Below are 121,896 nucleotides of genomic sequence, written 5' to 3'. Positions count from 1 at the left end.
TTACACCCTTTGGCTTGCCCCTTCTGCCACACAACGATAATCGTTATCTGCCTTGATGCGTTTCCTTTCTTTAACCCTGCGAGCCCGGTACCTTCCAGTAACGAACGGCACGCGCGTTATCAGAAGGGGCACTCCAAAGGGTGTAAACTGTTCTATGCTGGCACACTCTTAGAAAAATTTACACCCTTTGGGGCGTATCTTGTGCCACAACGATAATCGTCATCCGTGCTGCCCGCGTTTCCTTTCTTTAACGCTGCGAGCCCGGTACTTTCCAGTCACGAACGGCATGCGCCTTATCAGTGTGACGCAGCGTTCTCGACAGGAAAGTAGCGAGCGCCGAGTTTTCAGAAAAGGAAACGCAAGCAAGGCAGATGACGATTATCGTTGTGGGACAAATATACACCCCAAAGGGTGCAACCATTTTAAGAGTGCAAGCCAAAGGGTGTAACTTTGCCTAAGAGTGTGTTAATATATGGTTATTCACGAATGCACACAACAATATTGTTCTACACATTGCCTCAGAGATTACCAACTGTTTTCGTAATTTTAAAGGTTGTGTAATTGTCAACCCATAATTATTCTAAAACGTTTCTTTAAAAAATTGGCTTACTTTTATTTTATTTTTATTTTCAGGAAATATACATTACCAATTTTACGCACGAAAAGTTCACGCTTGCTGTTACCCTAACTCAATGCAGTAGGGCTATTTCTCCAGTATTTCTCTACTGACGTAATGCTTGAGGACAACATTCGTCCATTACATACAACTATTTCAGTGTTGTGCAGTTCTCTAATTAACGTCGCTGCCTAATTCGTGTATTTTATACGCGATAAAGTTTCTTTGTAAGCCGGTAGACACCAAACTGTAGCCACGGTGAGATTTGACGTTACTTGGCGGTCATAGCCGTGCCACAGTTTATGTAGTTAGCGAAGTTGCGCCGCCAACTTGCCTGCCCTAGATAAGGCTTAGCTCGCATGTTTCGTGTTCATTGGCCATCACCTTATTTTGCGGAGTAACCGTCTTCACGTTTTGGGCCGGTAGGATAGGTTTTACGCACGTTTCTCGATTCGCCGAGTGTCTTGTTCGACGCGCAGGACGCGTTCTCGTTTTTAGAGGAAAGCATCGCAAGTGATTACGTTGCGTTGCGGGCGAGCCTTGGAATTGTGGTGTGACATCTGCCGTTCTTGTTTTTCTTTGCCTGCCTCGCGTACCCGAATCGATGTTGGCTGGCGTTTTCAGCGGCACCGAGATTTCTATTTTGTCTCTTTCACTTCGCGGCAGTGCTGTAGTCTGCGAAAGGTTGAACCTACCGTAAGCGTCTGTTCCAGCAGTTTGGTTTACCTGCTATCTAGCGTCTCGGCTGGAATCGCGTATCGCCTCGATTGACCCTGCTAGGCGCGTTTATAAGCACTCTCATTTGCGATGTTTTGTGCGCAGGCTTCGCGTAACAGATCTTGAACGTTCATTTTATTTTATTTTTACGTGGCGTAGCGGCTTTCCATATCAACTTCTGTGGTCTGTTTTTATTTTTCAGGAGTACCGACTAGTACTTCGGGAAGACATGGCTTTCCCACCCCACAGACCGCCTCTAGGCATGCCCGGAATGCCGGGCATGCCGCCCATGTTAGCACCGCCGTACACCATGCCACACATGGGTAAGAACCGTGACGTTGCATGTTGACCGTATTTAACTCGTTTTGCGACGCCATTCCGCTCTGTGTTCCCCGTTCTGTCGAGCTCCTCCGGGCAGATAGCTCCCAAGATTAACAAGCCGCACCTTGGACTAGGAAAATGATTTTTGCCCAGCTGGTTGTCGCTATTTCTCATCTGTGCCGTAGAAATGGCATGTTTGATGCATGTAGCAATGTGATGTAGGTTGCTACGAGGAGTAGAATTTTCTATGCATTGCTCAGAGCATTTACAAGTTGTGGCTTTGGCAAGCTTCAGGAGCATTATTGCGAGCTGCCCGATCGTAGAAAGTTGTATCCTGAAGCGGCAAAACAAGTGCAAGATATTACAGGAAGTTGCTTGTGAGGATGTTTATTTTAACGAGCTCTGGGGCTCTGAAGTAAACGCTGTGTACTTGATTGCGTCGCATTGTGCGGTTGTTTAGTTGTGAATATGCCTCCCGAAAAGTAAGAAAAATTCAGGTCACCAACCACGTCAAGAATTGATAGATGTTATAGAACCCCTTGGGTGTTCCTTGTTTACAGCACACTGTAACGAAGGAACCTATATGGATTCCGAAGTGGTATTTGCTCACAATGAATTGTAGACGAGGAATGGTCACTGGTGTAACATGCTGACCAGTTGTAACATGCTACCTGACCACACATACTGGCGTCAAACTCTTGACTATGCTTCCCGAAGTTGCACTTGTTGGCACGTCATGGCTTGCTTGAGTTGCTGTCTGCCTTCTTTGCGAGCTTAACTTCTTGGTGAAACTCAAATAGTTGATTTCTGCCCAATTAATTAATTGAGCAGGGATGAAACTTCTGAATTATAGTTTCTTGCAATAAGCTCTATAAAAAACTACTTAGATGCTTTCGTGTCACATTGTGGCATAGCCAGTTGATTGTTAGACCTTTGCCAGTATTATTAACTGTGCTGGGTGCATTCCAGGCATTCAAGTTAACGATACTTAAGTGGTTCATCATCTTACTCTTGTTCAATCAAAGTTTGGTGTGCTTGTTCCCAGTTTTGATTGCTTTGCTGGTAAGATAAAAATCTGTGTGCAGATAATTTTGTTCTTGATTCATTTCAAATAAAGATAAGTGCGGTAAAGCATTTTACAGCTAAATAAAGGAGGTACAGAGCGTAAACAACAAAAAAGCTATAACATTTTGACCTTTCAGTTTTAAAAACGATGTCGAAACTTTGCATGTTCAGTATGTTTGGTATGGGCAGGAGTGTGTTCTAGTTTGAATGCAATAAACACGTGTGCCATAAGGTAAAAATTTCTGACCAAGAAATTTGCATTACCTTCTTTCTTTAGTGATCACCTTTCGCATTTAATAGTGTTCAGCTTGTAGTTGAAGGATAAGTCAAAAATTGTCATTTTAATTATACGACGAAAGATGAATCAAGCAAAAGGCAGCATGGTGTGACGCTACTCACTGCACGACCGAGAACCGCTGTAACGCTCCGTGGTTAGTAGACTCATCACGCTTTGTGTGTTACCCATATTGCAAGTTCTTTTTATCACCAGGGTTTTCCAGTTGCAAACTTGTAAGAAGCCTACTTAAGTTGCAGGTGAGAAAAGCTAAAGCTAAAAAAAAAGAAAAGGTAATCGAGGCGTGACTTAACGATGGCTGGTGCAGCCATGTATCATGCCTGTCAGTCAGTAGATTGGACAAACATTGAGTGACATCTTGCTGACTCGGAATGGGAGATACATTTTACTGCTGCATTGAATACCGAGTTGCATAATTTCCCTAGGGCATTCTCTCCTATAGTGAAACATGACTTCTTGAATGCCGTATTTGCAAGTAATCTTCTCACTGACATTTGCTACCTGTTAATCTGGCTCCTTCATATTTTCTTTTCTTTTTTTTCTGTTTTACATGTTCGTGCACAATATATACTACTCATGCAATTTTGTATTGCTATTACTATGCCTGATACTAATTCAGAGCCAGCCTTTTACTGCCATTAACTTTTGCACTCGAGGTTTAGAACATTTCTTGTGAGTCAAGTGTTACCGATTAACCGGTATTTACACACATGCCAAACATGAGGGCAATTGGTGTTTGAGGTGAAAGCAGCTGCAATAACCAATCGCAAACACCGCTTGCCCAAGACTAGTTGCATTATTAGTGTTCCCAATTCTTGAATAGCAGTGAGGTTTTGTTACCAACATGGGTTGTTTAGTGGACAAGCAGGTTGCAAATGAAGCCTCATTTTCATGTTAAAGCTTTTTTGAAGTGCAACTACGAAGACTGGAGAGTTAGAAAATTAAAGTAAGACAGGACAAAACCCTCACGTTTTGGTGACACTTAAAAATAACTTTGCCATGAATGTTAACCAATTAGCCTTAGACACTATATTGTTGAAACCCGGTCTTTCAAGATAGTGACATTGCATTTAGGGTAGCGCGAAAAAAAAAAAAAAATGCTTGTTTGTTGTTACAGAGGATCTTGAGGTCTTATCTTTCATTTTTTGGAGTGATTACTTTTGGCGGTGTCGTCACTTTCGCTGGCGATGGCTAGCTCAGTACATCTTAGTAGTTTAGGGCATTCACTGGTACTGACACATCTTATTGCCACATCTTCCAAAACTTGCTTACTGTGCCTGAGCTGTCTAAATTGTGTAGGGTAGCACACCTGTTCAGATTTCAACCTGCACAGCTGTTTTTTGTGAATGTAGCCCGTCACCGGATCAACGTTTTCACCGGCTTGAAGTTGTACTCCGATTTCCGTGGCTTCCAAAGGGGGAAAATTTTTTTTCTTTTAAATTGAATGACTGTTGCAGTAACGAATGAGCAAGTGTGACCCTGGTTACACAGAAATGCCAACCAAAGTCACTGTTTCATCGTCAGTCGTGCGCTAAAAGACAGCACCCCCAGAAGTGGTCATTCCATAGTGCCTCCCGCCTGGCACTGTGCACCATTTCATACGTAGCAGGCACTGCGGCATATGCTAGAGCGACTTCTCCCTCGGCCCGAGTTTCCGACCAAAGAACAGATCATCAATTACGAAACCGAGAAATGAGAATGCCTTACGTAATTCAGTGTAACGGTAAGCTTACACATTGTCATCTAAACGTATGGAAAAATCGTTGCACAGAAGGCAGTGCCAATCTTGGTCTGGTCTAATCAACCGAGTATTGAGAAGAATGCACTGTCTGCAGCAAGCGCCATCTTCATTTATGTCACAGTTAGAGCATCACATGCGCGGAGAAAAAAAGGTGTACAGTGAGGCCCACTGTTTAAGGGAATGGCCCTGTGTGTTGCTCTCGCTTTTCCAGCAATGTAGCTGCAAGGGTTTGATGGAGTTAATGTCAGTGCCCTGTAGAGGTGTGTAGAAAGGTGTCACTGCTACCAACCGCAAGGCGTCTACTGCAGAGCTTGGTGACAGTTGCCAGAGGGAATAGTTTGTGCCTTCTCTAAACTGCCATGTTCCCTCTACCAGTGCGCTACACTCTACAAATAGTACGCAGTTTCACAACATGTTAACTACATGCATTTTAGTAAAATATGGACAACATGCATTCCAGTAGCATGCAAAAACACTTATGCTGTAGGTGATGTGGATCAAAATGTAGGGCCTGCATAATATAACGTTTCCGGTTCTTTTTCCTTTCCGTGATACATCAGCGGTCCAAGCGCAGCTGCACCCACGTTATCAGCAGGATTGGCCATTCGTGAGTGGCGGACGATAACCGAATAGAACCGAACGAAAGGAATCCTTACATTACACCCGCCCAATGCACGGCAAATTGCGCAGAGTGACAAAGCTTCCAAGACTGGCGCACTGCTTGCATAGCTTCCACCGTGCTGCCTGCTAACTATGAAGTGAAGCCTAGCGCTGTTGCAAAACAGAGCTGCGTGTTGTTTTGCTGTCCCTGATGCCATTGTGTGCACCTTTGCACTGCTGCTAAGGCAGACGACGTTATGAATAATAAATTAGGTTAGTAGCCACCAGTAACATATGCATGCTGTTTCTTCTCGTATCACTTTGCTGTATCTTGCAGTTTGCGGAGTCTGCTTTCGTTTTTGGCGGTGTTGCCCTTTTGTGTGGAATCCTTCAGTTTGTATTTAATCTTCGTAGCATGTTCACCTGAGAGCTGCATTTTATTTAAGTTTATGTATGAAGACTTGTTTGTCAGTTGATTATGTATGTTTGGTTTGAGTGCCATGTTGTCATTGCAATTGTTACTTGCTTGGTCATTAGATTAGTATTGTTGTTTTGAGTTCATGAGTTGTTCCTCTTGTCAGACTTCTGCCTTCGGCCTAGGTATATATATTCAGTTAATTGTAATGCCAAGTGTGAATTCTTTTTTAAAATGAGATAAATGTTTGGTTAAGGCTATCGCCAAGATGAACCAGTTGCTGTTGTGGTCTGCTGCCGCGCAGGGTTTCATATCCAGCTTTTTTGCCCTTGTTCTGATGGGATCAGCTGCAAGAGTGATAATGTAGTACTTACATTTAGGTGCGTGTAGAGCTTCCCAGGTGTGAAATGATTCCAGAACTATCCACTACAGTATTATGTAACCTGTGTTGTGCTTCGACATGTTAAATGCCATAACTTATGTTGAAATATTTAGAATGAAGCGGTACTGAAGTCTGTTAGTCATTTTAAAGGAAGCTTGAGTGAAAGCTGGTGTGGTTGTGTTTAAAACCACATGTTATGGCATTTTGCCAGAAAGAATCTTTTTTGTATTACTCTTGTTGGTGTGAGATTCGGAACAATGTGCAGGACATACTTACTGGTCTAAAAGATGATTTTCTTTTTCTAGTACTTTTACACTAATGTGTCAACGCTCTCCTTTACAGTAGTTAGCTTACACTAACCAAGCACTTACAGCTACCAGCATAGAGGAACACATCCTGAGACCTTCTAGAATCATCGTCCTGAACTTCACACTTTTATTGGATTTATTTCTTTAAGATCTCTGTCTCAGTACTTGGCACAGGTTATGATGGATTCACTATTGCCCGACTTGGCTTATGCCGAGCCTATAAGGTTACTCTGCTCTTGACTGCCTGCGTTGTGGCTTTATTTTGATAGTTTTCTGTGCATGTTTTGTTCTGTTAAAGGCATGGCTCTTATTTATGAAAATTTAGTTAGTGAAACATTGCTGCCCATTATTGCATGCAATTTCTTTTTGAACTGTATAGATTTGCTCCACGCTTCCAACATACTTTGACTCTCCAGGCTGGTGTGAACGGTGCTTAAGTCATGCACTTGCCATTTCTAGATAAAGGAATCTGAGTCTCTTTCGATGTGATGGGGAGACGTAAGTGGAAAGCAGTCCGTTTTGTTACGTCTGTTTGCCTTACATGGTTACCCTGTCCCCATAAAGCTCGATGACACCTTGCTTGCGAAGCTTCACATTTTTGTTCTTTTCGTACTAAGTGGCACATTGAGCATCAATTGTGTTTGCAATAACGTTGAGGTTTGCAATTTGTTGTGGAATGTACTTGTGTAGCTTCGGATAAGTTTGTTTCTTGTAGCAGAAGTAAGCTATGTACCAGAAGTTACTTTGTAGCAGAAGTGATTGGAAACACATGACTGCCTAAGCTAGTGAAACTAAATGAGACGAGCATGTTAGATTACATGCACTTTGGCCATGGCAAGTCTCTGCTTAGCAGAAGATTTCGTAACTTAATGGTTCAAAGTGTTAAGTATAACTGTCCTTTTCAAGCTTGCTTCTTTTTTTTTTGATCACCCTCATCTGTAAAACAGTTTGCCACACACTTGTTCTGCATGCCCTCTGCTCTGGCTCTTGTAGCTGCAGTCACTTTGTGCAGCTTTTTCACTGTTCATTGCTCTTTTAATTACAATTTTCTTTTTTTTTTCTTCCAGTCCCTGGAGGCATGATACCAATGGCCATGATGCCACCAGTGAGTGCTTGCATCTTCCTCGCAACTTTGTTTTTAAAACTTATTTCTAATGAAAAAAATTTGTGGCACAATCTTAGTACTTTAGGCAGATTTGGTCTTTTCATAGATCGACTAGTACAGTAGTGTGTTTTGTAAGGTTAACCACTTTTTGAATCTCAGACTTTTCACTCTTTGCCCGCATCAACTTCGCTTAGGTTGATTTCCTGGGCAAATACAATGAACTGTGCATGCACGAAACAGTTCTTTGCAGTTAAGGTGAACGCATTGCTGGGTAAATTGAACACCTTAAGCGACAACGCTTGAGGTTGGACAGTACACCATTCTACACCTGTTCTCAGTGTACAAATTGTGCAAACAGTACCAGCGGGGACTTGTTTTATCCACGTTACATGACATTGGTAATCTCGTGTTTTTTGTATGCTTAGCATGTGATGCTTGACTTGCCTACTCGACATTGTGTGGTTCTGTCACGATCACGCTGCGGCGGCAGATGGCTGTTGCGAAGTTCATCATGCTAGCAATGCGGCCGGTGAACAAAATAACCTCACACATGGGCGCACTTCCGCGTTCCTCATCGATGCTCTCGCCAGCAACGGCATCATGCAGGATCTCATGAGAGCAATCTCAACGGCAACAAGCCTCCAAAATTACTTTTCCGAGACACATGCTACGCGTAGCTTGTACTTGGCACATGATGTGCAGAATCTGTTGGCTGTAGGAGCGCGAGACGCGACTTAGGAGTATGGTCGCATGCGACAAGAAGTGAACAGTATGGATCAGCTGACAGGTAAACAATGTACCGTTATGGCTTAAGTGGGTAATAAATGCATTAAAGGGCAGTCGAGTCGAGAGTTTGTGTCGACTACGTGTCATACGAAACTACGGCTTAGGTGGGTATGGTGTAACGAGACTTCACTGTATGTATATTGAACTATTTTTTAGCCAAACCAGTTTTCTATTAACTGTATTTGACTGTACTAAGAATCAAGCCCCTGCAATTCTCTTGATCCTGCTCACCATTTCCCTAACGCTTGGCAAGTTCTTATACAGATGTTGATGACCACCTGCAGATGCATTCGACGCAGGCAGTGGGCTCACCGATGTTGTGTTGGGTGTCATCTTTCAGATGATGGCTCATGTGGCCGTGACAGTGCCTCCGTCGATTCCAATCCTGGCGCAGCCGCCGCAGCAGCCTTCGCCGCAACCGCGCTCGCAAGGCAAGCGTGGCCACGGTTCAGGCTCTGGCTCGGCAGTTATCGAGAAGAAGCCGCTCGTGCGCCGGAACCAACAGTCGGTGCGTACCCATTGTCCGGCTTTGTGTTATACTAAACGCTCCAGTTACAAATTGTGATGGGACTGTTGACATTGACACACCACTGTTGGCGAGGGCATTACAGTGACGCATTGACAAGTTGTGTCGTCGTGCATTCCCGTACCTCATCGGCAATACAATCAAACCCACTTATAACGATACCAGTTTTAACAATACATCGGTTGTAACAATGAGAAGCTGCTGCATCGTTAACTTTTGTATGTTTTTCATGGTGAGATAACCCGCTTACTACGATGCCCCGATGCTGCATTATCGGTTATAACAAAGTCTGGCTGCTGGGTGTCCGAGCCAAAAGGTAGTGAAATGCGAAGTCCTTGAAAAGAAAAAAATAAAATGAGAAATTCAAGCTGCTGCACGATGGCACGCTGCTGCAACAGCCGCCGCGCGCTCCTTTTCCCAGCATTCTCCGCGTGCCTCACTCCCGTCGCCTTTCCACCCCTCCGAACATGAATGGGCTGCGCCCATAGCTCTGCGCCGCGCCACCCTCTGAAACACGAATGGACCGCACCAACTGTGCTGTTCCCAGACTGCTCGCATGTTGCTCGCTGGCTCCTCATTCAGCGCAGTTCTGCAAACAGCTTATTCGCTTGCAGTCGTCTTTGTTGGTTGCGTCGAAATCGTTCCTGGCCACATGGTTTCTCAGCCTCGTTGGACTCGTTGCCGAAACAGAAGATGACTGATCCACCCGCTGATCATTGGCAATGCATGACGTTCCGGGTGAGAAAGTGCATGGCTACAGATTTAGAAGCAAGCAGCAAGCACATTGAATGTGCTTGCAGTGGATAGCAATGACACGGTAGGGTAGGCTGCCTCAACATTATCTTCACAGGAGGCCTGGCAGATGATTGTCCCTCTAGGGCTTTATTTTCGCGAGGAATCTTCCGCTGCACTACATTGATCACCTGTATGCCTTGGAGAAGGATGTAGGCAATCTTTGCATAGAGCATGCAAGGCTGACGGACATAGGGTTTTCTCGTGGAAGCCAGTGAGAAGTATGTGGCGAGATGCTTGTGGCGATCGCGCCTCAGCGTTTCTTCTAGATTTCTCAAGCTGACAGGCTGCCGTGGCAGCCTTCTCGCATATTTAAAAGGCCCCTTTTGGGCCAGCAAAGCAATGCCTCGCCGGTGCTCGCGTATCGCTTGCCACCCGTGACCCCTCTTTGCAGTTGTTGTAGCAGTGCCATTCTTGTAACGCAGACAGCCGCGGCTTGTTACGCATGATAGGAGCGCCCAGGAAGCAGTCAAAGGAGTAACGACAATCAGCAGCTGGATGGAGGAAAGTGATGGGGAGAGGCACTGGCCTCCCTGCAATTATGGTTTTCTCACATCAGCTCTGTCATCCCCCTATTTTGATTTTTCATGCAACCCGATTATAACAATTGTCGGCTATAACAATGGAATTTTCTGTGGCACCCGAATACTGTTATAAGTGGGTTCGACTGTAAAAGCAACAGCGAAGCAAAGCATTTCTCTGTGTCGTTGCACCACCGACCGACCTACTAGATGATTCTGACATCGCGTGGGTGTCATTTTACTCCGGAGACCATAGACAATGCCCTGGTGCTCGTTTCCACATCTCCACACAGCAGCAAGTTCGTGTAGCCTCGGCTCTGTTCCAAGACTAGGAGCGCCTGATTTCACCATTATTGAGGACAGCGCATTCACAATAGAAATGCAAATTGTGCAATATAGTTTCATGTGCTGTAGTTTTTTTTTTCTTTGCTATGAAAAATGTCCACTTTTGATAGCTTTTCGAGATGCATGCACTCGTACTTCAATTGCAAAATTTCCCACGAAGGTGCTATATGTGTGCACAATCTCGAAACTAGGCCTTCTTGCATGGTCCAAAATATTGTTGCAGTAAGTGTTAAAAAAGCCAGTCATTCAATTAGTCTGTCGTTGGTTCTTGCTTTGTGAACAAACGTGTGGAAAAGCTTATCTCATGTGTTCCTATACAGCACGAAAACGCATCCAAGGGGCCCCCTGTCACCGTCTTTGTGGGCAACATCACGGAAAGAGCATCTGACAACCTCATCAGGCTCATTCTTCAGGTTGGTGGACTTGGTTCACTGAAGCCTTACGAATTTCTTTTCCCGTCGTGGGCATTTTCTGAATTTTTGTCGCAACTTTGTTGTCTCGCATTTGCACAGCGGTGTGGCACCGTGGTCAGCTGGAAGAGAGTCCAAGGTGCAAATGGCTGGCTCCAAGGTACGTACAGGACTGCCGACACTAGTCGCCCACTGGCAATTGGGCAGCGTGCAAGACTGTGTGGTGTGGCTTGACTCTCCGTGTTGGACTCTCGCAGGCTTCGGCTTCTGCGAGTACGGAGATCCAGAGTCTGCCATGAGGGCCATACGCATCCTACACGACTGGGAGATTGGAGATAAAAAGCTTGTGGTAAGCCCCTGGACCCTGTGCGTTTTTCTTGGTTGCTTCTTTTTGCATGTGTGGGTGTTGTGCCGTAAAAGGCCACACCGTGCATGTGCTTTTTGATGCTGAGAACCTCGTTGTTCTCGCTTCTGCCAGGTGAAAGTGGACGCCAAGACCAAGGAGAAGCTAGACGAATACAAGGCGAGCAAGCGGACCACCACTGGGCAGCAACAACAGTCTCAGCAGCAGCAGCAGCCTGGCAGCACAACAGAGGGCGCTCCAGCTACCGACGGCGCCAATTCCGAAGCCAAGCCGCAGCCGACGGATGATATAGACGAGGCCACCTGGCGCCAGGACAGGGACACGCGGGAGTCCATCCTGCACCTGCTACGCTCGCATGCCAGCGAGCTCACTCGGGGCACCGACCGCGAGCGAGAACGAGAGAGAGAAAGAGACGGCGACAGGGGTGGTGGCGGCAACAACGGTGAGTGGCATTCTTTTGTTTCAGTAGTGCAGGGAGAGTTGTGTGCACCGTCTCTGCATTAGCTGTAGCTCCTGCATACTTGTGTTTTCCACTGGATGATCTGTAGCAGGGTTTTTTTTTTTTGCTCTGCGGTGACGAATCCGTTCTCTGTTGGTCGATCTGGAGCGGGTTACCACTTCCCATTGGTTGTTTCGGATCAACTCATTCTGGGCCGAATGGTTCTCGCTTGCTCCACCGTTGAAGCGCCGATTCGAGCGGAAGCAGAACGAGAAGCGTGCCTCACTTCCATCTTCATGTAGAATGGTACACAACATTGTGCCTGCTGTAGGTCAACGACTGGCCGTCATGAAAAGCGTACAGAGCGGAACGGAAGTCCAGCATAATTTTCGTAAATGGCATGTGGGACGTGTGCTCAACTTGTATGACCTCTCATGGGGCATTTTTTCCCCTTCGCTGGCAGATTCAGATTGATTAAATTAGAATGCTTGCTCCAGGATTTCGGTAGCCATTCCAGGTCAACCAGTGGAAAGCACCATTACTGTTCGATGTTAAAACTAATTGCAAACATGCAAACAGCGGCTCCGTGGCTCCACTGTAGTAGCTTTGGTCATGCTTATCAAAGCTGATGTGCAGTCTTTGTCAAAAGTATACGGGCCATATTGCCTGCAAGTGCCAGCTTGACTGCAGGCAATTTTAACGTAGCCCAAGGGCTCGTGGCCGACGCCTAGGCGGGGATATTCACGCTATCCCTGAATAACTCACCGGACCTTCCAATAAAGTCATTCTTCTTCCTTTGTTGTGCCACGAGTTCCAATGCCCTGAGTAGTGAAAAGTACTCTCTCACCATTTGGAGGCCTGTAGTGCCATGAGTGCCATTGTAACTGCAACACACAGCTGAACAGCAATGAATGTGTGGAGTAGCCTGTATTCTTTCAACAAAGCCTGTACGTGGTGCACCGATATAAAAGGGAATGCCGGATTTGCGTTCTGCCATTCTTATTTTTTTGTCACTTGTGCGTTGATGGAAGTAGATTCGGCAGGAGAACAAAGTTATGAGCCTAGAAGTTCAGTCACGGGAGCAGTTGTTTATTCTTTGGCGACGTTTCTTCCAGCAGCCACAAGATCTCCACGTAACACTCGACGAACCAGCCCCGAGCCCGAGAGGGAGTACAGGTCCAGCAAAAACGTGAGTGTCTTCTGTCTTCCTCTGTTGTTTTGGTGTCGGGGGAGCAAGAAGTGCCGCATGAATTGGAACATAGGTCAGCCCCTTTATTTGCGACAGATAAAATTTTAATGAAAAACTCTGCAGTGCAGTTATGAGCGAAATCAGCCACTTTTGCAATGAATCTAATGTGCTGTTGCCAAGAGAACTTGCATGCGATGTATGAAACATAGTTATAAAGACCACTGCTACAGTGCAGCTCACTTATAATGATATATCAGTTATAACAATGAGTTGACTTCAGAGTATCAACTTATGCGTTAGGGCCATGAGAAAAAAGAAAACATATAACGATATGTTATTCATCGCACATTGGGTATAAGATAGAAATTCTGCCTTTTGGGCGGCATTTTTCATGCAGAATAATAGAGAAATTTGCTTTGCTAAGTTCCCCTTAACAGAGACGGGGCAAAAAGTTTGCCTACGCGAGTTCGTATTTGCCGCCAATTACCATGCAGCGCGTCCTGCCAGCGTGCCAATTGCGAAAGCCGCGGGGAGCAGGGCAAGTTGGCGCAGTGTGCCGCAAAATGGCACCAGCATCTTCGCATCCGCGTCGCCGGCGAGTGTCCATAGAAAGAAAGAAGAAAAGGAGAGAAGTGAATCGCGCCTGCGCTCCCTTTCTACAATCTTCTTCTCTCCCTCAGCGAGCATGAAAATCCGCCGCAGAAGCAGTGGTAGGTGCCCCGACAAAGCGCAAAGCTGTGTCGCGTAAGATGAAGCTGAAAATTTTGTAAGGCACAAAGTAGCAGCTCACGCAGTCGATGACATCTAATTCTGAAAACCGTGAGCGCTGCGTTCATGAACGCTAGAACCCGTGACCGTGCCGATGAATGGAGACAGCGGGATTTGTGCACCCTGCCGAAACCTCCATATGTGAAACCAAACACGGTGGCAGCCGCTTCATTCTGCATCGTAAGTAGGCTTGTGATGACGATGATGGTTTTAGTGTTGCTGTTCCTAAGTGTTTCCCCCTACCCAAGATGCAATGCCATTTCAGCCAGAAAAGCTTATTGTAATGTCACTTTTCTGCATTGACGCAAATCGTGGCACATTTGGTGGCAGCAAAAATGGGGCCTGTTGTGTGCCCGCCACTCAAGTTCTCCACTTTGTTTGCTTCTTCAGCACCGTCTGATGCAAGAACTGGATGAGATGGACATTGAAGAAGACAAGCGGAACTTAATCACGAGGGAAATCGACAAATTCCGGGACACGTATAAGGTAAGGGACAATATGCACATCTGCTTTACTCGGTGTACCTTCCGTCTCATGATGTAGTCATCCTCCTTCCTTAGGTATAACCTTGTGTACATCAGGCCTCCCTCATCCTTTTTTTTTTTCCCTCCACTGTGTATTTTTCTACTTTCACACTTTTCTCACTGAAATCATCTCCCGGTCTCTCTAACTTGGATATGTGCCCTTTACGAACTTGTATCAGAAGCCTGTGATCTCTCTTTAATCCTCATCTCTTTGCCGTCCAGATAGCTGACACTCCCATCGTGTGTCACGTTGGTAGACATCACAGTGCGTAATGTGTAGTGCATTTGCTTCGAAAGTGGGAATATCAGTTTACTCTCTCGCCTCGAAACACTTCAACTTCTCGAAAGTTTCCCACTTTGTTTTTTGTTTTTTGATCAGAGTTGAATGCAGTTACCAAACACACTAGCAGCTCTTTTTCTCTCGCAGAAGCTTGATGCAGGGCAAAAGTAGAAAAGGCATTTGTTTGTGCGTGGCAGTCTTCTTCCTCTTTATTCATTTTATTTATTCATTTTTTTTATCATCGTGTGCATGTAGGTGAAGTATATTTCATCGCTGACACAAGCGTACCCAATCTGAAGAAAGCGAACATGCTCTAGCTTGTTTTTCTTCCGAGCACGACGTAAAATTTACTGTTCTGTAGATAAAAGCTTTTATGTGCGGGGTCTGCCATTTATATGTAGGGTCTAACCGGGGCATAGCTAGATTAGTGGTCTTGGAAGAGGGGGTATTGAGCAAGAGGGGTGTTTGAGAGGGGTTGGTGAAGGGCAGGGTTATCATTTGAAGTGGTGTAGCGAGGCATGGGGGGAGAGAGAGAGAGAATGTGTGTTCGTTCGCGTCTTGGCCTAAGTGGCGCCTTGTTGCGATTCCCCCAATCACCAGGCCAACTGCCACAACAGCGTGCTACTTCTCGTTTGACTGTGTCAGGCCTAGAATTGTAGCTAGGATGATGACCCCTGGTGAGTATTGCTACCCCGTCTTTGCATATACTATATATACGTACACCGCCGCGCCCCCGCGGGCGTGCGGCGCTGTCTTCCTATTTCTCTCTGTCTGTCTGTCTTGTCTCTCGCACACCCGTTGTGGGTGTGGTGGTCTGTCCGCTCTCGTGTCGAGAGTGAGACCGTGCAACTTCGCGCTGGTCGTCATCGTCGGGCAGCAGCAATCATTCCTCCTTCTTCGACGGCCGGATTGTGAGTGCTGCCTGTTTCTCCTCCCCATGGCGACACTGTTGTCGTTTCTTGCGCTGTGAGAAGCGAGCTCTGCCCTCCCCGACTCCATTTTAGGCTGCCGGCGACGACAAGAAGCAACGAAAAGGCGAGCGACCTTTTCCCTCCCCCTTCTGTCCCTTGACACACGTCACCTTGCCTTCTACATTTTGTTGTTGCAAAACTGAGTGGCATGAACGGCTTTATTTTCTATATTTATTATTTTTTTATGCCACCTTTGGGTTTTAGGAGGGAGGGGGAAGGGGGGAGGGTTAAGAAGCGCTGGTTTTAGTTCTTTAGACATGCGTTTCTCTTTTCCGTGCACCCTTTTCCAAACTGTAACGATGCCCGCATGTCGGAACATCTGCAGCCCTCGGACCTCGGTCTGACCGTGAACTCATGGGGTAAGTTCGTACACCTGCTGTGTGTGTGTGCGTGTGCTTGTGCTGTGCGGGTGGGAGCCGTGTGGTCATTGTGTGTCTTGCTGTGACTGTTATCGCGGAGTGGGTTTTACGCTTGCTGTGTTGTCCTTCCTGTGTCACTAATGCTTGCTGCTTCTGAGGGGGTGCGAGCGGGTTCGTATCGGGCTGTTACTGTTGCCTGCTGGCAAGCATCTTACTGAAATAGAGATTGCGTAGTGTGTGCATTATGTATACAGGGCCTCGTACGCAGCCATCGGTCCCGTATGCTCTAATGAGGTTTCGGGTGGGAGTGCTTGGAACTGCTTTAGGAAGATTCCGTGTGGTCGTATGCTGGCCTTGGCAGTGCTGCTAGAAGCTGCATGAGCCATTGTGCGAGTACTTCTAGAGCAGTTCCTTGTGATCCCATTCAATCAGTGGAAGTTTTCAACTAATGTGTGCCACGCTAGCTTTATCTATTCCTACTGTGTGGAGGCATTTGCAAACATATTCAGTAAGAGAGCTTGACAGCCAGCTGTATTTGCACTGGATGATGGACTGGCATCTTGCATTAATTCACCCGCACTTCACAAGCTCTAGTATTCTGCAATCGCAGCAAAAATCAATGACAAGCGACATGCTAGGCTTAGGAGGTAGCTTGTGGGAAGTGAAAGGCCGTTTTTACACTCGAGTGACCTCTGCAGCGAGAGAATTGTGCATTACACTTGGCGGGAGCACGAAATGACTTGCAGGCGTTTTATTCCATTTCCTCACACCTTGGATAGCAAATTTAATGGCGAAGTGATGCTATTACTTACCCGGCCTTGCCTCTTACATGTGGCGCCCCTCCTCGACAGGGAGCTTTGTTCAGCGCCTGCGGCGTAAGGTGGCAGCCAGGCAGGCTGGCTCAGCAGCCCCCATCGAAGGGTTGAGCGTGAAAATAGCGTCGTACCAGAGTGCCTCGGGCTCGCACGTGACCCACTTTCCAGTCATTTCTTCGCTTGCCCTTGGTGACTACTCGGACAGCTCACACAACTCACACTCTCTGGCATCATCTGACATGGAGGTGAAAGTTTTGTTGTTGTCGGTGGGACTTCCCTCGATTGGTGGGATCATTCCCTGCAATGGGGCGTCTTGGTCTGTGCACCTTTCCGTCTATCCTTGGCTACCTTTCTGTGGTGAAGGCTGTGTGCGTGGGATTGAAAAACCTCAGGGCAGAATGCTCAGATTGCTTTTTTAGCCACTTCTGTCGTCTTCTCAGGTGGAGGCTGTTCACGGGTTTCTCGGCTTTCCAAGGACAGCTTGCTCTGCTTCTGGTAGAGCACGATTTTACATGGTGGTTTTGGTCTGCAACTGTTGCTTTGACACGGCACTCATGCACTTTGCACCGAGGAAGTCCACTCAGAAATGCAATATGAACAAGGGGTTTTCACTAGCAAGTTCTACAACTGTAAAATTCTTGGTGGTTTTTTTGGTGTTACCCTGTTGTCCTGAGCAATGCGTGTAGCATCATATCATGGTTTTTGTGCAAGACGATTTCCTCAGAACAAGCTTAGTTTTCCCATTTAATAGCATTCTCTCTTTAGGTCTTTAATATACAGTCATAGGCTTAGACTAGCTTCGCTGTAATAGCATCATGTCTGGTGGCATACCACTTCAGTATTTTATGTGTGGCCCTTGCTGTTATGAAGCATCAGGATAGGACGTTTATCTCAAAGAAAGATTATCTCGCTTTTTATTCTGTAGCAGGCATAGCTATTGTGTTGGAGTCTGTTGCAAATGCGGGAGATAGTCGCAACATGCCGCTGCCAATTTAATGCAACAACTAAATGGAGAGCAATGCACACGTGGGAAAAAAGCTGCACCTGAATGGATGTTCTTGTTGCACCTGTACGGCTGGCACTGCAATGTGGACGCAAGACATAATTTTAATCACTCATTATTCTATCGTTTTAAGCACTCAGTATTCCACCGTACATATAGTTCAGGTCCAGAATTACTTCTGACATCTCCTGCTTTTGTTAGCTAGAGCACACCTGGTCATCTGTGTGCATTGCACGCACCTTTGCACTTGGTATTTTCGTTGATGTACTTGGCACAGGGGTGATCTGATTTGTGCAACTGGTTCAAATTCCTACTGAATGGCTGCACGTGCATGCAAAAACTACCATTGCATTTTATTATTCAGAAAATGTTCATGCTTCTAGGGGAGCTGGAAGGATGAACAGGGCAGCATCATTTGTATTGTGCCTTGTTAAAGAAGTGAAACATCTCACGTGGATTCCAGCATTCATGAATGGCACTGGCTGTACATTCAAGTGTTAGTTAGGGTGCCATCACAGGGGCTCGAAACAAGCTTAGGCTGGTGCCAGCCTTTGCTGGCATTGCAGTGTAAATTCCTGTATCAGTCTGACTGGTGCCAGCATATGCTGGTACTGCTATGGGCGATCATGCAACAGTCAGTGTTTTTGGCCCATGCTGGTGCTGGTAGGCAGGGACCAGCACATATTCAAGTGGTTGGAAGTGCTGTCGCAGCGACTCGTATCAGCTTAGACCGTAGCGTCAGCCCTAGCTGGTGCTGCTATTTAGGATCTTGTATCATTCACCCACTGATACCAGCCAATGCTAGTACCACTATAGAGGGTCTTGTACGTATCTGGCTAGTACTGGCCCATGCTGGTACCGCATATATTGAAGTGGTCCCAAGTGCAATCACAGGGGCTCCTATCAGTCTCAACTGGTGCCAGTATGTGCTGGTACTACGTAGCACACATGGGCTTGTACCAGACCCAGACTTGCCAGGCCTACGAAAAAGCAGTTTTTTGAGCATCTATTAATGGTGGTCTTGTTTTGCCAGTGGATTTCACTGTTAGTATGCTAGAAATCTTGGTGCTGCTCTGGCTATGCTTCGACACTTCCTTAATATGTCTGAAAAGCAGGTCCAGATCCTTGTGTTTTTGATGTGATCAGCTGATTATTAACACTGGTACTAACAATGAGGACATTTCTTCATGAGGATTTGGCTAAAGCAAAGTTTCTCGTGCTGCATTAGCAGAATTTTCGGTGAATTGAACAGGGTACATATGTTTTAACACGTGACTGCTGCCAAAGCAGGCAGTGTTAGCCAAATTTCATGTCCTCTTATGAGCAGCAGGTTGGGAATTTGTAAAGATTCTCGGCACACAGTGAAGGTAGGGCATGTTGTTGTTGTGTAGTCATCAGTGGGAGTGGGGCCATGAGTAATAAATTCTACATTGTCGGAGCTGGCTAAACACATACATCATTAACAGCTTTGCTGCGCAGCTCATCATTTTCGACCTGTGAAGTTTGACTGGGAAACTAAATTTACCGTTGCATTGAAGCACTTAAACAGGAGTGTAAAGGTGCATACTTCAACTTTGCTGATTTAGGCTACAAAAAAATAGTCTTTGCATGTAGCCACATTTCGGTAACTTTTGTGGCCTGTAGTACTATGGCATTAGTTGATGTGCAAGGAGTAGGCAGATTTTCATTTCTTAAATATTTTCCCCCCCTGCTAGCATAAGCCATCAGTGATTAATGTTAACCAACCTGGGTTTAATTCAAGTTTGTTCCTTTCTTTTTCTTTCCCTTACTTTTAGTGGAAAATCTCTCCGATACTGTAGTGAGTGCCTTTCGTTTTTCATTTTAAAAGAGACTTATTTAATACTGCACCAAGCCAAGGGTCATTGCACGACAATTCTTTTTAACTTCCTGTTCCTTGGGCCTAGCATTCAGCAGATTGCCTTCTATTGCTAAGCACATATTGGGATAGATGCATCTATGTGTGCAGACGGACACATCGTGAACATTAATGAAAATTCACATAATTGAACTGCATTTGCATGCCCTGCACCTACGTTTTACGAGGGAAAGATGTCACCTAAACATGGTCTTTTGGGACTGCTTGTAGCCCTGCTTGTTCCCAGTAGTAGTTCTGAATTAAATGCAAAAAATAGAAAATTAAGGGGAAAATGAGGCATCCACCCATTCGTAGCAATTGCTACAAGGGAAACCCATACGGGTTGCTCGAAAGAAAAGCCTTGCAGTTGAAGAAAAATTCGTCCTGGTCCGGGACTCGAACCCGGTACCACCGCCTTTCCGGGGCAGCCGCTCTACCATCCGAGCTAACCAGGCAGCTAGCAGATGCCAGGGCAAATTCGAATTTCTCAACTCGAACTAAAAGCCAGAGTTTGATGTAATGAGGCTGCAGCAACTGCGAGGCTTTTCTTTCGAGGAACCCGTGTGGGTTTCCTTTGTAGCAATTGCTACGAATGGGTGGATGTCTTATTTTCCCTTAATAACTTCTGTCCATCTTGCGGGTTTCTGCAGAACCATTACGGCATAAGATAGATTTTGATTTTGTATTAACTAGCAGCATTATTTTATGTGGTATTGAATTTAAAACAGCCGTTACGTTTTGCTGACACAATGTTTTAGAAGTTTAGGGTGGTTTTCCAGAGTCCACCGTATCAAGCAATATTGATACATCATGTAACATGGAAAAAGCTTCCCATGGCAGCAATTAGTACACGGCTTGCCCTCCCCCCCCCCCCTCCTCTTTTTTTTTTTTTTTTTTTTTTTTTTTTTTTTTTGTCAGCCATTCTTAAAAAAAAAAAGTTAAGGAAATGTCTTGTTTGTGCCTGTAAATGTGTGGCTCTTAGAAGTGGTATCTACTACATAAAAACAAATCATTTAGAATAACAAAAAGAACTTCAAAGCATCTCCTAATGGTGTAGTAAGCCGTGGCACTGTGTGCTTGCTCGCACATTAATTTCAATATATTATTTTGGCCTACTGCATAACTACTCGCTTAATAGCTTTGACCGATCACATGCGTGTCCCTGAAGAGGATCTAAACAAAGCACTAATATGCATGGTGCAGCCTGGCATATGCAGTGATTGTTTGTTAGGCCAAATGGTGTCGAAATGATCACGGTAAAAATGAACTGCAAGGTATCTCTGCCGAAACTTGTCGTTTTGTCGGGTCATACATCCGAGCAGTACAAAGCCTGTAGGGCTTAGTAGGAAATGCAGCATCTCCATACGCAGAATCGTTATGTTTTTGCTGCGGCAGTGATTTGTTAGACCTAATGGCGTCGAAATCGATATGATCAAAACTGGTAGAAGTCACTTCCAGTACTGTCCTTTTGTTGGATCATTTACACAAGTTGCATGAAGGACTTAGCACCAAGTCCAAAGGATGGCATGTGTACGCAGAATTAAAGCATTCTTGTGGAATTATTTAATTTGTTAGGCCTAATGGTGTTGGTACGGTCAAATAGACCGTTAAATCATTGTGAATACTATCCTTTTCTTGAGCCATCTGCACAATCTGCACAAATTCTGCAGGATCAACTCCGAAATGCAGCATGTTAGCGCTAATAGTGACAGAACATATTTGGTAAGAAACTGCAAGAAACCATTGCCAATACAGTCATTTTGTTGCATTTATCTACGTATGTGACCCACAGACAGTAGTGCGAAGTCCAGATAATTGCATGCGTACACGAGTCTTGACGGCTGCCTGCTGCATCTTGTGGATGCGATTTTTCTTTTACACCCACTATTTTATAACGCATGCAGTCTTGCATTTCCTGTGCACATGTGGCATACTTGTGCTTTTTTTGTTTAATTTAGCGTTGTAAGCTTGCGAGAGCTTACGCACTACTACAGCAGTCCACCACTCGGTCGTGATTGTAATCGCCATTCACATGGCTCTGTGCCGGAAAGGGTGTCACCTGTAGATACCAATGCAGCCAGTACTAATCGCACAAAATCTCACAAAAGTGATTGAGTGAGGGTACTGCCCACAGTTTCTCATCAACCTTAACAAGATGATTTGTCTTTACCATTTGTGTGCTAGTCTTTAAATGTTGTGGTGAAGATTGTTTTGTAGCCAACACTATAAAATGGAGCAGCGGGCATAAGTACTTGCCCACTCTGCCGAAAATGGGAAGAACCGCTGTCACCTACGTGTTCTTTCGTCGGCAGAAAGATTTCCACGAGATGAGCATGCAGCTATCTGGCATCGGTTGAGCGCGCACAGTTGTAGCATTGATGCGAGAACTGTCTACTTGTCTAATGAGGATGCTTTCACTGGCCACTGTGGGGGACGTGGAGATGTCAGAATATATTGCGATGTTGATGATGGTTTCTGCATTTGGCAGATGAGCCAGGCTGGCATGTATGCTGTATGTTTTTGTTTGAAGCTTAGATCATCGTATGCCGTCTAATTCAAGACGAGTAAGCTGGCAGAAAAGTGCAGATTCTTTAATTGGGGCTCGAGAGGTATTGTACAAGGTAATGCAGGCGTAGTTCTGCCAGGCATGAGCTGGAGACCCGTGCTTTAGCAAGCAGCAGAAGTGCTTGCGCCATTTGTCTTTCTTTTTTTTCTCTCTCTCTCTCTCATCTGCATGACATTTGCTCTGTAGAAAAGGTTGTGTTCCACTCTAGAGCTTGCAAGAACCTCGGGTGTGGGGCTGCTATAGCAGTTTCAGAAGACCGTAGTGCAAACAGAGCTACATGAAAAGTGCACACGGATGCACGGACACGTGTTTATGTACCCTTTTCATGTCCTCCATCTTGTTTCGGCTACACTTGGAATTCCAAGAGGGCACACCAACAAGACCGCACCACAACCCTAGCAGCTACAGTAGCCTTGTTTCGTCGCCTATGGGGTAGCTTTGACCACAGCTGGCCTGTATGGTCTTGAGGGCGCGGTGATCTCCGCGCTTTATTGTGCGTCTGCGTGTGTGCCTGTCTGCGTGCATGAAGCCAACTTCCCTCCCGGACGGTGCTACCAGCAATGGCAGGTCGGTGCCCGTTTCCATTCTTGCATGCCCCTCGTCTACCCCCCCCCCCCCCCTTTTTTTTTTTTTCTGTCCTCCTCGGACCGCGTGGAGGCATGCCCTTTGGTTGTCCTCAAACGTTGCTCCTAGCCCCTGGCGACGACTCGGAGCAGGTGAGCCGTCTCGTTTTCTTCCTTGTTCGCTCTCTCTGCTCGGCCACGCGGCGTGCGTCAAATCCAGTGCAGACATGTAGGGGCCGCGTCGGTTGCTGCAATGGGTAAGTCACTCACTCCCCACGTAAGAGGAAGATGCAAGCAACTCTCGCAAAACGTTGTGCGGCAACACAGAACCAAGTGGCCACAGTTCTTCCTCCTTCCGTGTTTTTGTTCATTGGTGAGTGAGAAGAACGCTTGTTTGCCTCGCTGCTCCTACCACCGCTGCCAGCGCCTCCGTCTGTGGTTTTCGGAACATCTGCGCCAAGTTTAAAAAAAAAGGGAATTTGTGTGTGCACAGTCGGGCCTACTTATATCGAACTTGGGGTAGTTCTGATTATCTCCTGTAGATCAAACAATGGGCGTACGCTCCTAAACATTGCGGTCGAGCGCCTTTAAAGGAGTACTGAAGCACTTTTTAAGGTAGAAACTTGGCCACACATTTCTGACGCATAAGACAACCACACTTGCTTAGTATCAAGGATGGGAAACACTTGGAGTGCATTTTAAGCTGAAACTAAACTCTGCCAAGCCTCGTGTCAATGACACGACGTTGTGACAGAGCAAAATTGACTGACGCTTAGCAATAAAGCGTAGTATAGCGCTGTTTCTCGTTAAAAAAAAAAATTTTCCGCTACTTTCACATGTGGCTGCCATAGCGATTGCAGGAACTAAGCGAGCCAGCATGTGGTGATACCACAAATGTATCTTACGAGTACTGAAACAAGAACTGGTTCCTAGAAGTATTATAGTGAGTTAAGTACCTTTTTCTGATGTTTAGGGGTTTTAGACTTTAATGAGAAAAACAAGTAAAAACATATCAGTACTCCTCTAATGCCCTTGTGCCTTATTTGTTAAGTAGTGGTCACTGGTGATCACCGGTTGTTTTTTCAGGCGGGTCCAATATATGTGTACGTAGCTGGTTAGTATTCAAACAATGATTAGCTTTGGCACCTTGTTACTGACACTTACTGTAGTTTTCGTTTAAAGACTCTTGTCCTGTGGTGCTTCTTTTTTTCAGCCCATAAGCATTGGAAAGAGCACTGGTGCGTACATGTGGTTTGCTTAATGTGTTATAGATTCATGCACTTAGCACTTCACAAATTCAGAGTTCTTGATTCAGCAAGGTTATCGGAGGAAATTTATCTGAAATATGAGTCTTTATTAGATCTTACATAACATAGCTGTTGTGTATTCTGTCGGGAATTTATTGGGAGGTTCTGCAATCCCTTCCAAGTTCGATATATCTAGGCTCAGCTGTATTCTATGCACTGAGGGAGATGGGCCTTGTGGAGGGCTTCCAAGATACAAAATCATGATATCAAGATAGATATATCAAAATCAAGATATACATGTTTCACATGCTCATTGGGGCTTCGTGGCTCTGTTTGTATTTTAATTGGGTAATTAGCCCAGGGAATTACCAACACTTTTCTGAATCGTTTGTGAAGCCAGACAAGTTTTTATCATTTTGAGTGACGTCGGCTGGTTTACTGGCTGTATCTATAGGCTGTGTCAAGAGCCTTTTCTGTAGCATCTGTCGAGGCACCATCGTGGCAATACTAGACAGTGCTGGTCACGCAAGCACTGTTTCGTGCGCCGTTGCGAGCTTATGAAAAGTGCGAAGTACCTCTTGTAAGTAATGAGCAGAAAGTGCAAATTTGCACCACTAACATATCCAACCGTCAGATATGGTTGGTGTAGGCCCCGTGCTAGGTGTGCACGATGGAATGCCAGCATCGTGTGAAGCTGGAAAAAAAAGAAAATGTGGAAGAATGCTTTCCAGCTTCCCCCAACTGGGTCCCATTTAATTTGTGCACAGTACAGTCTGCCAAAAGTTTTTGAAGCCAGTCTGCAAAAGATAGGGTCTGACAACTTGTTATGGAGATTCCTCTAACATTCCTGGCACTCCAAAGCTTGGCACAGTGAGGAATGGGACTAAAAAGCATGGTTGCTGTGTACCTTTCTGAGGCTGTGGAACAGCAGGAGTTCTGGGGGGAAGGGGGGGTCACCAGGTCACTGTCACCAGGTCACCCAGGTCACCCTATGACCTGGGGACAGGTTTGGTCTTACGTGCACTGGATTTAAAACTTTGGCCAGATTGTGTGTGGTTTAGTCAATTGCTCCTCCTCATGTTTGCAGCAGCAGCTGAATCAATATTGTAGGGCTGCGCTTGGTGGTTCGGGGAAAGATAACGCCTAGCATGCGAGATTCCTGCTTCTAGTGTCACTTGTTGATTTGCAAAAAACAGCTTGGTCTGCTGCGAACATTGCCTTGAAGACTACTTTTGGGGCCACGTTTGTTTTTAGGCCAGACATGCTTTAGCGTTTGATGTAAGCTGGCTTTTGTGCTTTGCAGCACACTGGACCGTTAAACTCCTTATTATTTACAAGACAGGCACATATATGTGGGCAAGTTATATTGCAATATGTTTTTCTTGTTTCTTTGTAATGACTTTGATTTGTTTTTCAACTTAGAAGTTGAGTATTCAACGTAGCTGTAGTGCTGTTTCACTGTGCACAGTGTCTTTTTTTTTTTTTTTTTCTTAGCTGCATATACATCGCTCATAATTAGGTCCTTGCTTTGTGATTGTCTTGTCAACGTGCGCAAAATGTATCTCATCACATTATGACCAGCTTTTTTTTATAGTGGCTCTCATGTCGGATTTAGAACTTCTCTTTTTTCTCGAACTCTTGAACAGTGACCAGGGAGCATGTTTAATTTTACTGTACGCTTTTTCAATTTGAGTAAGTGACTTTTTATAGTACGTTTGTTTGTGGCTTTTCTATGGATGAGAAAACATTCAACACTGGCATTAAATATGCGATCCTCTATTGTCAAAACTGTGTACTTTGAGGGCACAGAGTCTTTATAAAGATGTTAAAGGGTGACTTCGAGGGATTTTAGAGCTTCAGATGTGTCAGAAAAAAACAGCATTCTGCCGCTTGAACAATTTTGTGAAATCACTGAGCGCCATAGTGTCTTGATTCTGCAGGAATTAATTCTTTATAACAATGCAACAGTACCTGCGCCTACTGCATTCTGGACGTTCATTCGTTTCAACTCATTACATTCATGCTGCCCCATTCTGAGAATTCAGAAATTCACACTGCAAAAAAAAAGGAAGACGGAAGAAATATGTGAAAGCAGATGCTATTTGCACAAATAAAGGCTTTCCACGGCATTGTCGATTAATGACAGAATTGAACCATGCTGCTAGGGTTGACAACTCTCGAGTGGACGAAGACAGGATGGGGTAGTGAGTGCAGGAGCAGCCTGGCTGTTCCTGCAGTGAAAATCCCAGAAATGTTTTTAGTCCTACCATGTCACATCTTACAAGAAAAGTGGAGCAGTTGCCTGGCTACCAATACAGATGAAGGTACTCTACAAACTGTGTTAGGGCCTACAAGCATAATTAGAAGCACTACGAAGACAAAATAATGTGCAACCGAGCTGTCGGGGATGTTATAAGAAGAAAATCTGATTTACTATTATTATTCAAAATTTTAAAAAGTCTGGAGACTTGGCCCGCCCAACCCAAATTGTGAATCGGGACTTCTGCTCAAATGACGGGGCTGCTCCACTAAATTTGGGACGGTTGGCAACCCTACGGGCAGCACAGTTCCTCTTCAGCTTGCCATTGGCTTGTTGCATTTAAATTTTTGTTATATTATAAGGAACAAACATAACGATAGAGCAACAATACAGCAAGCACAGTAGTCTTCTCAGAGTGCTAAAACCCTGGAGTTGCCCTTTAACGCCAAGCTTAAGGTATGGATATAGTCTGGCGTACTCAGTGCGTCGGGCAGCAGGCGGCGAAGTTCGATACGCCGCTCCAGCGATGCCGGAGTTTCATTTCATTTGCACTTCACCTACATCGCCACAAGGCATTGCGTAGGGGGGACACGGTTCACAACATAACACAAATAACAATAGATTGTTGTACAAGATGCATAGAAGAAAAAAACACGTGCAAAGTGTGTAAAAATTTGCCGAAAGTCTGCCCCCTGTAAAGTTTGGCGGGTTGAATGCGGCCCGCAGCAGCGCAGCAGTCAGCTATTGCCAAGACACATGCACGCAAGTACGTGGCCAGCAAGCACTTTTGTGTTTGGGGAACGTGCAACTCGGCACGCTCAATTCGGTGCACCTGAACCGTAAAGCAGCATGTTGCGAGCCGGCCAAGCTAGCACGCAATGCACCCTGGTCTAGCGGCTCCGGTGTGAAATAAGACACGTCGCATTCACGTCCCCGGAAGGGCCGCCGGTAGCATTGACTGCACCAGATACTAGGCTGTAGAGTGGCCGGTTTTAGCCGGCATAACGAAACTGCGCTGCTCGTGGTCCGCATTAGGCCAGGCTATATCCACACATTTAGTTACGTTTGTTTAATGTGGTTTTATACCTGTCAGCAATGTTTTACATTATTAATGTGCTGTAACTGTCCTAAATAAGAAATACAACTTGCGATGACCCTTCTTTTTTAACTTGATGCGAACACAGGTCGAAAGCTTGTTGAGTAGATGCAAACTTGCCTGTTGCTTTGGGTCGGTCTTGCAGCATCCCGAAGCGATTTTCTTTTTCTTTTCGAAACAATCGAGTCAGTACAAACTGTACTACCTCATGTGCCTTGCTGTTGCATGTTTGATCTTTTTTTTTACGTCTTTGATAAGTTTGTGAATTGTCGTGTGAGAGTCTTTGTTCCCAGCAGGAGAAGGGATACACTTTTGTGGCCTCTGCCATCAGTCATGTAAGATTTCCTTCATTCACACAGTATTTGCTTACATTAAAAATAGGGAACAGCAACTTTGATATGTAGATGTGTGTGTACTTGTTCATTTATTTATTTTTTTCAATTGTTCGCGAGTTTGAGTCTTGTTTGTGGAACGCATGTTTTTAGGCGGGACAGAGAGCCACGGGTCCGGTATCTTTTCTGCTAAGTGAGTGTTCAATGCTGTGCCTCTTGGCGTCATGTGAAAAAAAAAAAGGTAACGAGAAAAAAAAATGAAACCAGCCACCTTCTTTCCTGCTTGTGGTGTCTTCACGTGTGCCTTGGGGGGGTCACTCAGGCGAGTTCGTTTAAATCTGTTGTTATTGCTGCTACAGCCTGCCTGCAGCTGTAGTTGTGTGGCTAGCCTCGCCATAGTTTTCATTGAGTGTAAGCTTAGCTCGTGTGCCGCATTTTGTAGTAGCCAACATGTGTGTCGCCAAGGTCGTTATTTACCCATTTAGTTCCACGGGCACACTAACTGTGGTCAAGCTGAACCTTTTGTTACAGGTACCACAGTAGCGCGAAACCTTTAACTGCATTGTTATTATTAATTGTGTTAACTTATGGGGACTGAAAGGGTCTGAAGAATGCGCTTGATAAGAGGAATCAACTCACTCTCGCACCCTTAATAACCTTATCAGGTGGCACTAACATGGCAACGCTCGCGTCATCTCTCTCTGCATACCTGTGCGACCATGACACTGCCTCCCCACGCAGCCACACTTGTCGGGTGGGGTAGCCGAATGGCCTGAGGCACGATGTTTTGTGCAGCGGGGAAGCCTAACATCGGGAGAAGCGAGAGCAGTGCGGAAAAAACAGTCAAGTGTCCCCACGCGCTGTATGCGTAACTAAGGCTTGGTCCTTCTTGTAACGAATCATGACCCCACTAAGCTGTAACAGGTTCAGCCTAACTGCAGTTAATGTGTCTTTGTATGTAGGTTATGTCTTAGCCCTAGCTTGGTTTTGGTGCATGCATGCTTAAAAACACGACCAGGGAATTTCGCGCTTAGTTTTTTGCCTTGGCTCCATTTATAAAGCTGCTCAGATGCACAGTGCGGTCAAAAATAGTGGTAATCACGTAACTGTTTAGTTTAATTTGTCGAGGCCCACTGGAGTTATTTAAAATGGCACTGTTATATATGCTCGAGTTGCATGCATACCTACAAAGAATGTGTTCTGTGCAGGGACACTACTTTGCATTGCAATGAGTTGAGGGCCAACGCAGCACAACTTTCCAATTTTAACACCGTTTCGTCTAGCGATATATTGCAAAAATAATCTTCGCTAGACTAGTTCGAATCGAATAGAATCGCCATTGCTTTCCACAGCATTTGTCAATATCTCCAGCAATAGAAGTGGTTTACCATACTGTGACATTGTAGTGTAGCAATTGATAAGCAATGTTAATTAAATATGCACATTTGACGGACTGCTGCTGCCACTGTGCTTTTTCTAGATGGGACAGGTTTCACTCGGTTTCAGTCAAATGTCATGACAGTTTAACTTGAAAAATGCGACTTCACTTCCAAGTTTATGTATGTTATTGCTGCTAAAGTACAGCTAGGAATTGAATATATATTTAAGCACACCAGCTCTGAGTTGATTGTGAACTGCAGTTGATAGTGAACTGAACTTGGAAACTAGTGATTACCTTTCTAGGCAAAAAAAAAAAAAGTAATACACTACAAAAAGTCCTAACATGACCTCCAATAATCGATTAAGGTGGAGCACTACCTGCTGTCCTAATTTTCGTTATAAGGAAGCCATAGTTTATAAGGTAGACTTTGCTGCTGAAGAAAGAATTAGCAGTTCTATTCTCTCAAGGTATGCCAAAGACAAACCTTGCCAGTTAATGTAATGTTCCACTTTCATAACAGGAGGCGATACATATGAAAAAGAAAATTTAGGATGCTTTGAAATTTTTTATGGAGAAAGTTAGTGTTTCGACTACACAGTTTGAGGGCAGGTGAGGAAGTTATAGCACTGGTGCGCTTAACTACATGTTTGGTGCTGCTATGTGGGGCGAACTAATTGCAACAGATGAGCTCGAGTACTTGGCCACGGGGTTATGAGCCGCTTTGTGGCATAGTTTTGTTCTCGGCAGTAACAGCTGTGCTTCACAGTAGTTTGCATGCACTGTCGGTTAGGAAACACGCGCAGTTACAACAGTTGATTGCGTGAATGTAATGTTCGTAGCATCAGCGCATCTGTCAAAATGCTAGCAGCTAGATCGAAAAGCCGTTCGTCGGTTATCAGTTCGTTCAGTTGTGTTTGGGTGGGCTGCTTTGGTTGGTTGGTTGGAATGTAGCCCAAGGTCTTAAAAGGCAGCATAGTGACAGGGCGTGGCAAATCAAGTGCACACCACTTGGCGACTAGCAACAACTCCTCAGCAAATGGGTTATGCAAGTGTCCACATTGCGAAACTTTTTTTTTTTTTTTTTTTTTGCAGCAGGCACCTGTTTTCTTTGAGTTTTGTCTTGGTTAAAAGTGCATTTATGTAACTTGCAAAGGCAAACCAACTGTCCGAGTGCCATGTTCTAAAGTGGAGTAACCTTTGTAAAAGGTGAACTGCCACCAGTTGGTTTTTATTGTGATTTTGAGCTCGCTACTGTGCAAGAAAGGAACAAGAAATGAATTGGAAAGTTGCTAGTCGTCACTAAGTGCGCACCTTGTTTCCTGTATCCTGCTACAGCGCTGTTTTGGCCGAAATACTCCCGCTTTAGAGTGAAAGAAGAAAACGAAAGTATGCACGTAGCTTGAAGTTCGTTGCGGCCGTCTTGTTTTTTGTTGTTTCCAGAAACAGCAGGAGGAAGACCGCGATCGGGAGCGGGAGCGGCGCCGAGAGCGCAAGGAACGGCGAGATCGAGAGCGCAGCCCAGATCGGTCGTTGCGCAACCGCGACAAGGACCGCTCGCGAGACTTGGCCAAAGATGACCGGGCCGAGGAGAAGTCAAGCCGGGACCGAGATCGGGACAGGGACCGCGAGGCGTCTCGCGAGCCCAAGCCGTCGTCCGACTCGGCGCAGCCGGCTTCTTCGTCGACGTCGCAGCCGCCACCCTCGCGGTCGGACAGGCCGCCTTCCAAGTCCCGCTCCGAGTCTCCCGAGCGCGACTGGGTGCGAGAGCGAGAACGGGAGAGAGAGCGGGAGCTTCGGGAGGTGATGAGGTGTGTCAGCATTTTTTTGTGCTCCTCTCTGTGGTGTCTTGGGTGTGTGGTGCTTGTCTCTGGCCTTAAGCCCTGAAGGAGTTCCTAAATTATTGTTTAATTTAAATTTTCCTTTAATGAAAACGTATTAACAGAGCTAATTTTTTTTTTTTTTTTTTTTCGCATGATATGCTTCAACAACATGGTTAAATTGCAGAAATATGACTGGAGATTTTGTTGGAAATGTAATTTAATAATAAAAATAAATGGTAATGTGTGTACCGCCGCGCCAGCTCTGTCATGACAGAACAAGCTGACATTCTCTGTTCAAGAGAAAGTTTTTGGAAAGTTGCAGGAGATTCATGACGAGGTGGGCTCATCATTAGCCAAGAAGTGACGACTGTTCATGATGAGCTAAAATCCCATCAGTGGTTAAAGAACATCAAAGAGAAAAATAAGTTCTGGTGTATTAGTAAATCACACTGCTGCAATACAAGAAAAGGGTACTACCGTATCTACTCGCCTAATGATCGCACTCGCGTAATGATCGTACCCCTGAATTTTGTCGTCAAAATTTGATATCTTTAATTTCCCGTGTAATGATCGCACCCCGAACTTGCCGCAGCGATATCTCGTGTGCCAAGTCTAGCTAATAATGATCGCGCTTACCATCTGTCGAATGCTACGCAAACGACACTTCAAGACAAGCCAAGCGGCCTGCACGCACCAAACATTCTTAAGTAGATGCCTCATTTCATTCATTTCATCACTTTCCGCACTTCCGTGACAAAAAGAGGTACAACCAAACTTGCCTTTATTATGGGTAGGCTTTATAATGGTTGTGGTCAACAAAAACAAAAAGGCGCCTTTAGATTCTTTTCATCTGCACTCGTGAGCATGCAACAAATCGCGCGCGGCAATGATAGTAGCCACGTTTACACTGATACGTTAAAAGTGTACCCTATTCATACGCTGACGCTTGTAACACAGCTAAGATATTCGCCCACCCTTAGCGGAAACGTGCCGTATTAGGATAGTAAAGACATATGCCGCAGTTTTCGCAGCACACCGGCCATGTGTTTCTATGTCACTGGCGGCTAAGCACGCCCATCTGTTTCTGTCCCCTCAAAGTGGACATGGCTTCGTTATTGCCGCAAACTTGCCGATATTAACGATATTATTCATCACTAATACGGAAGAAACTGTTTCGTTGCACGTAATGTACTCGCGAGAAGAAAAAAAAATGCGTTCGGCGCGTTCGGCTTGCTCTGCCGGCCGGCATTTTTGTTTTGGTGTCCCGCACCCGCATCCCGCAGCAAATGTGAGACGAAAAAAACTTTTTTTTTTTGTGGGAAATTTAACCCGCGTAATGATCGCACCCCTGCATTTGCATGAATATTTCTGACAAGAAAGTGCGATCATTATGTGAGTAAATACGGTATTCCTACCACGAGAGTATGCTTGATGGGGCCTAGTTAAAAATTTTTTTTTTTTTTTCAATTGGTAAAGATTGATTACATTGCATTCTGAAGGAACCAGAGGCTGAGCTTGGGTAGTTTAGAGAACTTATACTGTGCCACAGCAACTAAGTACAATCACAAACTTCGAAAACCGGGACTTCACGTTGATGTGCCAGCATTGGGATCGTGTGCCCTTCATGTTTTTTTTTTTTTTTTTTTTTCTTTCTAGTATAATGAGCATCTTCCTGTCAAAGTGTTGAAGATGGAGTTCTCAAAGTACTATGTTTATCAGTCTGATGTACTGTTTTCCTTTAGTGTCCCTTTGGCACTAAAGCCTAATTTCTTGAAAAAAGACGCATCTGGTCTTATCACAAGGGTCTTGTGTCTCTGGCGCAGGCCTCGAGATTCAGAACGTGACTGGGAGCGTGAGAGGGAAGAGGAAGAGGAGGCATACGAGCGCAAGAAGCTGGAGAGGAAGCTGCGCGAGAAAGAAGCTGCCTACCAGGAGGTGAGCTCGAACACTACAGCAGTTCTTTCCCCTCCCCCATCCGTAATTGTGTCATTACGGATAAGTTCAAGCTTTGCTTCTTGGAGCATCGGGTGGGCCATATGCTTGGACGATAACTTTCGAGGGTACCTTTCGCTTCTTGCGAGACCTCTCGCATGACTAGCACTGAACAAATCGGTGTGTTCCAGTAGTGGAACTCCTGGCACGTTGCTAGGCAACGCGGTGGGTCCGGTGCATCCGGGCTAGTCTTGCAAAATTTCGGGGATCCCTCGGTAACTGTCGCCAAAGATTTCCACCCCTGTATTGATCGGCCTGTTCAAAGCAGAGCACGCAAAAAGACAGCACTGCTGGTTTAAAGCTGGTATTTGCAGCGTGGGTGTCTAAAGTTTTCATAAGAACTGAGGGTGACAAGGTATCTAAACGTGGTGAAACCCAGAGAGTTAAATGTTTCCTTTTTCCTCCCACCCTTTTCACTTTGCAGAGATTGCGCAATTGGGAAGCCAGGGAGCGACGAAAGGCCAAAGAGTATGAAAAGGAGCGGTTAAAGGAGGAAGAGAGGCAGGCAGAAGAGGTGAGTAAGAACTCTGCATCACACATACCAAGCGGTGCTGTGGAGACCTCCCTCTCTCTCTCTCTCTCTCTCTCTCTCTCTCTCTCTCTCTGCTTGCGTTCACGACCAAAGAATGCAGTGCATCATTTCTCAAACAGATACGTATGCATGATAACTTCTTAAGCCTTGCATTCATGTGCAAAATAAATGGTGTAATTAATACAGGGAAGGCACCCTACTGAAACATTACATATGCCGCACTAATAATTCAGTATGCTTTCCTTATAAACATGCAGAATATATATGGATTCCATACAAATTCTGTGTTGTTTCCATCACAATAGTAAAGAAAACTTAGAATTATTGGAGTGCATATGGAACGTCTTAATTGAGCATACATGGCAGATCATTCATGCTTCTACAGCCAGCAGCCATGCTGCACCACTTGTACTTGCAACCAAAGCCTAGTGCATTGTAAATGGACATTATTATTATTATTTGTTTTGAACACATATACATATATACACAATTAACAGTAATGGACAGCACAAACATGCACAAATGAACGCATGTAAATCGGGGACATATAGTGATCTCAAATGTAAATCGGGCATTCTGTTTCACATTCATGGCCCGTTTACTATTCGAGGTACTGAAAACTGGCGTGCGTTCTCTGCAGGCAAAGGAAGCACGCAGGCTGAAAGAGTTCCTGGAGGACTACGAAGACGAGAGGGACGATGTCAAGTATTACAAGTGAGTCGGTGTATTTTTTTGCTGGGAGATCACTTAAAGGGACACAAGAAAGGAATTTGCAGTAGGGGTGCGCAAATACCAAAGGATAGACTTCGAATCGAATGCCACAAAATTTAGCGTGAAGTTTTATGCTTGCAAATTCTGTGGTAGAGAGCATGGTGCAGCACTTGTTGAGTCTACTTGCATCATGTAGTGAAAATGTTGCTAGGTATCGTTAACATGGGTACCTAGGAATCTAGATGTATAGCATGGTCTACTCGGGCAACACCAAATTAGTATGTCAGCGCTGACAACTCGGCTTGTATGCGAAGGTCTAGAAAATATTTTTCATTGATAGAATGTCTGCCGAATAGGATCAAGTGCCTTTTTCCCTATCAAGCTGAAGAAATACAGAGGTAACATCCTGGATACCAACGAGGTTTTCTTTCTAATAGTGGGTCATACTATGTTTAAGGGGCTAAACCTGAAAGATTACCATAGAAGACTTCCTGCCAGCTTGTGTTGTCGGTGTGCCAATGATACGCTTGTTTGTGTGTAAAGTTGTTGTAAATGGCAGTTGTCTTCGGTGACTGTGACTCGCAGGGGAGCTGCCCTGCAGCGCCGCATGAAGGACCGCGAGAAGGAGATCGAGCTGGACAACCGCGACAGACAGCGAGAACGTGAGGAGCTCGAGGATCTCCGGCGGAAGCTGACGGAGGAGGGCCACCCCGATCCGGAGGCCGAAGCCAAGCGCATCCACCACGAGGAAGAGGCCCGCCTGCTGAAGCCACAACCACACCTGCTGACTGTAGTGCGGCCAGAACCCGAGCCTGAGCCCGAGCCGAGGGGACGGGACGTGTCCTCACCCCCTGCGCGGCGGTCTTCGCAGCACAGCCGGGCGCCCGTGTCGCCCAAGGCCGAGCCGCGATCGCCGCCTCCGCGCCGGGAGAACTCATCCGCGCGTCGCACGCGGTCGCCTTCACCGCAGTCTGCACCCTCCACGGGGCCAGCAGTGACCGCGGAAGAAGACGGGAGTGGCCAGAACAGTCTGTCGGGTTTTTCGGACGTGGCAACACCACAGGAGGAGGGACGGAGCATGGGATTTGGTGTTCTCAAGTTGGGTGAGCATCCATCTACAGCAAAACCTCATTGCTACGAAAACCACATTAATGAACTCGTCAAAAGTCACCTGCTGACTGCTTATAGCTTCAGTGTAAAATATTTCACTGCTACGAACTTCAGAATACTGAACTTTTCAGAATAACGATCGTTATTCAGTTTCTGTATCATGCTTACAATGCCTCAGTACTAAAAATTACTATTCCGAAACCAGGGGATTCTTAAGTTTCTTTGTACCTTTCGCGGCAGCTGGAGCAGTAGACTAAGGTGTTAAGGCATAGCGAATGGGTTCCAATAAACTGATAAGGTGCCGGAGGAGAAAATACGGGAAGTGGCTTTCTCTTGCTGTATATTTATGTATTGTGGAGACAACAACGTATCGGGTTTTGTGAGTGCGTGCTCCGTCCAGACAAGTGTCGCCCGAGGCGCATCTCTTCCTTCTTTCAGTGGTACAGTAATACACTCTAACCTCGATATATCGAACAGAGCGGTGATCGCGAAATAGTTCGATACAGCCAGAATTCAATATGTAAAATCACTTTAAAAATGTAGCAAAAGCTTCTGTAAATGAATGAACGAACCAAGGGCGCGATCGTGGTTCATTGTTCGGCGCACGTGTTCGGTTACGCCACGCGTAATTTGCCTAGGCTCCGCTGAGCTCGTCCGCCAGGAGCGCACGGTCTATTGCACCGCACGCGATTAGCGTGGGCCGAGCCAACTTCATCCACCGTGCGAAGTCGGCAAGGTCTAGGCCCATTGTGCTCAGTGCAACCGAATGCGCGCTCTGAACAATGATCCCCGATTGCGCCCCAATCGTGGCGCAGTAAATACTCGCTTGAAGCTTCACACAAGGTATTTATTTATGGCTGAAAGTACTGCAGCAGTGTAGCCCGCTTCTTATGGCAGCCACATGCTTAAACACAAGAGTCCTCAACATAGTCTAAACAATCCACAAGCGATAGGCTGGTGCCCTCTATTGCACCGCAGTGGTGGTGTAGGAGCACCAAAGCAGCTGCAGCTTCAGTTGAAGTCGGGAGCGGGGCAGCAGCAGCGCTTGTGGGATCAGCCTCGGCGGCGTCTTCGCTTGGCCGCCACTTCTGCTGAGATCTCCACGTCCGGCAGTCGAAGCGTTTTGAAACACTGTGACGAAGTATTGAGTGGCGTCTGCCAAGCCGTTTATCAGTGAGCCTAGTGAGCATGCGCTGTCGCGCATCTTTGCGGATGCAAAACGCCAGTTCTCACGAGGCGCAGTGCGGCAAATGCAATGCGTCGTTGACGTTGTCGAACTAGCCAAGCCACCATGTGTGTTTGCCGCTACGTTCAAATGGCGCCCTCGGTGCGATGGATGTGCGCAGCAGGCGGGAACGCCCATCGCGCCACCGCTATCTTCGAGGGCGTTGCGGGAAAGCTCACCGCCTGTCAACAGCGCGTGGGGTCTCGGGTGACGGAGTTCAATAAATCCGTTTTATGCCCAACCCTGTTCGAAACAAAAACATGTAAATGCATCCAATTGTCCACGTGATATCGAAAGGGTTCGATACATGCAATAATGCAATATATCCATGTTCGGTATATAGAGATTTGAGTGTACTTCGTTAACTTGTAAAAACGGGAACAAATTTCAGGATTAGCAAAGTTGCAGAAATTGCAGCATGTTTCTTTAAAAAAAATTAACTCCTGACCAGCTTTCCAACTAGGTCTTCTAAACTGGCTCTTGGTTAAGGTTTTCAATAAAAAAATAAAAAGATACCAGAGATTATCAGCCGGATATTGCCCACATGAGTGAGCACTTTGTCCACATTGCAGATCGCTTTCAAAATACGGTGGCCACGCAGCAGCGCCATAAGCAGCAGCCACCGGAGTAAAATCCCCCCTTTCCCTTGTTTCCCCCCAGTGCCTCGTGTGCGAAAGAAGACAGCGCATTTCCGCCCCGTCTTCTCTCTCTCGTGCAGTATTAAGCCATGATCTTTGGCTGACCTTCGCAAGGCAGTTGTCAGCCTGTGTCGACACTGGAAAAGTATGTTTTATAAGCCTGATATTGAAAAAAATTGCTGCTGGTTTTGTCCTCTGTAGCCGATAGTCCGTTGTAGTGCGGTTTGTTAAAAGCGAACTTCGTTGCATTAATAAAATAGGTAGAACAAACTAAGGTTGAAATATGGTCCATTATATCCAAAAGTCTGTTGTACGCGGGTCCGTTGGCAAATTTGGTTTGGGAAAACTTGAGTAAAACTTGGAAGTTGCGCGAAGAGCTGCGCTGCTTCAAGTTTTACTCAAGATGAACCAACTTGCCGAACTCAAGTTGTTGCTACCACAGATTGGGTTGGGAGCTACGAAGGCACGTTTGGCACCTTTTTTTTTTTTTTTTTACAGCAGTCCAGATATAGCGATGATCAGCTATAACGATCGGATTTTTCTCTCCTTTTTGATATCGTTGTAAGTGGACTGCACTACAGTGGCCAGCTGATTGTGCGCGAACCTGCCATCATGCACGCGCGCTGCCGTCAGTTCAGCCTGTGTGCATGGTCTCACGCCGGATCTCCCTGTATTCGTCTACGGGTATGAACATGTATATATCTAGAGCGAGCTTCCCTGCGAGCCCACCTCGACCGGCTAGGCATAAGCAGCCCTATGTCGGCAGAAGTCCGCGGCTGAAGTTGGAGTTTGGTGCAGAGTCAATTAAATGCTTTGTGGTGACTGTACCGCACTTGGAAATGGGAGGAACTACCTTGCAGGCAAAAGTGAGGGCACGTCGTGATCGTATGCTTCAATTCTCAGACATGCGCACGCGTGCTTGGTCATAGTGTGGAAATTCGAGGCTCGGGCAAGTCGCATTGGAAGCAGTCTATGCTGTGTTGGCCATTTTAAAGTGAAGCATTCTTACTGATTGGCTGGAAATTCTTGAGCAGAAGTTGTCTGCCCCATCGGTTTCACTCTGTAACTGGTGTCTGCGCAGTGTTACAGTAAGACCCCATTCATACGTCTTAAAGGGACCATGGATTAAAAGAATAAAGTACCGGCTGGGAAAATGTAACCGTGAGGAAAGCGCGCAAACCACCTCAGCACGTCGGAAACAGTCTGAGTGGCTGTGAGCGCAGGCGTTAGATGTCTCGGTGCTTGTACTGCGATGAGTGACGATACGTGCGTGCATGTGTAATTAAGGAACATGTACGGTGTTCCGTGTTTGTGGCCTCTACCGCAGTACTTTGTTTACACTTCAATGCATAACACTGTTCTACTGCGCCAAAGCTCACAAAGGAGAACTGGCAATTCTGAAATGCAAGTAAAACTCTCGCAGGCCCCAAAGTAAACGCAGCCCTGTGCTTGTTCCTGGTAGGTTTTAGTTAGGGGTATGCAAATATTCGAAAATTTTGAATATTATCGAATATTGTATATATGTAATATTCATATTCGATTAGAAAACTAGGTAGTCTAAAATTTTCGAACGTTTGGTTGGATACAAATATTCGAAACTAATTGAATATATTGCTGGCTGTGCGGGAACAAACATGGTTTTTAGCTTTTATCTCTATCTAATGTAAGAAAGTGTCTTGATTTCGTGCTGAATTTGGCAATAATTTCATGCTGCTGGCGAAATTTCGCCTTAAAACACTCTTAGCCACTGGACCCCTAAGCTTTGCAGGAAAGCAAGCATCTCAGTAGCAAGGGGCGAGGGTTTTGAACAGCGAGGGCGCACTCTTTTGCAGATTCCACCCCCAGTCCTCAGCTCATTGCTTGACAGCAAATGCAATTATCGACGACTGGTACAGGGTCAAGTGCGTCTGAGTTTACGGAAAATTGGCAAGGCATAATAAGGCTCAGGCTGTGGAGAACGGACAAATAGCAGAAATTGTTCAATTTTCCAAAGCTAACATGAGCTAAATACACTATCCTGTAGTAGAACGGCTTACTAGTTAATTTTTTTTACCAATGACAATGTAATTGCAGTGTTTGCATGTTAAACTAACTCGCTAATAAATGCATGTGCATATCATTATTCGATATTCCGTGGTAACTATTCTATTCATATTCAAAAATTTTGATATTCGCACGACCATAGTTTTAATTGATGCGCACTTTTTTCACATGCTTTGCCAACTGCTCCGTGCATGCTTTCTCCCAATGTTTGTGCAGTGCCTGGCTTGTGCAGCTTTTGTCGTTCATTGCAAACTTCGGTCGCTTGTTGCAATATACAAGGCCCAATTCCTCCCCGAACAGTTATATTTACGGGGCGGCCACTTTCAAGTGCAATTAAATATGTGGGAACATTACAGCATGGTGCTGTATCAAATGGGAACTTAATACACAGGAATCAATGGAATCTAGGTCAGGACCACAAAAACACGACTTAGCAGCCGGGAAAACGCAACAGCAAGGAACGTATCAACGGGGTTCCACCGTATTTGGAACAGTCGTCATTTTCATCGGCTTGCCTCTTTCAAGACTCACCTCTGAACAGAAACGGATGTTCGACAATTGTAAATAGAAATTCTCAAATCAAACGTGAGTCTTACAGCAAGGGCTCTGTTTCGCATTCGAAATTTAGAACATTCACAGACCTCTGTAATCTGTCTACTCAAAGAAATTCGCTTACTTAGGCTAATTTGTTCATAGCTTAGAAAACAGCAAACTCCCTGATAGTCATTGAGCGAACCCCACAGTTTAGACCCCTCCATGCTAGCTGCACACGGCTGGAATTAAAAACGCAGCTGCGGCAGTCACGTGACAGCATGAAAGTCTCGCCTCCACTATTTTACTCCGTGTGCAGGTGCGAGATGTGACGTGCTCTTTTTCTTCGTCTGCTGACAGATTGGCGCTAAGTTCACATTCTTTCTCCTTCGTTCTTAACGCGAGTCGTGTCTTATGAAGATGACATTGCCACTGATCATAATCATCTTGGTGTGCACCCTTCTGTTCCGGTGTCGCCGTGTTCAAAACACAAGGAGATAGAGGTGCTGGGTGTCGCCTCAGCGTCATTGTATTCAGGGTCCGTCTTGTACAGAATCAGATATGGCGCGCTGTCTCCAAAAACCTTTCCGTATTGACGTTTTGGTTTCGACTCATTATTGTAAAAAGAAAAAGTGCTAACCATGGGACTCAAAACAAGTGCAAATAAGACCAAACCAAGCCAACCAAAACAAGCGCTAGCAAGCGCTGATGCGAGCAGATGGTAGTGCGAAGTGAGCGGTCGGGCAAGTCCACATGACACCGAGGGGGTGAGGGGGTTCTGTAAGGGTCCACCTAGTGGACATGTCCATTTCATCTCCTGCTGAAGGGTTGAACGGCTGTGGTGCCTGCCTCCCCGTGATGTGTATCCCAGCTCGGCCAAACTTCAGCAGCAGACGAAATGGACATGTCGACTAAGTGCACTCTTACAGAATACTTCCCCCAGTTTCTTGCGCAAACATCACTGAAAGGGCTACTTTCATGGGTCTTCTCTGTTCACTGCTCGTTTGCCGCGAGCGGAAGTATTAGTCCAGGACGAATCCCTCTCGTGGAACGAAAAAGCTGCCGCGAGGCAAATTCCGAGGCACCCCATGCACTTTTTTCCACTGGTGTGACTGGGGCTTTATAGAACATTTTGTTTGCTCTCTTTAATAGAAAGCGTGTTGTGCTGTTGCTTTGTTGTGCTAATAATCTTCCGTAGCTAATGGAATGGGAGGTGCAGTGACTAGTGTGCCCTCATGTGGTGTAAAACTGATGTCGGGCAATGCCTTGCCAAAAGTGTATTGGAAATAGTATGTTTTGCATGGTCACTGCCTTAGGCACACACACATATGCACCCCCTCCTTTTCATAATGACAAACTGCGGGTGTTAAAGTAGGCTCAGTATGTTGCCATGTGTTGATTTTCATGCCATGTGTTTCATTTCACTTCTTTAGAAATCGAGGATATTCGATGCAATGAAAAACGTTTCCCTATTCGTACACCCTTGCCAATAATTACTTTATCTGCATTCATAGCACTGATCTTCAATTGCGGTAGTGGACGCACACCTCGTGATTGTTGTACCTGAAATGTGTGACACTTCCTTCTTGACAGGCGGGAGCCCGGGCCAGCAAAGTGGCCGCAAAAGCCCCCCGTCGAGCAGCAAGCGCAAGAAGCTGTCGGCGGCCGCATCCCAAGTGTTTGGCAATGCGGAGGAAGAGGAGTCCGCGGAGAGCCGCAAGAAGCGCAAGCTGGTGCCCCTGGAGGACGAAGAGGCCCGGCAACAGCAGCAGCAGCAGCAACAGCAACAGGTTCAACACATGAACACCGAGGAGAAGCGCAAGCACATCAAGAGCCTGATCGACCGCATACCCACGTCGAAGGAAGAGCTCTTCAACTTCAACTTCGACCGAAGCCTCGTGGACAATGTGAGTTGCGCATGTTGCGAGCTGCTCGCGTCGCTTGTTTCGACAGTGATTCATTGACGCTTGCACTAAAGCCCTCAAAGTGAAGCTTGACCTGAAGTCGAGGACGCTACTGCTTTCTTTAAGGCTGTGCAAGCAAAAGCTGTCGACAGACAACTGTTCATGCGAACCAAGGAGTGCAAAATGTTGAATCCAACTTGTAAATAATGGGTTTCTTTCGACGTTGCCGAATTGACTCAAATCTAACAGGTACTTTCTTTTTTCTGATAAAATGGATCCAAAAATCTGCGTTACCATATTGCCATTGGCATTTCAAAATGGCTGCCTTGCATGCGCTTTGAGCCAAGCTGTCGTAGCTTCCTCCGTGTGCTGTAGTACGTGTGGTTAGGTCAGGCTACCTCCTGCCTTCCCATTTTCTACATATACTCTATCAGCATGGAAGTGCCGACTGCGAAGACATGCAAAGCTGATTGGGATGCCGGATTTAAAAAGAAAGGGGTCGTGTGCAGAGACAAATGGAAATTGGGCCGCATCACAGGTGGTCGGAGTTCCCGAAACTTGTGGTCGGGACTGGCGCAAAGCAGGAGGAGAGGCGTTCTACTCCGCCAGCGGCTGCGTGTGACGCAGCCGCGCAGGCTTCATCTTGAAAGCGTTCTGCGATAAGGACAGAGTCTATGCCTTTAGGTGCGCCGAGGGCTGATAGTTTCGCGTTCAAGCCAGAGACAGGACGAAGGTCAATTTGCTTGCTCCTGTTACCACACTTCTTCACTCCAGCGTTCTGCTAGCGAGTTTCTGCGGTCATAGAGTGAGGCGTGTTCATGTTTGCTAGTGCTCGCATAACACCATGCTTCTTAATTTAGTTAGTAAGCGCATGTTTACTAGTTTATGTGACCATTAAAACTAGTATTGTTACTTCGTATAGCTGTCTACTAATTCACTATCGCAGTCAATGCTTTGCCTTTCGGGTGAAAGTGGAACTTTCTTTTATTCATCGCACCTTTAGTACAGTGGGAGTAAATGAAAGGAAGTTGTATTTCTGTATGAAAGCATGAGGTGCGTAGTAGTGTAAAGGACATTTTTTTTGGTGTGCGTATCAATCGAGGGCACGTTACAATCAAGTAAATATGGTGTATTCCATAGTAAACAGAATGCTTTAAATTTTTATTTTATCGCATAGGGAAATGAAAACGAAACCATGAGGATGTTTCCCTATGCGATAGGGATGAGGATGAGGCATTGTATTCATACATAGCCAGGAAAAGTTGCCTATATAAGTACAACGCCTGACTGTATTCGCAAAAGTGGTTAATACCGGTGTCACACGGCCACTTTCAATCGTGATCGAACCCAATCTGGATTGAAATTTCTGACCGCGATTGGCTCCATTCTGCAGATTTAGGAAAGAAGACAATCGCGACCAAGACAGTCGATCCGGATTGGGCTTGATCGGCCCGCCATGGCTGCTTAGTGGCTATGGTGTTGGGTTTTAACCACGAGGCCGCGGGATTGAATCCCGGCCACGGCAGCCGCATTTCAATGGGGCGAAATGCAAAAACACCCGTGGTACTTAGATTTAGGTGCACATTAAAGAACCCCAGGTGGTCTAAATTTCCGGAGTCCCCCACCACTACGGCGTGCCTCATAATCAGATTGTGGTTTCGGCATGTACAACCCCATAATTTAATTTTTTTCAGGCTAGATCGCAATCAAAAGTGCACTGTGAGACCCCTGTGTAGGAGTAACAATCCCAGAGTCAGAGTTTAGGATGGATTCACTCTAAAGATTCACCCTGGGCACTGCCATGATGCAGTCATGCAAACCTGTGGTAGGCACCGCTTTTGCCACAATGCGGTGTAGTGTTCTTTTAGACCATACAGAATTTTAAAGATTGCCTGGGCCAGATAGCGTAATTGTAGGCCTTGAGCTGTAAAACTCAAAGTGGCAGACATTACTCACGTGCGAAATCTAACTGCATGTTAGGTTAATTAACAAGAATCACCAATTAGCTGTTGTGTTTGCAAGGCATATCCACTTGGAACGACTTCTAAGAATCGCAGGGGTATCGTGATGTGTGCCGCGAAACTTGCGGTAAAAGTTCACTGTTAAGTTCACTGTTGTTGCACTTGCCTTTTCAACAAACTGCCGTTTTATTGATTGAAGAACAAAAGCAACAGGAACGTCCCTGTATTTCATTGCACAGTTTGAAAATAATTAGCTCGAAACTGATGTCATCCTGAAAATTTGTTCCAAGTATGTACGTCTTGTTAACTTACTGGCTGCAATTAGTCAAATTCAATACCTCCCGTAAAGTAATTAAAAAGTTAATTAGCATTGCACATTTTGTAATTAGTCAAGTGTGCATTTCGTTTGCTCGTGCAGTTAATGTCCGCCTCTTTCAGTGATCCAGCTCAACGACTAGAGTAATGCTGTCGGCCATATGCAATCCGTGAAAATTATGTGTGTTCTAAAGAAGAAGAAAAGTACCCAGTTTATGGCACACGTGCATGGAAGTCTCGTTACACCATATTACGATAGCCTACTACACATCGCACTATATCAAAAACAGACTTGTGTTGTGGTGGGCATGGAAAAGTGAAGTAACCGGGTATGCGTATGTGCCCTTTGTCATTCAGGCGCTGATGGACAAGCGCATCCGGCCCTGGATCAACAAGAAGATTGTAGAGTACATTGGTGAGGAGGAACCCACTCTGGTGGACTTCATCTGTTCCAAGGTTCTGGCCGGCAGCGCGGCACAGAGCATACTCAACGACGTGTCTATGGTGAGTCCGCTTTGGAGACTCTTCGGCAGTGTCACTTTAGCGCTTGTCGTTGCAGTGTCTTCTCCGTCTGTACCGTTGCATTTCTGTGCCGGTAACGTGTCTTGCAAATCTGTCAGCCAACTTGCCCATCCAGCAGCGTTATTGTATTTACTCGTGTAAAACCAGCACTTCTTTTTTTGTTGGGCAGGATGCGGCTCTTAGAGTATGGTCGTTAGACTTTTATAGTACATTGGACACCGTTTTTCATTCCTTTGTGCCAGTCCTTCCATCAGTCTTAGTTAATACGTGTTGTTTATGTTGTGTTGACATTGGACCGTTGTGTAGTATACCACAAAGCGTGTCTGTGGATTCATTTTCGTTTTCGCTTTTCAGGTGCTGGACGAAGAAGCCGAAGTGTTTGTTGTCAAAATGTGGCGACTTCTCATCTACGAAATCGAAGCCAAGAAAGTGGGATTAGTGAAGTGATGAGACTCGTACGCTTTTCAACATCTAGGGACCTTTTTTTTTTTTCCTCTTTATACACATGAGCGGCCGTTCAGTGGACATTCTTTCGTGACGATCTTCTCAGTAGGTTTGTTACAAAACTTGTCACCAACCACTGCCGCCACCATCTTACCTGTAAATATTGTCAATTCTTCTTCCACCGCATTTTTTATGTAGAGTATTCTTCTCTCTTTCACACACATCTCTTCATTGTACAATGCACCGCTGCAATTAAGGTATCGGACAGGACGATGCCGGCGCGACTCGAGGAGTTTCAAGAGAAGCGTGCCCGCTGGACAGCAAGTTTACCTACGCTTTTCCATTGACAGAGTTCAGGCCGAGTTGCCGAGAACAGAGTTCTGCAAATTTTGGAAGCAGGATGCTTCCATTGTACCTATACGCTTTTTGTAAATGGCCTGCATTCTGATAGCACGAGTGCCATCTGGTTTCCTTTTTTTTGTTCTGCTTTGTTTTTTTTCGATGTCTCAAAGTGAAAGGCTTTTTTGTCTATACTATTTTTTTAAGTGCCCAGGCTAAGTCAGTGTGTATTGTGTGTCATTAAAAAAACGAGGGACAGTTCCGTTTCCTCGAACAATGCAAGCTGTCTCATTGCCTGTGCAATCGTATCTTTGTTTTGATTGGGAAAGTTGGGCTGGTTCATGCGTTTGCAAGGGCCGAGACTTAGCTAGGACACGACCACGGGGAAACACACAGGAAGCATGCCCTGCATGTTGTGCCGTAACATGTAAACATGCAAAAGACTGTGCACGTGTTTGTTGCATTACAATCGGTGTTCATAAACTTAGCAAGAAAGCCATTCTTTTAACAAGTATTTGCTAAAAATACACATTTCCTCTTTTTTGAAAGGTTTCTAAGCAAATAAGGAGCCTCCTCGCCAATTTTGGTTATGTGCGCAATAGAAAAGAACAGCTTTTTGTACCCAGAAATCGCGTGTGTTTGTGCCTGTTATATGATTTTTGAATCGATTTTTCTCAGTTTGCACTTTATGGTCAATTAGCACTTGGGAAAACTTTTTTGAAACTGCAAAGGCAGAAACTTTTTGGAAGATTGTTTCCAGGCTGAAATTATATGAGGAACAAGACTACGGACATCTTAAATTTGTAAATTGGTTCTGTCGCGAGAAAAATGTACATTTCTGGATCCTGGAATAAAAAAAACAAATTTAATTTTAAAGTGATGAGATATCTACAGAAGGAGGCCTAAAATTGCAAGCAGCTGCCTCTACCCTGTAATATGAAGTGTTCAGAAGATATTTATTCAGAAAAAGTTCTTGTAACATTATAATTTAAAAAGATAGTTTTCCTAGGGAGACACTGATTTTCTCAATGGGACATGCAAAACTTCTATTTGTGCTAGGGTAATCAAATTTACTACGTTTGTTAAAAGTGGCATGTCGGTTCAAAAGTTCCTTTCAGCCCTGCATCCCCCCTTAACGACAGATTAGCCTTTTTAAAGTCACGGTGACTTTTTTTTAGTGTCTTTTTAGTGATGTGATCACCCAGTAAATTTCCTGGTAAAATTCCTAAATCGACTTGAGGGGTTTTTAAAGGATTTCAATGCCTCGCACCCATTTTGTCCCAAGGTGGGACAAGATAGGAGCTGAATGGGGATATATGCACCTCCATTCAATAGACCCTTTTCATGATTGTAAAGCTAGCTTTCCTGTGTGGCAGCTTGCTCAACTAATGGTAGCACAGTCATTTTTGCAGACAGCAAGAGCATTTGGCTTGTATTAGGACGTGGAAAATGTAGATGTGGCTCTCGTGTGGCCCTGGCACGTTCATCTAGCACTTCGTCTTCGTATGAACAATGACTGATGCTGCTGTTAGTTGGGCAAATGTGCAATACAGAGAAAAGAGCATGCCACCTGACTGCATCAAAGCTGCTGCTTTAGGCATAGCACATTCTCAAGATCCGATACTGTTTAGAAAATCGAGGATTGTCTTCCTTTTCACGTTCGGGCTACTGACTCGCTGCCACAGGAGAACTGAAAGGTAGCTTTAGAAATTGCAAAACAAAATTTCAAGGAACTTGTCGCCATCACTTGGCGACTCTCTTGCAAAACCTTTATTTGGCGCTGACCTAGCAACATTCCTCGAAAAAGAAGTTACCTACATGGCTGCGATTCAACACAAAGGACACACATCCTGTTTTTTTCTGGTGCTTTGACCAAACACATGGTATCTGTGGCCTCTGTGTTTCTTGTGTGTTTATTGTGATGCGATCCAATATGCAAGACACGTGTCCTGTACTTTCATTGCAGTGTGACCCAATACGCAGGATCCCTTTGTCCTGCATATCTCACATGCTACAGCTGAATGTGTTCTTTGTGCTTGTTTGATAACCGGACATCTAGGATTATGTGTCCTGTGTGCCTAATTGAGGAGAAACCTAACCTCCGGGAGACGTGTGTGCTGTGACCGAACACAGAGGACCTAAGTCTTCTGCATTTCGTACAAGAGTTTAAGATGATTTTTTGCTCAGCCCACCATCGGTCATGTGTTTCCCCATGTTAGCATGCAGACATGCTGGACACGTGCTGTGTGTGTGTAATCGTGTCTTTAATTTTGCTAGTTAAATGTCAGCCCTCGCAATTGCCCTTGCGGCTAAGATAGCAGAGTTTCCTATTGGATGTGTCAAGTGATGGACTAAAAAAAAATGCCTTTGACTGCGCAGAATGTGAAGTCATTAGCAAGACAGATGGCAGTTCACTATGATCACCACGCGAGGCGGTATCCAACTTCTCACCTTACACTAACGCACAATTTTAAAGCAGCTTGCTCATAGGCATGTTCAACGCACAGCTGCTAATGGGACAGCTAAAGCAAAATGCGTGATCTTTAATCATGTAACACTCATTGGCATCTGTCAAGTACTACTGTACGCATTTTCCTACAGTTTCAAGGTGTATTTATAGCAGCTTTAAGAATCTGCGTGCGCAGCTGAGCTGCGATAAGAAATACTAATGCCACACGTCTAACTACAGAGGTAGCCTGCCTCTGCTCCGATTCAAAACAAGACTTAATTGCAGAGGAAAGCACATTCGAAGGCTGTACTTGCAAGGGCAGATACAGAAAAATGATCATTATACGTGGCCTCGAAGACTGTTGGCGCAGCAAGGGAGCCCTGCTCCGTCTGCACTGACAATCTCGGAGGCTGTACATATTCTACCACTTTTGCGATTCAGAAAGGGGCATTGGGTGTGCCCCCTATCGTTCCAGCATATTGGTGCGAGCGGTTGGAATCGGCGAGATTGTGTACGAAGATTGAATAAAAGCGGCAAAGCCGCATTTTTTGTTCGTTGTATGCATTGTAATTTGCTTTGTCACTTGCCAACTGCAAGTTCTCTGAACGACATACACTCTGTGCCAATACAAAAGGGAACACCTAAATCTCTGTTCAAGTGGCAATTCTTGCAGAAGTGCAAGCTGGAACCTTGCTTACTGATAAATCTTGCCATGTTGGATAGAGTATGAAATGTCTGTTATATCCAATATTTGTTGTAAGCTTACATTCGTTGCAGACCGATGTGCGCGAGAAAAGATTTTCTTTTTGCTATATCCAGTAGTTCTTTGTGTTCATATTTATTATGTCAAGGTTTGAGAGCATTTGCAATAGTTTCCGTGCTGAAGAGTTCTCCCCATGGAACTTTCTGTATTTCGACACTGTAACAATGAATATTGCCGACTTCACAGAAATCCAGTGTTCATTTTCACATTGTCGCACCATCTAAAGGGCCATTTGCGCTTAAAGGGCGCCTCACCAGGCCACATAGCAAATTTTGGTTATACGCTGGAAGTTAGGAGCACTCTAAGGAGTGTTCTACTGCAAGAATTTTTCAAATTAATAGCGGAGGAGTGCCGCGAACCCATGATTTCGGGAGGCGAGCGTTCTCGCCAACACTCTCTCTCTCCACTTGCACCATGTGTCCTCCGCAATCGAAATTCCTTCCCTGCATTCTCCCATGCCGAAGGAGCCTTCTTTCTTTTTCTCACAGGCGTTCTTGCAGAGTGGCACACTTCCATTGACCGTCTCGCGCCTGAGCTGTTGAATTTGTCTTGTTTCGCACAGCGGGCGATTTTGCACACTCTGAATGAGAACACCTGATCAGTGCAACGATCACAAGCAGTGAAGAAGGCGTGAGGATGAAAGAGCATGACTATGACGATGGAACGCGGGAGAAAATCAGATTTCTGTTCTCTGCATGACTGCTCGATGTGAGAACAAGCAGACGAAGCGGAAGTAAATCTCTTGCTGCGGTGCAAAGTAAAACAAAAACACGGACATTCAGTTTGGTGTAGTAGTTCTGCAAAAACCCTCCAGGTGGAGAGAAGTAATTAATAAAGGGAAAATGAGACATCCACCCGTTCGTAGCAATTGCTACAAAGGTAAATTTTCCCTTTATTTAGGCATTCAGTTCGTACATTTTATTTCCCTAAACTTCAATTCGGCTACTGAAGCAATAGATTGTAACTGATGTTGCCTTGAACACGTCTCAAAGTCACATGTCGCTATGAGGCGATGTCATAGCACTGTCACGTGCGTAAGTGCACTCGCGCGATACACCTCTGCTCTCCGGTGGGTGCCCTCAAGGAGACGGGCAAACGGCGTCTGGTTTTAAATTTAAGTTCTTTCCGCAGTGCATAGGGATGCAATACTTAGCAGACGCAATCGTCGGTGCGCATTGTATTTACTGCGCCTGTCTGCTCAGTGTGGCCAGACCTTGTGAACATAGTTTGCTGCACTATTACTAGAGGGAACTCTGGTACTGCAGTCGTCGAGCTACTGTAGGAATGATGGGAAGTACATGGATTTGTCTGATCTTCATGCTTGTGTGGATTCAGACGTTCTCGTGGATTCATCTATTACGCTTTGTATGCCTTCATTGTAAATTTCGGAGCAATCTATGCTTTTTGAAGTGCAGAAGACTCTGCGTACATGCACAATTGCTTCTAATTGCAATCGGTTTGTCGAGGTGGCCAAATCAAAATGCGCCAAGCAACTCAAGGCACTGGCTTGCGCACAATGAATTCATAAGAGCGTTGTATGTTGCTTGTCGACGCATGCGTCTGTGGTGTGAGGGTCTCAATATTGGGCATCTGTGCCAGAGGTCCAGTGTTTGTATCCCGCCGTCGAACAATTTTAATAATGTTTATGTAATTATTTGTTATGCAGTACATCGTTGAAAATGAGTTTACAAAGTTACGAAGCTGTGTGAAGCCAGAAGGACGAAGTTTAGGCAAATTTGTGCACTACCCATAATTCCCATGCTGGTTCAAGCACTCCCATTGCAGCTCACATAGATACTAGCGCCAGATTTCCCTCTAGTGATTACTGCGTGAAACTCCATGCTGGTGAAGGGTCCTTTAAATAAAACACCTCGTTAGTAGAGAGTCTGGTATAAGGTCACATATTATCAGGCAATTCAAAAATAAGTAAAATATCTAGCAATTCAAAAATATGCAGATCCAACACGCATGTTGGAACCGATGTGAAGCAGTTGAATGCTAGACAACTGCAATGAAATGCATGCAGTTGTATTTATTTTCATTGCACTCGACATGAAATCTTGTTCAGCGTTTGTTTATGCACTACACCACTCAAACTAAGCTGAAATGAGAACCGCACTTCATGCAAATGCACGATCTGCAACGTCGATGCAGAAATGTAGCTAGGGCAAAAGCAACATTTGACGTCTGTCGAGAGAAGAATGGCAAGGAGTGGTGTATGGCACAGAGCAAATGCGACATTGTAAATGCGATTAGAGATCCCATACCTCTTGTGTGAGATGCCTAGCAAGCCAAGAGTAAGGTAGCCCAAATATAAAATCAAAATCCATTCAGTGAAACTTCTCTATTCCATTAAGGGGTCTGTGTGCTTTAGGCAGCCCATAAGCTGACATGTACTTGTTTTATATGGTGATTTGTTGTTTGATTACTCAAAACGTGCACTCACAGGCACTACTTTGTCGGTGAAAATTGTGTGCTGTGTAAGCTGGAGCAGCCGGTGAGCAACTGACTGACCTAGAAGCCACAGAAGGTCAAGGAATTAGGCGAAGAAGTTGCACTAACAAATCTGATACCTCAAAATCCTGATGCAAGTGCTATAAATATGTAAAGCCTGTAGTAGTGTTTTTGATATGCTGGATGGACTCTCCAGTCGTGGATAGGGCCCTTATTTTGTTTTCAAGTGCAAGGGTACGTCGCTGTGCTTGAAATGGGCAGTTTCAACCAGGAATTAATGGGGTGCTGCAATACTTGTTTCAACTTGGGCGAATAAGCTTTAGTCAACAGTGTCGTGAACATGTACGGTTGCGCTCAAAAGTGTAGGGGACAAGCGTTCCACGACAAATTAATTTCTCCACATTCGAGGCATGTTGTAACATAGTGGACCACTGTGTAGGTCACAAGAACAGATTGAAACTGACTTCAAGGCTATGTGGCCAGGCCAGGCAACTCTGTTTTATTGCAAATCCCCGTGTCTTATAAAAATTTGTGGACTACACATGTGGCCGGGGACCCACCATTTACTTCCAACTTTTCAGAGCAGTCGTTAAGTATACGGTGTCAACATAAATGGCGCATCACTGCACACATTAGGTTGATGAAGATGTCTTTTTTTAATTCTATTGTACAATGTTCTTGGCAATTGCTCAACGTCCATACTTGACTCTCCTGTCCCTCAGTTCTTGAATGAACTCTTCCAACTTCTGTGATGGCGTCAACGGTGGATCATAGTAATGCTCCGGGGGCGGACCTTCGACGAGTCGAACAAAATAGTGACAGTATCTGCAGTGAAGATACAGCATCACAGCAAGTTAACACTGAGGCAACCTTAAGCAAGAAGTGCACATAACCTTGCTGTAATTAGAAAAAGTGCAACATGTAATGTAGTTCAGCACGTGACCACCAGGTGGCACTCTTTAAAATGTTAAGGTAATATTTAACGCAAGGTAATGTTTAACATCAACTCATCACTCTCGTGTTAGCCTAAACATTGAAGAAATTAAGCTTTAGCCGTCAACATCACCACTAATTATCATCAATCAAAGCATCCAGCACGGAAAGCTTTGCTTACATGGATTCCCACAGTGCGTGGGATCTGCATAATCTTTTTTTTTTTTTTAATATTGTAGTAGGAGCTGGATTACTGACATAGGAAGGGAAGGCCAAACTTGTACTGCATAAATTTCGTGCTAAGATAACAGTGCCAATACGTCACTGTGATGTCGTGGACCTGTACTTTAGTTCTGCCTGTAGCACTAAAAAAGTCTCAAAACTTGCAAAGTTCAGCCTAGCTCCTTTGCAATACAATGCAGTCCAGAAGCAAGTTGGTGCGGAGCTTCAAAATGGCCTTGACTCGCCTTACTCTTCTTCTTCGGTGTCCCTTTAAGATCACTAGGTAGTTCAGTACCTTCACTTTTCATTCCGTATTGCCATGTTATCTTGTGGCACTTGAAGTGTATTACAGATTCAAACCTCATTGTCGATGATGATGCAGCAGCACGTCTCACCTTACTATACATTTTCTCGAAAAGCACTGTCAATGTGAGCAAATGTTTGATACAGACGTTTCCAGTGAGAGCTTACTGTGCTTAACCGTGATGCCCTCTGAGCTATTGTGAACACGCATGAGCCTCGCTGAAACGTATTGCAGAAGCTGCCGCTTGTGCCCTTCATACTCAAGCGCAACAGTTCAGAGAAGAGGTACTCTCTTCTCCCAAAGGAAAGGTCTACAGTCAAACTCATTTATAATGAACAGACATGTGCAAAATATGTTTTGATACATCAGGTAGTTAAACATATTTAGACTTGCCTATTACAAAAAATATCTTGTGATGTTCATTTTCATCATTATCAGCCTATCATAGTGCAGGATGAAGGCCTCTCTCGGGAATCTTCAATGAATCACTTTAGAAGTAGTGTACACCCTCAAAAAGCTGACGGTAAGGCATTACAGGAATCTTGAGGGAAGGCGCTCCATCATCTGCTCCACTTGAAGCCACCCATATGGGACGTGCCTCGTCTAATTGAAGTCAACCCTTTCTTCTACCGTCACAGTTATCGATAGCACACCAAAGATAAGCAGACCTCAAGTGGCTACTACAAAATGCCGTGCCATTACCACAGCCATAGCGTCGCAGCGCAGTCGGTGCATCGATAATGCATTTTTGCCTGCCAGGTATACGCAGCGAAGCTCGTGAGTGATGACCTGCTTTTGTCGAACGCACAGCTGCGACACATTGCTGGGAAGACAGCAGAGTGCCATCAGAAAATGAAGCTTTACCTACATGTTACTCAGCTGCATTTCGGACGTCCGTAATTTGCAGAGACATTCCGGCTGGAATCATGTTAAGTCTGTTTGACGCGTAAACAGTTTCTCCTTGAGCTCATCGCTGTGCGTGTGTGTTATGCGCCAGAATATGCCTCGAGCCTATTAGAGAACCGAAAATGTTATTTTGAGTGGGTATCTGTGAACGCTTATTCCAACGCATTTCGGCAGGTTGCCGGGACTACTGATGGCTACGATATGGCGATATGTCTGTATGGAAACAAAGCGCTGCATGAGTGGCAGTCTGTCTGCAGCAGCTGCTGTCAATCGCACCCACACATCACCCCTGGTTTGCCTCTCATGACCTGATAAGTAAAGCAGGTGCGCCACATTTTGTGCATTTTGAATGTGCCGCATGAGAAAGAGTGTCCACCCCAGCCAACACATTGCAAAATGAAAACACGTATAGAGCAGCGCTCAAATTTCACATTAGGGAGTACCGTAATCGTCAGTGAATTTTTTTATCGCACTCCTGCCAATCTGTGCAAATTGATACAAAATCGCATAGACACGACACCAGAGAGTGGAGATTAGCATGCATCTTTTTTTTTTTTCCTAGCGCACACATTTTGGTGAGCACATATGCACTTGATAAATGATGGTTTACTTTGACACGACGCACAAGCAGCGACAGTAAGCCTGGAACAGCAGAAATTGATGAGCAACATATTGTTTTTAGACCACGGCAAGTTTCTCGGCAAGTATGGCTTTGCTGATTTTGCCTCCTACAGGGTCTTGTCTAAATAAACTTGCTCGAAAGCAAGTTCCCCTCTGGTGTTTTTTTATCATTAGAAAGCTGCGAAGTCACAGACCAACAAGTGAAACTTTTTTTGCAAACAGATCTTGTTGCAAAACTGGATGCAACATTTATAGAGGAAGCACCAATTCGTAAACTTTATGGAAAATTCAGGAGAACTTGCAGTTATCGGCACTGATTTAACATTGGCAAAAACAAAAAAAAGATAGCTGATGTCCACAAAGGTGAAAGCGAGTCTTAGGAAAATGCGAAATCTGAAAATGCGAACCTGTAATGAATGATGCCAAGCTTGCCCCGGGCATGCCTACGAATGCCCTTGATGGTTACTGCCTTATTGCAGAAGGACTCGGCAACCCACAGGTTGGACTTGTACTCGACGTTGTGATCCCGGACGGCCATATCCTGTGCCTCTTTAAGCACCTCGATGACAATCTTGGCGCCCTTCTTGTGGACAAAGGTAAGTTGCTTGATTGCCTCGTCGACGCTCATGCCACGAATCATCTGTGCGATGGGCAGCATCTTCTTGGGCGAGTAACGGATCTGGTTGCGATAATGAACCACCCAGGCCTCGTTGCGTGGCTGGCCGGGCTCCTGGGGTGGCTCGATTTCGTCATTCTTTTTGGGCCACCTTCGTGGTGCCGGCATGAACCAGTCGTCGCGAAGCTTGCACAGGGACGCCGCAACGCTGAAGTTGTTCTGGAGAAGCGCCTGTCCCACAGGCGGCAATCCACTCGTCGGCCCCAAAACTGGAGCGGCAAGCACTCTGTGCAACGCCCGTCGACACAGCACGAACATTGTCACCTTTAAAGTGCTGGGGAGAAAACGGCTGGCCCGAGTCGAACCTGCATTGAAATGACGGCATTCAAGGGATACCGAAGGGGAAAATTGTAACGCCCACATTGTTTTGCTTTCTTCTTTTCAGTGACCGTCTTGCACTGGGTTATCACTGTTCAGCACCATTAAAATGTGGCACTATGAAGTTAAGCTATTTTAGTAAATTGCTCTTTGGCGATAGCAAGACAGCAAGGGCAGGCTTGTTAAGTCACAAAAGACTCAAAAACACCACGGCATCAAAAACTTTAGACAACGTCTAGCCGCATCTGGTTAATTGTTTATCAATAAAGGAGGACTGCATCACATTATAAACAAGAAACCTCAACCTAGAAAGTTTCGAATGCCTTTTCTTCGCCAAAGCGGCCACAAGCATTCAAAAATACTTCAAATTTGTGACGTCACTGTGAAGCATGGGTGCCTAGGTTCCGGCGCGATATTCAAGCAAGAGAGGCCGGCCCTTCGATTTCTACAGTAATGACGAACACCCCCCCCCCCCCCTTTTTTTTTCTGTTTTTAATGCAAAACATTCTTTCGCCCATCCCAGGCAGTTTGCAGTTGGTAGGTTCCTGTCTCATCTCGTTTCGGGCCTCTTCAATAAAAAAATTCAACCCTCTGATTGGCGGGACCGAACCTCCGACTACCAGCACAGCGACACAATGCTTTAACCGTTTGGTCACGATTACACGCGATTTGTGCCAACGGTCAGCCAGCTCTTAGACATGACTGCTGCATGCGTCACGTGACGTAGCACGAGTGAGGCAACATGCTCTAGTTTCCATCTTTCCCATACGTCACGAGCACGCAGCCCGTACCTGCCACCTCTGACATCTACCAACATTCCCCGGTCCGTTACATACGAATCCGTTACACCCGAAGACAAGACGCTATGCGACATTGTAGCGCCTTCGGGATCGGCCCAGGTTTGCAAACGAGACAGTTCGCAAAGCCTCTTTGCCAGGGTAACAACGAAACTGCCGCAATGCCGTGGGCCTGCCTCTGCCACCACACGCAATTACGTGCTTTACACAAACACGCTGATTCATCTGGTAACTATTTGAAAACCCCAAATGGTGCCGGATAGCCAGGTGCCAACAAAATCCGTCGCATAACATCATTCCGACAGTGCGTGGGATCTGCACGTTTTTTTTTTTCTCTGAATATGGATCACAGTACTGTTTTTAATGCATGCTTCAGTAGTATACGCTGATTTAACGCTGCTATAATTAGTGTTCCCCTAAAGGTGCATACATATTTGGGTTGGTAACGACGACTTTCCAAGTCGATCCAATTTGTACAAACAACGAAGTTCAGGGGCCGGATTCGCAAATATTTTCGCGCGTAAGTGCGCTCTGCCATTGGCCAGACGCCTTTACTAATATGTCCGAATTTACTAATGGCTGGCATCTTCACTTGAGCGCAAGAACCTTTTTTTGGCGAATACGGGCCCAGGTACATAGTACTTTCCGGCGTGCTAAGCCTGTCGTTGTCGACATCACCGTTGCGTGCCCAAATCACGCAGGCTTATCAGTGCCGTGTTGCAGCCATACACGCTAAAGTGTAACAGATCACGCAAAAGACCGAAACAACGCTCCTTTGATCAATGTGACCGACTGCGTGCTTCGGTTCAAGTTTGTGCAATCAAGCCTGGGCAGTGGCCCGACAGACCCACAGGCTTGACAGAAATCATGGTTTACTCACTTTTTACGCCTTCTACTACCTCCTCGCTCTTGCAAACGTGAAAATCTATCCCAATGAGCGCTTCGTCGCTCACGACTTCGTCCTCATGATCGCGCTCACGATTCTGTAACTGTGGGCAGCCATATTTGCTCAGCCAATGGCTCGGCTTGGCTTGGTTTCATGCTATCCTTACCGCCGACCCTTAGAAGTTCGAAAAAAAAAAATCTGGTCCAATCTTTGTAAAGGCTGTGGCGTTTAATGTATTTAGATTGCTTTATTATTAATTGTAGAATGTAGCGAAAGGTGTCACGCAAACCTAACTGTGTCCTCGACCTTACGACTTGAGCGCTCCAAACGGAGTAGGCGGCTCAGTGCTACGTTTCCGGTTGGACCTTATTTTCGCGTTCATTACGGCGTCTCGCCTCGCGGTCTTGCGTTGGTTGTGTGCGTGCATGTGTATGTTTTCTTCTTCCTCATCGGCCAACGTGCACCGCGTGAACCTGCTCTCCGCGTTTGTTCTGTTCGGTTCGTCGTCGCATCCAAGCAGCCCGACCAACACGAACGAATTCTGGCTGTTTCGTTACGAGATCGGCGATAGCCCCGGCGTCCGCGTCGGTGGCGTTGCCTGTGGCTGGCGTGGTTGTTGTGCTTCGGACCCTGACGCGCTAACGGTGGTGCCTCGTCGAGGCCCAAGTTTATCGACATGCCGAGCGTCAAAGAGTGCAACAATGACAGCGAGGGCGAAGAGATGGACCAGGAGACGCCGGAAAGCGACAAGACGAGCAACGATGACTCGGACTCGTCGTCGGGATCCGAAGAGGATGACAGCTCCGGTGAGTTCCCGCGCGCCACCGTCAGCTGGCCGTTTTGAAAAGGGCGGCAATGTCGTGGAGAACCAACGAACACAAAGCGCCTTTTATTGCGGCGAGATCATGCCCTCTGCTTGGCATTTAGTTCAGCGGAGAGCTCGTCCTTCATCCTGAAGTAGCGAGATTTATTCCGTGTGGTTGAGCGATGAAAGCGTCTGTGATTAGTTCACGAGAAGCAGCGGTGGCTTTAGCGTTTGGCTGCTCGTTGCAGGTGTAAGAGAGCTGATTTCTTACAAGATCACGGCGACAGGCGAATTCTGATTGCACGCATACGAAGAACTTTCATAAAGCTTGCTGCACCCCTCCGCGATCCGTCGTTTCATTCCCGTGGAAGGAGCCGAGTTGGCCCCGACGTCGGGCGTAATAAATAGCACATTTTGGCTGAAGACGTTATTAACTTCTTGATTAGCCAGCGTAAGCATCTTACATCACGGGACACTTTCGAGCGCGATCGGGATTGAATTTCTCGATCGGCATTGGCTCCGTTCCGCAGCTTGCACAAAGGAGCCAACCGCCATCGAGAAATTCGATCACGATCGGGCTCGATCACGTGCGAAACCGGATATTTTACCTTGCTTAAGACGTACTGGAGGGGCTGGTTGTTTAGTCGTAATGGAATAAGGCAACGCACTTCGAAACGACGACGAAACACTGTGTGAACGAACACGAGCGTTGTAATGTAATTCCATTACAACCTTGTTACACGGGAATATTCGAACGTGCTCGAGTCGATCCAGGTCGATAGGTGCTGCTGTACACGGCCACGCTGGGCGCCTTCATTAAGCATGGAGAATTCAATGCAGGTCGAATCCGAACTAATATGGACACTGCCCGCACAACAGGGGTGCATCACACCTCGGTGCATAACGCTGTTCGAATCGTCAGAAGTAGCACAAAGAGTTCATATGAAGCAAGGTGCGTCATGACTCTACTTGTCCAGTGAATAAACACGTGTGATTTCTTCTTTAAGGTCAGATTTACTGGGATTAGTGTAAAGCGGTGCTGCATTGTTACTTGGAAGAGAACAAGAAGCAAACCGAACCTGCACGAGTAAGCGCTTACTGGTAAAGCTGCAATTGGGAGTTGGTTATATCTTGTTTCGGACAAACGTGCTGTTTTGTACAAAAGCAATACAGGAACGAATTCATTTGGGGACAGGCACCACATGGAGCACTCTGACACGCAGTGCGTTTCCCATCCTGAATATTGTTCCTGCAATGGTCAGTGCAAAACAGCCCGTTTACCTGACACTTTCTGGTATAAGTTGTATCGAGCCATGACGCAGACCTTAATCATAAAGCAATAACCATGCTGTCAAGACAGACACAAGAAAGGTGACAAGATGAACGCTGCAAGAGCATTGTTCATCTTGTCACCTCTCTCGTGCTCTTTTTAACACTGTGCTCATTGCTCTAACTATGAATGAATTAGACCAAGGGCAAGTTCTGCTAAACCTTCATCGATCACCAGGATGTCATGTGTAGTGCTGTCAGTACCAAGTGTGGGAGATAAGTTCACTTTTACATAGCTGTGCAGTGCTACGTCACATAAACCTAATTCCGACTCGCCACAATGCAAGCCTTAATCGATTACCAGGACATCATATGCAGTGCTCTCCCTACCGAATCAGGAGTGCTTGCAGTGTAGTCGCAATGCCTCGGTGTAATCGTACACTCACAACATGTTGAAAAATGACACGCAGAAATGGACGAAGAAGATTGCGAGAGGAGGCGATCGGAGTGCATCGACGACATGGCTGACCTCGAGCGACAGTTCATGCACCTCAAGGAACAGTAAGTGAACTTGCAGTGTTCCCAGTTTGTTTTGAGTTGGTTTTCATTGGAAGGAAGTTGGGCCCGAAAAACATCAACAGCTCGTGACACATGAGGCTATGAATGAGCAGCAGTGGTTGAGTCAAGGAACTTGTCTTAACGAGCTCCAACTGTGTGGAGTAGGTAGCTGAATTTAAAACAACTGCTAATGAAAACATATTATGTTGTGTTAAAACAACTGCTAATGAAAACATATTATTTTGTGTTGAAACGGCTCCTGCCAGAGCACTCCTTGTTTGACCACTGTTGATTGCTTCATGTTGCCATCTTCCTCTGAATCTCTGTCGTTTGGATGTGGCTACAGAAGAGAGCTTCACTGTGAACAAGGCATTTACAGGGGAAGTTCTCTATGCTTGCATATAAGGCCATCTGATCTATTTGTGAGCTAAAAAGTATTATAGTTACTAACAACATAAACATAAACGCCTTCTTTCCACGTGCTTGTTCGGTAGGTGATCCCCTGTAACCATACCTATGGCCTGCCATGACGTTAACACATCCCTCAATTCAAACATTTATTGTGAAGCAGTATCAGCTGGAAATTATTGGTGAAATGTGGGACTCTTTACCACTAGAAGTAAAATTCTTATTCGTGTTTTTGTCCTGTGACTGTGGTAGATTGTAGGATACTGCTCTACACCTTTTTCACAATTTTTTTCCTTCTTGATTAAGAAGCACCAAGTGAACTCGGAAGAAAAATACACTCCCGCATAATAATTTCCAACGAATGTGTGCCAACCAATACTCCTGCTCACAATTGCACTTCCCTTTGGCTTCAGGTCAAAGCAGTTGTTGTTAAATTGTAGGCTGTACGTTTAATAAAATTGAATACAGCCTTCATGATGTGAAGCTTGGACAGAGCACCTGCAAAAACAGGAAACTGGTAACATGGTTAGCCTTTCTCCAAACACCTTGCTGCCTGCAGCCAGCAATGACGTCAGTGCTGGATCAGTTCACTCTCCAAAGTCATTAGCTCCTTGCCATCACCCGAAAGTGTCACGTAGGGCTGACAGCCTGTCGCTTCCGATATGAAGTCGTTTGCTCTGTACTCGTGATGTTTTGACGTGCTATTTGTATGTCTGGTATGTCAAGAAATAAGTTCTTCTTTGCGCTTTCATTTATGAACTACTGTTCTTATTTGGGCAGTGGGCGGTACCTAGCTTACTTGGTTTGTTGAATATGAAATCTCAGGCTTTTATGCTGAGGAAAACAAGTAAGATTACTAGCTTACTTGTTTTGTTTACTAGTTTTGTTTGAGAGGGCTGCCTGCATAAATATACAAAAAGAAAACAAAAATGTAAAGGTAAACAAGCTGCACCAAAACTAGGCAGTTTGGATCATGAGTCCTTATTTGTGCTGAAAACTTATATTCGTGTTTATGTATATCCATCACAGCGTGCTTGTTTACAAGACAAGGCAAATCATATTTTTTTCCCCTCTGATGTGGAAATGCTTGAGCCTTTATAGCGAAACTGTTCAGGGGAGTTTCAGAAGGGTTACATTGGTTTTATAGACAGTGCACGCATCTATGAATGCAACGAAAAGGCTGTGTGTTACTCAGTTGGTGGTGTAAATCCAGAAAAAAGAGTGCAAGCATGAATGTATATTGCCTTTATTTTGTTTTGTTTTTTATACCATATTTTAGATAGAATGGGACAAAAAAATGTTTTTTTTACACCTAGTTGAAGAAACAGGAACAAGACATTGTGCGCAGTTCTGCCACCCACACCTGTGTACACCTCGTGGCATTTCATAAACTGCAATATGTACTGTCTAGTTTGTTGGTTATTGCATCATGTGTTGTCGTACGGTGCAGGCAGTTAACAAGAAGTTTTCTAGGATGGTTACAAGTAACGTCTGTACTTCTCCGCATTCACAAGTGAGTGTAATCAATTTCCACGCAGGCTTTACCTCGAGCGAGCGAACCAAATCGAAGCAAAACTTGAAGAGGTAAAACTGGGCCGCGCGCCTGAATACCTGCAGCCGCTTGAAGACCTCCAGGACAACATGAGGATACGGATAGAGGTCGCAGGTGTGTCCTTTGTGCCTTGTTTCTCTGATGATTATGCTTGCTTTTCGGTTACAGCAGAAACCTCACTGTAGCACCACTTGGAAGTCAGTCTTTTGCCAATCTTTTGCATGCTGCCTTCATTACTTCAGGTGTTGTGTTAAATCTGGTTATGAGATAGTGTAGTACTAGTATTTGGTTGGTGTGGTGATGACAGACAGACAAACTAGCATGGACTACTGCTACTATACACATGCTAGTTGGTTTGTCATGGTCATATGGTAACAGCTTTTTACACGTGGATGTCCGCCTAATGCATAGTGCCAGTCACTTTGTCACGACATACGCAAAAAGGTGTTGTAGTTATGATGCCTTTATTACCAGTTATGTGTACCTTCAGAGCATTGTCGTACTATACAAAGACAACCGGCTGGTTGTCCATGTTTCTAATTTTAAAGAAATCAGCAGGTTTCAGTTATTTCTCTTGCCCTGTGTACATTTACTACTACAGCAGCTTTGGCAAAACATAGCACTAGCAGCGGCAAAATATGTTCCAAAGTATGTAATGTTATTTCTTTTTTCTCCCATGTTCTCGCTTGCTGTTTCATAAACATTCACTAATATTGTTTGTTGTTGTGGCTATGACTTTTACTTATTCGCTTTGAAATGCATTTTGGTGTGTGTTCACCCAAGCACAGGCTAAGGGAGGTCCCGACTATTTTTAGTGTTTAGCAAAATTTTTATATGAGGTCGGAAAACGTCTCTGTAGCAAGGAATCAACCTTCGTTTTGCGAAAGTTAGCACGGATTTCTTGAAAAATATTCTTATTTCGCTAAAGGTAGAAAAGAGTGTTTTAATGACTGGCAGATTTTACAAATTCGGAAACCTGTCACTCTAAAATTAATGAAATTTACCCTGCCTATATTTTTTTTTTTTTCTGCACCATTAGTGCTATTGGCCTACGGGAAGCTAAATTTATGTCACCCAGAGTAGGTCTTTGAAAAATTGCCATATTTTGGTATTTTGAGCAACTGCCTCTGATTGGCGCCGAAATCAGGGGTTTTATTGGGCCATTTTAGCTAAGGTGATGAAGCTGAAAAATATTTTTGAGGAATCTTCACAAGGTTTCTTGCAAACTAAAAAAATAAGTGCAACTACACCACGTATCTAATTCCTTATAAAATCCCAAGAATGCCAACATTGCAGCAATGGTGAAAATTTGGACATTTTGGAGACGTTTAAAGAAACGTTCGTCGCCGATATTTAGGAAAATTTCATAGAATACCCACCCAGGACTGGTAAATCTAGTATTGCAAAAGTATATTGCATTATTTTATTTTAAGTGAAAAATTAAATTATGGGGTTTTACATGCCAAAACCACTTTCTGATTATGAGGCACGCCGTAGTGGAGGACTCTGGAAATTTCGGCCACATGGGGTTCTTTAAAGTGCACCTAAATCTAGTACACGGGTGTTTTCGCATTTGGCCCCCATCGAAATGCAGCCGCTGTGGCCGGGATTCGATCCCGCGACCTTGTGCTCAGCAGCCTAACATCATAGCCACTGAGCAACCACGGCGGGTGAAGTGAGAAAATTGAGCCTATTTTAGAACCATGTATGGTCATCTCAAGGGTATGTCTCATTTTTTTGTTGTAGTTAACAAGGGGGACTCAGATTGACTTTTTTTTTTCCCTACTTCTTAGCCATGAACTGAGTTGTGCTTTAGTTTTCGGGGCTCCTGCATCCGTATTCCTACTACGGTACATTGAGGTAGCAAGCACACGAGAGCGTGTATGGCAAATTCGTTAAGACTTGTCAGCAGAATCTATTTCTGGCATTGATCTATAATTGCATCTGCTGTCTGAAATACTCCCGTGTACGTGAATGATACACAAGCCTGGGGAAGCATGGTAACGCCAGTGCAGCCGACGAGCCAGCTGGGTATGTTCAGGTGAGGACAGTCTCAAAACGGGTCCCAAATATTTTTTTCATTTTCACTTAAATTTTTATATTAGGTTTTCATAAAAATCGACGATGATTACTTTTTTTGAACAGCTCAAAGATGTTCCAATCTTCGGCATTTTTGCAATTTTGTCATTTTTGGGATTTTATAACAAAACGAATATGTGGTTTAGTTGCAAACTTCTTTTCTTAATTTGCAAGAAAGCTTCTGGAGATTTGTCGTAAATATTTTTCAAGTTCATCGCCTTAGCTAAAATAGCCCAAAAGAAACCCTGATCTTGGGGCCAGTCAGAGGCAGTTGCACAAAAAAAACAAAGTTTGATAATTTGTCGAAGACCTACTATGGGTGACATAAACTGAACTTCCCTTAGGCCAATAGTATAGTGGTGTATATTTACAGGGAAAATTTAGGCAAGGTAAATTGGGTTAATTTTAGAGTGATATGCCTTCACATTTGTAAAATGTGCATGTCATTAAAACGCTCGTTTTCATCTTTTTATGAAATAAGACTATTTTGCAAGAAATTCGTGCTGTTTTGCAAAACAATAGTTTATTCCTTTCCACGGTAACATTTTAGCACCTCGTACAAAAATTTATCTGAAAACTAAAGACAGTCAGGACCCCCCTAGTCTGTCCTTATCTGAACACAGCCTTTGTCACTTTTGTTCACAAAATTATAACAATGTATCCTCCTTTGAGTAACGCCTTTCTGCCACTGCAGGTACTTCAAATAAATAAATGATACATGCTAGTATGTTTTGGATTTGTATTTGCGTAAGTGAATTTTTTCTCTTTAATCCCTCATCATATGTTACAGCTGGGGTAGCGTACCAAGCCTGTCACGAAGCTAACCTCTCCAGTTATGATTGAACTCTTTTGCACGTGTGCATTTCGCAAAGCACTCCTTTATGTCTATGCACTTTCCATCCAATAATTCTTGGAATGTGCAAATTTTGTTACTGTGGATAGGTTACATGGTGCGAATAACATGACAGTGAGTGTCCAAAAGGCGCTACTGGTCCAAGATGACGCACCATCACTCTTTTTGAGTAGCTCGTCTCATAGGAGCAAAAATTCAAAATATTATTTGTTTATTCATTCATTTATTTATTTTTGTTCACCACTGTGTGCGGAAAACTGCTTCTTGCAAGGCTGTCTTTCCTCATACCATGGGAACCTACAGCATTGAATGTATTACTCCGGCAGGTATTCTGCGAGACATGAGGTTAAAAAACATCAAACGGAAGTACGATGCTGAAGAAATTGCTGCATTCCAAAACTTTGAGGTGAGGCTTCATTTCCTTGTTTTTTTCTTTCTCCTTTCATTGTGGGTGCCATCGCTTCTTACACAAAATATGCCTGCCGATTTAATGACGAGCAGCTGCTCACTGTCACGCGCATTGACTTGTTTTTGGAGAAAAAAAAATAGGTACGAGTAGCCTTGTCGATGTCAAGGCAGTTGGTGGACATGATTTCTTCATCAAGGTGTCACTAAGCGCATTAGTTTCCAAAGAGCTCCTCACGAGGCCCTTTGCAAATTTTGTTTGTGCACTGGAGGTTGTTACTTGTGCAGAACGTTGATTTGAGCTAGACGGTTGGTTGTAGTCATGCTACAACATGACTTTCTTCAATAATGGGTTCAGGAGCACCCAAGATAAAAAAAAAAATTAAATGCTTTAGAGCTATCTTCAACACATGGAAACACAGAAATCACTTTGCTTGGCCTACAGGGCAACGAATTTGATGAGATTTCATTGCATTTAAATGGAAAATGGAAAAATCCACCGACTGTAGGAAAGCTGATGGTCAGCTTAGGCCACCGATTTGTTTGCAAAAATTGTTATATGCTGCAAAATTTAGAAAAGATGTGGCACCAAGTTTACAACTTTGTAATTTAACAGTAAAAAAAACAATGTCACAATTCTGTAAGTTACACCTATCAAGGCGTCTAAAGCTAGCAAAGCCGATGCGTTATACAGCATTCTGCAATATGCCACTGATTTGTGACAAGCCTTTTGCAAAACACCTATGACAACTGCAACAATCTCGTGTCACCTGCAAATTCTTATACAAAGCTTGTCCACTTCATGTGCCCCAACAGATTATGTTTACAAAACTGGGATATCCATTGACAGTACGAGAGCTCATGCTGCTTGTTCGTCTTTCTATGTGTTGTGTAGTTCATGTTATTCTTGCAATATGTACAACATAAACCAACTAGACAGTTTTACCTTCTGCCGAACATAGTATTTTGTTAACTTTGTGCATCAAACTTTTTGAAGTTGCTTATCTTCAGCTATTTTCATAAAAGCACTTCAAGGCCCTAAATGAAAATTCTGCTTCCTGCAGGCAGTGGAATTTGGCTTTTCTCTCAAATGTCAATTGAATCAGACCAACGATTGCCTAAATACAGGGGTGGGACTACTGTGCTAATTGCACCATTTGACCCCCCTCCCCCCCCCCCCCCCCCCCCGTATCTCCTGGGTGCCTTGCACACTTCCTCCCAGCTTTCCTCCCTTGCATACGCGAGATTCAGCCACCATCGTCAGTTCAGCCTCGCACGCTTTCAATCGCACATACAGCATATGGTGTGCCGCGATGATGTTATCGCCCTTGGACTTTATACGGGACATCACGGCGACGGTGGTGCCGCCGGCATAAATGTGCCTGGAGTGTCATATAATTGCTATCTCAGTAATAAACCAGCGTAGTTCATAACTCTCGCTTCTCAGTACAGCCTGTTGGTGAAGCGCATTTCCAGGCACTTCACCTACTTTGTCAAGACATTTAAGAAAGATCTATTTATAAAAAAATGTATTGGGCTACATTTCAAAATTCTTGACTCTCTATGGCAGAATGCATGTTCTTGTGATTGCTATCACTATTTAAAAATCTAGAAGCTCTATTACAAAAATTTCCATGCACTAGACTGTTTAATATCGGAATAATCTGCTTCAAAATTGAGCTTAAGACGTTACTTAAGACAGTTGCAGTAATGCACTCATGTTGGTTCATCGTGCTGTCGAAGTGCGCTGCCATATGCCATTATTCCATGAAAATTGAATTCATGAAAATTATTCCATGAGTGATTGGGCTGCTCCATACTTCTTCAAAATAAAACTTTATCTGCTCGAAATTGCTCCAAAATGAAATTTAGTCTGCTCCAAAAATTGCCCCAAAATATTTTTGGCCAGTCCTGCCCCTGTAAATGGAAGCATGTTTGTTAGTACCCACATCTGCATTATTTTTGGATTGTTCTTACAGGATGTGTGCAATATGGATCTTTTGTCATAATACTTTCTTTGTGTGTCAGTACGTTGGTGTACGTGCCAACTCTGTGGAATTTTTAGTAAAGATTACGCATTCGGGCACGTTCCACAATATAATAAATTTTGCATCAGGTATTAAAAAAAAGATGTGCTCGTGAAAAGTTTTAAAAGTGTGGTAAGATGGCACAGGATTGCAATATGCTTGAATCTCTTTATAACGAGATAGGATATACCGAAATAATCTATATATAGCAAAGTGAATGGTGATTCTTCTTGTAATACCATAGAGATCCGTGCATTTAAAAACCTTGTTTAAAGTAAAATTCTTCTGCCAATGGGCATAATGAACTAAATTTGTCTCTGAAGCCAAAAAAAAAAAAAGATAATGACGTTTGCTTGTCGAGCATGTCACTTTCTGCCCAGTTTGGCGTGACAGTTTAAATTTCCTTTCAAAAAATGAAGCGCCAATGGTAACTGCACACAGAGAAGGAACAAAAGACAGGACAAGGCGCACCCCCGACGGTTTAAAATTTCCTTGTCGTATGCACCATCTGGTCACACTGGTATTTCTCACCGCTGTGCGTACGGCGGCTGTGCACGAACAGCCGTTAGCCATCGCAAACAGGCAAGCCGCACCAAACCTCGCACCACACCACAGTCGGGGAGAGAGGTGCGACGGTGCTGCTTGCGCACGGCTGCACGCGGTGGTGTGAAAGACCAGTGCCTCCACTTCCACTGCAGCATGCTGCTGCGCGGGCTGGTGAAGCTAGGCATGGCCTCAAAGATTGCACTGGTGTAAGCTTGAGGGAAACAAGGCGGCCAAGCCTAGCTGGCGCGCTCACACAGTGGGGCAGCGTGCAATCAGTGGATCAGCTGCTCAGTTAGCACGCCGTGTTGTGTGCCACACGCTGCTCAGAAAGGCAACGAATTTCGTTCACGTCGGAGCATGCTACCTGTTCTCTACAACCACAGCGCCGCTTCGCCACTTTTGCGACAATACGAACAAACCAAGCAGAAGCAAAAGACCATTACATTGGAAGAAGAGCAAGCTATCTTAATAAAGGTTGTCACATCAGGTGCCAGAAAGTAACGGGCTGCACATACTGGAGATTCTTTCGCTGTTTGAGTGAAGTTTCATCGCATGCGTGGCCGTGTATTGGTTCGGTGGCCAGTGGAACTGTCTTCTTCTTTGCACATTAAGGTGGTGCACACCATTGGGCATATGCTGTAGTAAAGGACAATAACAAATGTAATGAGGTGATTTAGGCTCTTCCTTCACCTTCGTTATATTAAGGTTCAAGTGTGTAATGCTTACAGTTGTGATGGTATTTGCACTGCCTTCTTGTGGCAGCAGAAGACTCCATATGTCAGACAGGTACTTGCTTCGAGCACGTTTATTCAGGCACATTCCTGAAGCATACCAAATCGGCAACAGCAGTTGCTGAAAAAATCATTGTTATCGAAAAAATGTGTGCTACTTCTAGAGGTAGATCATCATTAATAAAGTGCCTACTATATATCCTAGGAAAAGTGCGCTCAAGGCAAACTAGAAAAGGACGCACTCTTGCCTGCCCCTTGTCTTGTCTACAGGATTTTTAAAGAATTTTGATAAAGTTCACAGGCTGGGCAGGTGTGCGTTGGTTTATGTGTTGCAAAAGCCTTTCGTACATTTCTCTTGGCTTTCACTTAATTTGCCATGTCAGAGTTGCCATGTCATATTCTAGACCTTTGTCGCTTTCATTTATTTCATTAAACAATCCATTAAACTTTCAAATACCGTCGAATGTTATTTTTTAATACGTATTTGTATATCTGATTGATAACTAGGTATTCGGAAATTTTCGAATATTCGGTTTGATTTGAATATTCATAACAAATTGAATACATTGGTGACTGTGCGGGAGCGAGCACTGTTCTCAGAATTAATTTGTACTTAAATCGGAGGATACATGTCCGATTTTGTGCCGATTGCGTGCTGCTGGTCAAATTTCGCCTGTATAGCACGCTGAGCCACTGGACATGAAGTCGTGCGGAAAAGCCAGTCTATCAGTTGCAAGGGGCATGGGCTTGCAAACAGCGAGGGTGCACTTAGAGCACAGCGATAGTGGATTGGGGTTGGCTGCACAAAAGAATCCAACTGCAGTTAAGAATGTTCTTTTTGGAACTACAGGTCGAAAGGACTAAACCTCAGCAGCAATGCCTGTCCAAGCGACTTCACTATGCAAATATGCCAGGTCCCCTCCGCAAGCCCCATGTCACGCCTCCGTGCAGCATATCTCATGCCTGTTACATTTCAGTATAGAGCGACGGCCGACCCGCTGCCGCAATACACGTCCTTGTGATATCTGGGACGCGTTGCGCAGATCCTGCAGGCGGCGAGTGTTACCACGATTTATAATTATAAAATTTAATCATAATCATGCATCATAAAATCATAAATTTATAATCATAAAATTTTTTTTCATACAATCAAAGGTGCCCTCTCCCTTCTTCCTGTAGTATAATGTAGTACACCTCACATTTTACTGGAGGTAGTACTATATTCTTGCAAATGCAGTATCTCGACAACATTGAGTCAGTCGCCTTTCTCATGTGCAAGGAAAATGACGGAATGGTCTTGCTGTACAAGCGGGGCTGCAGAAGTGCTGCTTGCAGGTGATGCAAAACATAGGAAAAAATAAAAGACCACGTTCTTGCAGTTCTTTCCTAAGCAACAGTCATGGCAAACAGTACAGCACCACTTTATTTTAGTTGGATGCGAGTGCAGCTTTTACCTTTTCTCATTTGTTCCTTTTGCAGCACAACCCCCCCTATCCTGAACATATTGCCTGATAGCAAATGTGATGAGTGATGGCTGGCACAGCGTCAAATATGTCCGAGCTTACAGGCGTTTGATGTTGTACAATAAAGCACAGGTTAGCAAGAACAGACAGCCAGTGAGCATTACTCAATTTTCCAAATTAAATTGAGGCAAATACGTAATTTTTCATAACTGCTTACTAGTCTAATTTTTCTTTACCGTTGACAATGTAATTGCATTGTTCCAAGATGTTAAAATAGCCAAACTTGGTAATAAGTGCACGTTCATTTCATTATTCCATATTTGATTCAATATTCCAAACTAAGTATTCATACTTGATTTGTATTCAAAAATTTCAATATTTGCATACCCCTAGCTTTAAAGGGACACTAAATAGGCAAATACTAAGTCGATGCTTACTGCTTAAATACCATTTTAGGAACCTCGCAACGCTTGTTTCGTGCCTGTAAAAGACTTAGTTTACGAGAAAATCTTATCTGAAGGGTCCGAACACCTTTTTTTGAAATTTAAATTGCCCACCACACCCAATCGGGGGAATGGTGACGTTGCATACGCCATCACCACCCTTTGCTGCCGTCAGTGAGTAAAACGGCGCCCAACAGGCATCGGTACCAAGCCAAGACAGAGCGGTGGATTCGCCACTGCAGCTACTTTTTGGTTAAGTGGCATAGACCGCACAGGCATCCCGCTACATCACATGGAAGTTGAGTTCTCTGCTACTTGCAGTTAGTGCGAGTTTGGCGAGCCAGCAAAACCAGTGTGGGTGGCGCAGAGTATCGGAAGGGACACGACACATGGCTGCTAAAAGTTAAGCTACTTCTGTTTGCTATGCCTTTTACATTAGACTTTATCCTGTCTTGCAGCACCCGCGTCATCGTGTTCCTCTATGCCTGCCCTTTTCTGCTACACTGCAGCGGCTTCACTTTGTTCTCTACTTATTAGGAGTCTTGCTAGTGAGTTCGCTTTCTTGTGAAATGGAACTAAAATTTTCCCTAATATTGCAGAGTGAACGAAATTTACTGCGAGACTCGATCCGGTGCGAACTTGAGGATAAGATCAGACGACTCGAGGAAGACCGTAACAGCATCGACATCACGTCAGGTACGTGTGGCATTTTGAAGCCTGCATTCACTCACTCGCTAGCGCAAACTATTCGGGACCGAAGATTGTTGTTCGAATTATCTGAAGTTGCTTTAGGTAGTCTACAACTATTGCACGACTATCTTGGGTGATGAAAGTTCATACCTAATGTACAGAAAGATACACATAAAAAGGCAGATCTTGTATGCTTTTCATGGAATTTCAAGTAGAATTGCACACACACACACATAAAGCAGTTGGAAGAACAAATTGCAAAACATCGCTTTTGTTATTCAGCAGTTGTAACATGTCCTGGTTGACTGCTTTTGTCAACATGTGAGAATTTGAAAAAAACAAAAGATGTTTTTTTTTTTTTTCTATCTTATTCATGCTGCGCCTTATAAGGCCGTTAATTTTTTAACTGAAAAAAAGAAATGCTGTTTTTGAGCATAAATATTATATATTCCTACTGTTTTGCTTTCTTAAGTGAAAACTATCACTTAACTAAAGCACTAGCTAACACGAAATTTCTTTAAGGATGCATTCAAAACATAGCATGCCAGCCAAATTTTTCTTCTCGCTGAGTTGATTAGATCTACGAAACAGCAAAGTTTGAATTGTGTATTGGCTTTTATTCGTGAACAGAGTCTCGTTTCTTTGTCTCTTGAGCCTGATTTTGTAGCGCTAAGACTGGAGGACGGTTTTCACCTTGCAGATCTATGGAGCGAGCAGATCACCCACAAGAAGAGCCGGCGCAAGACAGACTCGATGACAACTGACAGGCGGAAGAAACCCGTCACCGTCTCCGATATCCTTCGCACTTTGTATAGTTTAGCCTATTGGAGAGCACAATCTTGCGTTTTTGCTTCTGTGACTAACGTTCAAGTGTGTTTGAATTGTTCAGCTCAGAATTAATTTGTTGCTAAATTCAGGTGTAGTAGAATCAAGCAGTAATGCAGCCTGTGTGTTTGCGAATGGGAAGCAAGGCACCAAGCGTAGTCAGCCAGCTTAAAGCTGAACGTAATGTTGCATAAGTAAGCGTGCCAGGTACACACGACTTTCAGCTAGACTAGTGGCTTGTTCCAAGCTCAAGTTTCACACCTAGAGGTGGTATTTCTCAGTGTACACTAAAAAGAAACACCAAGACAGTTTAGACTGACAAAATTTTCTTACAAAAACATATTTTGGTTAATGTGTGGTAATAGGCCATTTATTAGCAGATCTAAAACACTGACCTAGAAACAAGCTATTGCTTGGCTACCTCTGCTGTCCCAAGTTTCCTTGTGCCTTTGGGCTGTGCCTAAAGGTAAATGATAATTAGAAAAATGCGTATGCATGCCACAAACAGAAATTAGCACTCGGGGCTAATATTAAAAGAAGATCCATGCGATTGCAACCCTCCCCGTCTTTTTTGGCGTCGTGTCTGCAGATTTTTACTTAATTTAGGGTTCTTAATTTGACTAGTGTGATAGTGTGGTTTCACGTCATCAGCTGTGAAATGCCACAGAAAGCATGCCAGTTTACTAGCGCTGAATTGTGTACGTGTGACAGTGACAGCGCCATTGACGACAGTCTCTGTCCCTTGCCCAAATCTGAGTTGATCCACGAGTTTTCATATTGCCCATTATGTAAGCAAAGCAAAGGGAAAATCATTGGCTTAGATTCGATACGACTTGTGCAACAGCATGATGTGCCACACCAGTGCTTGATGCTAGCAGGCAATCAGATGGAGGGATGAAGCTAGAAAAATTAAACTTCATCATCATCATCATCAGCCTATTTTATGTCCACTGCAGGACGAAGGCCTCTCCCTGCGATCTCCAATTACCCCTGTCCTGCGCCAACCGATTCCAACTAGCACCTGCGAATTTCCTAATTTCATCGCACCACCTAGACTTCTGCAGTCCTCTACTGCGCTTCCCTTCTCTTGGTGCCCATTCTGTAGCCCTAATGGTCCAAAGGTTACCTAACCTGTGCATCACATGACCTGCCCAGTGCCACTTTTTTTCTCTTAATGTCAATTAGAATATCGGCTATACCCGTTGGAACTTACGAGTTCGGGACACTTGGTAAATGGGAGGAGTACCTAGAGAGCTGGGCAAGACGTCCTGTGTACTGAAGTGGGCATGGTTTGCTGCATGATCATGACGCACAGTCGTATTTTGTGTCCTTTCCTTGACCGTCTTCATGCACGGCCCTACATCGTGTACATGTTGCGAGAAAACGAGATCCTGGAAGACTGGACGGCCATAAGGAAAGTGAGTGCACGTCCCACCTATTGCATCTGTACTGCCCCCCCCTTCTTTTGTTTGTTTGTTTGTTTGTTTTTTGCCGTCTCTTTATTGTACGGCACAGCTGGCGTGCGATTTAAAGGCCAACTGTAGCTAAATTTATTATCGTGCAAAAAAAAAGAAAAGTTTTACCGATAGTGTAGCTACAGAGAAAGCTCAGTGCAGTGTTGTGCAAAATGCAAATGGGGGCATCAGATACGCCTCAGAAAAAATCCGTTTTCCATGTGGGAACAAGAAAAGGCAACTGCCATTTCATTATGAAACATTGCTGCAACATTATGGAAGGCTGACATCAACACGAAATGCACAGGGCATCTGCTGGATGTCTGTCTGTGTCTTCCTTAGACCTGTGACCATGTTCCCCGATGTCGCTATTTAACTAGCCCACTTTTTAGTAACAGTAGCCGCCATTACAGTGCACTGGAAGTACACAGTATCCAGAGCCAACCTGATTTGAACCTTCGCGCCTACTTGTTGCTTCACATACATAGCGTACGCTATGTGCCGCTCCAGTTTTATTGTGTTTTCTTCGCACACCTTCAAAGCCATTGGGGCAGCTTCCAGTGTGCCCTCTCAGACCCTGGGATTGACATCATGCCGACATTATTTTATAGCTGCGCAGCATAGATGTTCGTACAAAAATTGCTATAGAGGGAACTGCAATCAATATCTTTGTGTTTATGGCTTCTGATGTTCTTGTGGCATTATTATGCTCCCTCTTTGTAAATTTGCAGATTGTCACACTTATAAGGCAACGTTTTGTTGAAAATGGTCAGTTTGCAAAGCCGCAAGATCGTTTGAAGCCAGAAGCACGAAGTTTAGGCACATCCATGTGTACTACCGTTCATTCTCATGCTAACTTGGTTGCCATGCTTCCAACTGCTATAGACACCAGCGCCGGGGTTCCCATTAGTAATTTTGTAGAGGAAACTCCAAAACGGAGCAACACACTGCTTTGGGTGCTTGTTTTCTTCTTCAGGGCAATCTGAACACTTAATTAAAATTATGCTTGGTTCCTAGCCTCATGGCTTTGCCGCACTCTAGTAACATGCACCACTGGTTTTGTGAGATCTCATTGCAGGTGGCCTTGGAAGTTGCCGAGACAGTAAAATTAGTCGATCTCGGCAAAAGTTGTGCATCGCAGTGAAATGCTTGTCTATGAAAAGGGAATCGAGGAAGCACAATACTGAGCATCTTGAAACCAAGAATTTCTTTCTTAGAGTATGATGATGATTTGGGATTTTTATGGCGCAGAAGCCGTGCAGGCTATAATGTAAATTGTGTTTTGTCACCAACTTTTGATGCCACTGTCAGTATTTTCTCACTTGTTCGTTGATTTCTCTCCCTCTCTCATAGGCATTGAAGGCTGCAAGGCAGAAGAATGACTGTAAGTGTCTCTCATGACATGTGTATTCTTTGACATCTCTTTGAATACCACTTGTTCTTATGCATATACAATGCGGTTCATTGTTAAAGCAGCAGTTATATGACAATTTTTACATAATGTTTAAGTTTCATAAATGGAGGTCCGAATGCTTCAAACCCTTGAGAAAAAGTAGTCGCGACCAACGCAGCGCCTTGTGCAATTTACGATAACCCCTTTTTCCACTGTGTACACAAGTACATAAAAAACACAGATGAAAATAATTATATTTAAAATATGTTGCAAACATGTTGAAAAACATTTAATTTGGAGCTGTGCTGCGAGTTGGAATAAAAATGTGTGAGGTGTATTAGAAAAATTAGTCTAAGATAGGTGTCTTGGTGTTTTCTCTAGTATCTCGTGCATATAACGGGTTCACTTCTTTCCTCGTCTTTAACAGTGCTTTGCACCCAGCATGTATTTCAAGTGTCTTGAAGGGTGCTTATTTCCACGTATGCTAGGCATTAAATAGTTGACATTCTCATACAATGATGTCCCCGTTGAGAGCTGTCGCATGGAGTCCGCATTCTGTAAACGACAAAACTCACTGCAGGATTACCGTATTTGCACGAACATAACGAGTTCCTTTCCAAAATTTCCCGCGTCAGAAAGCACCTAGCGTTCTATTTGGGTAACACAATTATAACGCCTCCTTTTTTTCTTCTTTCTAGCGCTGCGAATTCACCTTGCGCAAGAGCGCGTGAGCTGGGCGTTGCCACTGTGTATTTTGTGCAGTTTTTCTTGCCCTGATTTGGAACGTTGTTAGTGCTGCATCAGTGTCGTTATGGCATATTAATTGCAACCTTGAACGAGACAATCGCTGCAAAGCAAGCGGCTTTCGAAGTTGCACAGTAGATCAGCACACACAGTGCGTGAAATTCTTCGGCCTCTTCGACTGTGTCGCGGGCATTTATGAAGTGCTGCTTGTCCAGTAACCTCGGTGGCGTGGAGGACAACGCCATTCTTCCCGAAAGTGACAAAGACTTCAGCAGCGAAAGTGACTAAGTTGCGCACGCACTTGTCCCTTCACTTTATTTTGTGACGGCAGTTCACAGTGGTGATGACTAAAGCTCTGCGGGCATGCGCTTTTATGTGTCGTTTCCTACTTCGTTGCAGCATCACTTCGCATTATAATCTTAATAATGCAAATTTTTTTGTTCTTTTGAGAGACCGGAAGTCCCCCTTTGCATTCATGATGGCGTTATTTACGTGCAAATACGGTGTTGTTAATCCATTCTGCTGCAGTATGCTTTTCTTTAGGCTTGTGCGAATAGTCATTATTTTAGAATATTCAATCCAGCATTCTGTTATCCAATATTCACTACTGCTCAAATATTAGTATTCGTAGTTTTCAAAGCATTCAACACGAACGAATATACATATTTTTTCGTGTATATGCCGTACCCTCAGTCACAACACCCCGGAAAGAAAAGAAAGTTCTGCACGTATAACCCGTGAAAGTAACTGCGTACAACTCCCAAATCTTTGTAAAAACAACCTCTATGCGTGGATGCACAAATCACCCGCGTTGTATCTTCAGCCACCGGCTGTTCCCCACCTCTTTGGCAACTTTGATGGTGGAGAACACTGTCTTAAAGGTGGCTTACTGTACAGCGGGCCACGCAGCCGTGAAACCACATCTCGAGGCGATATTTGCGTTGCCGTGAAGCGACACTGAAAGTTTAAATTCGCATGTAGACCACACCCCGATTTTACTGCTAAATTTTAAAAATTTAGTGCATGTTATACACTCAAAAATTGGTCAGTTTCAAAACAGAACCAACAGTTTCAGTGTTGGTGAGAAAGTCACTTCATAAACTCATAGCCAAGACAGGGCAAAGACGAGTTCATGTACAGTCGTCTGCTGATGCACCTGCTCGATTATACAGACGTATTATTCGCAACAACCGTGTGGTTTCCCAAGAGCCGTACGGCAAATAGATTTGCGTCGACACAGAACTAAGCCGAAACTTTGGTGGCCGACACCTAGCAAAACAGTGCTGGTTAGGCCTGACAGCCAAGGCTGGCGCGGCAGTGGACGGCAAGACATTTTGGGAAGTTTGCTGCTGATCGGGTGATCGGGTCCTAGATCATGCGCACAGGCTAGACTGAGGACCACAAAAGCAGCAAGTGTGCCTATCAAGTTTGTCTGTGTGCTTACAGAAGTTGAATTTGTGCCACACGGTATGAACTGCCGGTATCGTGCAGTAAAGCTCACACTTCACAGCATCGCGACAACGCACGATGGGCGAACGCGTAACGCACCCACACCCCAACCACCACAATATTTTAAACGGACACTAAATCGAGGCAATAAATCAGTTTAGACTAAAGAAGCATTTTTTGAGAACCCTGCAGGCAGTCATTTAAAAAAAATAGTTTGATTATTAGATGAGAAAATGAAGGTCCAAGTATCAGTATTTGAATTTCGCGCCAAAACCCCAGTGCCGCATTTGCTGAATAAATGTTCCCGAAATTTGCCATGTTTAATATTTGGTTCCTCTAGAACACAATGTAGTCAATCTGTACCGCTATATATAATTAGTAGGCCCTAAAAGATGCCATCAAAATCCAAGACGTCACAGCCCCTGGGCACGGGAACTTAAGTAGGCGTCGCCACCCCTATTTCATTCTTGCGCTTTATCTGCCTTACCAAACGTCTTGTCATTGTAAGAGTGGTGTTTTTGGTGTTGTAGAACGGTAATTTACTGATGCAGAAGAACCCATTTTTCACTTTAGTGTCCCTTTAAGTAGACTGAAGCACAAGAGTTAGCAAGAGCCTGTAAACAAGTTTTCTGTGCAGCTGTAGCTGTAAGAAATGCTGAACTAGCATTTTCACATGAAAGTATCGAAATAACTGCAACATGAAAATAAAGTGACTCCAGAAATGAACCTGTAATGAACCGGCCTTTCTTAGATTTGGCAACATCTGGCACTTTTGTCAAGGTTTTATGCAACTTCCACAACTATTCAAACAATTCGCTTTGAAAATATTCGACACTAATAACTATTCGCTTTGGCTTCGCTTAGAACCAAAAAATTTATATTTGCACAAATCTACTTTTCAGAATTCTGAAGATGCAAGAAATATCGTGGAAGTAAGTTTTCAGTGGGCAAAACCAATTGGCATGGAATAAGCAAGTGATAGCATGCTCTACACAAACATCAAAGGACTAAGAGTCAAAAGTTACAATGACTGCAATTTTTATCTTCTTCCTCATAGACTAATCTCCATCGAATCCTCTTCCAAGGGTCCTGCATGTACTTAAAAGCAGCATACCCAACATCATCCTCGCCACACAATGGGGGCTTTAAGGTGACACTATCCAGAGTTCCAACCATCTCAAGACCGTTCCCATAAATCCTTTGCAGCACAATGGGTCTCTTGTCTCACAGCCTTGTAAGACACAGTCCCCCAAAGAAAACACTTCCACGCACATTGAGGCATCTGGTCCGCTTGCGGAACATCTCTGCATGGGTGCAGTCCAGCGGCGATAGGCTGTCTTCAAAAGCCACGGCACTGCACAACGCACCTACACCTTCTGATGGCACCAAACCTAACCTAAGTCAGCACCTGCTAGTTGCCACCTTTGGCCATTCCAGCTAGAGACCGTGGCACATAAAACAAGCCAGCGTTAACAACCTGGCCAAATGCACCTTTTGACTTAATTTTACCTGAACTCCCACTTTTACAAATTTCGCTCAATATCTCTGTTCTTCACACAGTTATTTCTGCACTTGAATCGAGGCAGGCCTCGATGGAATGCTTTCCAACTTCCAAATCTACCCACTTTAACGCTTCCAATGCCACTTGCTCATCTGCTCTTTCACTTAACTCTCCCTGTGGCTCAAAGCTGTCCAATACAGCTATCTCCACCCTTGCTACCAGTTTGCTGCTCTCTTTCTGTTGTTGCTCCTCATCGAACCCCCAACCCAAGGGTCTGGACAGTTGTTGGCATAGTGTCCGAACTTCATGTATTGGAACCATCGGATAGCTCCCGTCTGAGATTTTCTTGTCTGCATTCCCTGCTTGGCCACTTGTCTCACCTACTCTTCTGTCTCCTTCATGTAGTGGCTTATCCAAATGCTTACGAGTTCAGCCCACACATCTGCTTTCGTCATATAGCTAGCTCAGCAATTTCACTAGCGACAAGCCAGTCCATGCTTCATTCTGCATTCTTGCTTCTCCTTACTTCTGGTAATATTCGTTTAAGCCTGTCAGTGATAGCCAGATCTTTTATAACCTTCAAGGTAGTGACATCCCTATGCATCAGGTCGTATGAGAATGAGGTCTCTAACCTGGTTGCCACCTGATGCCATGAATCGCCCTGTTCTTTCTTTACACACAGGAATAAATGTCGATACTCATTATGAGTTGTTTTAACTACCTTTAGAATGCTTCCTTTCAGTTCAGGGTATGGCATCGCATTATCGTCCGACTCGCTTGCGCCATATGCTCTCATCTTCTCATTCAGAAATGGGAGCAAGATCACTCCACGAATATCCTGGGGCATTCGCAGTGTTTCAATTAGAGTATCTGCACCTTTAAACCATGCGGGCACTGCGGGATCCGCCTCTGGCAGTGAAGCAAGGACTGCCTTTAGTTCTTTCGCATACTCCCCCAGCTTGATCCCCGACAACTTTCTTTGCCCGTGCTATGCATCTACCAGAGGCTGAAGCTGCATTTGAGCGAGTTTATTTTTTTTTCATCTCTAGCGTGAGTCTGAGCTTCTCAAGCTAAAACGCTTCTTTTGTGAGCAACTGCTCACGCTGTCTAATTCGTACATTTTCGCCTTCCTGACTGGTCATGTCACTCGGTCACAGTGAGACGTCCTGTGAACTTCCCTTTAACTAGAAGAAATTGCTCGGGCACTAGCTTGACATGGTGGACCAAGAGACAACAGATAGGTGCCCCACCTTGACCACTCTTGTCTCCGCTGCTTGTACTACCTCCATGAGGCACTGTTGGCCTCCTGGGGTGCTTCTGGCAGGTCGCTGTAACAGCACCTGCTCAGTTGTTCATTGCAAAAACAAATCCACGAACTTCTGGTTCCTTTCCCAGGCTGCTCACTGATCTCAAGGCCCACGTCACTACCGTCTCTCTACGCTGCCCTCGACGTCTCCTGTACCCAACTCCGCAGCGCCGTGTCACTGTGCAACCCTCGACGTCTCCAGCGCTCGTGTGGATGACCTCATTAGAGTTTCCAACTCAAACTTCGCAGCGTTACGCTACTATGCCACCTTTGACGTCTCCGGCGTTTTTGTGGTGTGCATATCTTCGAGATTCCTGCAGCTCTGCTCACCAACAGTGAGCCTGCTGCTGACTGTCCAACTCCTTGCTCGTAGATTCCTGTGCCGTCCTTCCGACATTGATGTTGTTTCCTTTCTAAGGGTTTCCCCGCCTGCTTGCTCTCCGCCCAAGCAGCCGAAATGTCACTTGTCTTCAGTAGCAAAACGTAGCAACCCTGTCGACTGCGCCACTTAATATTCGCCTCGATGCCAGCGAGAGAAACTTGAAGGTACTGTGGATGTCGCGAAGTTGCACTACAGTAGGCAAGGCTGGGATTGCAAGGGATTAACTGTTTATTAAAATGGAATACTCAAGCAATAGAATAGAAACTTTTTACACAGACATCACAGGACTACACGTCAAACGTTTCGATGACGTTTTGATCATCTCTTTATTAGCCAAATCTCCACCGAATCTGCTTCCAACGGCCCTGCATGTACTTAAAAGCATCCCCAACATCACCCTCGCCCCATCGTTCATCCAGTCACACTGCGGGTGCACGCGGTGTGCACACAACAGGGTTCCTGGGTGACACTGTCCGGAACTCCAACATCCTGAGACCATTGCCACAAGTCCTTTGCAGTGCAGCGTATCTCTTTTCTCACAACCACGCATGTTGAGGCATCTGGTCTGGAATGTCTCGGCATGGGTGCGATCCAGTGGCAGTGGGTTGACTTCAGAGCCACGGCAACCGCTTCCACGAACTGAACTGCAGAAGCCCCAACTCAAAGCGCTTCAGCGCGCTCCGTAAACCGCTGCTCCCCCACCGACCACAACTGACGGGTATAACTCTCTTCCGCTGTCGTGTTGTCGAGCCACACGTCTATTTTGACCACACCGCGTGGCCCTTGCGTGTAGCCACCCGCACAAACAACGCTGAACTCCACTGCAACTGAACAGTATCATCATCATCATCATCAGCCTGGTTACACCCACTGCAGGGCAAAGGCCTCTCCCATACTTCTCCAACTACCCAGGTCATGTACTAATTGTGGCCATGCTGTCCCTGCAAACTTCTTAATCTCATCCGCCCACCTAACTTTCTGCCGCCCCCTGCTACACTTCCCTTCCCTTGGAGTCCAGTCCGTAACCCTTAATGACCATCGGTTATCTTCCCTCCTCAATGTCCTGCCCATGCCCATTTCTTTTTCTTGATTTCAACTAAGATGTCATTAACTCACGTTTGTTCCCTCACCCAATCTGCTCTTATCCCTTAACGTTACACCTATCATTCTTCATTCGTTGCGTCGTCCTCAATTTAGGTAGAACCCTTTTCGTAAGCCTCCAGGTTTCTGCCCCGTATGTGAGTACTGGTAAGACAGCTGTATAACACAACAGTACACAACAGTATAAGTACTTCTTTCTACAAATCCAAACCAGACAGCTTCACAGGGACATGTAGACTTGATGTGGTCAACAGTGGTCAAGCAAGGGTTGTCTCCAGAGCCACCATCTCAGCAATGGGGCTTGTCTTCATCAGGGTAGCAACAGCTTTCTTTGACAGTGTTTAGGTATATAGCTCATGCTCCCCCACCTCCACGGGGGAAGAAAACAAGGGGTAGGGTGAGGGAAGGCGAAATGTTAAAAATCAAATGATATAGAAAAAAGTCAAATGACAGTCCTCGTGAGGCGCTTCTTCTGTCTCCTTCTTTGTTTCTTTAATGTTCTTTTTTTCTGTGTGTGTGTGTGTGGGCTGTTACCACATTTTGTAAGATAAGGTACTCATCCCTTCGTTGCACCTCTTTGCGAAATTTTAGAACCGAAATTGAGGGAGATTAGTTTCTGTTTAGGCAAGGAGGAGGTGGATGCTTTGTGACATCATGATATGGTGGATCGCCTTGTTATTGCAATTATTGCACTCCCAAATGCAAGTGTTGCTAGAAGAAACATGCACAACTCGTGTGTGTGTGTGTGTGTGTGTGTGTGTGTGTGTGTGTGTGTGTGTGTGTGTGTGTGTGTGTGTGTGTGTGTGTGTGTGTGTGTGTGAGCAACGCTCTCATACCTATACACAACGTCGGCAAACTTATCTCTCTCTCATGATGTGATAATGATGTCGACCATGTCAGGTCCGGCATTGCTAGACCAACTTTTGTATCACATTAAAATATAAGTGTTTCCCAACCTTCATGCTTGCTAAGTGTTCTCCCTTTACGTGCGGGAAGCGTGTGGTAGAGTTTCTAAAACTTTGAAAATATGTGTACGTGCTCTTTTGATATTTCAGTACTGGTTAAGAGTCATTTTTGATACTATGACCTTGGTGATCATTCTTCGCTGTTACAGTTCTACCAAGCATGTCACACCAAACACTTAATTTCTTGCAAAGTTGATGATACATTCAAGTTATGTTGTTTTCAATATTAATTGGATGTTTCCTTTTATAGTGGACAGTGCTGTACATAGAAATAAAGTGATTTTATAAACTCTTTTTCTCAGGTGATCAGTACTTTGTGTTTGCAGTGATTTTCACTTATTTTGCGTTATGTTTACGTCTTGCGCTATGTTAAGTTGTGTAATTTGAGATGCTGGTTGAGTGGTGGTGCAGGGTGCTTTGGCACCTGTTGTTTGCACAGTAGAATTTTTTTTTTCTCTTGAAAAGTTCTGACTTGATATGTGGCACCGTACTTTTCGCCTGAGCATACACAATTGGCTGAAGTTCCTGGCAGCAAAAAAAATTTAAAATAAACTCCAGATGTTGTGAATAACTCAGCTTTTTTGCGCCTCATGTTAGACTTTGCCAGAATAAGATTGCTCTCTCACGCAACACAAAGGTGAAACCTCGTGGAACCTATTTTCAGCATGCTGTCAGGTCCCACTGGCTCATCGTTTTCGTACGTACAAAAGACTGCAGTGTCAACTTCAAAATGCGAACCGTGGGGTTTATCCCTTTGTCGACAGCCACATGGTCAGCATTGTAGCACAGTCGTTGCACAACACCTGTGCATGAGGACTAGATGGTGTCGCACTGAAAATGTGTTTATCTATATTTCAGAATGATATGGTAAGTGTTTTGTGGCTTGTGATCTTGTTCCCCGTATCTCTCGACATACGCAGGGCCTGATGACTGAAGTGCATCTGTCTTGTTCTTATACCTCTTGTCCCACCACCTGTGTCATTTCCAAGTTGATGTTCCTGATTATCACATTTAGTGAAATTTACATCTGATGAATTACCCGTGATAAAAAGTGTACAAACCCGAGGTTTCACAAAAAAAAGAAAGTTAATTTCTTTGTTTCTTACGTGCAGATAAGAGAATACGAGTGCATTGGCGTGTTTGTGTAGTAAAGTTTGGGCCGCACTTGTCAATTTTAGGCTGTGTGGTTATGTTTGGAGCCCCCCCCCCCCCCCCTCTCCAGAGTTAGATATGACAAAGGCCGTACAAATAAAATTAAGTTCTGGGGTTTTACATGCCAAACCCACGATCCAATTATGGGGCACATGAGAAGGCCATACCATGGCGGGTACATTTGTAAATGCGTGTGCATTAGTAAAGGTGTTTTCATACATGCGCCAATTCTTCTGCTACACTAAAACTAAATCCAGAGCAGCTTTTTTTAAGTTCTGTATATCTCTCACAGCATAAGAAGCCAACAAACAACAACACCAAGGACAACACAGGGGAAATTACTTATTCTTACTAATTTAACGAAAGAAATGATAAATTAAGGGAAATGAAAGTGGATGTAAAAAGAACTCTTTGCACCCGCCGTGGTTGCTCAGTGGCTATGGTGTTAGGCTGCTGAGCACAAGGTCGCGGGATCGAATCCCGGCCACGGCGGCCGCATTTAGATGGGGGCGAAATGCGAAAATTTCGATGGGGGCGAAATGCGAAAACACCCGTGTACTTACATTTAGGTGCACGTTAAAGAACCCCAGGTGATAGAAATTTCCGGAGTCCTCCACTACGGCGTGCCTCATAATCAGAAAGTGATTTTGGCACGTAAAGCCCCATAATTTAATATTTTTTTAAGAACTCTCCGCAGGTGAGAAACGATCCTCCGTCTTTGCATTATGCGTGCGAAGGCATGGGATCGTGGTATATATATATAGTATTTTAAATGCTATCATAACAAAATTTTATACCACCCTCCCATCTTTATACAAAAATCTCAGGTGCACCAATGAGTGGATGTCAGCTCATTCTACCAATTGGTCTTGGTTGAAGATACGCAGCTTTATCTCCATGTTTCCACTAGGGCACTGGAAGCTGCATAGAAGAGAAGCCAAGTGCGCAAAGCCCCACCCAAAAGTTCAGTGTCTCAGTCTCAGCAGGGAAAGGGCTCGTTGCAGCGAAAGGGCTCCTTGCGGCACCCCATGACAGTCAGGGCAGGCTGCACTGCACAGCATGCTGCTACTCTATCAGAGGCCACGCTCTGCAGATGCAGCCATGCGCAACTGTCATGCGTAGACTGGCAGTGCAAAGATGAAATTGTTTTCCTATCTTTCCAATGTCCGAGACAAGTATATGTTTCATTAATCTAACTCAATGTGTAGCAATTATGTATTACTGAGAATGTTCTCGCGATCGTGAAATTGGCCAATAACTGTTGGTGGTTCCAGCTCCTTGCGATGACACTGCATGACGACATTGCAGAGGCTAGAGCAAGCAATATTTCGCTGTTTTCAATGCGAGATTGTAAATTCCCTGCTGCGTGCAGTGCAATAATATTTGGCTCATATGTTCGCAGGAGCCTCTTGTACAGATCGGCAACATTGTCTTACTCTGTTCAAAAAGTGTTTCAGGGCCACTTTAATGTTGCATGGAAATACATGAAGCATACCTATGTATTTCTTTTATATATTGCATTACTTTTTTGGTCATGAATATGGACTACTTAGAGAAGTCTCTCTAAGCCTTCATAGCATCGGATACTGTGTATGAAGTCGAATATAATTGCAATGGATGCTACTACAAGTAACGATCAACTGATATCAAGAATACCACTGCTGCTATCTCTATGTTGTATTTTAGTACAGCTTTCTTCATGGTGCTGTTTAGACGTGCAATGATTTTAGATCCTCATTTGCTTCTTGCAGTACTTGTGTGATCAGCGACTGCCTTCGAACGTGCATTAGAAGCCAGGCCACAGGACTTCTGAGTTGTACATAGAAGCTGGGAATGGGACAAACGCCGTCATCGGAACCATCAGTGCTCAAGGATGCAGTGCGGCGTAGAATGTTCATTTCTAGCCAGCCTTGTGCTCCCAGCCTGCCTTTCTTTTTTTTTTTTTCCTTATGAACTTTGTAGCTTTTACAATAGTTCTTTTAGTACAGTTATTATTTAGAAGTGTCTTACACAGCACTGTTTGCCAGTGTCTCATCCCAAGTGTCGAAGCAATCTTCAAGCCATTTCATGGAATGTTGCTGCACAGCTGATGCAAGGCCATTTCTCCCTCTTTCTTATTTTTTTCGAGAATTTGGTGTGCCGAGCAAGCTCATTGTGCTGCCTCCACATCATGTTGACCTGTAAATAAACATTGTTTTCAACGACGCAGAGGTGTACCTCACTTGGCTCATGCTACGACAAGAAATAATTTGAGTCTCGTACGGAGCAACTGTCACCTTGTATAAGTAATGTCAGAATTGACCATTTGCAAAGTTCTGGAATACGGTTTCACCGCAAAACCCTCAACCAAGAACACGTTTTACCGTCAAGCTCAAAGTCTTTAAATGGGAAAGCAGGACTACAGGGGCGTATCATGCTTTCTTGTACATGTACTTGTCTTGTCTGAGTAGCATTTCCTAAATTGACGCCTTTCATGCTTATCAAAAGGACAGTATAGCTAGGGTCCTTTGTTTTTCACTGTTGCATTATATTAAATTTGGGGGGTAAAAAATCTGATGACTAGGAAGAAATCGAGGTTTTTGCTGTTTGGTGGCCCAATTATTAGGTTATTCCTGGTAACTTTCACAAACTAACTCGTGCAATGGTTCCTTTTTGATCGATTTCTAATTGGCAGGCATTATTTATAGTTTAATAAACAAGAAACAACAAATAGAGACTTGTTTGGGGATCCTTTCTTTGCTTGGGTCTCTCCATCTTATTTAACAAAGTAAAACTGTACAGTAACGTAAGAGGCAAGATGCTTTTTCTTATCTTGCGGGCCCTTGTTGACATACATTATCATGTGCATTTTAAGCATTTCTTTGTCCATTCTAGACCTGTCATCCTTGTCTGTTGTTCTGTTTTACTGATTCGTGCCACATGCTTGTCCTAACATTAATGGAATACCACCAATGCCAGTCTGCCACCCTTCTTTGAATGTAACGTCACTGAGTAAAACGTCCTCTCAGCATCGAGTCTACTCTGCAATGCAGGGCAGCGTCAGTGCTGCAATTGGTTCCTAGCACATTATTGCCATTTACATGTATGCGACACGCTGGGAATGTGGAGGACTGGCCATTGTCAAATTCATGTAAACGTGGCTACTAAAAAAAGCAACAAGCTTTTGTTTACTCGAGACTGGCAGGTGCTCTGCACATATATATTGAATGTGGCGGTCTTCGCTAGAGTGTTTAGTGAAGAGGAAGCCTATATGTATCATATTCATATATACATAACTACTTCTAATATATATATCTACCACCTGCTCGCATAAGGTGGGCAGATTTCATTGCTTTGTAACACACACAATTATTATCCTTTACAAAAGAGGTGAACTTCGGGGAAAAATTTAGTTTAATCTGATTTTGATACAGCTTGTTCAGGAGTTGCAAAAATCGGGAATCAGTGAGTTCTACCCAAAAATGAAGGACCCAAAGTATATTGTACCTGCATATTGTATACTGTAAAAGGACCACGCACACTCATCGGAAAAGGCAGCAAGCTTTCAGAGGTCAAGCCTTTGAAAGGCATAATTTGTTTGTCCAGGTAGTATGTTCTCTGGGCTTCAGTTTCGTTAAAAGGGCATTGCAAGGAGAGCCGGCTTTAAAAGAATGCTAGAAGGAAACATTAAATCAAAAGTATTCTTTCACAACTCGTTTTTTTCTTTTTGCAGTAAGAAAATGAAAGCTAAACTTCAATTTTTTTTTATTTTGCGCTGGCACCGTTACGTCAGTGTGGTGTGGTGAATTTCAAAGCATTTTCTCGTACTTGGGCCATTGTGGTGCAGTAAAAGTTTTTGAAGATTGTCATCTTCAGTCTGGTTCGTTTAGTATACAATGTAGTCTCTGTAAGGTGCGACATCAAGGCTATAGCTGGTGTATGTATACGTGTAGCAGTGACTATGCTTGATCGAAATTGAGAAATATGATCCAGTCGCGCGCAATCTCAATTGAAAGTGACTGTCTGACGTGCGCGCGTGCGGTACTTTAACGTTCTCTATGTTTCGTCGTCTGGCACGGCGCCAAACGAAGGCTTTTGCGGTTTTGAAGCAGTTGTAAGCGGTCTCATAGCTGACTATACCAAACGCAGAACCGGCGCAGGAGCTACTTGCCGACGTAATCGGCTCAACTACGAGTCGCTTCGCGCGGCTAGTGAGACAAACGAGCCTGCATTTATCAGGTCTTTTTATTCGTCACAGTTATATTCTCGTCAGCTTGCCACACTTTGTAAACGTCCGAAGAAACCGTCGGGTTGTAGTCAGGATGACTTTCGTTTGTGCTTTTTTTCTCCATGGACGAAATGATTGGAGCATATCCTGGCGTTTTGGACCCATTCGGAGCTATCTGCAGTGGAAAAAAGATTTATTAACCAGGAGATCGGAATATGTGACGCGTTCGTTTTTCATCATGTACAATGAACGAGGTTCATTATGCCCTTCTCACAAAGTCTGATTTCGCTTGCGAATTCGTTTGCTTGCATACGCCCTTTGCTTTTCAAGGCGATTTAGCAAATGTAAAGTGAGTGAAAACTTTATTGCAAATGTCCGGCATGTAAAAGTGACAAAAAATATCGCACCATGTGAAAGTGCGCCTCTGGCGCCAGTAGCCGTAACCAGTATCGTCTATGAATTAGCTCTCGCCAGCAATAAACTTCCTCTATAACTATTGCTCATCACACATGCCAGTGTTATCCATGATCATGCCAAATGATAAGGCTACACTAAGCAGTTGTCAAATCAGCACAGTCGTTGAAAATGTATTTTATATGTTGAGCAGCTGACCCGGCCATAAGCGCTGGCGTCGCACAAGATGCGAAACGCGCACGTGTAGCACGATTCACAAAACAAACCTTTCTCACAAATATGATGACAGAAGCTGACTTGCTTTACTCTCCTCAGAGCTGCGGTCGATTTCTTTTGCCGTTCTAGTTCGTAAGGCCTGCCAGCAGTGGCGTAGCTAGGTAGTCTGGCATAAAACCCCTTAAACTTCGTAATGTGACGACACTCTCCTCCTCCGCCTTCACTCCTCCTTGTTCTTCCTCTCTTAAATTTCACGCTCCCTCCTCGACCGTGGCGCCGCCTACACTGCTCGAGCGTAGCAATGGTGCCAGCATGCGATCCTCGCCACTCCCTAGACGCTTCACGAGCAAAAATGGCGCTGATGCATGGTGCAAGGGCCCACGTGATGCTATTAGGCCAATAGCGACGCGGCGTTGGCCTAGGCCAGAGCGCGCGAGGAGGAGGTGGCATTCTTCAAAGCGTGGTAAAGCCCCTTAAACTTCGTAAAGTAGCGACACTCTCCTCCTCCGCCTTCACTCCTCGTTTCTCTTCTTTCACGCTCCCTCCTCGACCGTGGCGCCGCCTACACGGCTCGAGCGTAGCAACGGCGCCGACATACGCTCCTCGCCACTCCGTAGACGCTTCTCGAGCAAAAATGGCGCTGATGCACGGCGCGAGGGCCCACGTGATGCTATTAGGCCAATAGCGACGCGGCGTCAGCCTCGGCCAGAGCGCGCGAGGAGGAGGCAGCATTCTTCAAAGCGTGGCATTACTTTACGAAGTTTAAGGGGCTTTAAAGCGTGGCAGTACTTTACGAAGTTTCAAGGGCTTTAGTCTGGCAGCCGGGGCCCATAGGTATTCGTCACCCCTCGCCCTCGCCCCCCCCCCCCCCTTCGCTTTCAGAGATAGCTAATGTAGCAGGTATACAGGCTGTTTTACTTTCTGCGCCAAACAAATAACACTATGTTGCACTGGTGTTTTGCACTGATAACTTGTGATAAGCCGCATAAGCGCATTTGGACATCTGCTGTTAGGCTGTATAAGGCTTGGCATCCAATACAGATAAAGTTTTAATTAGCGACTTTAGAGGCAATATATTGCATTTGCAAAATTGAAGCCCGGCAGTCATATATGTTGCCCAACAACAACTTCACAAAAATCGCCGTAGGTACAACGGCGTGCAGTATTTTGGCTGTCACCAGCCCTGAACCCAAGCGAAAATTAAATTAATTAGCCGTGTCAGTGACTTTGATCTCTCCACCCTATCGGAAAACGCCACCTGCTTCCTTGCTGCACGGTCGCCACTGCTATATGACAATCGCGAGTTCTCTTCATTCCACAAAGCCTTTCTTTAATTATTAGCTGCTATTGGCGAACGTGGTCATCCGAGCTGCGGTACCGCCACAAAACTGGAAACGGAATAGAGCACGCTCCGCGTCCGCTCTTAGTGTCACCACGCAAAAAAAAATGAGAAGGCCGCGATGAAGCCCGTGCCAACGAAAGCTTGCGCTTTTGTTGTCTGCACTCGCAATGGAGAGGAGCGAGAGATCGACGTCACTGGTGTACTATTTCATATTTCTTTCGGTACTGCCATACTGGGACGCCCTTACTGCCGAAGTACTGCAGGCTCTACCAAGACGATTTTGTTTAGAGAAGTTTTTGTTGAGTTAGTAATATGACTTTGGGTCATAAATTCCCGAATTGCAATGTTTCCTCTATAATTGCTAATTAAGCAGCTATTTAAGATATCCTTATTAATTACCTGCAATATTTTCCACGATACCGAGTTCATATAGTGGTCACAAAGTCACATAACCTGATAGAATATCGGGAGACAAGCTCGCAAAGTTCACCTTTTTGTAAAAATCCGTGTAGCTGAAACAGGACACTGCATTTGTGTCATGAAGTCACACAACACTAGGAGAAGGTGGAAGAGGAGGAAAAGAAGGAAGGAAAGGTAGCAAAGCTAACCCGACGCACGTCCGGTTTGCTACCCTACACAGGGGAAGGGGTTTAAGGGGAAACAAGGAGAGGGAGGGAAAGAGGTTCTATCAGTATGAATACGTGCGGTTGTACATGCATTAACGCCTATAATCGGTCAGTGAGGCCAGTAGATTTCATGAAACGTAGCAATGCTCGCGTCGCTTTGTAAGCCTGCGACGCGTGGGGCCATGATTCTCTGAAAATGGTCTGCTATCTAATCGGTTTAACAACCCTCCGAAGAATGTCGCGTTCGATCTCATAGAGATTACAAAAATGGCCAGGCTTAGCTTGGTTAAGAAAAGAATGCGTTGCATATTGTGTTGGGGCCCAGCTTTTCCTCCGGCTGTCATGACGTCACGTCACGTGGTTGCGCTAAAGGTCAATGGTGGCTGCCCGGCCGCTCCCAAGGGCTGAACTGAGTGATTGCAATATGCAACGCATAAAACTCTAGTGTAGGGGTATGAGCCACTATGGTGGCTCATACCCCCAATGGTGGCTGCCCGGCCGCGCCCAAGGGCTGAACTGAGTGATTGCAATATGCAACGCATAAAAACGCAACACGTGCTCGATCGTCTCTTCACATTTGCACGAGTCACAAATCGGTGTCTCGGTCATTCCAATAAGGAATCGAGTAGGCTTTCGTAAAAGTCACCCCTAACCGGAGGCGGCACAATAACGTTGCATCACGGCCGGAGAAGGTCGATGGAATCTGCAGCTTCTATGTAGGATCCATCCGGTGAAGACGGTGGTTGGAGAAAGTCGGGGTGTTCCACAAAGTTTCAGTCTTGGTTTGAGCAAGTAAACGACCCCTCGCAGCGTCTGTCCTTGATGATGGTATAGGAAGTATCAGGGTGTCTTTGTGGACTGAGTGGCATCATCAGCAAGGTCATTTCTTACCAAGTAGGTTATAAACTCCTTGTTTCCGACGTTTCCGACGATGCCACAGTGTCCCGGAAGCCATTGGAAGATGATGTCATGTCCCTTTATGAGGGCTTGATGGAGAACCTCTCTGGTCTCAAACACTAGTTGTTCATGGGTCTTTCGTCGTAAGGCTGACTGCAGACTATGAAAGGCTGCATTGTAGTCGCAAAAAAACGACCCACTTTCGAGGTTTGGCTTTTGTGATGCATTTAACAGCGGCACGTAGAGTGGCAAGTTCCTGCCATAGAGGTCGTTATATGGGACACTTCGAATGTATACAATAAGGCCGGGATGATAACAGCGCCTGTGAAGCTGTTGGCTGTGACAGATCAATCGATGTAAATGTGCGTTCTTTAATTGTTCCTATGCCTGCGAACTGACGTAGAGCCACTGTTGATTGACGGGTATTCTTCGTAATTTCCGGAATACCGAGGCATACTTGTGGCTGTCGTAGGCACCAGAGGGGTAACAGTGGTCTTGCTGCTGGTGTTGAGCCCTACGGAAGGTAGCCTTGATGTGTCGCAACAAGTGTGGAAAATGTGGCTTCCTTGTGCAGTCAAAGCAGCAATATAGTGACTGGGTAGGCGAATGTCGAATGTGTGCTCTAAGGTTGTTATTCGTTATATACATTGGAACTAAGTAGTCTCTAGCAATCGTGATTGTTGCGTGAATGGAGGGGCATCGTGGTAGTCCAAGACATGTCCGTAGAGGCTGGCCTCGCAAAATTTCGAGGGTACGAATGTTTGTTTTACATGTGTTTGCCAAAACCGGCAAGATGTACCGTAAAAAGCCCAGAAACAGTGCTCTTTACAAACGCAACCAGCGCGAGCGTCTGCGAGCGCCGTAATGGCAGCGCCGCGTGGCTGCTCCGGACACGGTCGCTGCGGCTTCGGAACTTTTGACCAAAACTGTACCTACATTGGATTGAGAGCTACAGAGAATTTACGAGAAACTGGAGGCTGAATTTTTTTTTCGTGTTGCCGCGACGCGTAGACGGACGGACGTAGACAAGCGCCGCAGAGTATCATGCAACTTCGCTGTAAAATGGCACTAAATTCCTTCGTGTCACAGCGAAGCTGTTTATGGCTACGCTTCCGTGCATTCTTCGTGTGCGTGTGCAAAAACTGTGGGCCGATCCCAAAGATAGTGTGATACCGGCCCAACCCGCGGAGGAGGTTAAGCATGCAGGCTTCAAGCACTCCGCCAACTTGAAAAATAAGTTTAATATCTTGGGTCCAAATAGAGCACGTACGTATCAGTCATTAAGCTCATAAAAACATAAACTACGCGTTGACCCACATCGGCCATGTCTACATTCGCACCGCTCTCCTTTTGTCAGCGTTCGAAACGCTTAATTGCGTGTCTACTTTCATTTTCTTCCCCTCTCTCTTCCGTGTGTGGCCGCATAGCGAGTCTCTTGGTGGTGGTCCTGTCGGGACGGCGTGTATATATGCAAAAATCACAGCAAATGAGTTGGTACCTTTATTCAAAATTCTATCACCTCTGTGTGGTATGCTGAACAACTTTGCAGGTCATCGTCCCACAGAGTGGAATGGTTCATTTTAAATACGAAGCATTTCTTGGCGACCATTTGCCACTTCGACAGTGTCCATCTAGCCGGCTACATCTTGGTTAACTCATGGTCGTTTCGTTAACTTAGGTATAGTAATATGACAAGGTTTGTCATGGCATGTTTGTCATGTAGGTTATGAAACAGCCGTCTAAGTCTTGGTGCTGTCATGGTCATGACGCGTTAACTTCGTCACTTGCAAGTTTGTACACGTGTTGGATTTGTACCAAGGCCACTGTCACTGTCGTTTTTTCACTGTCACCTTTTAAGTGTGAGCTCGTCTGTGCTGTGGAGGGACTACGTTGAAAAGACTGAGGAAGTCTCTTGCCACTATGGCAAAGCTGACGTCGGCGATCACGAACGCCCATCTGTGCAAGCGCCAGAGTCCGACGTCTAGCATTAACCAGCGCCCATACGATGCGATGGCAGTGTTATTCACTGCGTGGAGCGTGGATGTGGACTTGCTGCGTTGGTTATCTGCGGCTCGGCTCCGGTGTCGAGTGTTGCGACAAACGCCGAGACGTACTCGTGAAACTTTTTCATATTCCACCTGACCAACAGGCCGCGTCGCAGCAACGCAAAGATGATGATGATAGTTGCCTAAAGGAAGGAAGGACGCTTCATTCATTCTACAACGCGTGAGGGAGCACGGCGGAGCGTCGAGAACTCTTGCCTTACATCACACATGCGCAGAGCATACACTCAAGTCCACCAATCGCAGTCGCGGCGCAGTCTCGCGCCGCGTTCGATGCAACGTTGGTTCTGTGTTCTATGACCGGCCACGAAGCGTTCGATCCAACGCTGCCAAGCGTTTGATGAAACGCTACCGCGCGTTCGATGTAACGTCGACGAGGAGGTGGGTGCCGGTGGTCGACTATAAATAGGGGGCTTGCACGAGGGCCGATGTCGCACTCCGCCGTTAGCGACTGGCTGGTGCGTTTCCGATCCATGAACCTGCGTGCAACGACTTGACTGTTCGCGAAAGCGACGGTGGTTCCAGCACAACTGCCGTGGCGAGTCTCAAGGTGTGCTGCGGGACTGTGAAGGCAATTGGTGAAGGCCATGGTGAAGGCGAATGGTTGGTGATCACCGTCGCCAGCGTCTCCAGTGCCCTGGTAAGGCGGTCGACTGTTTCTTGGTCTCCTAGCATGTCCTAGCTCAGAAACTCCCGCCGCCGCGATAGGTAGGGGTGCCGCAGACGAGCAGTCGCACATGCGGTCAGCGATCGAGTACTGCAAGCCGATCGAGACTCGATCATCTCGTCGGAACCCGTCAGTACGTACCATGTCTGGACTGTGGGAGGCGTTGCAAGAACAGCTCGCGTAAAATTGGGAGCTGGCTCTCTTTTACACACCCAGTAACTGACGCAACCGGCGAGGAGCTGTTGGAGCCTACTCTGTTGCGATCGCTCGAGGCGCTGCAGGACCGTGTGTTCCTGATCGTCGTATGTCGTGACATACCCGCTAGCAAGTCGTCTATGGCATCGGCGATGCCGGAGGGTTTGCGGCGACGACGTGCGAGTACCTTGCCGTCTGTGAGGTGATGCACCGGAGCTGAAAACGGGCCTCTACTTGCATAAAGCAAACTCGGGGATTCTAGGAAAGCTGGTAAGCTGAATCTCTGCAGCGATGACAGGAGACGTAATTGTGGCGTCGTCTGTCAGTAGGAGTAGGAGTAGCGTCGTTCGTGGCTAGTGTTTCAAAATAAAACGCAATCAAAACATAAACGAACTTTTAAAGCTTAAGAAAGAACTACGCACGGAATACAAGCAAGATCTTCCAAAGTACAAAGACATGATAGAACGCGACCTTTGTACTGAAATACCAAAGCTGCGAACTGAGCAGCGGAATATGGCTAGCAGCATTGAATTTGCTCATGAAACAGTCGAGGAACTGAAGCATAAGTTAAGCGCTGCAGTCTTGGCAAATGCCGAACGGGAAAAACAAAATTAGTTACTTCGAACAAAGTGTACATACAACCTTGGAGACCAGACATGCTGATTTGGAAAGGAGACTTGTGCTTGCTGAGGAGTACTCACGGAATGTCAACCTAGAAATTCTGGGTATTGCTAGACAAGAAAATGAACGTGTACCACATATCCTATCAGTGATTTGAAGTGCCATTGATGAGCCACTTAAGGAAACAGATTTATAATCATGTCACCGGGTGCCTACGTGACACCCTGTCTCATCAAACATCATTGTACAATTGAAATCAAGAGTGAAGTGCGACGCAACTCTGCGGAAAGCAAAGAGGACTCAACTAGCAAAGACGTAGGAATGAATATTTCGGCACCAATTTAAGTCAATGAGCACCTTTGGCCAACACTGAAAAAATTGCGTAGAATGGCAATAAGAAGGAAACATGAGCACAAATGGAAATCCGTCTGGACAATGAATGGTATAATTTTTGCGAGGCAGAGTGGACTTTCCATTGTCATTCGCATTTACAATGAAATTTCTCTTTCAAAGATAAATTCCAGTTCGTGAAGGCTCACTAGCAGTCCAACAAATTATTAGACTGGAATACCACGAGTTCGTATTACCTAACGTCATTAGACTTTGAAAAAAATTGCTTTGAACAGTGTTGCACGATTTTCAAGTTTTAAGTCGTCATGATGACTGAGACTTGCTATGACAGTGCACGTTGACGCCTAAATTTTGCTGCATATTATTCCTTTTTTCTGAACCGTTCAAATAGGCGTGATGGTGGCATGGCAGTTCACGTAGACGAGCAATATAACTTAGTATCAGATTTTTGTATCACACGTAATGGTTATGACGTTTTGACGCTCAGACATAATTCAGACATATCTGTTGTGTATCGGCCCCCAGATGGCAATATCCTGAGATTTCTAAAATTTTTAGGCCAATTATGTTTCGTCTAATAATTTTACAGCCACTTGTGGTGGAGATTTTAATATCAATATTATGAATAACAATGCCATGACCACTGGTTTTAGAAACATACTCAACTGTGCTGGATTTATGAATGTTATTTCCACAGCTACATGTGTTACATCATCTTCTGTCTCGTGCCTTGACCTGCTAATAACAAACATCGAAGCCAGTGTATTTCTATGTGGAACAATAACATCAGATGTAAGTGATCATTGCCCAGTATTTATGTGTTATTCCCACAACACAAGCTAAGGAAACTTCTAGAGAACCGTACATAATCCACTCTGTATCAAACGAATGTATAGAATCTTTTAAGGAGGACATTAGCGAATATGGCTGGTCTTTTATTTTTAACATAACTAATGCGAATGAGGTGTATAAAAAAATTTATTGCTATATTTGCACAGATGTATGCCAGACATTTTTTCTTCAAGCAAGTGAAATTATCAAAAAGAATACTTAAACCATGGGTGACACCATCTCTCACTAATATGATACGGTTCAAAAATAAACTTTATAACATATTCTTGAACTCAAGGGTACCGTCTGATCTGACAGTTAAAAAAAAAATCAAGACAAGTTGAATCGGGAACTCAAGCAAGCTAAGACAGCTTATTGCGTGAACATGTTTGCTGAAAGTGCATGTCAGTTACCTGGCGTGGTATGGCGGTTAATGATCTTCTTGGGTCGTAGAAAGCAGGACGTCACATCAGCAAAAAGCTCGGTCGACACTCATGAACTTTCTGGTAAAAAGCTTGTAGGTCGCCTGAACAATCATTTTGTTAATGCTGGCATGTCAGGAAGCACATCTTCATTGGCAGACTCAGCCCTAACCATAACAGGAAATACACTCTGGTAGCATTTTTCTCGCACCAACAGATGAACAAGAAATTTATACGACATTTATGAATCTAAAGAACACTAAGGCGCTGGACATTGACAACATCAAAATAAAACCAATAAAGTATTTCTTAGGATTTAACACTCCAGCCCTGAGTCACATATTTAGCTTGATACTTGAGTCGGGAGTTTTTCCAGAAGATATGGGAAGATATAGGGTAACCATGTTGATCAAGGGGGGAGACAGTAACCAGGTGTCTGTATACATACACCTGTATCTTTCATTGCTGTATTCTTACAAGGATTGGAAAAAATAATCTATTCCCACATATGTAAATTTTGTAATGTAATGTAAATATGTAATTTAAGCATAAAACCGGCTGTCAGTTTGGTTTTCAAAAAGAAAGGTCAATAGAGACAGCCTTATTAACACTTAAAAGAAATTATTCTGCAATATATTGAACAAAACTTCTCATGCTAGATGTTTTTCTCGATTTCAGCAAAACCTTTGATTGTATTAATCATAATGTTTTACTACTTAAATTACATTTGTACGGTATTTGCAGTACGACGCTTGCCTTGATAAGATCATATTTACAGACCAGACAGCAATACGGTAATTAGGTAATTAGGTAAATTCGCAATTATGTAATCAAAAGTCATCGTACCTACCTGTGCTGAGTGGTGCTCCCCAGGGAAGTGTACTGGGTCCACTGTTATTTAATGCCTATATCAATGACATTGTCATTATAGACTCCAGTGCGAGCTCTGTTATATATGCAGATGATACAAACGTGCTTTTCTCAGGCCCTGGTGTAAATGGATTATTTGGTGCAAGAAATTATTGGACAAACTCTTCCTCTGGTCTACTGAAAACTTAATAAAAATTAATTGAAGACAAAAGTGATCGTATTTCGAGCAAAAAATTAAAAAAAAAATCAGTGAGCACAATCTTTAGTTTATGCCAGTCACGGAGTAAGACATTTAGGAGGTGAAACTCCCGTCAGCGCGAGCGAGCGCGGGCGACCAGATAAGGTCACAATTGTTGTATGTGCCGACTGGGCCGTATACAGTGGCGGCGCCATGCGGCGCGTCGTAGGAGCCGCAGCAAAAAAAAAAAAAAAATGCAGCGCCTGGGCAGGCGGCTCCGACGCGCTCTCAACGGCGGTAATTTCTTTCCAGGCCGCCAGCACGATAACGGCTCCGCGGGCTTGTGACCTTTTCTGGTCGTCGCAAACAGCGGAGTTTCCGCTCCTAAATGTTTCTTGCTCCGTGATGCCAGTGAAGATATTCTTTTCGTCGATGAGCATGAAATTTTAGGTGTCACATTTTCTTCAAACCTCAGCTGAAACCAACGTAACATTAATATTTGCAAGAAAGCCTCTAGTATAGTTGGTGTACTAGCTCGTTGTCAATATATCTTACCTGCGAAGGTGAAACTACAAATATACCATGCCATTTTTCTGTCTTGCATAAATTACTGCAGCTTGGTTTGGGCTACCACATCAAAAGCTAATATATGAAAACTTCAAAAGTTACAGAAGAAAGTCATAAGGAATGTAGCTAATCTAGATTACCTCTCCTCAACCCAACTTACGTGTTGGGATTATATTATTATTAAAGTAGAAACCATGTGTGTTTCTCGCATTCTGCGATGCTGTTACTCCTGTTCTGATTCTTTTAAACAATTTATTAAAGATGCTGCACGTCTAACTACCAGAGATCAAGAAGCACTGATATCTGGCTTGTTCAAAAATTTTGCAATAATTCCAAATTCCAAATGCTGCAATACAATTGGCCAGTGATTCTCAATAAATACAGCCATGTAAGCAACTTCTCGTTAAAGGAACTGTGGTTCTTTTTTGTAAATATGAAATAATTTTGCCGTCATGAGACATTGAAAATTTTTTTTTTTCTGCTTGTACCTTTCTGACTTTATTATACTTTGTATAACTCAAAACACATAGCAAGAAAATCGACATTGTATGAATATTTCATTTCTGTGATATTTTGTTCTTTTCAATCATGGTTCTTTTTATAGTTGTATCTCCACCTATCATTATGTCTACGCATTTTTTTCCAAGGACATGCAAATGCATATGATGTACTGACATATGTCATTGTTTATTTCATTTATTTAGTGTATTCGTATTAGGAAATGGTAGAAAAAACATTACTTCATTTTACAATATATTGTATTATACTTTTTAGTTATTCTTGTTGTAGTCCCAACTGCCTTCAAATACCCGTGCCACATGAGCGAGGTTAATGCCATCAAAAGTGTAAGACCTTAAGTTTTTTAATGCCATTATATTTCAGTCACTGCCACACGTGCATACTTAACGACATTAAATGTCGAGATGGCAATACCTACAGTGAAACGCTTAAGCTTGCTTGCCAATCGTAATACAACAAAAACAGCTATTTGGAGAGCAAATGTTTAAGAAATGGCGTGAGAAACATTAACAGACTTATTTTATGTGGTTTACTTCAGGAATGTCATTGTTGCACCGTAAACTGTTTGAAGCCGAAGCTAGCTGAACGGCCAGTAGATAGCTTAGATCTAAATTGGGAAAATGATGCTCACAGCTTCAAAGCTTTCAAGCAGCGATCCTGAATACTTCGACCATGTGCTTCAGTTTGTTGCAGCGTATGTGCTTCTTCGAGCCAAACATCGTCGAGGAATTCGAAGGCTTCAGTATGAGGCCAACAAGGCAAGGAGTTGCCGCCGTGCAATCGAACAGCTTCTCCTGACTAATGCGCTCACGATTAGTGCTGTAGCCATGCATAGTGGCAAGATTGCCTACTAATCTCTACGAAAAAAGAGTTCCTTTTAAAAAGAGTGAGGAATATATTAGTTGCTTTTATCTACAAGGTTGTTTAATATTGTCGGAATGTGGTCACCACGACCACAGCAGGGACATTGGAAATGAGAATATGCATTCGATGGGCGAGTTGTAATTAATTATAAGAACGCACTACGCCACGGAAAAAGAGCTTTCTTTAAAAAGAAAGCACTGGAAGTGGTAAGGGAATACATCTACTTAGGACAGGTAGTGACTGCGGATCCGGATCATGAGACTGAAATAATCAGAAGAATAAGAATGGGCTGGGGTGCGTTTGGCAGGCATTCTCAGATCATGAACAGCAGGTTGCCATTATCCCTCAAGAGAAAAGTTTATAACAGCTGTGTCTTACCAGTACTCACGTACGGGGCAGAAACCTGGAGGCTTACGAAAAGGGTTCTACTTAAATTGAGGACGACGCAACGAGCTATGGAAAGAAGAATGATTGGTATAACGTTAAGGGACAAGAAAAGAGCAGATTGGGTGAGGGAACAAGTGCGAGTTAATGATATCTTAGTTGAAATCAAGAAAAAGAAATGGGCATGGGCAGGACACGTAAGGAGGAGGGAAGATAACCGATGGTCATTAAGAGTTACGGAATGGATTCCAAGGGAAGGAAAGCGTAGCAGAGGGTGGCAGAAAGTTAGGTGGGCGGATGAGATTAAGAAGTTTGCAGGGACAACATGGCCACAATTAATACATGACCGGGGTAGTTGGAGAAGTATGGGAGAGGCCTTTGCCCTGCAGTGGGCATAACCAGAATGATGATGATGAAACAATATATTGATTGTTCTTCACTGATAATTTGTTTAGTCTCATCAGAATATGGAGACATTGGGAAAGAGACTATGCATTTGGTGGCCAAGTGAGTTAATGACAACACACTATGTAGCGATTGGCGTTAATCTTTAATCCCACTAAGCATGTCCATGTGGCACACTGCGAATGCCATTAAAGTTTAAGGAATCGGCAAGTTATGTCATTTTTGGTGCCCGTGTGGCACAAGTATAAAGCATTCATTGGCCTAGTCGAGCTGCCCATAACAGCTTTTAGCCAATGAACCTCTCCAAAATATTTTCTTTTGGGGAAATAAAATTTGATTGATTGATTGATTGATTGATTGATTGATTGATTGATTGATTGATTGATTCATGTCCTGGGTCACACCTGTTGGGTGCTCGGTTTGACAGTGGTGGCCCTGTCGGACAGCCGCTTCGGTTCGAGCAGGGGGCAATGACCCGCCATTGCAGTGACAACGAAGTGATAGAGAAATGCTACAAAAGCATGACCAACCTTTGCAGCAATATTGTTCATTCCCCGCTGCAAGGGAGTGAGTAAATTATGACTCAAGTGTTCACAAAAGCATTGTCTCATGTCTACATCAATTTGCTTACCATGCTGAAAAACTTTCCAGGGAACTTTTAATGCCGGAATAGACCTCCCTGTGTGTCGGTTTAAGACTACTTGGCTTAATCGGTTGTTTGTAATTCTGATATAATGTGTTGCAGTATGTATAGTTTTAATATTTAATCTCGTGCTAAAGTATCACTGGTAGAAAAATTTTTGTAGTTTTTCCACCATGCCAATTGGAAGAGTTCTTTCTCTCGGACATGAAGCCGAAGATAAGGCGGAGCCTCTGTAATCGACTTGACAGCGTAATAACAGCATAACAAAGGAATGGACATAGAAAAATCGGTTTGAAGATGATAACTTGCCACACTGAAATGCCAATCAGCTATAGAAAACAACGGCTAGCTATACACTGAGTCTGCCAACCATTGATTTAACGAAGAACAAATTGCATTTTTGAGTGACTCATTGGGTAATGACGGCGGGTGGGTTTAGCGCGAACTCATCCATTGCCTGTACCATTTTAGTGTTGTTTTGGTGAGGTCGTCCTTTCACGTCCTATTAAAATATATTTTTGGTGTGCCTTTAATATAAGGTGCTCGACAATAACAGCCAGATGGAGGTTTCCAATTTTGTGTCATGCCATTTGTATCTGCATATTAATTTATGCGCTCTGGAGGTTGTCTAATAGAATAAAACTAACCTGACTGTACAAATAATTATAGGCTATTTGAAACACGGAATTCAGATATCTGCGCTGCACAGAAGTATTAATGTCCTGTTTTCCTACATGCCTACATTGACCCCCTTACTTTCTGAACCTACTACAGGTGGCTCGTCTTATTCTCAGTTGCTCGCTCAAAGCAAATGCTAAAGCTTAACTGTGGCCTGTTTGCTTGTTCCCTTTATTTGTTGGGAGTCAACTTTCTGCTTAAACTCTCAAAATTTCGAATAGTGCTTTACTAGAGAGAGTGTATCCTAACATGCATGTCGTCATAATGTAAGCATTTATGACTTTCTCTGCTTTGCCAGCCATGATGTCAGCGTCTCTCCTCCAGGACCTGGAGGCGACAAGGATCCTGGTGGTGTTATCCCTCCCGGCCTTGCAAACTTCTACACGGTCAGTGCTTGCTAAGTGTTTATAAGCCCGTTTGTGTCCTGGTATAAAGCTTGCCAGTGCCCTCAGCACACTGGTTGAGCTTGCAAAGAGGGGATAAGCTAGCGGAGTGATGCGAAGTAAGACTGTTGTTGTGTGTCGGTGCCGTTGCGATCCTTTTCCTGGAAAGAGATGGAGAAAACACAATTTATTAAAGTACAGCCTCAAATGCAGAACTGTTGTATTGAGTGTCATGGCCTATGCGGTCTCGCCCTGAAGACCTTTTTCAGATAAAAAACATTAGCTAAGAGTTGGTGCAAACAATAAAATCTAGATCTTGAGCACGCACCTTCTTGAATAAAACTGATTGCATACAAAGGTGCATTATTAGGCATTGAGACAAACATGTGGCACATTTTGTAATTTATTGCACTGGTACTGTGAACAAAATTTAAATTAACATAAAAATGAGAAACAATCCAAATTCGCTTCGTGTCAAGGTTTCACTAAAGAATGACAAACACTGTTGCGAAGTATTAAAAGCTTTGTAACTGTCCATCCACATTTGCCAGCGCCATCAATATTTCGCTGTCATCTTAGCCATTTATCTATGGTGACACTTACATTCGAGGCAGTTTGTAGATACGATGCAGGAACACTTCTAATATAATGTCGTTATCGTGCGAAAAATGAGCAGGCAGACCTAAATTTAGAACTCGGATCTGCTCTTTAGTTGTGCTCACGCAGTTGCACTTGCACTAACCTCTTGATAGTAACATGCCTGTCGGTTTGCAAGTTCACAAACTTGTAAAAGAAAGCTTGCACCTTCTAATAAGTCTGTCTTTTTTTTCTCTGCAAACGCTTTTACCATGTCGCAGTCTTGCAGTTTTCCAGCTGCCGAATGTGTCCGACTGAAACTGATCTGAGGCGTTTGTAGAACTAAAGAATTTGCAGGGTGTATTTGACGATTGGGGGTGCTAGCTCCGTGTATGATCCATTCTAGAATGCTTACCTTACACTGTTTTTTGTTTTACTCTTTTTACTATTCATGATACTGCCACCAAGTGATAGCCTGCTACACTAAGGAGTTGTGTCTCCATCTTGTCCGTCTTGCAGTGTCCTGTTAATTTTAACGGTGTTTATTTCTATATGATGTTGCATTGTCATAAGGTTGAGGTGGTGTCGCGCTTGATTCTAACTTATAATAGTTTGCCTGACTTTCTCTTCCCATCACATAAGTGGTTTACTCTTTCCACTTCAATTTTCTAGCCGAGTTTCTCATATGTCTAGCTGTATGACATCTACCAGCTCCTTGGAATCCATGACTGCCGTAGAAAGTGCATTTCTTTATTTGTCTAGGCTTTCGGCCATATCAGCTAAATACTTTTTATTGGTTTTAGTTATTATGCCACTGTTGCCTTCTGTCTTATGTTGGCATATTTGCCAAAGATTAAGGTGATGTGTGGAGGCGGGACAATCACAGGCTGGTGTCTGTGACTAAAGAAAAACTGCAGGGGCAAATAAGAAAGGCGCAAAATTACACACACGAGCAGTCTCTGCTTAAGCAGGCATGTCCATGGAGCGCTGCCAGGAACCATTAACACAATGGCTGGCTGGCTACAATAAATTCCAGTGGCTCGTTTTTCCAGCGCCGCGTCATCAGATTGGCGACACCGCATGACCGAGTCCAGCCATGCCAGTGTCACAGCAGCGACTCATCGAAGACCCGAGTGTGAGGGCGTCACGCGTACCGACTTGCATACCGCGGATGTCTCTTCTTTGCTGCGAACGTCAATATTCATGGTTTTCTCTGAACGCGAAATGTCACGAAAGGGGCCTTCATGGAAAGGAGTCAATGGTGGCTTGATAGAGGCGTGTCACAGAGAGACGTGCGTAATTGTGTCCATTGTCGGGAAACTGAACACGGGCCATCTGTGTGCATATGCGAGGCTATGTGGTCAATGACGCCTTCAGTTGTCGGTCGAGAAGCTCGATCATGCCGTTGCTCTGTGGGTGGTAAGCAGTGGTGTTTTGAAGGCACGCGCCGAAGTCCCTCCAGAGCAGAAAAAAGCGCGTTTTCAAATTATCGGCCTCGGTCAGTACTTATGCACGAAGGGCAACCATACCACGACGCCCACGTAGGAACAAAGGCTCACGCTCCCTACACGAACGACATTACGATCTGGGCAACCCAGGGATCGGAGGGGGCCAACCAGGATACCCTCAATCAAGCTGTTGGTGTCGTGCAAAACTACGTAGTCGAAGGCGGCCTTTCCTGTACAGCCAAAAAATCCGAATTGCTCGTCGTGCACAGGCGGCACTGCAGAGCCGACGGATCCCCTCATATTTCCCTCTTTTTACATGGCACACCTGTCCCTCAGGTAGCTAGGCTCCATAGCTTGGGCCTCCACATTCCGTCTGATGGAAAAGCCTCGCACACTACCAACCTTCTGGGTCAGCAGATAGCACAAGTTACACATATGATAAATCATATTACTAATCATAGAAGAAGCCTTTGCAAGAAGGATGTCCTCCACATAGTACAGGCTCTGATAATCAGCCCGCTCACCTATCGCCTCCCTTATCGTAATCTCGGCCTCATTCAGACTCGGAAGATAGACGCTCTTCTACGGGAGGCAGTGAAGGCGGCTCTTGGGCTGCCTCCACATGCTTCCAAACAACGGCTTCTTCAGGTTGGTATCCACAACACGGTAGGCGAGCTTCTTGAGGCTCATAGCAATGGTCGGTTCCAACGTCTCAGGCACAGCCATCAGTGCTGAGCTAGTCGTTTTGGCTACCCTGTCCCTTAGATACCACACACGTCCCAAAATATCGGTTCACTCCTGCTCTATGCGCTAGCATCCAGGTAGCTCTGATACCGCGCAATATGCATCCTGAGCGACACGCCGGCCGTAGAAGCACCTGAACTCTGGCCCTGGCATGCATTGTTGGAGATGGCACCACAATGACACCGGTTTCATACACTCACGCAGCCCGCCACTCAGGGAAGCGTGCCATGTGTTAAGGTGTAATTGACAACACATAGGCGCTTAGGGTGTGTACCACAGTTTCCAGAACAGGCAGCTGCTCAGCAGAGGAGGGAGATATTGCCCTGGCCATTGTCTTTGCCTCAGTCCTTTCCACACATGACATGGTGACAGACTCGGAGCCTGCGTCCAGGCCTTCGTGCAAGGACTTGACTGCACACAAACACGTGCACGCATGCGCGCACGCACGCACGCACACACACACACACACGCACGCGCACGCACGCACACACGCACACACAATCTTCTCCTGTGTCCCCTCTACCACATTATGTGGTGTGCTTATTGTCTGGACTCCTGGACACGCCTCTCTCCATGGTAATGAACGCGTTAATGCGGTAGCCCAAGGTGTGACCGGCAGGGCACCATTGGAAGAGCTGTCCAACCCAGACGTCGCACTGGCAGAGCTCCTACACTACACTGCGACACTCGAGTACTACCGACAAGGTCGTCATAACTATCCCCCTCGTCAGTCTTCGATTAATAGGGCAGACGCTGCTGCCTGGCAAGTGCAGACCAATTCCTTTCCATGTCTCCACATGCCATATATATTTCATCCCAGCCTATGCCCTACCTATTTTCCTTGTTGGGCCAAACCTTAGGCGTACCACTCCATGTGGGGTTGCCCTAGTCCTTTGGCTGTTCCTCCTATACGCAACCCTACACTTTCCTTTTGGGAGTCTGTGCTGCTCAGCATGAGCTGGCAGGAACAGCAACTACTGATCCAGCGGGCTCGCAAAGTAGCGCGTGGCAGTGGAGCCTTGGACTGATGAGGGTCCCACTCAATGAGGAAAACTTCCTACTTGAACAGTTTATACTCTCTCTTCTGCCACTGCTTCGGCCATGATGTCTTGTAGAGGCGTCTCCACAGGCCGCCTTCAGTACTGGTCAACATGCGTGATGAGGTACCTGAAACCTTGACAGAGCGGAAGAGGCCCTACCAAGTCTAAATGTACGTGATCGAAATGTCTGCACAGCTGAATGTGTGCGCCGGGTCACTTTCACGGCTTGGCAGGCATGGTAGCTTCTTCCCTGGCTTTGAACATCTTTGTAGATCCCTGGCCAGACGAAGCAGTCTCTGATAAGCCTCTGTGTCGCTCTGATGCCGGGACGGCTTAGCCTGTGCAGCAAATCGAACATTGGCCACCGAAATTTACAGAGCACGAACGAGCGAGGAGCTGCGTGCGATTTTTCACACATGACCAATGTCGTGTAAGGAAGAGGCACCTCTGCAAGCTGGAGTGGCGAGTCTCTTTCACTCAATGAATGCAGCTTGGGGTCGCTTTGCTGGGCAGAGGCTGCAGCTTGGCTGCATCTTTCTTCAAAATATTTGTATGCTCTCTCATTCGGTCGCTGACACAACGGCCCAATTGCCCAATGTAGCACATGCCACAGCTGAGCGGAATCTGGTAAACCACTACAGTGGAGCAATGCGCGTAATGTTTAACATGCTGTACTGTACACCCGTTTGTAGTGCCACCCACGATTCGGGGGCAGAGACTGGCCAGCTTGTTTGGGGCGGAGTAGACCACAGGTACTCCATACCTGTTCGCCACCTTCTTGAGATTTTGGCCAACCCTGTGAAGGTACGGGACCACTTGTGTCTATTTTCGAGCGCTGCGCTCCACTTCATTGTGCTTCTTAGGCTTTTTGTTGCCTTTCAGCTTCTGGAGCAAAGTTTCCCCCACTGACGTCAACACCGAGCGAAGGTTGCCGGCTTTTAAAAGCCTCTTGATCTCATTGTCAAAACTCTTCTTGGTCCAGTGGCGTCACGATTTCTTAAGCACAGACCCCAGGCAGGTTGTTGCAATCCCTTGTTTTACAATTTTCAAGTGGGCAGAATTGTATACTGGTAACAGTTCCTTTTAGCACGGGGTGAATAGTGCCAACAAACATGTCTTATAAACTTCATATTTAAATCTAAAAACTGCAGCACGCTCTCAACCGGAATCTCTGTGGGTAAAAGACAGGCCCTTGCCGTGAAGTTTAAGAAGGCTTAATAGAAGCAAGCGTGCTGGTTTAACCATTGTCAGTTGAAGAACACTGTTCATCCAAAAGGATAAAAAAATCGTCCACATATCTAAAATCTCTTATCACATGCATGTTCCTAAAACAGTTGTAGAGAGTAATATCAATTTCAGAAAGAAATAAGTCTCATAGTGAAGGCGCTAAGCAGGAACCAATACAGATGCCCTTCTTTTGTAAGTACAATTGATTGTCAAAAAGAATAAAAGTACTTTTGAGATGGCCTTCCAATAAGGCCAGAAAATCATCAGAGCTAAGATCAGTTGCGTTTTGAAATTCCGGTTTACAACGTGCATTGATGCATGCTTTGATGGCAACAAACAATTCGCATTGCAGAATGTACTAAAATAATTATTCTATATCCTCAGAAAAGCCAGTACCAATGTTTTGGTTGACACAAAAAAAACTGATGATATCGTTCTTAACTAGAAACGGATCATCGACTTTGAGTCGCTAATCTCAAGTTGCCAAGTGCCATGTTCACTAACAATCACCCTTAAAGGGGTATCCAGTTTGTGCATTGTTGCACTATAAAATGCAGCGAGTGAGTCGTTTTTGCTTTTTGCTGTTTCTTTCTTTGCAGGTTCTTCAAGTAGTTGTTTTAGCAGAAACAAACATAATTTTTCTTCACGCATGTCGTCCGGACTTTTGGGGGGTGAAATTCTTGTCTATGGCAATGACCGCTTTTTCTTTAAAAGAACCTTTAGGCGAAACAACGCAGCTGCCATCTTCATCTACTTGCAGGAGGCACAGGTCTTTCTGCTTGAAGTAGGTTAGAATACGCTGAATCGAACACTTTTTATCCCCACCATTGCGATTCACAGCACTTCTGTAGACAGCCGGATCCCTCAAGTAAACACTTTCCATGCTGCTCCACTTCCGCTTTTGCCGCCATACTTCTTTTCACTGCAGCTGATTAATGCGCTGTTATTTTCGGCTCTAGTCCATACTTGGATCCTTTTCTGAGCCCGCTGGCAATGTCCTCCAATATGTGGGCGTCGTCCACTGCATGTAGCCTGTTTTCTTGCTTTGCGTATTACTGAGCAGGCCCGGGAGTTGCGCCAGGATGCTATTCCACGTCACTTCCACATTCTGGTTGATGAGGCGTCGAATGTCTTTCAGCTTTTTAACAGCTAGCCATCTGGTTCTTGCTTGAAGCATAATATCCATTTGATGTGTTGCCACGAAGGTTGTACCGGTATGAAAAGGTTGAGGACGTCCCGAGGTGGTGGTAAGCATTTCCGAATGCAGAAGGCGATAGTTCTTGAGTGGCATGTTGATGCTACAATGCATGTTGAAGGCGTTTGCACTTTAGGATAAGGGGAGACTTGGAGGATAGAAAAGGAGCGCCCACAGTATAAGACTGTAGACTATATATAAGACTATAAAACTATATAGGGCCCACTCACGAGCGGGCTCTTACAATATCGCGGCTGCTGAGAGGCCGTGGATGGTGCCGCTTGGTATAGCAAGGCAGATGCACACTGGAGCCAACGAAGGAATGTTCTTTATTCTAGAGCACGCGCGCTTATATAGCTTTTGCCAAAATGCTAGCAGCGCTTCTGAGACGCTGTTGGTGTGATGAAGCTACACTCTTCCCCCCACTTCTTTTTTTTAACCCTTTATATGCCACAGGTGTCTCATGAGGTGAACATTGCTGAAATCTATATTTTTAAAGAGTTCATGTTCATGGAAAGACACGTGAAAAAAGTTAAAACGATTCCTCTTCATTTTATAGGAAATTTTATTATGCCACAAACGTTGCAGCTAGGAGTTGCATGTTGCAGGGGGGGGTAGAAATTCCCCGAAAATTTAGGATGCATGAAATTTCTCAAAGCAGTTGATTTTTTGTGCATCAACGCACAAATACACAAACACTTTTTGCAAAAGAACCTTGTGCGCCTGGTGCATGAGCTTAACTTGCACATGGGGGCGTTTTTTTGCGCCACTTTCACTGGCCAATGGCCTACATTGTCGTGCCGCACAGAATGTTCAACATGATGGGCTCTCTTTGAAACAACTCCAGCTGCTGAGCCTGATGCCTTCAATGAACTAGTTGGTGACACAACACTCTCAGGCACAGGATCATCACCATCCCGGTTCAATCCGGGCATGCCCTCGAGTGAGCGCATCAATCCAAGTGCCACCTGGAACTTGAAGTCAACCAGCTGCATATCTGCCGATTTCGCTTCGCGGTAAAGCAGAAAAGCGTTCACAACCGCAAGATCGATAAGGTGAAAGCATATCCTTTTGTACCACTTCTTTGTTTTCGTCATTTCTGTAAAATGACAGAAGCATATCTGCTTTGTCTAGTCCACCCATGCTCTGGTTGTACACCCTAATGATGTTGGGCCTCTGCACATCCACATAAGTCTTGGTCTTTCTGTCGTAGTGCCTGCATGTATCAAAAGGTTCAATGCTGTGGATGTTTGATGCAGCTGTCACTGTGCGGTTGTCGTTCCAGGCACAGATGACAATTCCTGTGCTCTTTTCTGAGCGGAAGTCGAGTGATCTTTTTTCAATTCTTTTTCAGTTTTCAGAGGGCAGTTCCCACATCTTGTTTTTCTGATGGTGGCAGTCGCTCCAAGTCCTCTCATTTTCATTTCATTTAAAAGCTCGATGGAATCGAAGAAGTTGTCGAAAAATACTTCTGTTCCCAGAGGGCAATCATGAGTGAGTCGCAAAACGACCTTCCCACTTTCGCCTACGTCTTCCGGGGTGTTCGGGGGGTCTTCGATTAGGTTGTCACCATACATGTAAAGCCGATATACGTATCCAGACCGGCCTGCCAGGGCCCAAGCTTTGTAGCCCCATTTTTTAGGCTTACTCTTCATATAAACTTTCAGAGAATGTCTGCCCTTGAAAGGGATAATCATTTCATCTACAGCAACGCAAGTTTCAAGTTTGGCAGCTTGTGAAAATGTGTTATTTAGGCTCGTAAGCACATGTAACACCTTATGGAGACAGTCATAGCCTTCTTCTCCTTTTTCCCGCGCTTCATCATTGTTCCCTGCATGAAATAGGGACATGGTTTCGTCGAACCTGTTTCTTGTCATGCAGTCGGCGATATCCGCTTGACGAGTGTTCGCTGACCAGTACATCCTTCTAAAAGGAAGGTCAACAACAGACATGTAAAGGACTATGCCAATAAACGTGCGCATCTTGAGGACTGACACCGGAAGGATTCGCGTGCGATTTTCTTGGGTCCTGAATCTGTTCGTTTCGAAAGTGAGGAACTCAGCGAGGTCAGAGTCGAGTTTCAGGAACATGCTCAAGGGGCTCTTCACTCTTTCTAAACCATCTGCAGGCTTCAAAACACTTTCTTCCTCTCCCCGATTGATATTGATGTCCTTTTTCACCCAGTGCCAAATTTTTGTTTGCTTCTTCTTTTTGGTTGATGTGACCTGCACTTCTTCTTCACTGTCTGAAAAGCTTTTGCTGACATTCTGCACTGTTCTCTCCTGCGGCGTGTATTCTTCATCGCAATCCGAACCCTCCAAGTTTTCGTCCTCACTTCCACTAGGGTATTCGAAAAGAATTGCTTGAATTTCTTTGTCAGTCAAGCGCTGCCTGCATATAAAAATACGTTCTTCAAAATCAATACACCAACACAAGTCGCTGCTAGACAATGAGTATGAAGGTTCACTTGATGGAAATTAAATTCGGTGCCGCAAATACTCTGACATAAGCGCTCAATGAAATCATACTCGTTCATGCATTTCTCTGGAAGGACGGACCCCAGCTTCCTGGCTGCCACAAATGTGTATGTAAGCTGAACGAAGTGAAATGCTCTACAAGGAGCAGTCGTAGCAACATGAAACTGCGTAAGTATATTCGCTAGACTTCCGCAAAACTGCTGTCAGTGTTTTCAATATTAAATTATCAGAGTTCAGGTTACCACAACAGAAAAATAATGCACACTTACCGCCTTGGCCGGCTGCACGTGGAGTCTATGTTTTCGATGCTCAAAATGCTGTTGTGCGGTCCCCATGGTGCCATCTACTGACAGTGAGTGCAAGCACCAGCTGCCACGTTCGTGGCAGCTAGGAACACGGGGTTCCTAGAGCATATTTTCTACCTCGAAAAATTTAAGATAACACTGCCATGTTTGCGGCACCTGGGATACGAAGGGTTAATTGTAACCCTAACGATAGGGCTGCCGACGCTCTCTTGTGCTTTTCGGAAAGGGGATGGGCCTGGGTGATTCGGTGTGGTCCATGCCTGGTTGGCCGAGGTTGAGAGATTGGGATGGAGTCGCTTCAGGTGTATGGCAAGCAGGTCCCTTTTCTTGTGGCGCTGCTGGCTCCTGCTGTATGTCTTCGACAGATAGAGCCGATGCAGGCGAGTCAGATTCCGTTGAAGGGAGTGTCTCACGAGTTCTTAGGAATGGCACAGGAAGAGGAATTATGGGCTGCTCAGGAACAGGAAATGTTGCCTCTACCAGATGATCTGCGTGAACGAACTGCTCTTGGTTTTGTATGTTCACAACATAAGTCACAGCACTGATTTGTCGGACGATGATACCAGTAATCTATGCCGGCTCACTTGGTCTAGTTCCCTTCTCCCGCACTGTGTCACCTTCTTTGAACTCGCGCCAATGGGCAGCAGGCTGCTGAACGCGCCGTCGCTCGTCTTTCTCCAGACGGTTATGAAACGCAGGGTGCAGCATGGTTAGCCGTGTCCTTGGGACTCAATGATAGGAACAATTCACCCGGGGCTTTTCCGGTTGCTGCACATGGAGTGTTTCCGTAGTGGAAAATGAACTGGTCGACCCAATGTTGAATATATTTGGAAACTCCCGCTCTCTCTTCATCCTTCAACTGTTTTTCCAGGTTCCTTTTCACGGTCTCAATAAGGCATTCAGCAGCTCCATTAGACGCCGGATGATAAGGTGGTGTCGTCTTGTGGCGGATTCCGTTTGATGAGAGGAAAACTGCGAACTCCGACGACATGAACTGTGGGCCGTTGTTGGTGACGACCTCTTCCGTCGGGCCTCAACCCGATTCTGGCATTCCTCGATAGATGCTCCAGCTATGAGGACGTCATCCTGGTAGCACACGACTCCTTCCAGTCCCTTCAGCATATCGTCCATAACAGACATGTGGTCAGGCTTTCGGACGACTACAAGTGGTGTGGCCCAGTCGCTCTGCATGACTGGCTGCAAGATCCCTCTGTCCTTGAGTGCGAGCAATTCCTGTTCAACGACATTTTTCAGTGTATAGGGAACAGGATGAGCCTTGCAGAAGACCAGATGAGACTCATTCAAAACTATTTTTGCTTCATAGCCCTTTATCAAACCAACTTGCAGACTGAACGCTTCAGGGTATTTCTGCAGCAGGAGTTTTACTTTTTGTTCTGCTTCTATGTTGAAAACTTGATTCTAGTTCAATTAGAGCTGCACAAGCCAGTCGCGCCCTAGTAGGCACGGTTGAGTTCCAGGAATGACAATCACTGGCAAAGTTTCCTTTTGACCTTCATACCCGACACTTACATGTTTCTGTCCTGTCGTATCGAGTGGCGTGCCACCATTACTTTTCAGTTTGAGAAAGCACTTTGTCAGGCTTGGCTTCCAAGGCAGTTGAGCGTAGATCTGCTCGGTAATACAGTCGAACCCGACTATATTGAACCCGTTTACATCGAATTATTCCATATATCGAACAATTTCTGGACATGGTATAGTTACAATGAGTATATATAGCGAAAATTACGCATACATCGAACAAAACTAGTAGCAACTCCCGATATATCGAACGTCAAGCGGCGGAAAGTGCCCCCGGAAGTTGGCTTTCCCTCGCGATGAAGGGAAAACCCGGCGGCGCGGCTCCATCCAACCGCTCTCCCTACGTGACCGCGCTGCCTCGGAGCCGCCGACACCCCCCTACAAAAAATGATCCTGGCCGGCCCGCTCGCAGCGCTTGCTCAGACAGCCAATCAGAGGCTCTTGTGCCCTCGTCGTGCAAGATGGCGAAAGTGCGAGTTGTCTCGCTGCTTATCTGATTCATTGTGTGCGCCTTCTCCCGCAGTGTTGCCGTGATGAAGCGGCAGAATTCGCCTTTCGTCGTGAAGCTCGACATCATAAACCGGGTCGAACGCGGTGACAAGTCGGATGTCCCCGCAACGTACAAGATTCCGAGGTGCACTCTCGGCACGATCTTGAGGGGGGAAATTAGGGCTAAAGCGGCCTAACTCGCGACCCGGTGCCCGTAGTGTCCGTGGCGCCCGACGCGTACGCACGACCGTGTACGAGTGGTTCATCCAAAATAGCTTCAGCCGTACCAACTTCCACGTGCTCGGTGATGACTGTAAATTCTGATTAATGCGACGAAGCCGTTGTCGTTGTTGCCGAAGTTTGGAGCGAGCTGTCGGAATTTCCGGAAGCTGTTGACGAATCAACGGTGGACGAGTTTGTGAGCGCAAGTGATGGTGTCGCGACCACGGGAGGGCCCGGAAACGAAGACTACATTGCCGACATCGTGCCAAGCACAAGTGAAAATGGGCACAACGAGGAAAGCAACGACCGTCTTTGGCCCACATCCTCCGAAGTGATTGGTGCGCTCGCACTAGTCCGGTGCTGCGCGAATGCGGAATGTTGCGGCCTCAGCTGCTCCGACTCCTTAGACAACTTGGGGAAAGGCGTGCCTCGCACGCAGCGAAATTGCCCAAGCAGAAGAAAATGCAGGACTATTTCGTGCGAAACGAAGCTAGTTTCATCAATAAAGTGATTTCATAAATGGTATGTGCTTTTATGACATCCAATTATTTAGCAGGCTTATATCGAATTATGCTCTATATCGAACTGATAGGCGTTCTTTTGCGAGTTCGATATAGCCGGGTTCGACTTAGATTCGGCTGCACCAGTATATATATGCATCCTCACAGGTTGACCCGCGATTTTCACTTCTACCAGATGGGGCCTGTGATTGTGCTTGTTTAAGTCAACTTGAAAAAGGTGCAAGTGGTCCGGCTCGGTCTGTACCTCGAACGCATTAACCGCTTTGCCATTTTTCTTCATGCAAACCTTCGCTAAATAACCTACTTCCTTGCACCAGTGACATCATGCCTTACGATATTTGCGATCACTTGCGCCATGCTTGTCTCCGCATCTGTAGCAATTTCCGCTAAGACGGAAACCTTGTGGTGTGCTTACCCTAGGCTTTTGTTGTGGACGGCCTTTCTTGCCGACAGCGTGGATGGCTTCGTCCGTTTGCAGATTTCCATTGGACGGTCGGAAGCTCTTCGACTCTCTTTCGGCAAGTTCCGCTGCTTTCGCCAAGTCACATGCTGTTTCGAAGTTGAGCTCTTTCCTCTTGAGCAACGTTGCTTGAATGGCTGGTTTTCCTAGCCCCACAACAAAGCAGTCACATATTGTGTCGTCCAGAAAGGTCCCAAACGCGAACTTGGCAGCCATGTGTCTTAGTTGAATGGCAAGCGCACAGACGGACTCCATTTTGAGCTGGTGCTGGCGATTGAACTTTAACCTCTCGGCTATTACTTGGCTACCTGGCGCGTAGTGCTCCTTCAAGACGTTTACTGTGTCCTTGAACGACTTGTTCTCCGGTGTAGCCGGCAACAGCAGGTCCTTGAGGGTCTTGTATGGGCTTCTTCTGAGGGCAGTGATGAAAGCGGATTTCTTCAAGTTGCCATCTTCAATTTGCACATGTTGCCAATAATGGTCGAAACGCTCTACATACGAGCTGAAGTCTTCGTCACTGTCTTCGACATAGGAATTGAATTCCCTAAACTTCGACAGGCTTAGTCACTCTCCCTGACCCACTTCGCTCGATGCCAATGGTAGCGAGACAGGCGCTGCTCACTGACGCGATCCCATCCTCGTTGCCAGATGATATAGCTAGGCAGGCACTCACTGGAGCCAACAAAGGAATACTCTTCATGCCAGAGCGCACGCGCTTATATAGCTTCTGCCACAACGTTGGCAGCATTTCTGAGACGCTAGCAGCGCTTCTGAAATGCTGTTGGTGCGATGACACACCGCTCAGTACCAGCTCCCTTGTGACATTTTCCAACGTCCTGATGTCACCGGCGGACGGAATGTTCAGCTTGTTTAGGAGTTTTCTACAGAACTCCTGGCAGTTGTTATACCACGTTGTAAGGACCCAGATCTGTGAGTTTCCCCACTGCAGCATCTGCATGTTGCCTGCTGACAGAACACACGCCAACAGGCACCTGGAAACCAGTCCTTAACGTCTAGATGGGTGAATGCAATGTAACAAAGGTTATTTTTTATTTTATAAAAGCTAGCGATGTTGCCTGTGTGGCCATGCTCAGCACTAATTCTGTCGTTGCCGTCTGAGCAGTTATTAAACCAATTGGAAGCTGAATGTTCACTTTGTGGAGCAGGTTTCGGATGAAGTCCTGGCAGTTGTTATTTAGGGCATTATACCTGCCCAGGTTAGTCAGCCACTCCTTGGCTCCGTCAACATGGGTCCTCTTGATGGGGTGCTTAGCCATGGGCACCTGCAAAGCAAGTACAAGAGAGCACGTGATTCAACATGACGTTTGTATTTCTAAGAAAAACACACAAGCTGCTGCAGTCATATAGTGCGCAACATGTAGTGTATTAAGACACCTTCATTATTTCATCTGATGGGAGGTAATGCTTCAGTACCTCCTAAGAACAATATTGTTCGTCTCGATGCGGTAATTGAGCAGAGTTGACACGCCATTGTACAACAATACACAATCTACACTCAGCTGCAAATGTCAGCAAAATCTCAAGTTTTCTGTTGTGTGGTTACACCGTACATTATCGCCAATGTTTGCGATAAAGTACTCAAGACATACCTGCTCGAGGAGCATACTGGAGTCCTGGGCAAGGTGGAAAGGCATCGCCTCCACCTGCGCTTGACGAGGGGGGTTGGCCGCCCTGCGGGGCGGTCACTTGGCGGTGCCAGGTTGGCCGAAGGGTACATTGTAAAAAATAAAGCAGCTAACTTTAGACATTTTCTGTACCACCAAAGGAATTTTCTGTGAATATGAGGGAGTGATGTCGCCTCCTGTCGATAACTGTTAAGTCCGAACAAACAAGGCAAATATCAACTGCAAGTATTTTATTAAACCATTCATACAATAAAATGCGTTCTTTTTGTGAAGATTGAGTGATAATGAATCAGTGGGATATACAGGACCTACTTTGATTGTCGCTTTGTTTGATTCTTTCTTACGACATAGAAACGTTTGTCTGTTGTGCGTTTATACCGCGCGCCATTACCAATGTTTGCGAAAGAGTAGTCAAGACATATCAGATCCAGGAGCGTGCTCAACTTCACAGCGTAATAACGGCGTAACAAATGAATGGGCATAGAAAAATTATTTTAATGATAACTTGCCACAGTGAATTCCAATGAGCCATAGAAAATAAAACTAGCTATACGGAGTGTCTGCCAACCAATTATTTAACGAAGAACAAATTGTATTTTTGAGCACCTCGTGGGGTAATGGCGGCGGGTGGGTTTAGCATGAACTCGGCCATTGCCTGTACCATTTTAGTATTCTTTTGGTGAGGTTGTCTCCCTCAGTTCATCCTTTCACATCCTACTAAATTTAATATGTTAGGCGTAACTTTAATGTATGCAGTACGTGCTCGACAATAACAGCCAGATGGACATTTCCGATCTTGTGTCATGCCGTTTGTTTCTGCATTTTAATTTATGCACTCTAGAGGTCGTTTAATGAAATAAAATGTGCCTGACCGTAGGGATAATTGTAGGCTAATCGTATCACAGAATTTAGACTGCGCTTCACGGAAGTATGAATGTCATCTTTTCCTGCTTTATCGACCCCCTTACTTTCCGGACCGTGACTGCATGTGGTTTGCCTTATTCTCGGTTGCTCATTCGAAGCAAATGCCCAAGCCAGACTGCGGCCTGTTTGCTCTTTCCTTCTTTTGGTAGGGCGCCAACTTTATGCTGAAACTCTCAAAGTTTCGAGTACTGCTCCACTAGGGAGCATGTATCCTAATGTGCGTATCGTCATAACGTAAGCATTTCTGACCTTGTGGGCATTGGCGGCCATGATCTCGGAATCTCTTTTCCACAAATGGAATGCCACAAGGTTGTTGGTTTTGTTGAGTATGCAGGGTGACCAGATCTTTTGGGGTCTAGGATTGAGTGGATTTGGCACGAAGCCAACGAAACGACACACAACTGTCAAGCTGCCATTTTGTTTAATAGCACGGGGCAAAAAAAAAAGAAAATGAGAGGGAGGAAACAAGAGTGGCTTTGAAAAAGGTGAAACGGCGAAGGTGCACCAGATGAAGGTGCACCAACAGATACATGGCGCCATCTCGTGACTGGCCATTACACTACTGACACTCCCCTGTAATGGACTTGTCATTGCGGCCACACTTTTGTTGCCCAAACATTCAGAGTGCTTGAGACTCATTCTTCCATTTAAGGCCTTAGTGATGAGGTCAACACAGTTGTTCGACGATTCGACGTACTGGAGTTGTAATCTTGAGGTCCATGTGTTTGCTTCTATCTGAAGTAACGGCTTTTCGCAAGCGCAATTGCACCCTGGTTGTCAGCCATTAAAATCTGTGGTTCGTGCATGAATTCGTGCGCATTAAGTTCTTTCATGAAATTTTGGAGCCACATTACTTCATTTGTAGCGTGACACATTGCTACATATTCCGCTTCGACTGTTGACAATGCAGTGCTTTGCTGCCTCTTACTACTCCAGGAAATTGCAGCACCGGCTTGCATGAACACATACCTGCTGAATGACTTCCTGTCAGCCTTGTCACTAGCCCAGTCTACGTCGCAAAAGGCTTGTATCCACTTCCTTGTTCTCCGGTAGACTAGTGCAGTATTCTTTGTCTGTTTCACATAGCGAAGAATGTGCCTTATGCCATTCCAATGTTCTTCTGTGGGATGTTCACCGAACTGGCTCATGTAAGTAGTCGCAAAAGCCAAGTCCGTCCTTGTGCCTCCGATGAGGTAAAGCAACGCAGCAATTGCTGTATTGCGGGGCAGGTCTTCACTTGATGGGTTATTGTTTTCTCCTCTTTGGTACTTGGCAGCATCATCTCCAAAGGAGATGATGCTGCCTTTGCATCTGACATGCCGAACCTCTCCAGTATGTCAGCATAGGCCGCCTGGTCCACTGTTAGTTTTCCGTCTTTCTCTCTCTTCAGTCGTATGGAAAGAATGTGGCTAGCTTCACCAAAGTCTCTTGCATCAAATTCTTGACCCAAGCGGCTCTTGAAGTCGGCGATCTGTTTCTCGTTTTCTGCGATGATTAGCAAGTCATCAATGTAGACTCAATGTTCTTTTTCTTGCTGACATGAACACAGGGCTCTGCTTTTGATCTTGTCATCCCTTCCGACTTGAGCATTTTGGCGAAAGTAAGGTTCCACTCCCTTCCAGACTGTCATAGGCCATAAAGGCTCTTCTTCAGAAGGCAGACTTCATCCTTATTACAGTCATTCAAAGGCTGCGGTTGTTCCATGTAGATGATCTGCTTCAGAATACCATTTAAGTATGCTGCCGTGATGTCCATCTGGTGGATCTTTAATTCCACTCGACTGCTATGGCCAGCAGTGTCCTGATGGACTTCAGCTTCACTACAGGAGAGAAGGTTTCCTTGTAATCGGTACTTTTCACTTGTGAATATCCGCATGCAACCACTCGTGCCTTGTAGCGCTCTAGCTCACCATTTTCATCGTACTTCTTGCGGAACACCTACTTACATTTTACAACTTGTCTATCTTTCGGTCTGGCACAAGCTCCCATGTATTGGAAGCTTCGAGGCTGTCTAGTTCACTCTGTATAGCTGCTTTTCATTCCTCCTTGTCTTGTGGAGATAAGGCTTCGTGTAGAGTTTCTGGATCTCTTTGGCTGTTTTACGTGGCTATGCAGCAGCTGTGACATTCACTTTGACATGGTTTCTTGTTTGCTAGTCTTTCTGACCGCCTTAGTGCCTGTGTACCACTATCTATCACGCTGGACAGTCGCTGCGTAGCTCCTTTGTCCTGTGTAGTTGCCTTGTCTTCATCAGCTGATGAGCCAACTTCTTCAGCATTGTTGTAATCAGTATCATTGCGATCTGAACTGCCAACATCATGTGGCTTGCTCAAGCTGTCTTCAACTTGTAACGTGATTGTGCAATGAGTGTCGCTATGTGCTTCAGGCTTGCTACTTGCAACTTGGGCAAGCTTGACATAAAAATTGTAACAGCTCAAACAAATGCAACCACAAAGTAACAAGGACGAGACACAAGCGCCGATTCTCAACTAAAGTTAGTTGACAGTCAGCGCTTGCGTCTTGTCCTTGTTACTTTGTGGTTGCATTTGTTTGCGCTGTTACAATTTTTATGTCAAGTATGCACCAACTTGCCCAGAAAGAAACTTTAATTGGGTAAGTTTGCATAAGAAAAACTCTTCTTCAAACGTAACGTCCCGACTTACAAAGAAGTGATCTTCCTTCTGGTTCCACAGCTTGTACCCCTTCACTCCTTCTGGGTAGCCGACCATTATGCACTCTTCTGCTTCCGGGTCCAACTTGCTCCCCTTGCACCATCTGTTTCGCACACTCCATGCTCTGCACCCAAACACTCTTAGGTGGTCCAGTTTCACTTCTCCCTCTGTCCACAGATCTGGTGACTCTCCTCCAACCGCCTTCAATGGGCACTTGTTTCTGATGTGACTTGCAGTGACAACGGCGCCAGCCCAGAGCCTTTTTGGTGACGCCTGATTAAAAAAAAAGGCACCTCGTGATGTCAAGCAATGTTTGGTTCATTCTCTCTGCGACTCCATTCTGCTCAGGCGTGCCAGGAATGGTCAGCTGGTGCCTTATGCCATGCTTGGCCTGGTACTCATTGAACTCTTGCTTATGTACTCTCCTCCATTGTCACTACACAAGGTCTTCACCTTCGTGTTGTGCAGATTTTCTGCCATGCGTCAGTACTTGTCAAACTTCTGAAGCAATTTGCTTTTGGCCTTCATGGGGTACACCACAGTATGTCTTGAGTAGTCGTCTGTGAAGGTTACAAAATAACTGGAGCCCCCTTTTGTCGTTGGTGTGATCTTTCCAACCACACCTGAATGCTCCAGTGGAATCTTAGCCCGTGTTGCCTCACCCTTTGGGAAACTGCTTGGCCTTAGCTTTCCCAGACAACATGTGTCACATTTGTCCTTCACAGGGTCTTCACTAGCTCCGCAGAGGCATCGAACAGCATCCTGGTTAAGGTGGCCTACTCGCCTGCCACAGAGCTTTGTCTTTTATCTTTGCCATCTTCGTCGACATTACTTCTTCTTTGACAGAGTAGTCTTCCTTCTCGAGTTGCAGTAAGGATCAGCTCACCAGTGTCCTTTGTAACTTGGCTTTGCCCCCGGTGAACGTCACGTGCAAACCTGACTCTTCAATTCTTCCGACTGATAGTAGGTTGCTGTTCAAGTTGGGCACATAAAAAACATCTTCTAGTGTGATGAATGACCCACCGCACTCTTCAGATAGTTGGATCTCAACTCTTCCTTTGCCCATGACACTCATGGATTCCTTTTTGCAGTTTCTACTCCTGACTCGCATGGCTTGAAGTCGGTGACCTTCGCCTTGCGCGATGTCATGTGATCTGTAGCACCGCTATCAAGATGCCACACATGAGGCGGCACTGTTATCACATTTTTGGCACATAAAGCCATCTGTGTTGCAATCTTTGCCTGTGATGAGTTCCTCTTCTTCTGGTCATCCCCTTCATCTTGAAACTGGTCACAATCTCTGGCTATATGACCAATTTTGCACACAAGCAAAGCATCACACCTTCTTTTGCATACTTGAGGTGCACTGAAGAAACTTCTCGTCCTTCTTGACAATGAGTTGATGATGCACCTTCTCATGGGTTGCTTGCTCTCAGTCCTTAGTCGAGCTTTAGTGATCAGGGCCCTTGTTTGACTCTCTTCGTCACGACGCAGCCTTGTCTTCACTGCTTTGGTCGTGAGGGTTTGTTCGTCTTGCTCCAAATTCAGAATGAGTGGTACGTGTGTGTCAGGAAACCCCATTAGCATCACTAATGCAACCTCTCTGTCTGTAAATGCTTAGCCTGCATTTGACAACTTCCTATGCAGCACCATCAATCTTCCTAGGTAATCTTTCATCGACTCGTCTCTCTTCATTTTTACGTTGAAAAAATTGTGCATCAGCTGGAGTATTGCACACGCAAGAGTCAAAACTGAGTGCATTTCCTGCAGCGTATTCCAGGCTTCTTTTGCAGTTTTGCAAGTCCCGATGTCATCCAGGTAGTTGCCCGCGACAATAACGAACACAAAGGTCAGGGCCTTGTTTTCAGTCTGCTTTTCTCGCTCGTTCATTTCTCTATTCGAGAATCCATGGTTGATCGCTTCCCAGCATCCCTGCTGTACGAGAGCTGCTCTTGCCCTTATCGACCATGTGTGATAGTTATCTGATGACAACTTCGGCAGTCTAAACTCGTCTAATGCCAACATGTTCGCTGATCCTCGAACACAAGAGGGACAATGCACTTCTTTTTCGGAGCTGCTTCTCAATTAGTGTACGTGAAAACAATTTGTCGGTCTCTTCTTCCTGAAAAATTTTGCCACTAGTATCCACTGAAAAGATTTTGTCAGTCACTTCTTCCTGACAGTTTTGCCGTACTCACACCGGACGTGTCTAAGCGCCTTCCATACACATCCAACATGAAGCCTGCAGCAACGCCGGTGTTGTGTGGCGGTCCATCTTTCTTATGAAAAAATATGCACTTCTCACGTTTCTTCACGGGCAGACACCACTTGTCAGTCACTTCTTGACAGTTTCACGATGCTCACGCCTGTCTAAACTTCTGAAGGCATCGGCACGATGTAGTGAAGGTGGTGTAGCTTGATGTTTTCTGCTTCAACCTGATCGCACTTTTTCATCACTCAACCAAGCCAGTCCGTCTCATTTCTTCCAAAAAGTGGTTGATGTGTCGTCCTGGGCTCATAACCTGTTCGTTTTGTTGAGTACGCAGGGTGACCAGATCTTTTGGGGTCGCGGATTGAGTGGATTTGGCACGAAGCCAATGAAACGACACACAACTGTCAAGCTGCCATTTTGTTTAATAGCACAGGGCAAAATAAATGAGAGGGAGAAAACAAGAGTGGCTTTGAAAAATTTGGAGGACGCTTAAGCCCTTTAAGGGCGGAATGCGACAGCATTCAAAGACCATTTGCTGCTTTTAATGTTTCTTGGCAACTGCAGGTTATGTAACCGTAACGTTTATCAGAAAACGGTGGCTGCGAACACTATGCACGAAGGCAAGCTTCCTGGTAGAAACGCGGCCTCTTGCGTGGATCGATCTCCTGTTATTGTTTCGCACTTCTAATATTTCAGTCTGAGAAGAGCTAACTGAAAGGGCATGCACTGTCGATGTTTTTTCCCATTACATTTGTTTGTGGGCTCCCCTTCTCAAAATTCCGAGGAATTACTTTGTAAAGAATGAAAGACAAGGTATGAGCAACTTTGGTGGTAGACAATTGGTTGGGTATGCGTGGTTCGGTATTTGCTTTATATGAATTGCCTTCCGGGATTTTTCGCTCATGGCCAACGCCGCCGACACTGGCTTTTCTGCAATACGAGCACCTTAACGCTGACACGTTAAAAGGTGAAATGGCAATGGCGCACCAAGGGATACATGCCGCCATCTCGTGACTGGCCATTACATAATTTACTGACAAAGGTGGCCCGTGGCACTTTCTCGTGCCGCCTCGCCCACCTTGACGAGCTCGGTGCTACTATTATAAAAAAAAGCCCACCACTAAGTGGCGGTAGGCGATGTTGCCTGGCACGTCACTCGCTGCTAAGGCGAGCGTGTTGGCTGAGCCAGTCAAGATGGAGTCGTCCAAGGGTGTGCAGTAAAGCACAACCTTTGTGAGCTTGCGCCTTTTTGACTTTGTTCCTGAGAAGAGATCTAGAAAGAACACTATTAAAGCACAGCCTCAAATACAGAACTACTGTTTTGAGTGTGTCATTGCCTGTGCAGTGTCGCCCTGAAGCACT

General features: G+C 45.1%; 5 protein-coding genes, 1 non-coding gene and 1 pseudogene across 14 annotated transcripts in view; 3 read left to right on the top strand and 4 right to left on the bottom strand.

Annotated features, from left to right (window-relative positions):
* Positions 1-761: 761 nt before the first annotated feature.
* LOC126533725 (RNA-binding protein 25-like) lies at positions 762-48,074 on the top strand. 5 transcript variants are annotated; one of them, XM_050180913.3, is made up of 20 exons: positions 762-874; positions 1,536-1,656; positions 7,528-7,565; positions 8,692-8,859; positions 10,856-10,948; positions 11,048-11,105; positions 11,203-11,294; positions 11,424-11,751; positions 12,867-12,937; positions 14,096-14,191; positions 15,806-15,839; positions 16,691-16,899; positions 30,419-30,786; positions 32,622-32,733; positions 33,215-33,304; positions 33,963-34,036; positions 34,619-35,136; positions 41,174-41,487; positions 44,118-44,264; positions 44,637-48,074. In XM_050180913.3, exons 2-20 carry the CDS (start codon positions 1,563-1,565, stop codon positions 44,727-44,729), a joined length of 2,997 nt encoding a protein of 998 aa, XP_050036870.1. In that variant the 5' UTR covers positions 762-874; positions 1,536-1,562; the 3' UTR covers positions 44,730-48,074. The 5 variants fall into 5 exon arrangements, with proteins under 5 accessions (XP_050036870.1, XP_050036871.1, XP_050036869.1 ...); XM_050180914.3 differs by lacking the exon at positions 16,691-16,899 and adding an exon at positions 19,454-19,476 and having other exon boundaries at positions 763-874; positions 12,864-12,937; XM_050180912.3 differs by having other exon boundaries at positions 763-874; positions 12,864-12,937.
* A 3,294-nt stretch (positions 48,075-51,368) lies between these two features.
* Positions 51,369-56,538, bottom strand: mRpL22 (mitochondrial ribosomal protein L22). The gene is made up of 3 exons (XM_050180921.3): positions 56,389-56,538; positions 54,125-54,698; positions 51,369-51,556 (listed from the first exon to the last, which is right to left on the bottom strand). Exons 2-3 carry the CDS (start codon positions 54,649-54,651, stop codon positions 51,421-51,423), a joined length of 663 nt encoding a protein of 220 aa, XP_050036878.1. The 5' UTR covers positions 54,652-54,698; positions 56,389-56,538; the 3' UTR covers positions 51,369-51,420.
* A 206-nt stretch (positions 56,539-56,744) lies between these two features.
* Positions 56,745-84,699, top strand: Brms1 (breast cancer metastasis-suppressor 1-like protein). 2 transcript variants are annotated; one of them, XM_055072280.2, is made up of 10 exons: positions 56,745-57,200; positions 58,939-59,029; positions 60,973-61,100; positions 64,245-64,324; positions 70,133-70,229; positions 70,924-71,016; positions 72,402-72,466; positions 73,856-73,886; positions 76,991-77,020; positions 84,247-84,699. In XM_055072280.2, coding segments are annotated over exons 1-9 (717 nt in total). In that variant the 5' UTR covers positions 56,745-57,070; the 3' UTR covers positions 76,993-77,020; positions 84,247-84,699. The 2 variants fall into 2 exon arrangements, with proteins under 2 accessions (XP_054928255.1, XP_050036882.1); XM_050180925.3 differs by lacking the exon at positions 76,991-77,020 and having other exon boundaries at positions 56,749-57,200.
* Positions 84,700-90,729: 6,030 nt separating this feature from the next.
* Positions 90,730-121,896, top strand: part of LOC129385575 (uncharacterized) — a 118,853-nt gene continuing 87,686 nt past the window's right edge. The window contains exons 1-3 of the mRNA XM_072289534.1: positions 90,730-90,795; positions 92,709-92,900; positions 100,780-100,841. Coding sequence (XP_072145635.1) covers positions 90,730-90,795; positions 92,709-92,900; positions 100,780-100,841 — 320 coding nt within the window. The remainder of the gene's footprint in view (positions 90,796-92,708; positions 92,901-100,779; positions 100,842-121,896) is intronic.
* On the bottom strand, positions 91,337-91,523 carry LOC126534969 (U2 spliceosomal RNA). The gene has a single exon (XR_007600433.1). It is a non-coding gene; the product is annotated as a U2 spliceosomal RNA (small nuclear RNA).
* The window catches only part of LOC129385574 (uncharacterized), an 87,020-nt gene continuing 65,981 nt past the window's right edge, over positions 100,858-121,896 (bottom strand). For all 4 annotated transcript variants that reach the window (XM_072289358.1, XM_072289356.1, XM_072289357.1 and 1 more), the window contains exon 9: positions 100,858-100,999. In XM_072289358.1, coding sequence (XP_072145459.1) covers positions 100,861-100,999 — 139 coding nt within the window. In that variant the 3' untranslated portion in view covers positions 100,858-100,860. The remainder of the gene's footprint in view (positions 101,000-121,896) is intronic.
* On the bottom strand, positions 107,702-111,041 carry LOC126534495 (piggyBac transposable element-derived protein 3-like; annotated as a pseudogene).

The sequence above is a fragment of the Dermacentor andersoni genome, chromosome 7, assembly GCF_023375885.2.
Source record: "Dermacentor andersoni chromosome 7, qqDerAnde1_hic_scaffold, whole genome shotgun sequence".
Taxonomy (NCBI): domain Eukaryota; kingdom Metazoa; phylum Arthropoda; class Arachnida; order Ixodida; family Ixodidae; genus Dermacentor; species Dermacentor andersoni.
This window is presented reverse-complemented; position numbering and strand designations above follow the sequence as displayed.

Bases quoted from the DNA above. Each gene is read 5' to 3' on its own strand.
- LOC126533725 (XM_050180912.3), top strand. From the start codon at position 1,563: ATGGCTTTCCCACCCCACAGACCGCCTCTAGGCATGCCCGGAATGCCG. The intron at 8,860-10,855 runs GTGCGTACCCAT...GTTCCTATACAG, and splicing joins TGCGCCGGAACCAACAGTCG to CACGAAAACGCATCCAAGGG. The intron at 44,265-44,636 runs GTGAGTCCGCTT...TTCGCTTTTCAG, and splicing joins TACTCAACGACGTGTCTATG to GTGCTGGACGAAGAAGCCGA.
- Brms1 (XM_050180925.3), top strand. From the start codon at position 57,071: ATGCCGAGCGTCAAAGAGTGCAACAATGACAGCGAGGGCGAAGAGATG. The intron at 57,201-58,938 runs GTGAGTTCCCGC...AATGACACGCAG, and splicing joins CGAAGAGGATGACAGCTCCG to AAATGGACGAAGAAGATTGC. The intron at 71,017-72,401 runs ATATCCTTCGCA...GTCTTCATGCAC, and splicing joins GAAACCCGTCACCGTCTCCG to GGCCCTACATCGTGTACATG.
- mRpL22 (XM_050180921.3), bottom strand. From the start codon at position 54,651: ATGTTCGTGCTGTGTCGACGGGCGTTGCACAGAGTGCTTGCCGCTCCA. The intron at 51,557-54,124 runs GTTCGCATTTTC...TCTTCACTGCAG, and splicing joins CTTGGCATCATTCATTACAG to ATACTGTCACTATTTTGTTC.